This window comes from Petromyzon marinus, chromosome 24 (genome assembly GCF_048934315.1).
Source record: "Petromyzon marinus isolate PM22_M1 ecotype Great Lakes invasive population chromosome 24, UKy_Petmar_22M1.pri1.0, whole genome shotgun sequence".
Taxonomy (NCBI): domain Eukaryota; kingdom Metazoa; phylum Chordata; class Hyperoartia; order Petromyzontiformes; family Petromyzontidae; genus Petromyzon; species Petromyzon marinus.
The window spans coordinates 18034425-18178603 of record NC_133690.1 but is presented as its reverse complement, the minus strand read 5'-3'; the positions used below and the strand labels follow the sequence as shown (position 1 = coordinate 18178603).

Below are 144179 nucleotides of genomic sequence, written 5' to 3'. Positions count from 1 at the left end.
GGGGATTTGCGGAGTAGGCCTCGTTGTTAAGAGGCACTTCAATCCTCCGGTCGTTCGATTCGAACACTTCGCGTGAGATTTGTTTCGGGTTTGCATTGATGAAGAATGAAAACTGAAGGGAATTGTATCCTAAGCTGTGTTTGTCCTGTGAATGACGGTCTCGCGCTGTGATAATCACTGAGTGATTTGTGTTGGATCATGTTACTAACGTTGCTATTAGTTTATTTCGGTGGCATTCGCGAGTTTTGCTTTTGAAAAATCAGGTTTGTGTCAAGGTAGATAGAATGCAAATATATTATTTAAATGTCAAGACGTTCTCTGCAGACGCAATAAACGCCGCCAGTGCGGACACACGCACATCGCCAAGCTGTTATTCCTTAATTATCTCGTAAATACAAAAGGCTTCTTCGTAAGTTGAATTCGTAGGTTTAATTATTCACTTAAATGGGGGCTCCTCTTTACCATAAGTGCAGATATTAAATATAGGTATGACTTTATTTTGTTTTTTATATTGTGACGATAAATCAACTGACAGCCTTAATCCACCCCGGTCATTTCCACAGCATCGAACGTACACACTCCACAGAGACTTTACGAAGAATGTGGGCAATCATTAGTATCGTCATGCTGAGGCCCTTTTTACTTTAGCATTGTGTGTGAACCGATTACGCCTCTAACAATGTGCCCTACTAGCTTGACAAAGGAGAAATACTCAGAATACCGCGGTGGTGACGGAGGTTTTTGGACGAACTGACACTTGATTTTATGGTGCATATTCAGTGTCTGTCAAAACGTTGACTAAACTCCATGCTTAAGCCACATTTTCTAAAACTATACACGTAATTAACGCGTAGGTTTTCGCCCCCAATATTGCGAATGCCACGTTGCATCGTCAAGGTGAATTTGAACTGTGAAGTTGCCCACTTGTGGTCATGTGACCTCAAATCCATGGACCCGTGCCAGATATTTTACCATTGAGTACCGCATGAGTAGGTAAAACTTTTTTTTAACCAGCTTTAAAGCCAGAAATAATATTTATGTTAATTGTTTGCAATATTTTAAAATATATGAGCTTTTATTGGACATGTAATGACATAATTTTTTCATGTCAGGTCATATCAATTCCTGGTCTGGACCATGGAGGTAGAAGCCGGTCTCTAACAGTTGGAACACAGCTGGTGTTGATGGTGACGACGTTTGTGTTTGCGTCACTCATATCCCCGTTCTTCAGACGCGTCCCTTCAGCCGCAGGGGATGCCCCCTACTCAAGGCCCCTCTCCCCGTCAAGCCCCCCAAACCCCGAAGGCCCCCCACAACACAAAGGGGTCTTCGCGGTCCAAGGAGAGTCGAGGGACCAACTCTGGGCCGGGCACCAGTTTCATCAAGCAAGTGCTGCCTGTGTACGGGTTTGGCATTCTCATCTACATCGTTTACATTCTGTTCAAGGTGGGTGTGAGCGGAGATGTCGTGACAACTACGTGGGGCCGACCGGTGTAGGTGGGAGAGGAGGTCACGAGACACGAGCACAGAGAGAACCGTGGGAGAGTTGAGATGCGGGGAAGAGAAACACAGAGGGACACGGAGGCACAGCGGCTGCAGACGTGGAAAGTTACACTGAGGGAGACGACACACGATCAGAGACATGCAGATACTGAGACACATACACAGCTACGTAGACATGCATAGACTGAGGGAGGCGGAACACAAATTGATATGGGCACGGAGAGAGAAAAACACAGACTGACATAAATACACAGACAGAGACACAGATGTGCTTGTATACAAACGGATCATTTGCATGCCCCTAAAAATGTAGAGGCCCTTGCACTTGCACATATTACATGCACTGTGTGTATGTGTCTGCAAGTAATTCAATTGAAAAAAATCGGCCTATGTATAAAATACTTTTTGCATTACACTTTCATATTGCAGTAGCTCGATTAACCATTACACATTCAATTTAAACAAGGCAATGCAATGGAAGCTATGTGTAAACACATACCAAAAAAGCTCCCCTTTATAACAAAGATATGTAGGAGGTAAAACTTTTGCAAATTGCCCTTCCTTAAAAAGTCCTTGCTCTGACATTGTAATTTCCTAATTTAAGCCTACTAAATATATTTCTGTTATAAAGCAGTGTTAAGAATGATGACTTTTGGTAAATCCTATAGCAGTGGTATGTAGCCAATGCGATATGAGATTTCATGTGTAAATTGAATTCACAGGTCGCTTCAAAAAACGAGCCTCGGGGCATTAACAAACCCGTGTTGAACAAGGAGGGAAATTCCCAGCGAAAAATAAGTGAGTCCTCCCTGGTCCTCTCTCTCCACTCAATTCCCATCTTGGACCATCATCTCCACATCCACTCCACAGTCCTTCGTATGCTGTTTCACTACTTCAAACCACCTCTTTCTGGGACTGACCTCTCGGTCTCTGCCCTGGTGCTTCCAATGTTCATCTTTCTTCTCATGTGGGATTCTTCCCTTCTTACAACACCTCCTAGCCATACAGGACTCGGTGTTCAGATTATCTGAGATGCACACCACTCTTGCCCTTTTCTGTGTGCTTTAATATCTGACCCAATCCAGTCTTGTGATCCCTGAGATCCATCTCATCACAATAATTTATGTGACTGCACAACTGTTTTCAAAATTCAAACCATTATGTAAATACTGATCTGAGTAGGTCCTGATTGTGAATGATAGTTGTTCAATTTTGGCATTTGGCTCTGATGATGCTACATTTAATTTTGAATCTGATGGATTACATGTTCTGTCATATATAAGCATTCGATGAACGAAAATCATTTTCGTTATGTAAGTATTTTTGTTGACGCGGTATTCTGAATGTGTGTATGCTTATACGTGCTTGCTTGTGTGCAAATCTAAATATACGTATATGTTTGGAGTCAAAGATATTGGGAGTCGAACATATGATCTGTAACGGTTTATCTGAACCAGCCCTAGGCCTCCTCTAGGTAAACTCAGCCTCAAATGAGTACCTGGTGTGATGCGTAAACATTGCCACTAGGGAGACAACAGTGGCCAGGCATGGTGCTGACCACATCACCCCCTTGTGTCCCTTGCCGGCCTTCGTAAGTGCTCACTAACAGCACTTTCCCGAACAATCTGTGTAATGCGTGTGCATGTATCCCTATATACATATTAATATCTCTGAGTGTTTGTGTTGGAGAGCAGCTGACCGGCAGCTGGAGGAGCTGGAGCGACGTTTGGCAGAGACCGAGGTGGCGTTGAAGACTCTGGCCTCCCATCTAGAGCCGCTTGGCAATGCGTGAGCTCCATTCTCCCGTCTCTCCTTCATATGGTATTTTTAAATCAAGTGACGGTTTAGCAGTGTGTTGAGTTTGGTTATCCACCCCATGTCATCGGGAGCGAAGTGGTTAACGTATCGCGCTACGAACCCAGTGGATTGGGTTCGATTCCCGCCCACAGCCAACACTGCTGACAAACATGAACGGGTCTTGTTTGCCACATCACATTGCACGTAGAAATACACTGTCACAGTACCGTACTCATTCTCTTTGGTCAAAGCTTAATGCGTGCCTGCCTAACTCCTCGGTGTGTTCTTCTCTCCTCTCATTGCCTTACGGGACTTTGCTGCTCCTGCTGCCTGCGTTCAGCGTGCAGAGGACCAGCAGCCTGTTTGAGAACGACTGGTGAGTCTGTGGCACCCGAGGGGACTGATATTGTTGTCGTCTTTCTAGCCCAAGTGGCTTGTGTGTGTCTGTATGTTTCTGAGTTGCGGAACTGGTGATGCAGTTATTAGTGCACTGCGCTACGAGCCCAGCGTCCCGAGTTCAATTTCCGCTCACGGCCACCATTCCTAGGCCTCCTCTAGGACGACTCAGCCTCAAATTAGTACCTTGTGCGGTGCGTAAACATCACCACTAGGAGACAAAGGCGGCCGAGTATAGTGCTGACCACATCACCCCCTCGTGTGCCGTACTGGTCTTCATAGGTATTCGCTAACGGCACTTGCCCCTAGAGTCTGTTAAGGCTATTTGGGGGATCTTTGTCTTTGTATGTTGATCTTCTTTAAAACCGGTGGAACGGTAGTGCAGCAGTTAGTGCACTGCACTATGAATTGCAGCGACTCGAGTTTGATTCCTGCTCCCGGCCAGCATTAGTGACGTACATCTGAGCGGGACCTAGGCCTCCCCTCGGTTGACTCAGCCGTTAGCTAACGGCACTTGCCCCAAGAGTCTGTTTAGGCTATATGGGGGATCTTTGATATTTTACTGGACATAAAGATCATTATAGCTCATTGGAATCATCTCTATATATATAGAAGGGAAATTTGTGATTGTGTGTTTGTTCAAAATGTTTAGCATACTTCCAGACATACAACAAACTTGAAATTTGCCATGTGGGTACTTTCCAGAATGTACACCATGCAAAAAATATAAAAATAGACTTTTGTAAAAAAAAATTTGGGTGGGGGGGGGGCTCAATAATGCATATATTTTTGCATGGCAAGTGAGCTGTGACGTCACATCTGGCATGTGACCCATGTGCGGAAGCGTAACGGAGTGTGCCTGCTGATCGCGGGTAAAGTGAAATACAATTGTGTTGCAGTTCTTTGCGCAGCATTGCTTTATTATTTCAGTCGTTTACTGCCGTATGCACCCTGAAAGTTGTGCGTGTCTGCAGCAAGCGCGTGTTTGTGTACCGATGGTTAGCGCACTGCGCTACGAACCCGGCGACCCGAGTTCGATTCCCACTCACGGCCACCACCGGTGACGATTATTTAGCCGATCCTGGGCCTGCCCTAGGTTGTCTCAGCCTCAAACGAGTAACTGGTGTGGTGTGTCAACATCACCACTGGGGAGACAAAGGCGGTCGGGAGTGGTACTGGCCACCCACCCCCTCGTGTACCGTTCCGGCCTTCATACAGTGAGGGAAATAAGTATTTGATCCCCTGCTGATTTTGTACATTTGCCCACTGACAAAGAAATTATCAGTCTATAATTTTAATGGTAGGTTTATTTGAACAGTGAGAGACAGAATAACAACAAAAAATCCAGAAAAACGCATGTCAAAAATGTTATATATTGATTTGCATTTTAATGAGGGAAATAAGTAATTGACCCCTCTGCAAAACATGACTTAGTACTTGGTGGCAAAACCCTTGTTGGCAATCACAAAGGTCAGACGTTTCTTGTAGTTGGCCACCAGGTTTGCACACGTCTCAGGAGGGATTTTGTCCCACTCTTTGCCGATCTTCTCCAAGTCATTAAGGTTTCGAGGCTGACGTTTGGCAACTCGAACCTTCAGCTCCCTCCACAGATTTTCTATGGGATTAAGGTCTGGAGACTGGCTAGGCCACTCCAGAACCTTAATATGCTTCTTCTTGAGCCACTCCTTTGTTGCCTTGGCCGTGTGTTTTGGGTCATTGTCATGCTGGAATAACCATCCACGACCCATTTTCAATGCCCTGGCTGAGGGAAGGAGGTTCTCACCCAAGATTTGACGGTACATGGCCCCGTCCATCGTCCCTTTGATGCGGTAAAGTTGTCCTGTCCCCTTAGCAGAAAAACACCCCCAAAGCATAATGTTTCCACCTCCATGTTTGACGGTGGGGATGGTGTTCTTGGGGTCATAGGCAGCATTCCTCCTCCAAAACACGGCGAGTTGAGTTGATGCCAAAGAGCTCCATTTTGGTCTCATCTGACCACAACACTTTCACCCAGTTGTCTTCTGAATCATTCAGATGTTCATTGGCAAACTTCAGACGGGCATGTATATGTGCTTTCTTGAGCAGAGGGATCTTGCGGGCGCTGCAGGATTTCAATCCTTCACGGCGTAGTGTGTTACCAATTGTTTTCTTGGTGACTGGTCCCAGCTGCCTTGAGATCATTGACAATATCCTCCCGTGTAGTTCTGGGCTGATTCCTCACCGTTCTCATGATCATTGCAACTCGACGAGGTGAGATCGTGCATGGAGCCCCAGGCCGAGGGAGATTGACAGTTCTTTTGTATTTCTTCCTTTTGCGAATAATCACACCAACTGTTGTCACCTTCTCACCAAGCTGCTTGGCAATGGTCTTGTAGCCCATTCCAGCCTTGTGTAGGTCTACAATCTTGTCCCTGACATCCTTGGAGAGCTATTTGGTCTTGGCCATGGTGGAGAGTTTGGAATTTGATTTATTGATTGCTTCTGTGGACAGGTGTCTTTTATACAGGTAACAAGCTGAGATTAGGAGCACTCCCTTTGAGTGTGCTCCTAATCTCAGCTCGTTACCTGTATTAAAGATACCTGGGAGCCAGAAATCTTTCCGATTGAGAGGGGGTCAAATACTTATTTCCCTCATTAAAATGCAAATAAATTTATAACATTTTTGACATGCGTTTTTCTGGATTTTGTTGTTATTCTGTCTCTCACTGTTCATATAAACCTACCATTAAAATTATAGACTGATCATTTCTTTGTCAGTGGGCAAACGTGCAAAATCAGCAGGGGATCAAATACTTTTTTCCCTCACTGTAGGTGCTCGCTAACAGCACTTGCCCCTACAGTCTGTTAAAGCAATATGGGGGATCTTTGTCTTTGGAGCGGCAGTGTAGTGGTTAGCGCGCCGCGCTACGAACCCGGCGACCCGAGTTAGATTCCCGCTCACCGCCACCAGCAGTGACGATTATTTGAACTGGTCCTGGGCCTCCCCTAGGTCGACTCAGCCTCAAACGAGTAACTGGTGTGGTGTGTCAACATCACCACTAGGGAGACAAAGGCGGCCGGGCGTGGCGAATCCAAGTCCCGGGCGAAGCCGGGTAGTAAAGCTAGTCCAGTAAAAATAAAGATTCTGATTTTTTATCTCTCGTCTCGTGTGTGACTCCCGGGTCAGGATCGGCGCAACGGCCGAGCGGCAGGAGCAGGTGGTGCGGCGCTTGCATGAGATGACGCTCACCTCCCGCGCCGCCAAGGGGTCCGGGCCCACGAGCGCCGAGCAGGAGGCCGAGGACTCCCCCTTCTCGCTCGGCAAGGACCACTCCTCTCCCTCGCTTGAGTCATCAACACTCGTGGAGTTTGATAACCAGCCCGATATAGCAGACACAGAGCAACGGGCAATTGTTGGAGATTGTGTTACCACCCCCCCCCACTCACCACACCGCCCAACCCCTCGCATACGTGGGTTTTCTCCAGGCACTCTGGTTTCCTCCCACACATATAAGCACTCAATAATGGACTTGGCCAAACATCTCAGTGTAGCAGGACCCTCCTGTCCAGGAGTCTCGAGTCTCACTGAGGCTTCATTGACTAAATAAATAAATAAATATTTTTTTAAATTTTCTTGCTGTGGTTTTCACACCTGATGATGATTGCTTGCGTTGCAGTCGAAACGTCGTGAGAATTTTATTGTTTTATATTTTTATTATTTTATTGTGTCCCTTCTACGTGACTTTACCGAAAGAACCAATAATATGAATCCCTGCAGTCACGAAAGCTTTAAATAAAACTTGTAATAAATAACTTCATCATTATTAAATCAGTTAATTGGGAAACTTAGCAATCGTTGCCCCGTCCTGTGAAAACTTATTAGGACTCTCCAGAAAGAGGGGTGAGGCTACCCTGGGTAAAACTAGCGAAAAAAAATCAAACAAGCGTGATAATTTACATTCTTTTTCTTTCGCAGATGGTGATGATGCCAAAGAAATACCTACATTTGTGCTGCCTTCCTCCCGCTTTGCACCAACTCCCGACGGCCATCTCACCGGCCACCCGAGTTCTCGCCGGTCGGCGCAACGCGTGCCCGAGAACTGGGCGCCCGACTGGCCGGACGACGCAGGTGGGCCGGGCGACGCAGGTGGGCCGGGCGAGGCGGATGGGCCGATCCCCGGGTGCCATCGCCGCTTCATAACGACTCAAGGGGAGGATGTTGGCGACCTTGGCGACCGTCGCGGCGGCGGTGAGGACGTCGGTGAACGCGTGCTGACCGGCAAGGCGTCGCGTCTCAGAGGGCCGTGGCCACGCAGCGCTTGGGGCTTCTCTTCTGCGGCCGAGTTTCCGTCGTCTGTCGTCGACGAGCCGGTGGATTGGGACAGCGACCCGCTGGTGGCTGCCGAGAATTTTGGATTTAATCGGAGCGACCTTTGCTGTGACCTCGACGATGGTGGTGATGGTGGTGACGGTGGTGACGGTGGTGGTGGTGACGGTGGTGGTGACGGTGGTGGTGACGGTGGTGGTGACAGTGGTGGCAGTGGTGGCAGTGGTGGCAGTGGTGGCGGCAACTCCCGCGATGGTGACCACAATCGCCATCGCAATTGCGATGACAATAATGATGGTGACCACGGTGTCCTTGATGATAGCTGCGACAATGATGGCGATCGCAAGCACGGCAGTTCGAGTCCTGAATGCGCGAATGCCGGTGACGCACATGCCGTGAGAACTGAGTTGAGACGCCGTGTGAAGCTCGGGTCACACGCCGACCCGGTCACAGGTTCGGAGAAGTGAACTTACGTACGCTACACCGCACGGCCGCCACTGTCGCCCGTCTATGTATCCATCGTGTGCGGTTGTTGAGCAATAGATGTTTAATCGGGAAAGCACCACACTGTAGGGTTGTGTTCCCGAGTTTTGTATTAATCGAATAATCTGACAAACTGGACTTAGAAACGACATTTAGCATACGAACTTTATTGTCTGGTTCGGATCGATTTGAAAATACAACGTAGCAGGAACTGACCCCACATGTCACGTTAGCGTGTAATATATTAACGGTGTCGCATGACGTCGCTTTTATTAGCTCGAAGACGTAAGTTATTGCAGAATGTTCAATAAAATCCTTTGTATCGCCGTGGTCTAGTCGGTGGGAAACCCAGGAAAGTGTTCCTGCTACCGGCACATCACGTCCAGTATACCTCTGGCCATGGCGGCTGTCACTGATAGTCATGCCACCTACTCCTCCTCCTCCGGTCTGTCTCGCAGCGAAACTGGAAAACATTCTTGGTGAAAAGCGGTGATCGCCGGCATCTTGGCCGCGAGCTGGGGAGAAAGCCATCGCGTGACGCTGGCTCGTTAGTTTTGCTCTTTCGATCTGGGGATGAGTGAGCGCTTTGCCTGAATGTTTTCTTATTACGACTGTTAATATCACAGCATGGACGCGGTGGTTGTGTTAAGCACTGTGAAGCTCTGTAATGAAAGTCACTTTATTATATATGAGATGACGGCTATGATGTGGATGATGATGATCGTCGTAACGTTTTTTGCTGCCCACGCTGCCCGCGCTGCCCACGCTGGTAGTACCCCCGTGACAAACAGGCTATAACAATCATGATGATGCTGGCTAGAGGCGGGTCTACTCTGGCTGTGTGAATCACATTCTGCTCCACTCCCTCCCAGTACACTTGAGCTCAGTATTTGCTGTGGCCTGGCTTGTGTAACACCCGAGTGATGATAGCAATAGTGTGTGTGTTGTTTACAGTTTTAAAGTAAAATACACTTTATAAGTAACGATGTAAAAAAAACCTGCGTTGTGTCATTTCCTTTGTTATTATCTCACTTTTCAAATACATTGTCATAGTCTACGAAAGCTGGACACGATGGAAATTAAAAAAAACAATTAGTCTCCAAAACGCAGGACTCGTCGTTCGAAGGGAATGATAGCAGACGGCCCAGTGTTGGAAATTCCATATTTCTATGACGGTGGTATGTTTACCGACATGCAGTGCACAACATTGTCAAATAGGGGGCAGGAGAGTACCGTACAATACCACGTGGGTGCAGAGTTTTAACATTTTGCAATAAGTGGAGACGCAACATGATAATAAAACGTAATGCGATCATTTAATATTAAACGAAATCAATGCCCAATTAGGAATACATCACAAGGCAATGGTGGTGTCCGTGCCACGTAATTGCGTTTTAACACGACGCGTGCAGTGGACGCATTACTCATCTGCAATCGATGACGGCGGCTCCACCACACTTGCCTCTCGTAAGCCGTGGCCACATCGTGAGCCATGATCAATCCACTGCTGTATGAAGCCTTCTCCCCTCTTCCTCCCACCGACTTCGAAAGCCGCCCCACGGTCCCGCGATACAATCATCGACCACCTGGTGTCGTAGTCATCATCAGCAATGATAAACCTTGCCGATTGCTCACCAACTCACCGCTCGCGCTGCTGGTGAAGCGAAAATACGCAAATTGGCCACATTCGTTCACTCGACAACTTTATTCGTTGGCTGTGTCGGGTGGAGGAGGTGCCAACGACACGCATTTGACCTAAGGCTCGATGATGAATCACGCGATATCGGTCGGCGCAAGCCCGCGTGGTGATTTGGTGGTTGCGAGTTTCGTATTCGGTGTTGCAGAGTCGTCCAACAACAAGATCAACATTACACTTTAGTTCTTTCGGTAAAGTCACGTAGAAAGAAAATCACAAATTGAATAATAGCATACGACGTTTCGATTGCAACACAAGCAATCATCATCAGGTACCAATGAAAGAGAAAACAAACCTAGTAAACTTGGAAATATAATGCAATACAACACAGAGAGTCGGCTAACATAACAGTCAACACCCTACCTGGTTGAATACGTTCTTCCAAAGATTGCTAAATTTAAGAGAGATAAAACACAGACACAGACAGACACATAAGCAGAGAGATAACACAGACACACAGAGAGAGACACACACATAGGCACACAGAGAAACAACGCCTCTGTGTCGAAGCCTTAAATCGAGAGAGGGGGGGGGGGTAGAGAAATGAGCGTGTCAATGAGAGACTTGGAGCCTTCGTAACTGCAGGAAACAAGAGCAACAAAACGAGGGGAGACAGAGAGAGGAGAGAAAACACACTAAATCAAACAAACTTAGTAAAATTTGGAAATGTAATGCAATGCAACACAGAGAGTCGGTCAACACAACGCAAGGGCCTGAACAACATTACATAAAAACCCGTTCGCCTCGATTGAGACGTCATGGGGCGAGGTCTGGGGAGAGGGAGAACCGGTTGAGGTCGGAAGGTACCGGGGAACATCTGGCACGCCGTTTTGGCTACAAGAGCAACGATCTCCAGGTACAGCAAACACCAAACACGCGGTCAACCCACAACACACACGCGGGCATGCGTGGTGTGCCTGTGTGTGTTGTGTAAAACGATTACAATTAAGATTAATGATGAAGGCCTCCTCATGCCAGCATTACTCTTCGTTTTAATAATGTATGCATTGTGTTGTCGCTTAACTGTGGTTCTTAATATTAAATTGTTAGTCTGTGCTGCGCTCGAGTTGCCTGGGTGAAAAGTGGGGGCTAAGCGTTGCCCAATCATCGCCAGCCGCCTCAACAACTTAATAATAGTCTTGATTTGAAGATTTCGTGACTGCAGGAATCCATACTCTTTGGTTCTTTCGGCAAAGTCACGTAGGTAGAAATAATAATAACCACCATTATTTTCATGATCTAATTTTGTCATCACATGCTCATCCTCATTATTATTATCGTCATCTTCATAATCATGGACCATGGTATATCCGCTGATTAATTGATTATTTCCAATGCCACAATCATCATCGTATCCTGATCCTTATTTAATCTTTGCGAGCCATGGTAACAGCACTGTTGGATGATTGCCTCCTCACGCCATCATCACCATCATCACCATCATCACCATGATCACAATAATCATTATCTGACATGGACTTTCAACTGCTGGATGAAGGCCTCACACCGCCAACATTACCACCACCATGATGGTGAGGAATGTTCTTTATCCATGTCGTGAACCGGTCTCCTTGCCTCCCACTCACATGCACAAAGAATACAACGATCCCCCTTAAAGCCACAACAGACTTTAGGGGCAGATGCTGTTAGCGAGTAGCATATGAAGGCCGACACGGCACACCAACACCACGCCCGGCCGCCCATGTCTGTTACATAGTACAACGCAGGCACGCGTGAACTGATATCGGCGTATAAAACATCACCGTACGAGTACTGATTTATTGTCATGTATTGTCATCGAGCGTTCAAACTTGAGAACCAAAAGCGTGAGTGTTACGACAACGAGCAGCGATAGAGCCCCCAGATCAAAATGCAAGTGTTGTCATTGAGTGACAGCGTGAGCTGACCTGGACTAGCGAGCTAAACGCATTTAAAATCGAGTGGTCGCTTGATTTGCGGTTGCGCACCAATACGTTCCTGGGTGGTGGTGGCGGCCTGACGCCGCGCGTGACTGCCTCTCGTCCAGCACTGTGGAGGCAACAGCGAGGGATGGTGGATCACCGCATACAAACGTCGCGAAACTCCCTTCCCCGTGGGTGGGAGTCGAGGAGGAGCCGTTCCCTGGCTCGCCAGGTGAAGGCGGTGCAGAAAAGTGTGTGGCCCTAATCTCCATCTGTCCCCTTCTGTATGGGATAGAGCATCTGTTTTTTTTTTCAGGTGCTCCGGTTTTCTCCCACGTGTAAAACACTCATTCGTATTTCGAGAATCGCAGAGCTTGGATATTTTTTTGTAGCGTGGTTGCTGCTGCTTTCTAACTTTGTGGATTCTCAGCGATTGTGAGGGATGCAATTTGCACGAACGACGACACGGTATGTAAAACAAAACATGAATATTATTATTACTCTACTACTTATCGACACATCACACTGACGTTGATTTATTTCCATGGGTGTGTGTTCACACTCTTACATCGTCATCAATTATCATCATCATATTGCTTTTGATTTTAGCTGACCACCACCACACGCCACATGTCGAACGACCAACGTGTGGCAGGACCCTCTTCAAAAGGAGTCTTGAGACTCTGTGGGGCTTTCCTGGGTAAATAACTACAAGAGAGGACCTGGTGGAGTCGATTAGAATTATGATGGTGCCACTCATCATGCGTCTCAATCACAGTGCCATTGTAAATTCAGCGAATGGTGCTGCTATAATTCATCATCATCATAATGTATAATTGTAATTGATAGCGTAATCACAGGTATATGCAGATCGGCAGGCCGCGCGCGTGGTGGGATAAATTGTGAATCCTCCTGCCACTTCTAAGACGTCTGGCCAGTACCCTTCTGCTAGAGGGAGCTCTCTAGAGCGGCCTCTAGTGGAAGCACTTCTGCCAGTGTTTCGTGAGCGAGCAGTTGCAGAGCTTCGCCTGATGTGTAGCCACCGTATTGTCAAAACAGCGTCTGTTGACATGTACACACACGTGGACACAAACACGGCGGGCTTGTGGGGGGGGGGTGCGGTGGGGGGGGGCTAAGAGAGTTAGAGGTCAGTGCCGGATTTAGCTTGTGCGGGGCCTGTAGCATGATGTTATAAAGGGGCCCTAAATATTAAAAAAAAATCACAAATATGAAACCACACATTTGTAACTTGCATAGTAAAGTAATTGTATTTCCTAATTTGCTATACAGCCAGATAATGCGACAAATCGCTAACCTTAAACATCCAGTCGTTCATAAAATTTGAAGGCGGTATAGCACTATAGTAATAGAGCAAGTGCATAATCACGGAACCGAAATTGATAGCTTGAAAGCGTTTAGCGCGGGGCGCTTGAAAGTGCGGGGCCCGTAGCTATATATGTAGCCACTTTTGCTACGAGGATAATCCGGCACTGTCAGAGGGAAAGGTGGAATTGCGGGGGCGGGACTGGCCTTTCTTTCCTTAGCTCGTGGCCCCCCCTTCCCGCAGACGAATTCGCTTGGAGGCCTCGGGGTGTATGGAGTGGAGCTGGCAGGCGCACGACACGATGAGCACGAGGAAGGCCAGCGACCAGCCCACGGCGGCGGCGATCCAGCCGGTCTGGTCCACGCCGAAAATGCAGCACGTCTCGGCCACGCTGCAGAACTGCGCGTTGGTGGTTATCATGTCTACGGGGAGGGAGCAGGGGGAGAGAGAGGGAGGTGGAGCAGGATTTGGGTGGAGAGGTTAGCAGCATCTTCTGATTACTTGCAGAGGTGTAGTGGTTTTGACATATAGGTCGTGGAAAATTACAGTGACCATCACCATCATCGCCATCACCACCACCATCATCGCGACCATCACCACCATCTCTTTTCACCTCACTCCTGCATTATGATATCACAGAGTGCTGGTATTGACAAGGAACGTGTTGAGTTTGTGCACCACTGGTTCAGGAGATCAGCAGCAGCAGGGTAAATAATTTGTTAAACTCGCTACGTTTGTATCATCGTTGGCGAGGGCGTCGTGTCGAGGTTCTGCCCGTGACGGAGCGGATGGACGGACTGACGAACGAGATGGAGGCGACTCAAACATTTCCTTACCCGTGCATTGCTGCAGAAGGGAATCCCCCTGCGGTGTCTGGGTGCCGTTCATCCCAGTCGAGCCGCACACGCCACCTGCACGCGCCGGGGAAGAACTTTCGTTGAATATCTTTCACCCGGATGGTCCATTCAGATGGAGCATCTCTTTTGCATAGAATGCCCAGGGTATCAATTAATACACAACGACATACTTTTGGGGCAAGTGCTGTTAGCGAGCACCTATGATCGGCCGGGTACAAGACGGGGGTGGGCGGCCAGCACCACGCCCGACCGCCTTTGTCTCCCCAGTGGCGGTGTTTACACACCGCACCAGGTACTCATTTGAGGCTGAGTCGACCTAGAGGAGGCTCAGGAACGGTTCAGATGTTCGTCACTGGTGTTGGCCGTGAGCGAGAATCGAACGCGGGTCGCCGGGTTCGCGTTGACCGCTCCCCCCAATGACACGTACACACACACATACAAAAATATACAACTTTAAGTTTGTTGAGTGATCAGATTGACATAGTGAATATTTATTGTCAGCTACCCAAATATTTCAGATAAATGACGCTACGATAACCATCCCGCTCTAACGATGCATAACGGACAATACTGTTGTTGTGGACACGCATCGAGGAACGATGTATCGTCAAATGTGAGTACAGTGCTGCATTGGCAGTCTTACCGGGTCCAGGGACGAAGGAAACGAAGCATAGAAGCGCAGAAGCGACGACAATCAGTGATGTCCTTGGAGCCATCACGCGCAGCAAGTGCAGCAGCTGAAGGGTTGTGCAGCACTTGAAAGAGGTTTAACAGATGAAGGCTGTTCAGCGGTTGAAGGTGGTGTGCAGCAGTTGAAGGACGTGTAGCAGACGAGAGAGGATCAGCAGTTGAAGGAAGTGCAGCGGTTGAAGGAATCGCAGCAGTTGGAGAGAGACAGATCCGTGCGTGTGTGTGCACAGTATATATGTGTGTGTCCCAACAGTCTGTTAATGGCTATATGGGGAATGTTTGTCTTTGTGTATACACACACACAAGGCCAGATACAACTGGCGCAGTGGTGCAGCTGCCAGTCGTCTCAGTGAACCCATAACCCCTGGGTCTGTACCGTCACCTTCTTCCAGACAGCCTTCCACACTTTAAAACGGCCTCAAGGTGCACCTAGCCTGGCACAAGTGCATTGGGGACGTCACCGCCGCTTAGTGGCGAATTTCCACTCATGGCCAACACCAGTGACGGATATCCGAACCGGTCCTGGGCCTCACCAAGCTCGACTTGGCATCTAATTAGTATCTGGTGCTATGTGTAAACATCACCACTGGAGAGACAAAGGCGACCGAGCGTGGTGCTGGCCACCCACCCCCTCGCCTGCAGTTCCGGCCATCATAGCTTCTCGATAAAAGCACTTGCCCCAGCAGTTTGTTAATGCTACACGGGGGATCTTTGTCTTCGTAGACGGGATGTGTGTGTGTGAGATGCTGCAGTGGTGTGAAGGTCTAGAACTTGGAACACCGGAATTGTAACACAGAGGTCACCGCTTAGATTTGATCTCCCAGCGCGGAAGTTGAAAAATTGGGTTCTTAAATCCACCTCCCCGTCTCCAGCGCCAGCAGGGTTTGTGTGTGCATCACTGTGACGTCGATTGGCGGATGGCGAGCGGTGGGGTAAAGTGTGGGTGCTCCCAACGCTTTCAAGACCTCTGTGCCAACGTGGAAGTGTAGGCCAAATGCCGCTCTACATGGGACTGACTATCTGTAGTGTGGAGGCCTCTTCCGTCGGCAGTGGCGTGAGCGAGCACTTGCAGTGCTGCGCCTTTACCTATGTACACGTGTGTGTGTACGCACACGGCCAGAGCCAACTGGCATTACCACCAACAACAACAACACGGCCTCCAACCATCGCCACCTTCACCCACGAGCCATGGTCACTCCATTGACCTATTGACCTCGAAAGGCAAGATATGGTGGTGGTGTTCCGAGTTCGATTCCCGCTCACGGTGACGAATATCTGAACCGGTGCTGGGCCTCGCCTAGGTCGACTTAGACTTAAACGAGTACCCGATGTATACATCAGCACGGGGGAGCAAAATGCTGCCACGCGTGGTTCCGGCCACACCGCCCCCTTTGTGCCCCGCCGACCTTAATAGGTGCTCTCTAACAGCACTTGGCTCCAACAGTCTGCTAAAGGATATATGCGGAGTCTTTGTGTTTGGTGCAGGAAGTGCACGACGTGGAGGAAAGGCGTTGGTGGATCACGCCCGGATTTTCGAAACTTCAGAGCGGAATTGTAAGCTAATCGGCCATGTGGCTCTGGCAGGGTGAGTGGCTGGCGATTGGAAGGTTGCGAGTTCCACTCCTGGTTCTGGGTCTACTCAGCCCATCATCGTCATCCCTCCGGGGTGGATAACATGAGGACCACTTTATAGAGATGTCAACAGTAGTTGTCCTGTGGAAAGATTCGCCCCCGCCATTGAAATGTGGAATTTCCACCACTGGTTCAGGAGATGAGCATCAGTGGCCTCAATGCTGATCTTGAGAAGGATATCACTGACTTATTATCAGCATAAATAAATAACAAATAATCTAATACTCCCTCTCAGGCAGTGATCTGGCATTAAATTCCCCTCCCCCTCACGCCCCTATCCCAAAGCTCTACGATCCTCTATATATGAAGGTATCGTTATCGGCCAATCAATGAGTGTTCATACAAGTGGGAGGAAACTGGAGCACCCGGAGAAAACCCACGCGTGCCAGGGCGCAACGCTCGATCCCGTGCAGACTGAACAGGTGGAGTCCACATCGTAGCCGTACCGCCTTCTCTCGGCAGAGCCAGGGTACGGCTCCTCCTTGATGACCACCGACGGCAAGGGAGTTCCACTGCCCATTTGTGCGTGATCCACAAACCATCCACAGTGCGGGATCACAGGAGCGGTGCATCTCGTATATCAGCCGCACCCTGGATTTCCCCCACTAGGTGGATGTGTTACTCTGCTGCAAATCTCCCACGTGCTTCTGTGATGTGCCGCGCGTTGTTTGGCACGATGTCCGACGTTTCGCTCCACGTACTGGAAGCTCCTTCAGGAGCTACATTTATTTCCTTTCATTGTCTTGAGGAAACGTGCGTTTTGAAGTCTCGGAGCTGGAATTCAACCAAAGTGCAAAATCAAATTTAACGTGATGGGTTTTGTTGAGTGCAGTCACGAACACAAACAAAAAAGACAAAGATCGCCCATATAGCCTTTACACACTTTTGGAGCAAATGCTGTTAGCGAACACCTAGTTAAGGCCCGTACGGCACACAAGGCGGTGGGAGACCAACACCATGCTCGTCCGCCTTTGTCTCCCCAGTGCTGATGTTTCGACACCGCACCAGGTACTCGCTTAAGACCTCCCCATTTAGGGGAGGCCCGGGACCAGTTCAGATCTTCGCTATTTCATATTGGTCCTGAGCGGGAGTGGAACTCGGGTCGTCGGTTTCGCAGCGCATTGCGCTAACCACTGCGCCACCGCTCCCTACGCGTGCACATCGTGACACTTCGTGACGATGCAACAACAACACAACAGTTCGTCAAATGTGCAAGTATTTTCTGCACACCCCATCAGCCGCACACGGATTTCTGGGAGGGTATAAATTCAGCAGCATTGGTTCAGTACAACAAAAACCTCTGCAGATCGGTTTCGACACTCAGTGTCTCATCAGCAGAGGGATCCTTGTTTGAACCATGTTAAGCTGGTGAGCTTGCCGGTGTTTTGAGGCAAGCGCCCTCTATTACAAACAGCACAAACTAATGTTGAGCGTCGTTGTGGAGTAGAGCAACCATCGGGCACGTGAAGCGTGCGCACAACAGAGAAATTTAAACAAGGAAAGGCGGATCGTGGTGGTGCAGGGATCGCGAGGACTTGAGATTTGGGAAATCCGGAATTGGATACAAAGCGTTCGTGATGGGAGGGGAGATGTGTAACGAACCCTCGATGGGAGTGAGACCCATGTAAGTTGTTGTTCACAAAGCTGCAGGGAGTCGGTCGCGTTATCGACTGCGGCTAACAAATGTTTTTTTGCATCACACATGTATAATTAATAACACTAATTACTATTACTGCACGTAATCCCAGAGCGTACTGGCTCTGCGTTAAATAATTGATAGCTCTGCCTGTTATAATACTACTACTAATAATATACATGGCTTGTATAATGTGCATCAAACACGCGCACATTCCGTAAATACACACAAAGAAGAACAAACATCCCGCCAATAGTGATTCGTAAGTACGATGGACGTGCGATGAACACTCGTTGCGGGGCATGTCATGGGTGTGCGCACGCATTGTGTAGCTAAAGAGATACATCGGAGAAACAACATCTACAATTGAGGTCCCTCCCATCCCCCGTTGCTGGGCGGTAAAAGACAAATATTCCCCCCCACCGTATAACCTTTAGACTTCTATTGGTTCTTTCGGTAAAGTCACCACGTAGAATGAGAATAAAATAATAAATTGATAAAATAAAATAACACAATACTATTCTCACGACGTTTCGGCCACAACACAAGCGGCCTTCATCAGGTGAAGGGACGAGACTGTCTGGAGGACAGCGCTGGAGCGAACACAGCCAAGCTCAGACCACGACCTTTAAGCTGTGTGAGAAGAAACAGAGCGCCTTGACAAAGGAATTAGCATAGAATTTAGCATTGAAATAGCTGAGTGATTGGCTTGTGACTGGTCACAGAAATGGCTACGTTAAAGTCAAAGCATACACATCCACAGAATAAATGTACTCAATATATTATTCAATAAGCTGAGCTATTAACAGTAACTGGGTATACACTACACTATATAATGAATACTATCTAAATTTCGATTTAAAGCTTTCGTGACTGCAAGGATTCATCTTCTTTGGTTCTTTCGGTAAAGTCACGTAGAATGAGAATAAAATAATAAATTGATAAAATTAAATTATTTTATCAATTTATTATTTTATTTTATCAATTTGTTATTTTATTCTCATTCTACATTGATAACTTAAAATTATTTTATCAATTTATTATTTTATTCTCATTCTACGTGACTTTACTGAAAGAACCAAAGAAGATGAATACTATATAGTAAACCAATACAAAACTAAAATATAAATTACCTCAATGTTATCAATAAACTCTATATATTCTCCAATCAGCTAAGGTACCAACAGTAAGTCGTCATATATCACACTGCTATATGGCGAAAAAATGGGTGGATTCTTACCCGCAACTTTTAGCACCACGGATAGCTACGAGCCCCGTTCAGACGGACGAGTTCATCCATGGCCGGAACGGAGGAGTGGGAGAGAGACAGCTGCGAGGCGCTGTTATACTCCATGTTGTAAACCATACCATTAACAGTGGTGTGAGAGGTATTAAGAGTCAATGCCAGCGAAAGTGCTGCGGTCTGAAGGTCATCGTAAAATACAATTAATTAAGAACGGAAATTGTCTCTGTGCTTGTATATGTGAATGGCCTCATGAACGAATCTCTCATGGTAGCCGGTTGGTTTGCAAAGAACCTCCGTCTTGGAGAAGTCAATGTCATGTGAGCCCACTGAATTATAACAGTGATCTGCCACGGCAGAGGAGTTCGTTCTACCGTGTTTCAAGTCTGCTTTATGTTCGCGGATGCGGTCCGAGATATGTCGTTTGGTTTTTCCAATGTAGCTACTACCACAGAGGCACTTTAGTTTGTAAACGCCCGGGTACTGTATGTCTGGAACAGCATCTTTTACAGATGGAACCAGATCACGGATTTTATGTACTGTGTTGAATCGGACCTGGATCTTGTGTTTATTCAGGATTTTGGAGATCTTTTAAGTGACCCCTGCAATGTAGAGTAAGGTGATGGTTTTGAGTGGCTCCACAAGAGGATCCTTCTTCATGACTGGAGTGATGGCTTTGCGGATTGCGGAGTCGGAGTAACCATTAGCCCTGAGAGCCTGGTGTACCTGCTTGAGTTCACTGGTAATGTGTTCCTGGTCGGAAATGCATTGGGCTCTATGGTATAGAGTCTTGATGAGGGAGTTCTTCTGGGATGGATGGTGGTGGGAATACGGTTTCAAGTAAGCATCTGTATGGGTAGCTTTCCTGTAGACAGAGTGGCTCATTGAAGCATCATGTCTCCTTTTAATTAAGACATCCAAAAAGGGTAGTTTGCCATATTTTTCGACCCCCATGGTAAATCTGATGGCTGGGTGTATGGAATTGATGTTGTCGCGGAATTGGTCTAGAGCAGGCTGGCCATGTGGCCAGATGACAAAAGTGTCATCCACGTACCTCTTCCATAAGGTCGGGCATAGAGTGACAGTCTGGATGGCGTCAGTTTCAAATGTTTCCATGAATACGTTGGCTACAACCGGAGATAGGGGGGAGCCCATTGGGGTGCCCTCAGTTTGTTTGTAGAAAGTTCCATTCCAGGTGAAGTATGTGTTGATTAAGTAATATCTCACCAGGGGGTGTACATCTAAATGTAGTCCTTGATGAAGGTCTTCAATAATAGCGATGGTGTCAGGTACCGGGACTTTGGTGAACAAGGACACCACATCAAAACTGACAAGCAGGTCGTCTGGGAATACCAGGTGAGTAGAATTTAGTACCGCAGGGGTGGTTTTTTACAGTGAGAGATCGCAGTATATCAGCAAGAAAACGTGCCAGTTTATAGGTGGGGGAGTTGATAGTAGAGACGATTGGACGACGGGGTGTGTCTTCTTTGTGTATTTTTGGAAGGCCTTATAATCTTGGTGGTCTGGCAGCAGAGGGTTTCAACGAGAACTGTTTGGTCTGATCAATTAATGCTGTTGAATCAGAGATGATTTTGTTCGTTTTGGTAACCAGGCAGTTGGTGGGATCTCTTTTTATTTTTGTATAGCTGCCATCGTTGAGTAGTTCTTGAATTTAGTTGTTATATTCTGTTTTGTCCATGATGACAGTGGCATTGCCCTTGTCAGCTGAGAGGACGACAATATCATCTCTCTTTTTTAATTGAGATCATTCAAAGCGTTCGTCTTTGCTGATGTTGCTAGGCGGCAACTTAGCGTTTTTGAGGGTTGCAGCGATTTCAGATCTTGCTACATCTGCAGAGATGTGACTCAAGCCCTTGAGTGCAACGTCGAAAAATATGGCAAACTACCCTTTTTGGATGTCTTAATTAAAAGGAGACATGATGGTTCAATGAGCCACTCTGTCTACAGGAAAGCTACCCATACAGATGCTTACTTGAAACCGGATTCCCACCACCATCCATCCCAGAAGAACTCCCTCATCAAGACTCTATACCATAGAGCCCAATGCATTTCCGACCAGGAACACATTACCAGTGAACTCAAGCACGTACACCAGGCTCTCAGGGCTAATGGTTACTCCGACTCCGCAATCCGCAAAGCCATCACTCCAGTCATGAAGAAGGATCCTCTTGTGGAGCCACTCAAAACCATCACCTTACCCTACATTGCAGGGGTCACTAAAAAGATCTCCAAAATCCTGAATAAACACAAGATCCAGGTCCGATTCAACACAGTACATAAAATCCGTGATCTGGTTCCATCTGTAAAAGATGCTGTTCCAGACATACAGTACCCGGGCGTTTACAAACTAAAGTGCCTCTGTGGTAGTAGCTACATTGGAGAAACCAAACGACATATCTCGGACCGCATCCGCGAACATAAAGCAGACTTGAAACACGGTAGAACGAACTCCTCTGCCGTGGCAGATCACTGTTATAATTCAGTGGGCTCACATGACATTGACTTCTCCAAGACGGAGGTTCTTTGCAAACCAACCGGCTACCATGAGAGATTCGTTCATGAGGCCATTCACATATACACGCACAGAGACAATTTCAACCGAGAAGATGGATTCTGGCTTAGTAACTATTGGAAATATGTTTTAAACCATTTCCGTTCTTAATTAATTGTATTTTACGATGACCTTCAGACCGCAGCTCTTTCGCTGGCATTGACTCTTAATACCTCTCACACCACTGTTAATGGTATGGTTTACAACATGGAGTATAACAGCGCCTCGCAGCTGTCTCTCTCCCACTCCTCCGTTCCGAGCATGGATGAACTCGTCCGTCTGAACGGGGTTCGTAGCTATTCGTGGTGCTAAAAGTTGAGGGTAAGAATCCACCCATTTTTCGCCATATAGCATTGTGATATATAACGACTTACTGTTGGTAGCTTAGCTGATTGGAGAATATATAGAGTTTATTGATAACATTGAGGTAATTTATATTTTAGTTTTTTATTGGTTTACTATATAGTATTCATTATATAGTGTAGTGTATACCCAGTTACTGTTAATAGCTCAGCTTATTGAAGAATATATTGAGTACATTTATTCTGTGGATGTGTATGATTTGACTTTAACATAGCCATTTCTGTGACCAGTCACAAGATAATCACTCAGATATTTCAATGCTAAATTCTATGCTAATTCCTTTGTCAAGGGGTGCCTTTGTGGATGTGTATGCTTTGACTATAACATAGCCATTTCTGTGACCAGTCACAAGCTAATCACTTAGCTATTTCAATGCTAAATTCTATGCTAATTCCTTTGTCAAGGCGCTTTGTTTCTTCTCACACAGCTTAAAGGTCACGATCTGAGCGTGGCTTTCTTCACTCCAGCGCTGTCCTCCAGACAGTCTCGTCCCTTCACCTGATGAAGGCCGCTTGTGTTGTGGCCGAAACGTCTTGAGAATTTTATTGTGTTATTTCATTTTATCAATTTATTTTTTTACTCTCATTCTACGTGACTTTACCGAAAGAACCAAAGAAGATAAATCCTTGCAGTCACGAAAGCTTTAAATCTAAATGTAACCTTTAGACTGTTGGGGCAAGTGCTGTTAGCGAGTAGCCCCTATGAAGGCCGGGACGACACACACGAGAGGCGGTGATTGTGGCCAGCACCACGCCCGACAGCCTTTGTCTTCCAGGGGTACTCGTTTTAAGGATGAATCGACGATGATGATGTTGACGACGAAGGGCTGGATTGGCCACTGAACGGCGCGGAGGAGAGACGCGGGGTCCATGCTGTTGAATTCCGGGGAGTTCAAGGCCAGGTGAATGGGCTTCTTGAAGATTCGGAAGGGGTCGACGGCTGAACTCGTCGGTGCAATGAAGCCCGCTTCCCCCCCCCCCCCCCCAACGCCGTTGTCGTCGGTTGTGGTCGAGGGGGGGGGGGTCGTCTGTGCCATACTTCACCCACGCGCTGGTCACTGATGCGGGTTGGTGAATGTGAGCGGCTTGGGCGACGGGGCGAGCGTGGGTTGATGCCGCAACTGGTTCAATTACGCACCGCTGTTCGTCGTTGTCCGTAATCGAACTCAGGTTCCTTTTATCAGGCGCGGTGATCCGCGGGCGAAGCAGCAGCAGCAGCAGCGCGCGACAACCACTGCGCCACCGCTCTCGCGATGTCGTTTCTCGCCGTCAATTTTCGCCTAATAAACACGCATTTGTTTTTATTCAGGGTTTAGCCTGGAACGAAACTGTGTAAGGTGTGCCCGTCGGAGCTGCTCTCCTCCTCGCTACTGTTGTGCGTGCGCGCGTTTGTGTGTGCGCGTGCGTGCGCGTGCGTGCGCGCGAGTGCGCGCGCGTTTGTGTGTGCGCGTGCGTGTGTAGGGGGAGCGGTAGTCTTGCGGTTATCACGCTTCGCTACGAACCCGGCGTCCCGAGTTCGATTCCCGCTTACGGCCAACACGAGGGACGATTATATGAACCGGTGCTTAGTCCCCCTAGGTCGACTCAGCCTAAAATGAGTAACTGGTTTGGTGTGTAAACATAGCCACTAGAGAGACAAAGGCGCTCGGGCATGGTGCTGGCCACCCAGCCTCTCGTATATCGTTCCGGCCATCATCGGTGCTCGCTAACAGCACTTACCTCCAAACAAGGCCAAGGCTATATGGGGAATCTTTGTATTGTGTGCGTAAATAATTAACACTCTGGTATATTAATAATGAAAACTACCCTGACAGTAAATTTTAGATTCATGAATATTCATGGTAAGAGTAATAACTAGTTATGCTTGATCATCATCATCATCGCCACCATCATCATCACTTCACTCTCCTAATTATAATTATACGTACACAAACAAAGACCCCCCGTATAACCTTCACTGCGTGTTGGGGCAAGTGCTGTTAGCAAGTGGCACCGGTGAAGGCTCGCACGGCACACGGGGGGAGGGGGAATTGGGTGGTCAGCACCACGCCTGGCATCCTTTGTCTTCTCAATTGCTGGTGTATACGCACACTGCCCCAGGTACTCGATTTAAGGCTGAGTCGACCTACGCGAGCCTCAGGTCCGGTGTAGATAAACAACACTGATGTTGGCCGTGAGTGGGAATCGAACCCGGATCGCCGGCTTTGGAGGCGCAGCGCCCTAATTGCTGCTCCCCCCCCCCCCCCCCACGCACACCCAGGCGAAAACATCAGCACGTGCACATACCGACACGCAAGCACAATCGTTGGTTCATTCACTCGTGTATTCCTTCACTCCTTCATTAACTCCTTCAATTTCATTCGTTCGATAACTCACACGTCCATTGAGCGCGAGAGGCATTATCATCACTGGCTCCGTATTTGCTCGCTTCGCTTGTTCCCAACCTTCCTCTCCTCTCCCTTTCTCTCCCTCTTTACAACCTCTCAACCCCCTCCCCCTACCTCCCTCCGCTATCTCCCTCCCTCAACGCGCTCTGCACCCCACCTAGCCCCCCAAAAATGTGCCCGACTGCGTCTCCCTCCCCTCCTCTGTAAGAACAAGTTTGCTCTGGTGGTTTCTGCGTATGCGCGGTTTGTTTAGCGCAGCGGCAGCAGGAGTAACAGCTCCATCAGAAGCAGTAAATGCACGCGTGAATGTTTGAACATCGCGACGAGGGAGGCAAAGGCGGCCGGGCGCGGTGCTGGCCACCCAATCACCTCGTGTGCTGTGTCGACCTTCGTAGGTGCTCGCTAACAACACTTGCCCCAGCAGTCTGCTGAGGCTATACGGGGAATCTTTGTTTTCGGTAGTGCAGCGGTCAGCGCGCTGCGCTACGAACCCGGCGAGCCGAGTTCGATTCCCGCTCACAGCCATCATCCGTGGCACAGCAGACGAAAATCCGAACCGGCACCGGGGCTCCCCTAGGTCTACTCGGCCTTTAACGAGCACCTGTCGCGGTGTGCAAACACCAGCAATGAGGGAGACAAAGGCGGTCGGGAGTAGTTCTGATCAAACCCAATCTGCTCGTGTCACCGCGGCTGGTTTCACAGGTGCTCGCTAAACAGCACTTTCCCCACGCGCCCGCGTAGGCTATACGGGGGATCTTTGTAATTGGTGTGCGCCGTTGCCTATGTACACACACACACACACGTATCACTCCTCTGCCGGAGTCACCCAAATCTTGTCTAATTACCAGCCGCTAATTACTCCTCTCCCAGAGGCTATCTCGCGACGCCACCATAATTACTGACTTTTGACGGCTCGAGGTGGTAATTCACCCAGGGGAGGGAGGCGGGTGGGGTTGAGGGGGGGGGGGGGCTAAGGGGGGTTGAGGTAATAAGGGGATGAGGGGAGGGGCTCGGAGGGGTCGTGAGTATCAGCCGATTTGGTATTCGCGTCCTGTATCACGTGGCGTAAAAACACACACAGACACTCTCTTATCTGCCACTCCGTTATCAATATTGTTAGTATTATTATTATTATTCCTGGTCATCTTTCATTAACGTAATAGAACAAAAATTTCACAACAAAGATGCCATCCTAGAAGGTCGTGTGAGCCTGTTAACGTTCTGCGTGGAGAGAGAGAGACGGAGAGAGAGAGACGGAGAGAGAGAGACAGAGAGAGAGAGACGGAGAGAGAGAGACGGAGAGAGAGAGACGGAGAGAGAGAGAGACGGAGAGAGAGAGACGGAGAGAGAGAGACGGAGAGAGAGAGACGGAGAGAGAGAGACGGAGAGAGAGAGACGGAGAGAGAGAGACGGAGAGAGAGAGACGGAGAGAGAGAGACGGAGAGAGAGAGACGGAGAGAGAGAGACGGAGAGAGAGAGACAGAGAGAGAGACGGAGAGAGAGAGACGGAGAGAGAGAGACGGAGAGAGAGAGACAGAGAGAGAGACGGAGAGCTCTGCATGCAGATCTGAGCTACCCGTCGGAGGCCGTAATATTACAAATATTACATGGAAAACATGGGGGGAACATAGACATGGAGTAGGGAGAGAGGGGGTAAAGAGAGAGAGGAAAGGAGTAAGGAGAGCAGAGCGTGAAATGTATTGTGAAATCTTTCATTTAAAAGGGGGGGGGGGGGGGGTTACATCTAGCAAAGCATTAAAAAAAAACGAAATGATGAACGAAGCAAAGTGCCGACTACACCGAGCATCTTCTTGTTTCCTCTGATCGTAAAAAACGAGTGATATGGCGAGTGATATGGCGAGTGATATGGCGAGTGATATGGCGAGTGATTTGGTGAGTGATTTGGTGAGTGATATGGCGAGTGATATGGCGAGTGATATGGCGAGTGATATGGCGAGTGATATGGCGAGTGATATGGCGAGTGATATGGCGAGTGATTGATATGGCGAGTGATATGGCGAGTGATATGGCGAGTGATTTGGCGAGTGAATTGGCGAGTGAATTGGCGAGTGATATGGCGAGTGCTATGGCGAGTGATATGGCGAGTGATATGGCGAGTGATATGGCGAGTGATATGGCGAGTGATTTGGTGAGTGATATGGCGAGTGATATGGTGAGTGATTGATATGGCGAGTGATATGGCGAGTGATATGGCGAGTGATATGGTGAGTGATATGGCGAGTGATATGGCGAGTGATATGGCGAGTGATTTGGTGAGTGATATGGCGAGTGATATGGTGAGTGATTGATATGGCGAGTGATATGGCGAGTGATATGGCGAGTGATATGGTGAGTGATATGGTGAGTGATATGGCGAGGGTTGAGTGGAGGCAGGACTCGCTTCCCGCCTCGCCACCTCGCCAGAGCGACGCCCCTCCTCGTCCCTGGAGGCTGTCATCTTGGCTGTACAGCCCCCGTGTTTTACCCTTTAGCATTCATTCGAGCGCGGGGTGGTGATGTGATTTCACAAACAGAGCGATGGCAATTTCGCTCACACGGGCACAGAGAGAGATAGACGAACGTGCGCACATATCATCGCATGCACGGAACACTCGCACGCACAAAGATCCCCCGTGCAGCCTGAACAGACTGTTGGGGAAAGTGCTGTTAGCGAGCACCTATGAAGGCCGGCACGGTAAACGAGGGGGTGGGTGGCCAGCATCACGCGCGACCGCCTTTGTCTCCCCAATGGCACCAAGTACTCATTTTAGGCTGAGTCGATCTAGGGGAGGTCCGGGACCGGTTCAGATAATTGTCGCTGGTGTTTACCGTGAGCGGAGTCGCCAGGTTCGAAGCGCAGTGCGCTAGCCGCTCCACCACCGCTCCCCACTACACTAGATCGACACACACACATAGACAAAGACATGCACACACATACAGCTGCACATACACACTAAGAGTTTGATTCTCGGCCAAGGCTAACATCAGTGGCGAAACCTGTCCAATGTTGCACCCCCACCCCCCCTCAGACAATCCCCCCCACTTCAATAATCACGTGACCAACAGGGTGTGGGGAGGGAGGCCTTCATCCATTCAGCAGTGGAATGTTAAAAGACGGCGAGTGAGTATTAATGTGATGCGTTGGTCATGGGAAAAGGTGCACGCTTGGAATTGTATTGAGAGGCAGGAGAGACGCGTGGATTAGAGGCAAACTGTCGAGTTAAATAAAGACGTAGGGGGGCGAGTGGGGGGGGGCGAGTGGGGGGCGAGTGGGGGGCGAGTGGGGGGCGAGTGGGGGGCGAGTGGGGGGCGAGTGGGGGGCGAGTGGGGGGCGAGTGGGGGGCTTGGGCAGGACGCGTCACGGCCAGCAGGTCCTGTGGTGATGGCCTATGGTCGAGACTCTCCGATTAGCACAGTAAGCTACGTACGGTGCGAAAGAAGTTCAAAATACCATACAAGACTAATAACGGAGCAGCAGCAAAGGAATGGAATTCTGTCCGAGAGGAGAACGCCCAACGGCGGGAGACGGAGCCGAGTGGATTGTAAAAATAAATGTTGCGTGTTATGAATATTGTTCTTTGTATCACATCGCGGGATCGTGACAGGTGGCAGGCTTGGGAGGTTTGGGAGGCCCTTCACTCAGCGGTGGATTGACAGAAGGCCTGCAAGTGATTGCGGACTAATGTGTGTGTTTTAATATATAGGTCACGTATAAATAACCTCACAGAAACAAAACCACGCCAACCAGTGGAGGCCCCCGGGGCAGAGTGTCCTTTTAGCGCTGACCTTTACCGGCTTTGATGCCCGCGTGAAGGGTCATCATCAGTGGGAGGCGCTGATCGACGGATCGTTTATGAAGCGGGATGGGTCCGCTTGACACGAAGGGCGCCTTTGTCTTTATATTTGTCTCAAATGCCACGTGGCGGGGGTGGGGGGGATTTGATGATTATATATTTTGTATCGGGGTTGCTGGGCACAGGGCCTCGAAGGCCCTCAAACTCATAGCGGCCAGGTACAAACGGCACTGTTACAGGCGTGATAGATGAGGGTGTAACGCGTTTGTAGAATTTAACAATTAAGGTTGTTATTGTGAAATATTGGGGGGAACGAGATGATGACGATGGTGGGAGGAGGGAATTCCATTGTGGAGCTGCAGTGTGGTGGTGAGTGCGTGAGTGTTGTAAGCTGCAGTGTGGTGGTGAGTGCGTGAGTGTTGTAAGCTGCAGTGTGGTGGTGAGTGCGTGAGTGTTGTAAGCTGCAGTGTGGTGGTGAGTGCGTTAGTGTTGTTGTAAGCTGCAGTGTGGTGGTGAGTGCGTGAGTGTTGTTGTAAACTGCAGTGTGGTGGTGAGTGCGTGAGTGTTGTAAGCTGCAGTGTGGTGGTGAGTGCGTGAGTGTTGTTGTAAGCTGCAGTGTGGTGGTGAGTCGGCGCACCGCCGTGTTTGGTGAAGTGTATGCAGTCCAGGACCGGTTGGGCTGTCACTCGCCACTGGAGTTAGTCAAATACCGGTGGCCGCACGTGGGTATCCGCGTTCAGGGCTCAGTGCGCCAACCACTGTGCCACCGCTCTACCCAATACAAATACCACGCTCCCCCTGCCCCGCACACATTAGGACAACGACCACTACCAGCAGCAGAATCAATCAGGTGATTGAGAATACAAAGTTGTTTTCCGTAAAAAAACAAAATTCTGCAGACCGACCAAAAATAAATCTCAAAATTGGCACTTTCTCTTTCCTCTGCGCGTGGCGGTCCGTAATGAATTCACGCGGGCGCCGCAGGAATGCTGATGAGGAAGTGGGAATTTCTTCCTTAACAGCTCCGCGCTGTCTCTGACATTCGTGGCCCCAGAGGCGATGATCGCTCGCTCCGTGCGGCCACCCGCGGAGCCGAGTTAATGCGCTCCGCGTGACCCTTACGGCCGGCGACACGCGCGGTCTTACTCAGCGGTTGACGGTGAAGTGCGACCCCTTCGTGTCAGAGAACGGCCCGCGGAAGCGGATATGACAGAGCTAGACTAAACTCAACATTTTTTGTATTTTACCAGGTAAGGCCCACTGAGCTATGTAGCTCTTTTTATATATAAGCGACCTGACCACACATAATAGCTCAACGAAGTGGCTTATCATGTGGAAATATATTGCCGCCAAACGAGTAGGGGACCCGGACATTGATCCACGCGACCACGGGGAGAACATGCAAGCTCCAAATATACAGGCGTCAGGGTCGGGATCGAACCCACGACCCTCTTCGTACCAGCCGAGGTATTTAACATCTCGCTACCATAGCGCACTGATGTCCCATCTTCTTCTTCAAGTGATACCTCTGGGCCACACGTCGCAGGACAGTCAACCCGATTAAAACAAATCTCAGACCTGGAATTCAATTAAAATAATGTTGAACTTAAGTTAATGTGATGGGTTTTATCGCGTAATCATTGGTGTCCGAGTGTAGACCACCAACTTGCTCCACTATAAAACTCTGTTAAATCAGAACTCATTCTATGTGGGTCTATGGGTCTCTATGTGGGTCTATGGGTCTTTATGTGAGTCTATTGGTCTCTACGCGTGTCTGGATACGAGCCCAGCATCTCAGCGATGCTGACCCAGCACTCTGACCTCCGAGTCACCTTGATGATCTCGAAATGGCAGCACTTAGACAATGCACCACGTCGGTGTGACCGTCATGGCAGGGACCTCGCTCTCACGTAGAGCGGGTGGGAGAGACGCTGCCTCCTACTGTGTGTGCACCAGTGTCACGTGAAGGGATCTGACATGTGGCTCTCTGGCATCTGCTTCCGTGGGCCGTTCTCCAACACGAAGGAGTTGTTGGTTGCAGTCCTCTGCGAGAGATCCGAATCGAGGTTTCGTCTCGTGGTGCGACGTGGCGCAGGTAGCACAATTGGGTAACATTGGGGGGAATTTTTTGAAAAGAAAAATTCAAGAAGATTGAAATCCGGTTGTGACTACGACAGCTGACACCTGGAGTCTCTCCCCGGCATCTCGGCGGTGCCGGCTCGGTGACCTTCTTGACCTCGGAGCCGCCAGGCCACTTATTCGCAGCGAACGTTTTGCGCTCAATGGCTCTTCGACTTTTTAACCTGCGCGGTAATTTCTCTGCTGGGATAATTGAGACTATAACTTCACGGTGCAGACTGCTGCAACTGCTGCCGCATCTCAGGATGATGGTCAATGATTATAGAGATGTCAAAAAACGCACCTCCCTCCTACTCCCCCCTCTCCCCCCTCTCCCCCCTACGCCTCTTCTCAACGTGTCATTATAGTGCATTGCAATTTGTTTAGCGCGAGGCGGTTAGGAAGTGGATTCACGCTCAGAGTGCGGGAATCATTGTGTGGAGCAGCTTGGGTAAAGCGGAGGTCTGGCTCACGAGTAACAGATAAAAAAAACAATTAGAAGCTTAGCCCTGCAATTACCATTGCTGGTAGAAGAGCCAGAGATGGCGATACATTCAAGAGAAGAACCTCCCCCTGTAATGTATTATGGGCTGCTCTTCCACAATGGCCAGAGACGTCTTGGAAGATTACCCACACTTTATCCCACCACATGCTCCTTGAGACCCTCCCTGTGGTGTGCCCTTGGTATCACTGCTGGGTGGACAGGGCCACGCAGGGGGGGGGGGGGGGTTATGAAGCTTGCACCATATGTGGAACAAAAACTAAATAAGCAGACAAGACGTCACTTTCACATTTCTGTCCATCCACGTGATTATTTTTTTACACATCCCGTCCGCGAGACGCCCTTCTAGGAATGCATCATTTCAACCACGATAGTTCAACACGAGCAAAAACTCTTGGCCGGTTTCGACATGCAGTGTCTCCTCAGCAGTCCAGTTTACTTGAAGCAATGCTGGTCACCTTCGAGACCTGTATTCATATTTGTTAATGTATGATTACGCGTGTTAATCCCGGATAGCCTCACCGAGTCTCGTGGCTTATTTTCAGGAGGATCCTGCTCAGGGTTTCAGTAACAGAAGGCAAAATCATCATGTACAATCCCAGCCGAGTTGCAATTTTATAGACAAAGTCTCTTTCTGGTCGATATTTGTTTAAAAATAAAATAAAGATGGTGATTTCGGCCCGGTGCTCCCCAATGGTTGAGCCACAGACTGCATCTGTCCGCAGGAAAAGTCGGGTGGGCTCGTGGGAGATGGAGACGGAGAGAGGACAGGGAGAGTGACGCGAGAGAGGTGAGAGAGATGGAGGGGAGAGGGAAGTCTCCCAAGACTCGTTACGGTCCCGCATTGTGCTCTCGCCGCCATGAGTCGAGGATGCTGGAGGGGGTAGCTTGAGTTCAAAATCATCATCATCAGCAACAGCGGAAGCTATGATCTATCTACAGCTGGACGCAAGCCTTCACCCTCTCTCGAGTCATCGTCATCTCTCACGGTCGTCGACGCATCGAGAATTACAGCTCCTGCACGCGCGCGGTGTCTCCGTCGCTCCATCTCTGCGCTAGACGTCCTCTCGCGTCCCGGGCGCGTTCCCTACATCGTCAGAGCGAGGAGAGGGAGCTTTAAAACCAACGCTCACGGTAAATGTGGGTGCCAAAAACGTTTCGTTTTGGCAATGAAATAGATAAAAGATAGTTTAGTTTTTATTTGAGTGTTTATAAAGTGATGTGTTTACCTTGACTATACTTTGCACTCCGGTTGTGTTTTAATATTGTTTGCAGTAACATTCTCACCTTGCCCTACTGGACGTCTGTGAAAAATAGCTTTATAGCTCATCGGATTCATCCAGTAATAAATACAGATTCTAAATATGGCCTTCTGATTCTCTGTACCGCTGCTCACCCCCCCCCCCAATTACCCCCCCCAATTACCCCCCCTCCAGCCACCCCCCCAGCCCCCCCAATTACCCCCCCAGCCCCCCCCCCCCGAATTACCCCCCCAGCCCCCCCCCCCAATTACCCCTCCCCAATTACCCCCCCCCCTTCATTCTCCCTCCCCTCGCTCATTCCACTCCTCCCCCCGCCCACCCGGGATGGACGCGGATGTAAGAGGGAGGGGAGGGGCGGGGCGAGGTAGGGGGTGGGGGCTCGGTGGGGGGGGGGTGTCCATGACAACGGCTTTCAAGAGAACGCCGCCGCTGACGACCTCAAACTCGCATTTACATCGAGAGACACAACGGCACCATCATCACCGTCATCAGCAACATCACCGTCATCAGCAACATCACCGTCATCAGCAACATCACCGTCATCAGCAACATCACCGTCATCAGCAACATCACCGTCATCAGCAACATCACCGTCATCAGCAACATCACCGTCATCAGCAACATCACCGTCATCAGCAACATCACCGTCATCAGCAACATCACCGTCATCAGCAACATCATTAACATCATCAACACCATCAACATCATCAATATCAAAGCGGTACCATCATCATCAACATCATCTAAACAGGACCATCATCACCGTCATAAGCAATTATCATCGACATCAAAGCGGGAGCATCATCAACATCATCATCAAAACAGGACCATCATCATCTTCATCAGCAACATCATCAACATCAAAGCGGGACCATCATCAACATCATCATCTAAACGGGATCATCATCACCGTCATCAGCGACATCACCATCATCAAAGCGGGACCATCATCAACATCATCATCAAAGCGGGATCATCATCACCGTCATCAGCAACATCATCAACATCAAAGCGGGACCATCAACATCATCATCATCAAAACAGGACCATCATCACCGTCATCAGCGACATCATCAACATCAAAGCGGGTCCATCATCAACATCATCATCTAAACAGGACCATCATCATCTTCATCAGCAACATCATCAACATCAAAGCGGGACCATCATCAACATCATCATCTAAACAGGACCATCATCACCGTCATCAGCAACATCATCAACATCAAAGCGGGACCATCATCAACATCAAAGCGGGACCATCATCAACATCATCATCTAAACAGGACCATCATCACCGTCATCAGCAACATCATCAACATCAAAGCGGGTCCATCATCATCAACATCATCATCTAAACAGGACCATCATCACCGTAATCAGCAACATCATCAACATCAAAGCAGGACCATCATCAACATCATCATAAAAACAGGACCATCATCATCTTCATCAGCAACATCATCAACATCAAAGCGGGTCCATCATCAAAATCATCATCTAAACAGGACCATCATCACCGTAATCAGCAACATCATCAACATCAAAGCAGGACCATCATCAACATCATCATAAAAACAGGACCATCATCATCTTCATCAGCACTGCATAACCCTCGCCCTCAACTTAGCAGACTTCATAAGGGGTGGTGGAGGTGGGGGCTGTAATACTCAATGAACAGTTCACGTCCCAGCCCATGGTCAATCCACTGCTGGATAAGGGCCTCCCCGAGACATCGCCGTGTCTTGCGGTCCGGCGATGAAAAGCATCAAATCCACCCCTAGCAGCAGCTGTAGCACACGAGACGATTTCATCACTCCATCTCCTCGGTGGATGGCCTCTCGGGCGCGTTATCTCCATCATTAATCTCACATTAAACACGGGTATTCATACATTCAGCCTCTGCTCCTACGGCAATGAGATGCAGTGTAAGTGTCTATATATTGTACTTGTAAGATTATCTGAATTGGCAATCGGTACGAACATGAATCCTTTGATGTCCAACAGAAAGAGCTGCCAGATAATTGTTTGATGAATTTACATCATCCCCTGACAGTCCTACCCACCCCCTACTCCCCCTCTCTCCCCCACAACACCACCGCCACTTCCCCACGTCGTGAGGATTTACACATTGACACGGAATGGACCGGACCTGACAATTAGCTCGGAGCAGCAGATTGTGGCTGTAATAGAGTCGTGAATTATCCATGTGCCTTGATTTCTCGTTGCGGCGCACGCGTACTCATGGACACGTAGTGCATGTGCGCTTCACCCCTCATCAAAATCATCATCACCGCCAGCCATAATAAACATCACCATCATCATCACCGCCAGCCATGATCAACATCATCATCACCGCCAGCCATGATCAACATCACCATCATCATCACCGCCAGCCATGATCAACATCATCATCACCGCCAGCCATGATCAACATCACCATCATCATCACCGCCAGCCATGATCAACATCACCATCATCATCACCGCTAGCCATGGTCAACATCACTATCATCATCACCGCCAGCCATGATCACCATCATCATCACCGCTAGCCTTGATCAACATCACCATCATCATCACCGCCAGCCATGATCAACATCACCATCATTACCACCAGCCATGATCACCATCATCACCGCCAACCATGCTCAATCCACTGCTGCATGAAGCCATCTCCCAGCCGTCTTGCGATGATGCAACAGCTGCGAGCTGCGATCCGACTCGCAGCTGCCACACACGAGTTGAATTCATCGCTCCATCTCTCTCCGTGGTGGCCGTGCTCCAGGACTTGCTCGCTCCCTTTGGCTTCCACGCCCTCCTTCGTCTCGACCGCCGACCATCCCACGCCTTCAAGCCGTGGTGTGTTCTGCCCAAAGGCCAATTATATTTTTGTTTTCAGTTAAAAGTTATTTTTTCGTCTCTAAGTTGCGTCTGTTCTCTGATCCATGCGTTTCATTTCGTATGTCTCGGTACAATTCCAAGCATTCACCTCTTCATACAAAGACAAAGATCCCCCGTATAGCCCTATCAGACGTGTGGCAAGTGCTGTTATCGAGCACCTATGTAGGGCGGCACGCCACGTGAAGAGGTGGGTGGCCGCCAGCACCATGACCGTCCGCCTTTGTCTCCCCAGTGCTGATATTTACACACACCATCTAGACATCGATCACCCTCGACATTTGTGGAGCAGTGCTCGCTTTTCTCTGAAGGATCATTGCCCGAAACGTCGGTCTGCAATATATATGTTTCCGTAATTGTAATGCGATGTTCATGACGAGCCTGGTGAGTGTGGCAAGTCGCTCACCAGAGACAATGCATTCATCTCAACGAGACGCCATCCGAATTAGGTTAAAGGTGTTTAAGTTACCAGCTTCTGTCCGAGCACTGCGACTCGTGCGCATCTGATTTCAGTACGAACCAAAGTTGACTCACGCGTTTGAGGAATTCTACCCGATTCAAAACCGGTCACGTTCATCAAAGGGTCGCCCAAAACCGTGGAGGTACAATCCAGAGGACGGAGGTGCTGAGAATATGCAAACGCGTTTTTGTTGTACAGTGAGGGTGAGTGCACGTGTCGAACTTCTTTCGGGCCGTGCGTCGGCATCCGTGCGAATCGTTCTGACGGGTGGCCCCATCGGCTTCCACAGCGCTCGCTCAACCCCGCGGAGGACGCGCGCAGCAGCTCGAGGGCCTGACAGGGGGTGGGGGCGGGGGGGGGGGGTCCGTGCGTGCGCGCGGTTTTTCTTTCTTGGCTTCGTTAAATTCTGAATGCATTCGCCGCTTTCAATTTGTCGGGCCGGAAATGAAATAAAAAAGCGGACATCGATTCGGCTCAGTGGATTCATCAACTCCCCTCCCCCACTACCCCCCCCCCGGTCAATCCAGACCCCCCCCCTTCCACCCCCACCTCTTCACCCCACCACCTCTTCACCCCCCCACACACCCAATTCCCTTCTCGCCTGCTACCCCTAACCCCCTCCACACACAATCCCCCACGGTGTTAAATCATTCTCTTTGTCGTTCCCGTGGAGCAGAGTGACGCGTCTTGTGAGCCTCATTTTCATGCTAACCCCTGCCGTGCGGTAATGGTCAGTCGGCAACACTGGACTTGCATTGTAGAGGTCACCGGTGACGATTCAGTCTCCAGATGCGGCGCTTTATTATACAACGGGAAATTTCCTTACGCATCTCAGCCCCGCACCCCCTCGCCGGTTCTGTGTGCAAGCAGCAGTCCCGTAACGGGTTCACCGCATTTCGATTTAAAGCTTTCGTGACTGCAGGGATTCATATTCTTGGTTCTTTCGGTAAAGTCACGTAGAAGGGAAACAATAACATAATAAAAATATAAAACAATACAATTCTCACGACTTTTCGATTGCAAGTCAAGCAATCATAATCAGGTGTGAAAACCACAGCAGGAATAAAACGCCACTTTTTTCAAAAAAAATATTGCTGTGGTTTTCACACCTGCTGATGATTGCTTGTGTTGCAATCGAAACGTCGTGAGAATTGTATAGCTTTATTTTTTTTATTTGATTATTTCCCTTCTACGTGAATTTACCGAAAGAACCAAGAATAGTGTTCACCGCAGTTTGCGACACGTGGTGGGGTAAAGTGTGGGTACTCCCACCTCGTCCAAGACGGAGCGGCCAGCGTGGGGAGTGTGGACCAAGCCCTCAGTTCCGCCAGCAGTGGCGTGAGCAGGCATTGCAGGGCTATCCCTTTTACTTATCACACATAATGCGCCCGACCTGGTCATATCGCGCACACTAAGCAGATGTTGAACCTCGTTGGTTTATACATGTGTAGTGACATAGAATGGGTCACTACGGCGCCTAGCGCCAGTTACTGATAGAGAGGGGAACTGCCAGTAGGCCATTGCAATGTCACGGAACGGGCCCCTAGGGGGCGTAGTGCTGGTTGCTGGCAGAGAGGGGGCATCTGAGGACGTAGCAGCCCGGTTGGCTGGCAAGGGCACGTGATAGGCCAGGGTAAGGATGTGGGCCAAAGGTGACAGAAGGGACACGTGGGGTATGGCCCAGAACCTTCTGGTAGGTTCCAGAAGGGGGCGTGGTCGAGGGCGGAGCCAGGCCACGCTGGGGGGCATTAAAAGGAGGTCCCGAGGCTGGGTCGGGGCTGTCTGTTGGAATGAAGTCCTCCGTGCTGCCTCTTCCGCTGGGTCTTCGGTCTTTGTGCTCGGCATCGTGGGTCAGGCGGTGTGTCGATTGTCCTGACCCGGTTTATGTCGTTACCCCGTTGTGGTCCATAGAATATACGTGTTGCCCCCTGAGTTAGTGTGTGTCTCTCAGTAAACCCACTACATGGATGAGAAATTTGACTGTCTGGGAAGAGCTGTTGTTGTAGGATTGGGCTGGAATATGGCTAGAGGATTACAGCTATGGATTGTTAAGTCTACCTGCACTGATTTATATGTTACCTGCTGCATATGTTTGTGTTATAATCAACCTCTGCATTAAAGGCCTCTTCTCCACGCATTGTCAGTCAATGGGCTGTGTTTGGCCATACACCTTGTACATACAGAGATCCACAGACTCTCACAGAGACCCACAGACTCTAAGAGATATCCGCAGACTTACATAGCGAACTAGATACTTACATAGAGACCCATAGACTGACATAAAGAACAATACAGTATACTCGCACACAGACCCATAGACTCATAGAGACTCAGACTCGCGTAGATACATACCAACGACTGAGAGGCCGCGGTAAACAATCCCGTAGCATTGTAACCCTCCCTCCCCCATGCACGTCCACCCGTCTCTGCAGTCGAACTGTGACTTTGACAGACGTCAAACGTGGCCTGCGGGAAACGTCACCTCGAGCCCTCGCCATCCACACTCTGACACGTGGGTCCCCACGTGTCGGAGCGAGTCCATGGGGGGTGAAAATGCCGGGGGCGGAAGGCGGAAGAGGTGGGGTTGTGAATTCAGGCCCTTTCACTGCTGCTCCAGGACGCGACACTCGAGATGATATAAACCTCTGCATAAATAATCACAATAAGAGATTCTATCGGATTAAAAGACGCACTGAAAAGTAAGACTCACCCCAAAGGTATGCCCGGTGTCAATCACGTTGTACGATATGGCCCCTTGCCATGACTGACCGTCCACGTAATTTTAAAAAGTATTTTTTTTTACACATCCCATCAGCCACAAGGTCTTCTGGGAGTGCACAATTTCAACCGCATTGACTGAACACAAAGCAACACTGCATACCGGTTTCGACATTCAAGTTGATGAGACGTGTGAAAAAAATGCTTGCATTTATGTACCTCGTCTTTCACGACCAACGCTATATCATTCAAATTGGATCAGCTCGGCTCACCGCTGAACTTTTAGGGAGCACTCGGAGGTATGGAAAGGTCTCTAAGTGCCGTGAAGAAGGATCATTGCCCGAAATGTCGCCGATTATAGCCATTGTTAAGGTCACGGTGTCATTGAGGAATAAGAGAGAGAGGGGTTTTAAGTAAATATATGATCCGCTGAATGCGGTAATTTTCTGGCCGAGCGCTCGACCCACCTCGCCTCGCCACCTGGCCGTGGTTAATGTTTTGGACGCGCGTGGATACTAAATCGTTAATTAAATAATGATTACACAATCACGCGTTAATCTGTAATTAGGAGCGCCAGGGCAAAGACGCGATGTCAGCGGTGCCCATGGGGACCGTCTCCCCCCAATTAGCTGACTTCTATATCGGCGATTACAACTTTAATTAGCTATTGATATGAACAAACAGCAAACTGGTAAAGGCAGTCTGTTAAGGGAGCCTCCGCGTTGTTAGTCAATTAGACCGCATCGAGAATGGAACGCACGCGCGGAAATATTGACCGACTCAGAATTCTAGATTTGAAGCTTTCGTGACTGCAAGGATCCATACTCTTTGGTTCGATTCGGTAAAGTCACGTAGGTAAAAAATAAAACAACACAAATCACGACGTTTCGGCCACTTGTGTTGTGGCCGAAACGTCGTGATTTTTGTTGTTTTAATCAAATAAAACCACACAAATCACGACGTTTCGGCCACTTGTGTTGTGGCCGAAACGTCGTGATTTTTGTTGTTTTATTTTTTACCTACGTGACTTTACCACTTGTGTTGTGGCCGAAACGTCGTGATTTTTGTTGTTTTATTTTTACCTACGTGACTTTACCGAATAGAACCAAAGAGTACGACTCAGAATTACACGGGGATCCAGAGGCGAACATAGTAGACCAGTAGACTTACAAGGCTACCAATCGGTTTATAGAGAGATACATTGACGTTGGCATAGAGGCCCGTAAACTTGCATCGAGACCAAAATACGAACATACCCTTAGACTTGTATAATGCTACAATATCAGCCGTTTGGCCGGGTAACGATTGATACAGACCTTCTAAGGTCAATGGGCCTTTCCTGAAATAAATTAGTGGTAGTGCCTCACGCCGATATTCCCTACTTCACGCCAGCCTCGGCAGCGTTCCGGAGAACATCGGTGAAATATATTACTGGACATGTGCGAAACCTCCTGAGTATTCGGCTGCTATAATTGTTCACGTGATCAGCCACTATCTTGAGCTCTCATTTGTGGCGATGTCGCTTCTGAAAAAAAGCTACAGAGCTCGGCGTGCCTTAGCTGGTAAAGTTAATAGTTTAGCACTGCATATTCGTGAGAAAGATCTTAATAGCTCATGGCGTCCATCCAGTCTAAATAAAGATTCTGATTCCGCAATACGGAGCGAGAAATGTAATGCCTCTCCTGTCTGTGTGACGAGGGGGTGGGGTGGATGGCGTCATTCGGGGGGAGAAGAGTCAGCGTGAAGGGTCGCAGTGCCGCGTCCCGTCCAGCAGATGGCGAGGGGCTCATCGTGCTCGGCACCGTCACCATCACCGCCGCACCATCGTGGGCGTCGTGGCGGGGACTATCGAGACATCGTTGGGTTCAACACAAGCACAACCTTGGGACCGGTTTCGACAATCGAGTTGATGGGATGTAAAAAGAAACACTTAACGTGTGTTTCTTCATACGTAGGCTTTCGCGACCAATATTATGATTAACGATTCGTTTATTTAACACGTAGGCTTTTGCTAACGATATAATCCATAATAGAGGTTTTTTGGGTTTGATCGCGTAAATGTGTAAATATATTGTTAAAACCCGCCACCACCCGCCACAGCCAACTAGTAAGGGTTGTCACGTAAACAGAACGTGGCCAATTCGTCACTAGTACAGCACTAACCGGTGTGTTGGAGAGCCAAGCCACAACATTTACAATCTGAGTACGACGTTTCGCCAGTAATTACAACTAGCTTCATCAGGCGACAGCCTGATTTGTGGAGAAGTCCACCTGTTTTGTTCCTTGTCTAGAGGCGTAGATGTGGTGACCACGCAGCTTTGAATCTGCATCTTCTGAGGAACGCCAGTGACGACAACAGCTTCATCCGCACACAACCCTTACTAGTTGGCTGTGTCGGGTGGTGGCGGGTTTTAACGACACATTTATATATTTACGCGATATAACCCCAAAACCTCCTTTGGATTAGTTTATTGTTAGTTCGTCTCGGTATAATATCAATTATTTCGCCATAACCCTCCACCACCCGACAGAGCCAATCAAATCAAGTTGTCACGTGCTCAAATACGCAAATATTTACTCGGTGTATCAGCAATACCGGAGGAACGTTGCAAAGCCATCAACGTTGTATTATGTATACGGAGTTTCGTGTATACTTAAACTACCCACGGCCACGCGAGTGATTGTTCTGTGTTGTGTAACATAGAGATGTCGCGTCGAATTAGGACTCGGGACAGGAAGGCTTTGTGACCAACCCGCCATTCTGGCTTTGCACCAGAACCCTTTTTCCCAGCTCTCTCTTTGCACCAGAACCCTCTTTCCCAGCTCTCTCTTTGCACCAGAACCCTCTTTCCCAGCTCTCTATTTGCACCAGAAACCTCTTTCCCAGCTCTCTCTTTGCACCAGAACCTCTTTCCCAGCTCTCTCATCGCACCAGAAACCTCTTTCCCAGCTCTCTCTTTGCACCAGAACCCTCTTTCCCAGCTCTCTCTTTGTGCCAGAACCCTCTTTCTCAGCTCTCTCTTTGCACCAGAACCTCTTTCCCAGCTCTCTCATCGCACCAGAAACCTCTTTCCCAGCTCTCTCTTTGCACCATAACCCTCTTTCTCAGCTCTCTCTTTGCACCAGAACCCTCTTTCCCAGATCTCTCTTTGCACCAGAAACCTCTTTCCCAGCTCTCTCTTTGCACCAGAACCTCTTTCCCAGCTCTCTCCGACAAACCGTTCTGTGAGTGCAACCGATGTTGGGCACAATCGGGCAGAGGATGGGTGATTTTGGCTGCATTACCACATTACGACATCGACACAGGATGGCCGTGTCATAACCCCAACTGCCAGACAAACCCGTTCAACTACGGGTCTTTGCACGTGTCCGTGGGTCTCTATTGAAATCCATTGATCTCGAAGTGAGTATCTGTGTAAGTCCGTGGCGTCCCTATGTAAGTTGATGGGCCCCCCTCTATGTAGCAGCTCTATTGGTCTCTACGATAAAGCATTGCTGAACAGGCAGGGACCGTCAGCGCTCTACACTTGAGAATCGAGTCCAGTCTCAGGCGGGGGTGCTGATAACACGGATTCTGAGCCCAGCATGCCAGCGGTGACGGACGACTCGGAGTCTCTGACATGGCCATTACAAACCCACCGCTTATCCACCCGTGCTCCCCCCCTGCCCCCCCTGCTCCCCCACCTGCCCCCCCACCTGCACACCCACCGTACATCGTTACTCTCTGATCTGGGATGGATGAGACCAGGGGTTTTGCAGCCGCACACACCTCAGCAGGAAGGTGTTACCGTGGCAACCCGAGCGCTTGGAACCCGTTGCTAAGGCTCCACAGAAAACACACACTCACACGTCTCTCGTGATGCATTCTACTTATGTATTTATTTATTTCCTCCCATGGGTTAAAAAAAACTCCTCTTAAAACAGCCACCACCACGTACGGGCGTTCTCTACAGAAGACACGCACGGTCTAAAGAGCACGGGGATCGGGCGGCACTCCCACGGTGCTTAGCCGTTGTGTGTTGTCCGATGTTTCGCTCCACGTGCTGGGAGCTTCCTGAGCCCATGGCCCTCTGCGTGAGTCTATAGGCCTCGGTGTGAGTCTATGGGCCTCGGTGTGAGTCTATGGGCCTCGGTGTGGGTCTATGGGCCTGGGTGTGAGTCTATAGGCCTCGGTGGGAGTCTATGGGCCTCGGTGGGAGTCTATGGGCCTGGGTGTGAGTCTATGGGCCTGGGTGTAGGTCTATGGGCCTCGGTGTGAGTCTATGAGCCTCGGTGGGAGTCTATGGGCCTCGGTGTGAGTCTATGGGCCTGGGTGTGGGTCTATGGGCCTCGGTGGGAGTCTATAGGCCTCAGTGTGAGTCTATGGGCCTCGGTGTGAGTCTATGGGCCTCGGTGTGAGTCTATGGGCCACGGTGTGAGTCTATGGGCCTCGGTGGGAGTCTATGGGCCTCGGTGGGAGTCTATGGGCCTCGGTGTGGGTCTATGGGCCTCGGTGGGAGTCTATGGGCCTCGGTGTGGGTCTATGGATATTTTTGACGAGTCTACGGGCCTCAATTAGGACCTTTAGGAGCACATGGGTCCCGGTGTGAGTTTATGCATCTCTAGGTGACGCGCTAAGCAATGATTAGAGCCGATTGAAATTAAGATTCAGATCTCAGTGTGCGTGTGCGTACACGTGTTCCACGTGTACACCAGTGTGTACACATGGAACACTTGTGTGCACGAGTGTGTACACGTGGAACACGTGACACAGACTGCGTTCATTGATTAGCGCGACACGTGGAACGTGTGTATCAATCATCGGGCGCGTGCAGCGTGGAACGAGTGGTTTTGTATAGTTGAATAGGTATGAGTAAATTGGAAAGACGGAGCGTGTTGGTGGTGGGGCCGTGATAACTGACGTGTGGGAACTCTGCACGAACCTCAACACCGTAATTCTGAACTCTAACCCTAAATCATGAACCCTAACCCCTGACCCCAACCCTTGACCTCTCCCGAACTCCTAAAACTAAACCCAATCCTGAACGAAGACCTCTACATCCTCGCCTCAATCCCATACCCTAACCCATGAACCATAACGCAAAATTATATAATTTCTCTAACCCCTGGACCTAAACTCCGGAACCCTAAAAGCAACCCAAAACTTTAACCTTTTATAATTATTACACATATATGCCTAGATAACCCTCGATTGATTAGCACAGTTGGCTATGTACGGTGCGGAGGAAGTTTAACACACAAGACTCTTTTTCAGAAGCGTGCTGGAAATGTGTTGCAGTTGGGGCAATGTTAATACAGTGTGTATTTCCAGTTCAGTAACTTTCAAGCACAGCATTTTATTTTTAACTTTGGGATGTTTGGCCAATACCAGGTACATTGTGTGTGTGTCAGGTTTGTGAGGTAACCCCAGGAAACCCGGAGGAAGCCAATCCAGAACATGGGGAGACCATACAAACGTGTGCACACACTCAGGAACACACTCATACTCAGGAACACACTCACACTCAGGAACACACTCACACTCAGGAACACACTCAGGAACACACTCACACTCAGGAACACACTCGCACTCAGGAACACACTCGCACTCAGGAACACACTCACACTCAGGAACACACTCGCACTCGGGAACACACTCAGGAACACTCTCACGACTCAGGAACACACTCGCACTCAGGAACACACTCAGGAACACACTCGGACTCAGGAACACACTCACACTCAGGAACACACTCGCACTCAGGAACACACTCGCACTCAGGAACACACTCAGGAACACACTCGCACTCAGGAACACACTCACACTCAGGAACACACTCGCTCTCAGGAACACACTCGCACTCAGGAACACACTCACACTCAGGAACACACTCAGGAACACACTCGCACTCTGGAACACACTCACACTCAGGAACACACTCGCACTCAGGAACACACTCGCACTCAAGAACACACTCAGGAACACACTCGCACTCAGGAACACACTCACACTCAGGAACACACTCGCACTCAGAAACACACTCGCACTCAGGAACACACTCACACTCAGGAACACACTCAGGAACACACTCAGGAACACACTCGCACTCAGGAACACACTCACACTCAGGAACACACTCGCACTCAGGAACACACTCGCACTCAGGAACACACTCAGGAACACACTGGCACTCAGGAACACACTCGCACTCAGGAACACACCCGCACTCAGGAACACACTCGCACTCAGGAACACACTCAGGAACACACTCAGGAACACACTCAGGAACACACTCGCACTCAGGAACACACTCAGGAACACACTGGCACTCAGGAACACACTCGCACTCAGGAACACACCCGCACTCAGGAACACACTCACACTCAGGAACACACTCACACTCAGGAACACACTCGCACTTAGGAACACACTCGCACTCAGGAACACACTCACACTCAGGAACACACTCAGGAACACACTCAGGAACACACTCGCACTCAGGAACACACTCACACTCAGGAACACACTCAGGAACACACTCGCACTCAGGAACACACTCATACTCAGGAACACACTCACACTCAAGGACACACCCGCACTCAGGAACACACTCAGGAACACACTCAGGAACACACTCACACTCAGGAACACACTCGCACTCAGGAACACACTCAGGAACACACTCGCACTCAGGAACACACTCACACTCAGGAACACACTCGCACTCAGGAACACACTCAGGAACACACTCGCACTCAGGAACGCACTCACACTCAGGAACACACTCGGATTCAGGAACACACTCACACTCAGGAACACACTCGCACTCAGGAACACACTCGCACTCAGGAACACACTCACACTCAGGAACACACTCAGGAACACACTCAGGAACACACTCGCACTCAGGAACACACTCGCACTCAGGAACACCCTCGCACTCAGGAACACACTCACACTCAGGAACACACTCACACTCAGGAACACACTCAGGAACACCCTCAGGAACACACTCGCACTCAGGAACACACTCGCACTCAGGAACACACTCGCACTCAGGAACACACTCACACTCAGGAACACACTCACACTCAGGAACACACTCAGGAACACACTCAGGAACACACTCAGGAACACACTTGCACTCAGGAACACACTCACACTGAGAAACACACTCACACTCAGGAACACACTCACACTCAGGAACACACTCAGGAACACACTCATACTCAGGAACACACTCAGGAACACACTCAGGAACACACTCGCACTCAGGAACACACTCGCACTCAGGAACACACTCGCACTCAGGAACACACTCACACTCAGGAACACACTCACACTCAGGAACACACTCAGGAACACACTTGCACTCAGGAACACACTCACACTGAGAAAGACACTCACACTCAGGAACACACTCACACTCACGAACACACTCATACTCAGGAACACACTCACACTCAGGAAGACACTCGCACTCAGGAACACACTCGAACTCAGGAACACACTCAGGAACACACTCACACTCAGGAACACACTCAGGAACACACTCACATTCAGGAACACACTCAGGAACACACTCACACTCAGGAACACACTCAGGAACACACTCGCACTCAGGAACACACTCAGGAACACACTCACACTCTGGAACACACTCAGGTACACACTCAGGAACACACTCAGGAACACACTCGCACTCAGGAACACACTCACACTCAGGAACACACTCACACTCAGGAACACACTCACACTCAGGAACACAATCAGGAACACACTCGCACTCAGGAACACACTCACACTCAGGAACACACTCACACTCAGGAACACACTCACACTCAGGAACACAATCAGGAACACACTCACACTCAGGAACACACTCAGGAACACACTCAGGAACACACTCAGGAACACACTCGCACACTGCGGAAGAGGGTAGAACGTCCTCAGAGAGAGGTTTCAGAGTCGGGAATCCAAGCAGGACCCTTGTTGTTGTTGTTGTCACCGCTGCACCAGCGAAGGGTTTGCACCTTTTCCGGGGAGTCAACCCATCTTCCTCGGGCCCTGCTGGGGGACTCAGTGGCGTAGCCATCAAGTGCGCAGGCGGTGCGACTGCGCCGCCCGCAGGGCCGGGGGGTTGCACGCACCGCGGGCCCATGACGGGGCCACGAGGGCCCTGGCGACCACGCGAGGCCACTGGGGGGCTCCAGAAGAGAGGCAGACGGCCACTCCGTGTGAGGGCGGGGAGGAGGGGAGGGAGGTTGAGGAAGGAGGAGGTTGAGGGGTGGAAGGGAGGGGTTGGGGTTGGGGTGCGGAGGGAGGAGGAGGGAGGTGGAATGAAGGAAATGGAGGGAGGAGGAGGGGGGCGATGGAGGGAGGAGGAGGGAGGAGGAGGTTGGTTGGGGGGTGGGTGCAGGGAGGAGGAGGAGGAATACGGAACGAGGTGGAGGGAGAGGTGAGGGTGGCTCAGACGCAGACTTTAGACGTCAGCGCCGTGATTGGTTGGCAAGGCAGAGGCGCGGGATCGTGGAATAATCCCACGAGAGAGGGGCGAGCAAATCACGCCAGGGGCCACGATGTCCTGGCTTCGCTTCCCGCCTGTCGACAGTGACGGATGGCACACGCTCCACGTGCCAGATGATTGGCAAACCACATGTAATTCGATAACAGCTCCTGTAGTATTGACATCACCACCACCACCACCACGTCGCTTCAGATCTTCCCCGTGGTCACCGACTCCTCTGAGTGCCACTCCGATGTCTATCTCGGTCACCGGCCTTCTTCCGCCATGCCCACCACGTGTGCCGCCCATCACTACGTCCTCCTGAAGACATCTGCCATACTTTCCTGCCACGTTACATTCACAACTCCCAGGTTGTTCACATCACTCTTCAGTTATGATTACGTTCACTTGGATAACATTTTTCGAGTAAAAACAACGAACCCTTGTGTACAACGCGTGTACGCGAGGCGCTACGAACCCGGCCACTCGAGTTCGATTCCCGCTCACGGCCGACAACACCGGTGACGATTCTCTGGACCGGTCCTGGGCCCTCCCCTAGGTCGACGCAGCCTGAAATGAGCACCTGGTGAGGTGTGTAAACATCGCCACCCACTCGTGTCCGTTGCAGGCCTTAATAGGTACTCGCTAACAGTACTTGGCCCCAACAGTCTGTTAAGGCGACACGGAGGGGTCTCTCTTCGTCTTGTATGTCGCATCGATGGGAGTGGTGGCGCAGTAGTTAGCGCACTGCTCTACGAATCCTGCGACTTGAGGTCGATTCACGTCAACGGCGAATATCGAACTGGTCTCCTGGGCCTTTAAGTGAGTACCTGGCGCGGTGTGTAAACGTCTTCACTGGAGGGAAGGGATACAAAGGCGGCCGAGCGTGCTGCTCTTACTCCACCGGCCAACTCTCCCCTTCCCCACGTGCGCTGTTCCGGGCGTAATAGGTGACAGCACTTTCCCCAACAGTATATATAGTCTCCACGGGGGAGCTTTGTCTTTGTATGTCAGTGTGCTCGGGTTTATTTAATGTTCAATTTGAGTGTGTATATAAATGTGTGTATGTACTAGTGAGTGCGTACGTATGTGAGTTCGGACTTGTGTGGGGGAGCGGTGGGGCTGTGGTTAGCGCACTGCGCTACGAACCCAGTTACCCCAGATCGATTCGGGCTCACGGCCAACATCAGTGACGAAAACTGCACCCTTCCGGGCAGCGTTGGCGTTCTTAATTAATGACTGCGCTTGCCCCACACAGTTTGATCGAGGATATAGGGGGATCTTTGTCTTTGGTAGCTCGTTGTGCTTTGAACTCGGCTAACCGAGTTGGATTACCTCTCTCGGCCAACGCCAGTGGCAATTATATTAACGGAACCGGTCCTGGCGCTCCTCTATGTCGACTCAACGGTAAATGAGTACCTGGTTCGATGTGTAAAAATCATCACTGGGGAGACAAAGGCGGCCGGGCGTGATGCCAGCCACCCACCCGCCCCTTCGTGTACCGTGCCGGCCTTCATGGGTGCTTACTCGCTAATAGCACTTGCCCCAAAACGTCTGTTCAGGCTACACGGGGGATCTTTGCCTTTGTGGACGCACGGTTGATGCAGGAGCACGCGCTCAGGCTGCGTGGAGACGGAGCGAGCCAGGGGTTGAGGCGGAGAGGATTTATCTGTTTAATATCGCGACAGCCGGAGGCCGAACTTCGCCCGGTCACACGTCGCATCAATATTCGCTCTCCGGGCGCGCGTTCTCGCAGCGGCGGCGGCGGCGGCGGTGGCTGGAAACAACGAGTGGAACGGAGGGATTCGAATTGCTCCCACGCCTTCCGCTCGGGGGTTTATTTAATTATATAAACACATCCGAGCACACGTGCGGAATTAAGAGGAGGAGGAGGGGGAGGAGGAGGGGGGGAGGGAATGTCGTCGAGTGAATCAGAGGGGGAGGGGGGGGAGGGAATGTCGTCGAGTGAATCAGAGGCGACCGAGCCGGCATCGCTGGAGGGCCATGGGATCGAACCCAGGTTTCAGTCGGTCCCAGCGTGGTCAAACCTGGCGGTGGAGTGTCCTGAGTTCGTGGTCTCAGCTCGGTCACCAATGACTGCACACAAAACAAAAACAAACACATCACGCGTCAAGTTAAAATCGCTTCTGCACTTAATCGGTTTGAATTGTAGTTTGAACAATTAAAATACCGTTAGTATGCCATGTTGCTCAGCGCACGTTGAGGACACGGTCTAGCAGACTGACCGATTTGTCTCAACCACTATGCGTTCAACTTGCACCATACCGCGGGTCACAACAACAACACACTCACCCACTCGCCTACCCACCCCCTCACCTACTCACTCAGCCACTCACCCACTCACCTACCCACCCCTTCTTATCCACTTACCTATCCCTCTCACCTACTCACTCAGCCACTCAGCCACTCACCTTACCAACCCCCTCTCTCTTACCCACTCACCTACCCACCCCCTCTCTTACCTACTCACCCACGCACCTACCCACCCACCCCACTCATCCACTCACTCACTAACTCACCTATCCACCTCCCTCTCATCCACTCACCTTCTCACCCACCCACTCCCTCTCATCCACTCACCTACCCACCCCCTCACCTACCCACTCAGCCACTCACCCACTCACCTACCCACCCCCCTCTCATGCACTCACCCACTCACCTACCCATCCCCTTCTCATCCACTCACCCTCTCACCTACCCACCCCCTTTCATCCACTCACCTACCCAACCCCTCACCTACCCACTCAGCCACTTACCCACTCACCTACCCACCCCCCCTCTTATCCACTCACCACCCCTCTCATCCACTCACCTACCCACTCCCCTTCTCATCCACTCACCTACCCACCCCCTCACCTACCACCCCCTCTCTCTTACCCACTCACTTGCCCACCCCCTCTTTTACACACTCACCCACTCACCTACCCACCCACTCTCTCACCCACTCACCACACTTCAGGTCGCAATGCTTCTCGTTCCGCTTCTTCCCTCACTCTGCTCCAGCCATTACCAATTCCCTCCTCCTCCCATCACCATCATTGTCTCTCATCCCCAACTTCTTACAACCTTGCTTATGGCCAACGAACATTAACTCTTTGTTATTCGCTAAGACTTTAAGGATGTTGTTGGTTGCTGACCGCTTGGGCTTGTGCTCAGCAGCCGTGATATAGTTTGTTGTTGTTAAAGAAGCGTCTCGTGTGTGGCCGTGCGTGCGTGTGTGATCCTTGAAAGATCTGGATACAGTGCCATCAGTGAGTTAATCTGGCAGGCTGGGTCATGTAGCTCGCATGCTCAGCCACCGCATGCCCAAGCAGCTTCTGTTTGGCCGGATCAACGGGGCTAAACGGGCGCGGCACGGGCTAGAGAAGAGATGGAGTGATGTGGTACAGGAGGATGTGGAGCTGAGTGGACTTGCCGATGACTGGTACCAGCGGTATCAAGATCGGCTTCTGTGGAGGAGGCTCGTCAAGGACGCTGCTACTGGGCAGTTGGAGGCAGTCGCCCTCCAGCAACAACGGAGGGCGGAGGAGCGACGCTCACAACAAAGAGCAGAACGGCTAAAACGCAGAAAGTTGGTAGAGTGGGGATCACAGTTGATGTATCTGCCAGTCATCGGAGTTAACCTATGGCACCTGTGTCTGTTCCGTGACCTCCTGCCAGCGGGCCTTCCACACTTCACGCTTCCTCAAAGTGCACATAACCTGGCACAAGCCACTTATTGGGGAAGAGCGGTTGTTGTTGCTACTGTTGTTGCACGTGTGTGTGTGTGTGTGACCCACCACCAACACCAACACCACTACAAACGCGTGAATGTGCGAGCTGCAGACGAAGTCCTTCCTCCATTGTTCCTCGGCTCTTCCTATTGACAGCGCCTCCAGCAGCAGAAGTTCTGCGACCTGATCGGCCGCCACAATCGCCCATCCTTAAATCCGCCACCTCCCCCCCCCCCCCCCCTGGTATGGGGGGGGGGGGGAGGGGATAGCGGGGGGTGTAATAAGCTGCTGCTGTTGCGGGTGGATGATTGTTATCAATATTTAAATGCTGCCCGGTTTGGTTGCGCGCGAGTAATTGAATCGGGGACGGTGGCATTTGACGCCACGACGAAGACTGCTTCGTGGTGGAGAGAAATGTCACACCACCCCCACCCCTTCACCCCCCCACCCCTTCACCCCTTCACCCCCACCCCCTGTAGGTGGGGGTGAAGGGGGGGTGGAGGGTGGGGGCGAGATGTGGGGGGAGGAGGAGAGGAGGGAGGACGCAGTGAGAGAGGCAACAGGAGGAGGAGAAGGTGATGATGAGCTGACGAGGAGGTGGGGGAAATGGGGTGGGAGCGGGGGGTGTGTAACTGTCTGTGTGTTCTGTGTATGTCTGTACATGTACAGAGTGTGCGTGCTGTTGTGTGTACGTGTGAATGTGTACGACTGGACATGTGTGACATTCCTGGACATCTGTGAAGAAGAGCTCGATAGCTCATTAAATTCCTCCAGTATAAGTGCACGTGTGTTCTGATTGACGCGCACGAGTGTTCTGATTGACGCGCACGTGTGTTATGATTGACGTGCATGTGTGTTCTGATTGACGCGCACGTGTGTTCTGATTGACGCGCACGAGTGTTCTGATTGACGCGCACGTGTGTTCTGATTGACGCGCACGTGTGTTCTGATTGACGCGCACGAGTGTTCTGATTGACGCGCACGTGTGTTCTGATTGACGGGCACGAGTGCTCTGATTGACGCGCACGTGTGTTCTGATTGACGCGCACGAGTGCTCTGATTGACGCGCACGTGTGTTCTGATTGACGGGCACGAGTGCTCTGATTGACGCGCACGTGTGTTCTGATTGACGCGCACGAGTGTACGTGTGTATTGGGGGAGCGGTGGCGTAGTGGCTGGCGCACTGCCGAACGAGTTCTATTGCCTTCACTGACCACCGTGGTGAAGTATGGTCAAACAGTGATTGTAGTCGACGACGATAATGGTTGGATGAGAGGGGAGGTCGCTGAGTGGGACTCGGAGCCGCGAGATATGGGGTGGTGGAGAGCGGCAGGCAGGCCGGGCAGGACGGGCAGACCTCAACAACGTCGGCACACTCTGATATTTTTTCACGAGTTCCACCTGAAGTTCAAAGTAATCAGAGATTATTATTATTTTAAGCTCTGTCTGTCCTTCCGTCCGTAACGGGGGAGGCGTGAGAGCCCTCGTACTCACGGACTATCAATTATGAGCGAAACGTTTACATACAGTTGCGTTGCTATGACACCATTGAGAAAGGGTCATTGCCCAAAACGTCGACTATTATATTTTTATTGTGTTCCTTCTCAGGCCACACGCACGGTGTTGCTATTGGCGAGAGCGCTTGAATGGTTCACGGTGCGTGACCCGCCACAGTTTGGCCCCGGGGGCCTCTGCTAGACGGAATATTTCAGACGCCGGTCCGTGCGGAACAGCGAATATAAAATGAGTGGATGCTGAAGATACCCGTCCTGAATTACCAGAACGTCACGCGATTTTGGACGATTTTGACCCCCCCCCCTCGTCACACGGCGTCACAAAAAGTCAGACCCCCCCCCCACCACAAATATGACGTCACAAACATGCTTAAAATCGCTTTAAACTATTGCCATTGTAGTGCGTATTTAATGTGGCGCTGCACTCTGATGTTGTAGGAGAAAACATTGATTTAAAAGTCTATTTAATAAGTATAACGTGTTGTCTATATTTATTTAAAGTTGCGCATTTTGATGTGACGTCACATATCTCAACCCCCCCCCCCCTCGTCACACATCGTCACAAATGTCTGACCCCCCCCCCTCCTAGGTGCGTGACGTCATTTATGGACGGCCCCTCACTTCTAGACATTTCTATACGTAGTAGTAGTAGCAAAAAAACGACGATATTAACTGCTTAAAAATGCGGTTGCCGATAATGCGTAAAAAACAACCTCATTTAACAACCACACTCATTAGCCCACAGCCCCGACACCTCCACAGCCGCTCATTACGAAGATGCGCGGAACGCGTGGCACGCTGCGAATCTCATCTGAAGGAAATGTGGCGCCTCGAATTTTATTTTTTTACCGGAGCTTAGCCCCCTGAAAGTTCCAGCTGTAATTAATCCGCGGATGGATTGTGCGTGGCGAGGATTAGGCCGGGTAAGTCGATGACAAATTGTGACAGCCACCATCGCCTTTCACGCGCGACGGCCGTCTCGGCGATGAGATGGGATACTTGGCGCTCACGACGTCCGCGGACGGAGAGACTAATCACTGAGTAATGGGCACGCCGACGCGGGGTGTGTTAAAAGCTTAATTGATGCGGCTCTGATCGGTCTCTATCCCCCCCCCCCCTCACGGCGAAACAGGAGGGTGGTGGGATAGGGGGGCTCAGGCCGGGCCGAGAGGAGCGGTATTGGCCCGACGGAAAGAGATTGATAAACAAACAATCGGGACTGTTAATGAAAATTTATGATTACTGCAATTGATTTCTACTGTCGATGACAATGGCATTATATAATTACGATGACAAAATAATTTATGACATTGATGATCAGCGAATTATGTCATCAAGGTTGCGTAAGTGAACACATTCGTTGAAGTGAGCAAGGTGATTGTTATTAAGAGCGTAGGGGAAAGAGGCGATGATGGGAGAGGATGGAAGCAGCGTAAGAAGTGTGGTGAGTGAGTGGGTGATGGCGACGAAGTGTGATTAGAGACAGTGATGAAGATGTCTTCATCGTCAGACACCTCCCCCTACCACCTGCCGCGTCAGACCCTCCCCCCACCGCCATTACTCCACCCATCACTCCATCCATCACTCCGTCCATCACTCCATCCCTCAATTACTCCATCCATCACTCCATCCATCCATCCATCACTCCATCACTCCCTCTATCACTCCATCCATCACTCCATCCATCCATCTCCATCACTCCATCCATCGCTCCATCCCTCCATCCCTCCATCCATCCCTCCATCTCTCCACAACTCCATCCATCCCTCCCTCCATCGCTCCATTGCCTCCCCACTCTTCCTACCTTCCATCCCATCTACCTCCCCTCTCTCAATTCCATCACCTCCTCACTCTTCCCTCCACAGCCTCCCAACTTTTCCTCTCGCCCTCCCTCTCCTCCAATCACCTTGCATCCTTTCCTCCATCACCTCCCCACTCCTCATCCTCCCATCACCTCCCCCTCCACTCGCTCCCTCCTCCCCCCTCATCTTCCTTTCCTAACCCCACCTGTCAGAGCCGCGCGAATTTCCAGAAAAAGATATCGGAAAACGCACAAGAGGTTGGACATGAAAGCGGGCGCTGATACCGACTGAATTAAATAAACACAGCTCTCGCTTCCTGGCGCCTTTTGTTCGGTCACGATTCCAGCAGCAGCAGGAGGAGAATGCGTAGCAGCAATAGCAGCAATAGTAGTAGCAGGAAAAGGCGTAGCACCAGCAGTAGCATCAGCAGGAGGAGAAGGCGTAGCACCGGCAGTAGCAGCAGGCGTAGCAGCATCAGTAGCATCAGCAGGAGAAGAACGCGTCGCAATAGTAGCGGCAGCCGCAGCAGTAGTAGCAGGAGGTGTAGCACTAGCAATAGTAGTGGCAGCAGCAGTTGTAACACCAGCAGGCGCAGCAGCTGCAATAGCGGTAGCAGTATCAGCAGCACTAGCAGTAGCAGTACTAGCACCATCAGTACCAGCACCCTTGGCTGCCTCTGAGACAAATGCTTTAAATTATCCGCTCAAGCAACTTAAGCAATCGCGAATGAGTTTGTGCGGCGCCGTTCTTAATTGTGTCTGCGTACTTTTGTTATTAATATTCTGCACAACGACGCGATTGGCGATACCGTGCTACGGAGTTTTGCGTCCAACTAGGACCCACATCCACAATAACCTTGCGTGTTAAACTAGGACCCACATCCACAATAACCTTGCGTGTTAAACTGGGACCCACATCCACAATAACCCTGCGTGTTAAACTGGGACCCACATCCACAATAACCTTGCGTGTTAAACTGGGACCCACAACCACATAACCCTGCGTGTTAAACTGGGACCCACATCCACAATAACCCTGCGTGTTAAACTGGGACCCACATCCATAATAACCCTGCGTGTTAAACTGGGACCCACATCCATAATAACCCTGCGTGTTAAACTAGGACCCACATCCACAATAACCCTGCGTGTTAAACTGGGACCCACATCCATAATAACCCTGCGTGTTAAACTGGGACCCACATCCACAATAACCCTGCGTGTTAAACTGGGACCCACATCCATAATAACCCTGCGTGTTAAACTGGGACCCACATCCATAATAACCCTGCGTGTTAAACTGGAACCCACATCCATAATAACCCTGCCGTGTTAAACTGGGACCCACATCCATAATAACCCTGCGTGTTAAACTGGGACCCACATCCATAATAACCCTGCGTGTTAAACTGGGACCCACATCCATAATAACCCTGCGTGTTAAACTGGAACCCACATCCATAATAACCCTGCCGTGTTAAACTGGGACCCACATCCATAATAACACTGCGTGTTAAACTGGAACCCACATCCATAATAACCCTGCCGTGTTAAACTGGGACCCACATCCATAATAACCCTGCGTGTTAAACTGGGACCCACATCCATAATAACCCTGCGTGTTAAACTGGGACCCACATCCATAATAACCCTGCGTGTTAAACTAGGACCCACATCCATAATAACCCTGCGTGTTAAACTGGGACCCACATCCATAATAACCCTGCGTGTTAAACTTGGACCCACATCCATAATAACCCTGCGTGTTAAACTGGGACCCACATCCATAATAGCCCTGCGTGTTAAACTGGGACCCACATCCATAATAACCCTGCCGTGTTAAACTGGGACCCACATCCATAATAACCCTGCGTGTTAAACTGGGACCCACATCCATAATAACCCTGCGTGTTAAACTGGGACCCACATCCATAATAACCCTGCGTGTTAAACTAGGACCCACATCCATAATAACCCTGCGTGTTAAACTGGGACCCACATCCATAATAACCCTGCGTGTTAAACTTGGACCCACATCCATAATAACACTGCGTGTTAAACTGGGACCCACATCCATAATAGCCCTGCGTGTTAAACTGGGACCCACATCCATAATAACCCTGCGTTTTAAACTGGAACCCACATCCACAATAACCCTGCGTGTTAAACTGGGACCCACATCCATAATAACCCTGCGTGTTAAACTGGGACCCACATCCATAATAACCATGCGTGTTAAACTGGGACCCACATCCATAATAACCCTGCGTGTTAAACTGGGACCCACATCCATAATAGCCCTGCGTGTTAAACTGGGACCCACATCCATAATAACCCTGCGTGTTAAACTTGGACCCACATCCATAATAACCCTGCGTGTTAAACTGGGACCCACATCCATAATAACCCTGCGTGTTAAACTAGGACCCACATCCATAATAACCTTGCGTGTTAAACTGGGACCCACATCCATAATAACCCTGCGTGTTAAACTGGGACCCACATCCACAATAACCCTGCGTGTTAAACTGGGACCCACATCCACAATAACCCTGCGTGTTAAACTGGGACCCACATCCATAATAACCCTGCGTGTTAAACTAGGACCCACATCCATAATAACCCTGCGTGTTAAACTGGGACCCACATCCATAATAACCCTGCGTGTTAAACTAGGACCCACATCCACAATAACCCTGCGTGTTAAACTGGGACCCACATCCATAATAACCCTGCGTGTTAAACTGGGACCCACATACATAATAACCCTGCGTGTTAAACTGGAACCCACATCCATAATAACCCTGCCGTGTTAAACTGGGACCCACATCCATAATAACCCTGCGTGTTAAACTGGGACCCACATCCATAATAACCCTGCGTGTTAAACTGGGACCCACATCCATAATAACCCTGCGTGTTAAACGAGGACCAAATCGAACACGAAGTTGAGGGAGGGCCCTTGTCTGTAAACATCTGGAACTTTCTGCGTGAATGCGCAGGTAGAGAGTTCCACTGATATGTTTTCATTTATTGCATTTCATAATTAAATAATTCCGAGTGACACCTGGACCCCAGTTCACGAGATGTGCCCGTGGCTCAGTCCGTCCTTCTGAGCTGCCGCCCGAGATCGATCGCGCCTTCTCCCCCCCTCCTCTCCCTTCCCCCTCTCCTCTCCCTCCCCCCTCTCTGGGCTGCTTCGTGCTCTCGGCACATTCTCTTCTCTCCTCCTGCGGGGGCGAGCGCGGGGAGCAGAGTCGTGAGCTCGCGCCAGAGCGGAAGGGGTGGGTGGAGTTGGGGGGGGGAGGAGGAGGAAGGGGGGGGATGTGGGTGGTGGTGAATAATTAGGATTGTAGTGTCGGCTCGTTCCCGCAGCCGATGCTTCGCTCCATCTCTGTACTTCCATTTAGACTGCCCAGCCGTCCCTCGCTCCCTCTCTCGCCCACGTCTCGCCGTTTCCCCCCAACCCCCCCCCCCCCACATCGCTGATAAACTCCTGCGATTCCAATCGTGTCAAGAGTCGCGTGAGCAATCGGTGCGTATGATGGGCAACGCACGGATTTTACGGCTGAGTCGACCTAGGGGGGTGAGGGGGGCAGGAAACCGGTACAGATATTCGTCACTGGTGTTGGCCGTGGGCGGTAATCGAAATCCCTTGGTCGGTGCGGGCTCGTAATGCAGTGCGCTAACCACTGCGCCACCGCTCCCCACACACTAACACGTAGTGCAACAATTGCTCGTCGCTCAAAATCCCTCTCGCTACCAAAAATAAAGATCCCCCGTGTAGCCTTAACAGACTGTTGGGACAAGTGCTGTTAGCGAGGGGGTTGGTGGCCATCACCACGCCCGGCCGCCTTTGTCTCCCCAGGGGCGACGTTTACCACACACCGGACCAGATACTCATTTGAGGCTGACATGATCTAGGCGAGATTCCGGGCCGTGGCGTTGATCATGAATCGAACTCAGGTCGCCGGGGTTCCTTGGCACCGTGCGCCAACCACCGTCTCGTTTGTATGGTCTTTCTCATTCCGTCTCTGGAGCGGTTTCGATATCCATTGTCTCATCAGCAGAGTCAGGCTCGCTTTGGGCAATGCCGGTGCATTGCCAGATGTTTATCCGCAATGGCCCTTTCTGTTAGAGATGGGTCCTGGTTCGACGCAACGCTCAACAATTACCCTGAGATTTCAGAGTCCGTTTGGCAACGTCCCTACCCCTCGACCCCCCCCCCCCCACAGGCCGAGACACCCCCTAGCAGCCCCCCTCCATTGAGTGAGCCAAACGAACGCGCTCGGAGATTGGGATTAGAGAGATCAGTTTGATTGATGGAACAGGAGAGAGGGCGAATTCTACAAATCCCCTGGATTATTGTGCCACCAACCACTGATATCCATTCACTCTCAGAGGAGGTTCAATAATAGGTTAGCTATTCACTTTCATAGGGGTTTAATAAAAAAAAAATTCGATTTAAACTTTGTGATAAAAGGGCGGGGCCTTGTGATCAACCTGATCAATGTGCCAGGCTAGCTCAAGAGCGTCGTTCAGTGAAAGTGGGCAGGGCTGGCAGAGTGAGGTCGTGCTGCGAAGTCTGTCTCCGGACAGACAGACATACACACACGTGTACACACAAAGATAAAGACAAAGATCCCCCATATAGCCTTAACAGACTGTAGGGGAAAGTGCTGTTAGCGAGCACCTATGAAGGCCGGAACGGTACACGAGGGGGTGGGTGGCCAGCACCACTCCCGACCGCCTTTGTCTCCCTAGTGGCAATGTTTACACACCGCACCAGGTACTCATTTGAGGCTGAGTCGACCTAGGGGAGGCCCGGGACCGGTTCAGATAATCGTCACTGGTGTTGGCCGTGAGCGGGAATCGAACCCGGGTCGCCAGGTTCATAGCGCAGCGCGCTAACCGCTACACTATCGCTCCCCACACACACACACGTGTACACACACACGTGTACACACACACGTGTACACACACACGTGTACACACACACGTGTACACACACACGTGTACACACACACACACGTGTACACACACACACACGTGTACACACACACACACGTGTACACACACACACACGTGTACACACACACACACGTGTACACACACACACACGTGTACACACACACACACGTGTACACACACACACACGTGTACACACACACACACACGTGTACACACACACACACACGTGTACACACACACACGTGTACACACACACACGTGTACACACACACACGTGTACACACACACACACGTGTACACACACGCTCACACTGAGATCTCGTACTTCAATTGAATCAGCCCGATTACCGCTTAGCGCGTCACGTAGGACTCTGCTTAACAATCATCGGGCGCGCGCAGCGTGCAACGAGTTAATTTGTTTTTTTTATGGAATCTGGAGGAGTAAATTGTTAATCGCGGAAAGACGGAGAGTGGTGGTGGTGATGGTGGTAGGGGCCCGCGAGAACTGGAGTTTGGGAAACCCTGGACTAAATTGAGTGTCACGGGTATACAGCGTATACACAATTAGGGGAATTTTCCGTCACACGGTTGTGCACGGCTCACTGCGGGCGACGTTTCTGAAAATGACGCAGACGGAGAGCACGATCTGCAAGAAAACCAAGAGGCATAACAATATAATAAAACGCCAATAAAATGTTCAGAAAAAATATATAATAATCGCTATTTTGGTTTGAGTATCGCCAGCCCATTGCGCCAACAGGAGGTCTCTTCCCATGGGATCTTATTAAAATGTCATGGACGAGGGGGAGGGGGGCAGGTGGGCGGGGGTGCGTGGAGGGGGATGGGAGGGTACAGACAGCCTTTCAAATAATGATTTAGGAACAATCAGGGTTATCCTCTAAAGACTAAACCAGCCTCCATTCTAAGGACGCGAGTTCGAATCTCGGCTACGGCTAACATCGGCGACAAATTTACTGAACCCGGTGCTGGACCACCCATAGGTCCACTCAGCATTAAATGACTACCTGGTGTGCGGTGTGTTTGTCAACGTCATGACTGGTGATACAAAGGTGGCCGGGCATAGTGCCGTCCACTACACCGCCGTTGTGCGTGGCATGCTGACCTTAATAGGCGCTCGCTAACGCTGCTTACCACAGCAGCTTGTTATAAGCCATACGGGGGATCTTTGGGATTGTACGAACGTGCGAGTCTGCGCTTGCCGACGCGTCTCTGCATCTCTCTGCGTCTCTGGCGCGTCTGTCTTCAGCGCGTTTCCCTCTGCGTTGCGTTTTGCCCTTTCCGTCGAAGCGGACCCCAACCGGTCCACGATCTGTCGCACAGTCGCGTCGGGGAGCCGTGGCAGTGCCGTGCGTGGCCGGAGGAGCTATTTGTCAGAGATAGCTGTTGTCAGCCCCGGCAATTTAACAGCGCTCGTAAACACAGCCATTCACAATCACTAAATTGGCTCCACGCGTGGCGGACATGGGGGGGAGGGGTTGGCTGCAGGAGCGAGCGATTTTAAAAGTCAATTCGCCCGACGAGAGCCCACGAGCGTGGGGGATAAGGATGTGCCGCATTGATCAATCGATTATTGTTGGTGAGATAGGCTCGCGACACACGCATGCTTTGACGTTGGAAATCATGGCAATGAAAGGCAATGCGTGTAAACGTGTCTTACTTTTGTCGGAATCATTCATTAGTGGAGTGACAAAGGGAGCTGTAATTTATTTGTTTATCTTGAATTGCTACCATAAAACCCGTTTTCTTCTTCCGATGGCAATTTACAGATGTAACCTTTTGCATTGTTATCAGTCGACCAAGCAACGCATCGTTTCACGCGTTTTAGTCAACCATTCTCCCTGCCTAATCCATCCTCATCCCACAAACCCTCCATCTCCCCTTCCCCCTCACCACGAGGTCCCCACCTGCTGCTCTTTAATCACCACGACTGCCATCAGCAACGTCCTTTGGTTTAAATTGGTTTAATTCTCTCGCTCAGGACGGTTTGACTGATCGCACAGGTGTCTGTCTTTAATTATGTATACCCCCCCCCTCTACTATACAATAAAACATGTATCTATAGCTGTCGTGGTTGCAGCGGTCAGCACAACAGACAGCACGCAAGCTAGAGGACGCCGGTTCGATCTCCCCGGCGCGGCAGTTGAGACAATGGGCACGATTCGTAGATTCCCCCACCAGCCCCCCCACTCCCCAACTCCCACCTCTCTCCACTGAACGCGAGCTGGGGTAAAATCTGGGTATTCTCCAGCACTTTCTTCCAAGACGTCTGGCCAACATACCTCGACACGGGAGAGGGGCTCTCTCAGAGCGCCGTCTCGTCGATGCTTCTAGCGCCAGCAGTGTCTCTAATGAGAATTGCAGGGCTGCGCCTTTAGCTTAAAACAAAAAAAATCTCAAATTGCCACGATTTTGTGGTCACGGTTGTATAAGTCATTTTTTTGGGAGGGGGGGTCTCTTTCCGACTTTCGTTCCATCGGCTGAAGGTCAAAGCGTACACACACACGCTCATAATTTACATGATGCCTGCTTCATCTACTGCTGGATGAAAGCCCTACCACGCCGTATTTGTTACGGTTCGGTAAGCGGGCAGGGGGTTGGAGGTGGTTAATGCATCGTGATTCAGCGCGGGCTTGCTGGTGGCGATGAGAGGTGGGACTGCTGCTCACGGCCACCACCGGTTCTGACATCACTCGCCACTGACGTCGGCCGTGTTCCGGGCATCGGCCTCGGGTAGCCAGGCTCACGGCGTAACGCGCTAACCACTGAGCCACCGCTCCACCACCAACACCACGCGTCTTCCGTCCCTACGACAATCGTCGAGAGTTGCGCTGCTACCATCGAACGATCACTGCTATCGTGGGAAATCGGAAACAGATGGCGATTAGTCCGCCCTGATATCCCGCTTTCCCCTGGCGAGCCAGGTAAGGGAGTTTCCCAACATCTGTGTGTGATCCACCAACCCCTCGCTGCTCCCTCTATGGCCCTTGCTTACAGGCAGCCACGTGTAGCGTAGCCACCACACCGCCGCCACCACCACCACCCGAGAGAGAGAGAGCGAGCGAGAGCTGAGAGCGCAAACTCATTCAAGATTCTTCGCACTCGGCTCCATTCACGAACTTTCTTCCCAGCGAGGGAGCGAGACGCAGAGAGAGAGAGAGAATGTGAATGTGAGACTGCCTTGCCAGTTCTCGCTACGAGTAGTGCAACTAATCACATCCCTAAATTAAAAACAAAGCTCGTCATCAGAAGAAAACTAAATTATCAGAATACTTTTTTTTCGTAATTATCATCAGCCCGCCCCACTCCCACTTACCCCATGATATTACTCACCGTCTCTCCGGCCTCTGTATGTGTGGTTGTTTGACTATACTTCACCACGCTGGTCGGTGTGAGCGACAAAGGGGGAGGATGGGGAGGGAGGGCAGTACAAAGGAAAGTTAAAACAATATCCCTAGCCACTGATGTGAGCCGTGGCTGGGAATCGATGGTGGATGATTGATATTGGTGGATTGGGGCGAGTTGTGAGACTCTTGGGAGTCAGCTAGACTATAAGTCGACTTGAGGAGTGTGAGCCTCTTTATCCTCTCTCTACCAAGAGGATAGCCACCTTTGACTTCCCCCACAAATTGGTATTTTTGTCATGTATCGACCCCGCAGGGTGGGGTGATGGACTGAGGCACCCCGCCCCCTCGCCTCAACGCCGCCCCCCACGGGAAACCAGGACATGAACCAGGAGCCATCCGTTGGGAGCCACCTGGAACACGAGTCGATGGGCAATGTTACAGGCAATGGTCGTCTATGGGCAATGCTTGTCAATGGGCAATGCTGGTCTATGGGCAATATTAGTCAATGGATAATGATAGTATATGGGCAATGTCAGTCTATGGGCAATGCTTGCCAATGGGCAATGCCAGTCTATGAGCAATGTTAGTCTGTGTGCCATGCCAGTGGATGGGCAATGTTAGTCATGGGCAATGTAAGGCAGCAAACCCAACCATAAAACGAAAGCGAAATAAATAAACAACATATGAAGAAACGAGCGTGCAGCAGCAGCACCAGCGCGTGTGCAGCAGCATCAGCAGCGAGCGTGCAGCAGCAGCGAGCGAGCATTAGCGAGCGTGCAGCAGCAAAGAGCGAGTAGTAGCGAGCGTGCAGCAGCAGCGAGCGTGCAGCAGCAGCGAGCGAGCAGCAGCGAGCGTGTAGCAGCAGCGAGCGTGCAGCAGCGAACGTGCAGCAGCGAGCGTGCAGCAGCAGCGAGCGTGCAGCAGCAGCGAGCGTGCAGCAGCAGCGAGCGTGCAGCAGCAGCGAGCGTGCAGCAGCAGCAGCGAGCGTGCAGCAGCGAGCGTGCAACAGCAGCGAGCGTGTAGCAGCGAGCGTGCAGCAGCGAGTGTGCAGCAGCAGCGAGCGTGCAGCAGCAGCAGAATCAGCAGCGAGCGAGCGTGCAACAGCAGCAGCGAGCGTATAGCAGCAGCGATTGTGCAGCAGCAGCGAGCGTGCAGCAGCAGCAGCGAGCGTGCAGCAGCAGCGAGCGTGCAGCAGCAGCGAGCTCTAACACGTGTCGGTGAGGCGGGATCGATGGAACGGGGTAATGAATGGAAATTATGAAGCGGCGTGTGGAGCGCCCGCCCCCCCCAGCCCCCCACCCCAGCCCCCCACCTGAGTGATGAGTGCGAGCCCAGCGGAGAGGAAGAGGGAATTTTTCACAATTAGCGGAGCCGCCCCGGGAGACGCGGAGGGAGCGCGACTCGAGGCGGAGGAGCACGAGGGAGGCGTTTGCAGCTGGAGGCACGCGCACGTGGACGTTGTTGCGAGCTGCACGCGACCCGGACTCGATTCCATTGTGCTATACCCATTAACACCACGGCTTCAATAAAAACACGCAACGATATACACTATAATTAAAATATTACACATTTATTTTACCAGGTAAGGCCCATTGAGCGATGTAGCTCTTTTTCAGAAGCGACGTTGCTATCACAAATGAGAGCTCAACGAAGCGGCTTATCATCACGTGGAAATGTATTGCAGCCAAATATTCTGAACGCGTGATGTTGATTCTAAATGTGGAGGGGAAAAACCAGAGGTCCTGGAGAAAAATCCACGCGACCACGGGGAAGAGAGACACGGCAGGCGTCAGGGTAGGGTTCGAACCCACGATCTGCTGTGCACCAGGCGAGGTAGTTAATATCTATCCACCGTGGCGCCCACGTCGTCCCGCCCTCGATATTTTCTTCGGAGCGATATTAATGGCTTGCAGTGGTATGGAGTTATCGGCGTACGGCACTATCATTGGGGTACAACATTACTCCGATCCGTTATAATCATGTATCATTGCACCCTGTGTTCCTGTAATCCACCACATCGCCGCTGTATCACGAACACTGTCTCCTATCTCTAACACTGACTCCCATTTTTATTACTCTCCTATCTCTATCACTGACTGCTATCTCTATCACTGTCTCCTATCTCTAACACTGTCTCCAATCTCTATCACTGTCTCCTATCTCTATCACTGTCTTCTATCTCTATCACTGTCTCCTATCTCTATCACTGTCTCCTATCTCTATCACTGTCTCCTATCTCTATCACTGTCTCCTATCTCTATCACTGTCTCCTATCTCTATCACTGTCTTCTATCTCTATCACTGTGTCCTATCTCTATCACTGTCTCCTATCTCTAACACTGTCTCCTCTCTCTATCACTGTCTCCTATCTCTATCACTGTCTCCTATCTCTATCACTGTCTTCTATCTCTATCACTGTGTCCTATCTCTATCACTGTCTCCTATCTCTAACACTGTCTCCTCTCTCTATCACTGTCTCCTATCTCTATCACTGTCTCCTATCTCTAACACTGTCTCCTATCTCTATCACTCTCTCCTATCTCCATCACTGTCTCCTATCACTAACACTGTCTCCTATCTCTATCACTGTCTACTATCTCTATCACTATCTCCTATCTCTATCACTGTCTCCTATCTCTATCACTGTCTCCTATCTCTATCACTGTCTCCTATCTCTATCACTGTCTCCTATCTCTATCACTGTCTTCAATCTCTATCACTGTGTCCTATCTCTATCACTGTCTCCTATCTCTAACACTGTCTCCTCTCTCTATCACTGTCTCCTATCTCTATCACTGTCTCCTATCTCTAACACTGTCTCCTATCTCTAACACTGTCTCCTATCTCTATCACAGTCTCCTATCTCTAACACTGTCTCCTATCTCTAACACTGTCTCCTATCTCTATCACTGTCTCCTATCTCTATCACTATCTCCTATCTCTAACACCGTCTCCTATCTCTAACACCGTCTCCTATCTCTATCACCGTCTCCTATCTCTAACACCGTCTCCTATCTCTAACACCGTCTCCTATCTCTATCACTATCTCCTATCTATATCACTCTCTCCTATCTCTAACACTGTCTCCTATCTCTATCACTGTCTCCTATCTCTAACACTGTCTACTATCTCTAACACTGACTCCTATCTCTAACACTGTCTCCTATCTCTATCACTGTCTCCTATCTCTATCACTGTCTCCTATCTCTAACACTGTCTCCTATCTCTAACACTGTCTCCTATCTCTATCACTGCCTCCTATCTCTAACACTGTCTCCTATCTCTAACACTGTCTCATATCTCTATCACTGTCTCCTATCTCTATCACTGTCTCCTATCTCTATCACTGTCTCCTATCTCTATCATTGTCTCCTATCTCTAACACTGTCTCCTATCTCTAACACTGTCTCCTATCTCTATCACTGTCTCCTATCTCTATCACTGTCTCCTATCTTTATCACCGTCTCCTATCTCTATCACTGTCTCCTATCTCTATCACCGTCTCCTATCTCTATCACTGTCTCCTATCTCTATCACTATCTCCTATCTCTATCACTGTCTCCTATCTCTAACACTGTCTCCTATCTCTATCACTGTCTCCTATCTCTATCACTGTATCCTATCTCTATCACTGTCTCCTATCTCTATCACTGTCTCCTATCTCTATCACTGTCTCCTTTCTCTAACACTGTCTCGTATCTCTAACACTGTCTCCTAGCTCCAACACTGTCTCCTATCTCTATCACTGTCTCCTATCTCTAACACTGTCTCCTATCTCTATCACTGTCTTCTATCTCTATCACTGTCTCCTATCTCTAACACTGTCTCCTATCTCTATCACTGTCTCCTATCTCTATCACTGTCTCCTATCTCTAACACTGCCTCCTATCTATATCACTGTCTCCTATCGCCATCACTGTCTCCTATCACTAACAGTCTCCTATCTCTATCACTGTCTCCTATCTCTAACACTGTCTCTTATCTCTATCACTGTCTCCTATCTCTAACACTGCCTCCTATCTCTATCACTGTCTCCTATCTCCATCACTGTCTCCTATCACTAACACTGTCTCCTATCTCTATCACTGTCTCCTATCTCTAACACTGTCTCCTATCTCTATCACCGTCTCCTATCTCTAACACTGTCTCCTATCTCTATCACTGTCTCCTATCTCCATCACTGTCTCCTATCACTAACACTGTCTCCTATCTCTATCACTGTCTACTATCTCTATCACTATCTCCTATCTCTATCACTGTCTACTATCTCTAACACCGTCTCCTATCTCTATCACTGTCTTCTATCTATATCACTGTCTCCTATCTCGAACACCGTCTCCTATCTCTAACACCGTCTCCTATCTATAACACCGTATCCTATCTATATCACTGTCTCCTATCTCTATCACTGTCTACTATCTCTATTACTGTCTCCTATCTCTAACACCGTCTCCTATCTCTAACACCGTCTCCTATCTCTATCACTGCCTCCTGGTTGGCGTTCACACACCGCACCGTGGCGACCTGAGCACCACGCAGACACAAGGCACACGCCGCGAGATATTTGCACAATTGTCGGTCACTCGAAAGCCGCGCAGAGACAGAGGCAACCACGCGTGAATGTCAGGCGAACGAGACGCGACATCACGGCCCCCCGTTGTCATAACAGTGCCCCCTACCCTCCTCATCCCCCCCCCCGTGCCACCACCAGCACAAGACAAAGATGCCCCGTATAGCCTTACCTGGCTATTTTGGGGGCAAGTGCTCTTAGTCAGCGGCAGCTATGAAAGCTAGCACGGCACACGAGGGTGTGGGTTGTCAGCACCACGACCGGCCGCCTTTGTCTCTCCTGTGGCGATGTTTACAGATCCACCATCACCACAACAAAGACAGCACCCCTATACCTCATCATCCTCTTTCTCCGCTACCGCTACCTCCTCCTCACGTTTCCTCCATCAATCAATCATCAGAACCATCCTCATCTCTCTCATCATCACTTCATTCCTCCACCCCTCCTCCTCAACCACTAACACTGCCACACGTCCCTCCTCCCTCACCACCACATTCCTCCTCCACCACCTCTGGCTATTGCCAATGTGGCGGTGAGCAAATTCTCCTTGCGCATTCTGACATCGCAGTGGCGACGAAGCTGCTTCGCGCTCCATCCCCCCTCCCCCACCATTCCCTCTCTCTCTACCGCAGCAGCATCATCAGGTTATATAAGAGGCAACAAGTCGGATCTCTCTGCACACGTGGGCACGAATAAATAATAATGTGTGCTCCTTCATCCGCCTAATTGAGTTTGTTCAGTGTTGTTCTATGCGTTTAACGGAGTCCCGTAGTCTGTGCGGGGTGACCTTGCCAATCACAACGGGTCAATCCAACAGCGAATGTTTCACGATTTAAAAAAAAAAACTCGTCTTTACAGGAAACTTTTAATGCGCCAATGTGCCACGAAGAAGGGCCAGTTCCTAAAACGTCGTCTATTACATGTTTGTCCTTTCAACGCCACACACGGCGTTGTTGCTGGATGTGTTGGAGGGATTGGGGGCAAGGCACCCCCTGTCCCTACTGCGCCCCTGAGATGTTTTACTCGCTGAAAATAAATGCTGCTGCTGGACATTAATGGTGTGGAAAGCCGCAAGGCTGATGGATTTAAATGCTTTTCACGTGGAGGCACGGGACGGATGGAGTTCCGCTCAGATTCGCTTTTCATTACCTGTTCTCAGTTCTCCGCTGTTCACAGACCCCGTGGTACAATGGTTACCTGCACACCGGACTCGCCATCTTCGAGGTCGCCGGTTCGATACTGTCTACCGGTGCCGCGGTTTAAACTATGGGGGCCAGTTTCTCTTGTTGTTGCTGCGGTGTTCAGTCACCACGGATCTCCCTTATAAAAGAGCCGGGTAACTGGATACGCGGGTCCATCATGCGTGCGACAATTCTGGTCCAACACCAGTGGAGACCGGGCTCTAAGAAAAGCCGTCTCGGGTGTGGACCAATCAAATTCAAGGACAGTGCATATTATTATCAGAGTTGTCTCTTTTGTTTGCATTTTGACTGCTTGTGTTGTGGTTATTGCAAACATGATGCCTTGAATAAAGGTGTCAGTTTTTGTGCCAGTTAAAAGGGTAAAACCTATTCCTATAAACTGAAACTCTGTCAATCCAGCAGCAGCAGCAGCGTAAATGGGCACGCCACGGTGTGGCGATCGGCCGGTCGCGTGCGTTGCGGCGGAGTTGGGGGGGGTACTCGCACTCCTCTTCCAACACGCCTGGTCAATGTGGGAGAGGAGGCCCGTTCCGTCAGCAGTGTGGTGCAGCAAGCAATTGCAGGGCTGCTCCTTTAACTTCATTCACCGATGCCTCCCGTCCATTCCCGTACCGTGCGCGCAGCGAACCTGCTGCGCGCCGCGACTCACTGCAATTGGTGAAGCGTCTCGCAGCCGCCCGATGGCATCTGCCACGTGTGCTGGAGGAGATGGGACATACTATATCGCTTTAAAGTTTTATTTTTTTTTCTGGCTGGCTGGCTGTGCTGGATGAATGGAGTGACTGACGAACACGCCCAGGGAACGTGTGGGCTGCGAGACAAACACGATATTAATAAAATCATCAATGTAGACCCTCCTCCTCTTCATCTGCTCTCGCCCGAGAGGAGAGCGCGACGCTCTGTTGACGCAGGCGGTGCGTGGGTGTCGCGCGTGGCGAGAGGAAGATATTTTGACGAACACTTCCTTCGGAACTCGTTGAGGTGAAGTGAGGACCTCGGAGAGATGATTGGGCTACGAAAGGGCAAGGGGGGGGAAGAGGGGGATGGAGAGGAAGAGGTGGCGGCAGAGTAAGGAGGTAGTGAGAGAGGAGGAGGCAGATGAGCGAAGCGGAGAGATGATTCTGGGTTGGCTGGATGCTGTTGCTGGCATCGCAGGGATGCTTGTGTTAGAAATTTGGGAGCGATGGAGGGGGTGGAAGGGAGGAGGTTATTTTCAGAGTTCGATCACGTGTGAGCTCGCCTCCAGGTCTCCAGATGCATCGCCGGCAGCTCCACATTGCTACAGAGGAAGTTGCAGTCGCTCTCGCCTGCCTCTGAATCGCTATGCAACTGTGTCGTGGTTCAATCGGTTGCGCGTTCATTCATCAGCTGCGTTCATTCATCAGCTGCGCTCATTCATCAGCTGCGTTCATTCATTCATTCATGCGCGAGCGCGGCGCCGAGAGAGAGCGGCCCTCAACTTTGTGTGAATGAGTGAGCTTTAGTGTGTGTGTGTGCATCGCTGTGTGTGTGAATGAGTGAGCTTGAGTGTGTGTGTGTGAATCGCTGTGTGTGTGAATCGCGGTGTGTGTGTGTGTGCATTGTTGTGTGTGTGTAGGGGGGAGCGGTGTGGTAATGGCTAGCGCACTGCGCCGCAAATCCTTCATCCAAGTTCGAATTCCGGCCACGAGGAACATCAGCAGCGAGTGTTACCTTAGCCGGTCTCGGCCTTCCCCTAGGTCGACTGAGCATTAACGGGGATGCAAAGGCGGCCGCGCGTGCCTACTGACCAGCCTCGTTCGGCGTGCGCGCCCGATTCGATGCACGCGAACGTCACTTGCCCCCCACACACACACAGAAACACACACAGACACACACAGCCACACACACACAGAGACACACACAGACACGCACACCGAAACACACACACAGACACACACAGCCACACACACACAGAGACACACACAGACACACACACACAGACACACACAGAAACACACACAGAGAGACACACACACACAGACACACACAGCCACACACACACAGAGACACACACACAGACACACACACACAGACACACACACAGAAACACACACAGAGAGAGACACACACAGACACACACAGCCACACACACACAGAGACACACACACAGAGACACACACACAGACACACACAGAAACACACACACAGCCACACACACAGCCACACACACACACAGACACACACAGACACACACACACAGAGACACACATAGACACACACACAGACAACAACAACAACCGCCATTCGCCACTAAGTGGCGGTGACGTCACCACGACGCTTGTGCCAGGCTATGTGCACCCTGAGGCCACGTGAAGTGTCGAACGCCCGCTGGCAGGAGGTCACGGGGCAGACCCAGGTGCCACGAGTTGACTGACTGAGACGACTGGCTGATGCACCACCTGTGCCCCCTACTGTGCTAACCCGCTGTGCTTCAGCCACCCGGCGCTCCGCTCGTTGTTCTGAGCGTCGCACCTCCGCCCTCCGTTGATGTTGGAGGGCGACTACCTCCAACTGCCCAGTAGCATCCTTCACGAGCCTCCTCCACAGAGGCCGATCTTGACACCGCTGGTACCAGTCATCGGCAAGTCCACCCAGCTCCACGTCCTCCTGTACCACATCACTCCATCTCTTCTCTAGCCCGTGCCGCGCCCGTTTAGCCCCCTCGATCCGGCCGAACAAAAGCCGTTTCGGCATGCGGTGGCTGGGCATGCGGGCTACATGACCCAGCCAACACAGCCTTGCCTGCCGGAGGAGCTCACCGATGGGACGTTGCCCAGATTTTTCAAGGATTTTTGAGCTCCTCACACAATCCAGCCTGGTTAAGCCCAGGATGGATCATAGGCAGGGCAGCCTAAATGTTTCCAACCGGCGAAGATGCTCCATTAAGGGGGTCCACATTTCGCAAGCGTAGAGAAGGGAGGGAATGGTCGTGGCCGAGAAGACCTCAAGCTTAGTGTGGAGCGACAGACCAGGTAGCTTCCACACAGCGTTACGCAACCGATTAAAAGATATTGCCGCTCGACTGATTCGGAGTGAGACCTCTGCTGTTAAACTGGAGCCGGTCATAAGCATACTGCCCAGGTATGGGAAACTCTCCACTCTCTCCACAACTGCCCCATCACCGATTGGGAGTTGTGGGGGTGGAGTGTCCGATGGTACAAAATACCCAGGCAGGTGCTTAGTTTTGGTGGGGCTGATGGTAAGGCCCCATCTCTTAGTGGTACGCTCCAGTCTCAGCAGCAGCGTCTCCAACTCCTCATCTGAATGAGCAGCTATTACCAAATCATCAGCATACATAACGTAGTTGAGCAATAGGGAGCCATCCCTTGACCGCACCCGGGCATCGATCAGCCTCCCATTATATCTGTACCAAATGGAGATTCCCCCGGTACAGCTATTGAAGGCTTCACGAACTACGTGGTCAAAATAGATGTTACATAATGTGGAAGCCAGAGGATACCCCTGTCGCACCCCAAGGTGTACAGGGAATGGCTCTGACTCCCGGCCACGTAGTTTTACCCGGGCCCGCTCACCATCATGAAGGTCCTTAATGATCGTGAGCAGAGGGTCAGGGACTCGAAAAGCACGAAGAACAACCCAGAGCCTAGGCCTACTGATGGTATCATAGGCCTTGACCAGGTCAATAAAGCAGAGATGTAGGTCTTGTTGGAATTCCCTACACCTCTGCTGTAGCAGTCAGACAGAAAATATGGCATCTGTGCAGGACCGCCCTTTCCTGAAACCGCATTCGGGCTCCGCAAGCCTCTCCTCAGCGTGCCTGGCGAGGCGATGTTGAATAATCCTTGCCAGGACCTTTCCCAGCACACTGAGGAGTGAGATGCCCCTGTAGTTGTTATAGTCTGTGCGGTCCCCCTTCTTAAAAAGGGGGACCACCAGGGCATCCTTCCAATCCTGCGGAACCCGTCCAGTAGTCCAGACTGTTGTTATGATGTCATATAGGGCAGTCTGTGCACAAACGTCACCCTCCCTCAGCATTTCGCTTGGGAGATCATCTCTGCCCGCTGACTTTCCTTGTCTCAGACTCCGGATCGCCTTCAGTGCTTCCTCAATAGATGGTACTTCAGCCAGCCACTCACAGGGGGTGAATTCTTCCAATATATGAGGCACCGCAGCCTCAGCAGGGTCATCCTCACTTTGTGCCACGATGTTTTCCTGGCTGAGAGATTTTCCCTCCCCCAGGACCTCACAGAAATGCTCAGCAAATCTGAAAACCTGTTCCTGGAGGTCGGAGATTGGATCACCGTTTTTTCTCCTAATGATGGTAATAGGTGTGGTGCTGCAGGTTACTTTTTTGATGGAGTTAAATAGAGATTTGTGATCGCGGGCCACTGAGGCAGACTTTATCTCCTCAGGAACCTGCGACCACCACCCATCCTTGCAGCGCCTCACGGCTCTCCGAACCTCCGAGTGAAGGCTGCGGTAAGCCTCCTCATTCTCTGACGTGGGATTCTGTAGCCGATGACAGTGGGCCTGTCGCTTTTTCTCAACCATCCTGAACACCTCCTCTGTCAGCCAGGGTCTCTGGGGAGGTCTGGACCGCGTACCCAAAGCAGCCATTGCAGCTGCATGAGTCACAGTCCTAAACCTCGCCCATTTACCCTCGATATCAGGAGGAGTGGGGGACGATGCCAATCCCAACCGCAAGTGATGATGAAATTCTCGCTTGTAACTTTCATCAGATAACTGAGACCAGGCCACTTTAGGTTGGAATGGGGTCCTGGTGTACACCCACCACCGGAGTGGAAGAATGGCAGGCGCATCTTACAGATGACTAGTCGATGGTCAGAGGGCAGATTAGCTCCACGGTAGGTCCTGGTGTCAAGGACATGAGCTCGCATCCGCTGGTCCATTACTATGTAGTCCAGCAGATGTTCTTGCTTGGACCCGGCATGCATCCATGATGTTTTGTGGATGCGCCGATGCCGGAACAGCGTGTTGGTAATTACAAGCCCATGGGCTGCACAAAAATCTCGCAGCCTCCTACCGTTGTTATTGAGCTGATCTGGCCCATGCCCTCCAATCACTCCAGACCAGGTGCCAGCATCATGACCAACTCGGGCATTGAAGTCACCCAACATGATGACTCTATCCCGAGGTGCCACTTTAGCCAGCACCTGTGACAGGTCACAGAAGGCATCTGAGTCATCGGCTTTGCCTGCATCCCTCCACGGATGTTCGTCTTCGGTGGGGGCATAAGTAACCACGACCACCACTCCTCGCCTCCGGTTGATGGGAAGGCGAGCCCAAAGTAGCCTGGGGCTTACAGCTTCCCACACCTCACCGCCACGCTCCCACGCCCCCTTTATTCTTTTGTTAAAAAGAAGAGCCACACCCTGTTGTTTGGCAGTCTGCTGCCCCGAGTAGAGGACTGTCCACCCCTCATGGTGGCAGGAGCCAGAACCGGTCCACCGGACCTCCTGAATGCCACAGAGATCCAGACGGTACCGGTCCAGCTCCCGACAGAGGAGTGGCAGCCTCTCCTCCACAGTGAGCGTTCGAACATTCCACGTGGCCATCCGTAGTGGCTTTTCGTTGTTTCTGGAGGAGCCCCGAGGGTAGAGATTCAATCTCCTGGCTCCGCCAATTGGGGTTTGGCCAGGAGACGTCATAGACGCCTGTCCCCACGGGGCCTCCGGCACAAGCTTATTAGTTACATATTTCAGTTTAGCTCGTGGTTTAGTGGTAATTAATTGAAGGTGCAGGGATTACCAGCCCCTCGCACCCGTCCAGAGCCCCCCTTTAGCCACTGTGGTGGACACAGACGCCATGAGGGGAGGAACCAATCGGAATTGGCCCTCTCCCCACAGCACTGTCCACGACAGAGTTGCCCGTCCGGCACCGCGAGGAGGTAGGGGGTAACACACACAGACACACAGAACACACACACAGAAACACACACACACAGACACACACAGAAACAAAGATAAAAAAAGACAAAGATCCCCCGTATAGCCTTAACAGACTATAGGGGAAAGTGCTGTTAACGAGCACCTATGATGGCCGGAACGGTACACGAGGGGGTGGGTGGCCAGCACCACGCCCGACCGCCTTTGTCTCCCTAGTGGCGATATTTACACACCGCACCAGGTACTCATTTGAGGCTGAGTTGACCTAGGGGAGGCCCGGGACCGGTTCAGATAATCGTCACTGGTGTTGGCCGTGAGCGGGAATCGAACCCGGGTCGCCAGGTTCATAGCCCAGCGCGCTAACCGCTGCACGCACACAGACACACACACAGAAACACACACACACACACAGACACACACACAGACACACACAGACACACACACAGAAACACACACAGACACACACAGACACACACACACAGAAACACACACACAAACACACACACAGACACACACACACAGACACACACACAGACACACACACACAGACACACACAGACACACACACAGAAACACACACACAAACACACACACACACAGGCACACACACAGACACACATACAGAAACACACACACAGACACACACACACAGAAACACACACACAGACACACACACAGACACACACAGAAACACACACACACACAAACACACACACACACGCACAGAAACACACACAAACACACACACAGACACACACACACAGAAACACACAGACACACACACAGAAACACACACACAAACACACACACAGACACACACACAGACACACACAGGCACACACACACAGAAACACACACACAGACACACACACAGACACACACACAGAGAAACACACACACAAACACACACACAGACACACACACTCCATAGAGGCTGCACGGGGAATAATTTTCTTTGCGTGCGTGCGCTGGGCAGCGATCATTGCCCGGTCACGGAGAACATCAGTGGCGAGTGGGGTCCGAACCTGATCTGGGACTCCCCTAGGGTAGACTCGACTGCTTGACTGCTTTGTCATACAAACAACGCCACACGCGCCAGTCCCGTGTGACCCATCGGCCACAATAGGTTGCTCGTTAAGGTAACCTGCACTCAGGCCTATCAGGCTAAATGCCCCGGAGAAATGTGTCTTCATTTGTGCGTGAGTGCGTGCGCATGCGCACTCACTGCAACACGTGTGTAACACAGCAATACGCAACACGTGTGTGTGTAACACAGCAACACGTGTGTGTACCACTGCAACGCGTGTGTGTGTAACACACGCAACACGTGTGTGTGTAACAGCGCAACACGTGTGAGCGTGTGTAACACAGCAACGCGTGTGTGTACCACTGCAACGCGTGTGTGTGTGTAACACACGCAACACGTGTGTGTGTAACAGCGCAACACGTGTGAGCGTGTGTAACACTGCAACACGTGTGTGTGTGTAACACTGCAACACGTGTGTGTGTAACACTGCAACACGTGTGTGTGTGTATCACAGCACCACGTGTGTGTGTGTAGCACTGCAACACGTGTGCGTGTGTGTATCACAACACGTGTGTGTGTGTGTAACACTGCAACACGTGTGTGTAACACTGCAACACGTGTGTGTGTATCACAGCAACACGTGTGTGTAACACTGCAACATGTGAACGTGTGTGTGTGTGTAACACAGCAACACGTGTGTGTGTAACAAGCAACACGTGTGTGTGTAACACAGCAACACGTGTGTGTGTAACACAGCAACACGTGTGTGTGTAACAAGCAAGACGTGTGTGTGTAACACAGCAACACGTGTGTGTGTGTAACACAGCAACACTTGTGAGCGTGTGTAACACATCAACACGTGTGTGCGTGTGTGTAACACTGCAACACGTGTGTGTGTAACACTGCAACACGTGTGTGTGTATAACACAGCAACACGTGTGCGCGTGTGTGTAACGCAGCAAAACGTGTGCGCGTGTGCGTGTGTGTAACGCAGCAACACGTGTACGCGTGTGCGTGTGTGTAACGCAGAAACACGTGTGCGCGTGTGTAACACAGCAAAACGTGTGCGCGTGTGTGTTACGCAGCGGTGGACAACGAGCTCCGGGCTTGGCTCACGCACAAAGACACACACACAGTGACAGTCACACATACTGACACACACAGAGGCACGATAATTCGATGATGAATCGATCTCTGAGCCGTGGTGCGACTGCGAGCTCCTCGGCAGATGCGGCGCGAAGCCTCCTCGCCCTTCCCGTCGACTCGCGTGCTCGCCTCTGGCTCCAGGTGACGCTCTGTCACATTTGGCTCCCTCCCCCGTGGAGCCGCCACTATCCCGCAGCCAGGGACAACACGACGCGTTCCATCTCCCCGTTCGGTCGGGCTCTCATCCATCACATCCGTCCATCCCCACCGCTATCTCTGCCTCGCGCGCGCTCTCCGTCCGTGCCTCTCTGCCTTACCCCCACCTCCCCCTCCATCGTCTCCCTCCCTCCCTCCCCCTCCCTCTCTCCCGTCTCCCTCCCGTCCCTACCCCAACATCCACGCGCCCGCTATTCTCAATCCCTGTCCGCCTCGCACGCCCACGCGTCGACGAGTCTTGCGGAGACGAAGGGGTGGAGAGGGAGGCGAGGCGAGGAGTCTGATCGCTGGGCAGGGGCGATGCCGGGTCTGCCGCACGCGGAAGAGGAGGAGAGGTGCAGCAAGGCCATTAGCATCATCTCCGAGCTGTGCATCAAAGAATTTGTCGTCAAGGACCGCTGCCTCGACTTCCTGTCGCTCCTGCCAGAACGCTCTCGGCAGAGCAACCACACCGGTAACAATAATAATAATAACAACCTCAGCGCCCATTCATTCATTTATTTCTTTCTTTCGTTCGTTCATTCATCCAGCAAGTATCCGTTGAGGACGGACGGCCCGGCAATGATCTGTGTATGTGTCTTGTCAGTCCACCGGTTTGGGGGGGGGGGGGGTCCGAGCAGTCGTGACTGACTCTGCGCTGCCGATGAGAGACTGGGTGTCAAAGCCGGTCCAGAGTTTTGACTCGTGCTGTTGAATGATTAACGCTGCTGAAATGATGTGCCCCCAGAGGAAGAGCGTCTGCTGGCTGGTGGGATGTGTCGAGAAGACTTTTGTTTTTAATATATATGTGTGTGTGTGGAGGGACAGAGATGGTTAGGATTCGTATTGCCCGGTGATGTATGATTGTATGTCTGTTGCATCCCTCCCCTACTCGCTCCCTGCCACATTCAGCTCTTCCACTGCCACTCCACCACACACGCACGCGTGAACACACGTCTGTCTGTGTGTCTGTGTCTATGTGTGTCTGTGTGTGTGTCTGTGTGTGTGCGTGTGTGTGTCTGTGTGTGTCTGTGTGTGTGTCTGTGTGTCTGTGTGTGTCTGTGTGTGTGTCTGTGTGTATGTGTGTGTGTCTGTGTGTGTGTCTGTGTGTGCGTCTGTGTCTATGTGTGTCTGTGTGTGTCTGTGTGTGTCTGTGTGTGTGTCTGTGTGTGTCTGTGTGTGTGTCTGTGTGTCTGTGTGTGTGTCTGTGTGTGTGTCTGTGTGTGTCTGTGTGTGTGTCTGTGTGTCTGTGTGTCTGTGTGTCTGTGTGTGTGTCTGTGTGTGTGTCTGTGTGTCTGTGTGTGTGTCTGTGTGTCTGTGTGTGTGTCTGTGTGTGTGTCTGTGCTCGTGCATGCGTACAGGTGCGCGCGCGCAAACACGCGTGCAACCGGCGCTCGTACACACGATTATGTATGTGCTATGAAGGAGGATCATTTTCCGAAACGTTGCCAGTTTAAATTTCGATTTAAAGCTTTCGTGACTGCAGGGATTCATCTTCTTGGTTCTTTCGGTAAAGTCAAGTAGAATGGAAATAAAATAATAAAAATAAAACATAATAAAATATAATTCTCACGACGTTTCGGCCACAACACAAGTAGCTTTTTTCAGGTGGAGAAACAGGACTGTCCAGAAGACAGCGTTTGAGGTTGCCAGTTTATTTAGAAAAAAAAACACACACACGGTGTTATTCACGAAAGTGTTGATTGTGCTTGTGCACCACTGCTAACGCAACAGCAGAAGCATCACCAGATCCTGCGTTCATATACCCAGGCGATGCCGTATGTTCATATACACGTACACGCACACAGGCACACACGCACATACACACGTGCATACAAAAGACAAAGATCCCCCGTATAGCCTTTCACAGACTCATTGGTGCTAGTGCTGTTCGCTAGCATCTATGAAGGCTTGGCACGGTACACGAGAGGGTGGGTGGCCAGTACCACACCCGGCCGCCTTTGTCTCCCCAGTGGCGATTTTTGCACATCGCACCAGGTACTCATTTGAGGCTGAGTCGACCTAGGGGAGGCCCACACACAAGACAAGGATCCCCCGTATAGCCTCAACAGACACCCCCCCCCCCCACCCTTTGATGATTATTGTAAACTGTACGGGCAAGTGATGTTAGCGAGCATCTGTTAAGGTGGTTAGAGTACGCAGGCGAGTAGGTGGCATGGCTGGCTGCTGATGTTTACACACAACACGCTCGGCACGTGCTCCAGGCAGAGTGTGCGTCAATCTCGCGGAGACCTAGGAGTGTTGCTGGTACTGCGTGTGCCAATGTTGTCCATCATGGGCAGGCATTAAACTGATGTCGCCTCAATTGGTAGGTGGAGTGCGTGAACGGTTGGAGTCACACATGCATACACAGGACACACAGAACACACACATCACACAGAACACACGCACACAACATACACAACAAACACACACAGAACACACACGCACATTACACACACAACACACATACAGTGAGGGAAAAAAGTATTTGATCCCCTGCTGATTTTGTACGTTTGCCCACTGGCAAAGAAATGATCAGTCTATAATTTTAATGGTAGGTTTATTTTAACAGTGAGAGATAGAATAACAACAAAAAATCCGAAAACCGCATGTCAAAAATGTTATAAATTGATTTGCATTTTAATGAGGGAAATAAGTATTTGACCCCTCTGCAAAACATGACTTAGTACTTGGTGGCAAAACCCTTGTTGGCAATCACAGAGGTCAGACGTTTCTTGGAGTTGGCCACCAGGTTTGGACACATCTCAGGAAGGATTTTGTCCCACTCCTCTTTGCAGATCTTCTCTAAGTCATTAAGGTTTCGAGGCTGACGTTTGGCAACGCGAATCTTCAGCTCCCTCCGCATATTTTCTATGGGATTAAGGTCTGGAGACTGGCTAGGCCGCTCCAGGACCTTAATGTGCTTCTTCTTGAGCCACTCCTTTGTTGCCTTGGCCGTGTGTTTTGGGTCATTGTCATGCTGGAATACACATCCACGATCCATTTTCAATGCCCTGGCTCAGGGAAGGAGGTTGTCACACAATATATGACGGTACATGGCCCCGTCCATCGTCCCTTTGATGCGGTGAAGTTGTCCTGTCCCCTTAGCAGAAAAGCACCCCCAAAGCATAATGTTTACAGCTCCATGTTTGACGGTGGGATGGTGTTCTTGGGATCATAGGCAGCATTCCTCCTCCTCCAAACACGGCGAGTTGAGTTGATGCCAAAGAGTTCCATTTTGGTCTCATCTGACCACAACACTTTCACCCAGTTGTCCTCTGAATCATTCAGATGTTCATTGGCAAACTTCAGACGGGCATGTATATGTGCTTTCTTGAGCAGGGGGACCTTGTGGGTGCTACAGGATTTCAGTCCTTCATGGCGTAGTGTGTTACCAATTGTTTTCTTGGTGATTATGGTCCCAGCTGCCTTTAGATCATTGACAAGATCCTCCCGTGTAGTTCTGGGCTGATTCCTCACCGTTCTCATGATCATTGCAACTCCACGAGGTGAGATCTTGCATGGAGCCCCAAGCCGAGGGAGATTGACAGTTCTTTTGTGTTTCTTCCATTTGCGAATAATCGCACCAACTGTTGTCACCTTCTCACCAAGCTGCTTGGCAATGGTCTTGTAGCCCATTCCAGCCTTGTGTAGGTCTGTAATCTTGTCCCTGACATCCTTGGAGAGCTCTTTGGTCTTGGCCATGGTGGAGAGTTTGGAATCTGATTGATTGATTGCTTCTGTGGACAGGTGTCTTTTATACAGGTAACAAGCTGAGATTAGGAGCACTCCCTTTAAGAGTGTGCTTCTACTCTCAGCTCGTTACCTGTATAAAAGACACCTGGGAGCCAGAAATCTTTCTTATTGAGAGGGGGTCAACTACTTATTTCCCTCATTAAAATGCAAATCAATTTATACCATTTTTGACATGCGTTTTTCTGTATTTTGTTGTTGTTATTCTTTCTCTCACTGTTCAAATAAATCTACCATTAAAATTATAGACTGATAATTTATTTGTCAGTGGGCAAACGTACAACATCAGCAGGGGATCAAATACTTTTTTTCCCTCACTGTAACACACAACACACAGAACACACACACCATATAGAACACACATCACACGCACATCACACACAGAACACACACACATACAGAACATACACACATCACACATACCACACACAGTACAGACACCCAATACACAGTACACACACACAATACAAATTACACACACAACAGACAATACACATTACATACACTACACACAATACACAGTAGACACACTACACCCAGTCCACACAATACACGTAGTACACACACACAACACACACACAGTACACACACACAATACACATAGTACACACACACTACACACACACAGTACACACACACAATACAGATAGAAGACGCCGATGAGAACCACGCGGTACGATGGTAGCATTCACATCCCCCCATACATAACACACACACACTCACCAACTAAGGAAACATACACACACTCACACATATTCCCCCGTACACAACAAGCATGGATACTAAAAGCACACACTCCCATTAACCAACACATAACAACAGCAACACTTAATACACTCATGCTCACGAACACACACACAACACTCACATACACATTCTGCCTTACAGAAAACCAAACACACTCGTTCCACACACCACACACACAGAACACACACACCCCACACACACAGAGCACACACACACACCACACTCACACACCACACACACACACCACACACACGCACATCACACACAGAACACACACCACACACACACCACATACGCACATCACACACATAACACACATACACACCACACGCACACCACACACGCACATCACACACAGAACACACACACCACACACACGCACACCACACACAGAACACACACCACACACACACCACACACACACCACACACGCACATCACACACAGAACACACACACACCACACACACACACCACACAGAACACACACACACACACCACACGCACATCACACACAGAACACACACACACACCACACACACACCACACACACACACCACACGCACATCACACACAGAACACACACACACACCACACACGCACATCACACACAGAACACACACACACCCCGCTGTCATTGCCTGTAATCATATAACAGTTCACCAGTATTGGTTCAAGCGAGTCTGACGCTGCTGATGAGACACTGAATGTCAAAACCGGTCCAGAGTGTTACCTGTGTTGAACCGACACTGCTGAATTTATGACTGATAAGATATATAAAACATTGTTATTTTACGTGCCAGGACATATACAGGAACGGGCATATCGTCTGATTATTTGCTGGGCAGTGGTGGCTATGCACGTCGCCTGTCATCAATACCGTGGATAAGAGCAATGTGTGGATTCCATCTGTTACAACAGTATGGGATATAGTAATGCCCCCTCGCACGCGTGCGTCTTCTCTGCGTGATCCAGTTTCCTCCCACGTATAAACACTCATCGATTGACTGATAACAACATCATAGCATACAGAGGGGACTGCAGAGCTTGGGCGATTGTTGGTAGCGCCGGCTCGTCACCACGTGGCTGATGCTGCCTTCCATGCTCGTCCGTGGTTCCTCCTCGGGGTTCCTCTGATTCGTTAGTTGGGGGGGGGGGGGTCACGATAAAATCTCGTAAATATATTGCAATATGAATTAAAAAAAAACTCAAGGAATTCGTCAATCACACCGTGGCATTTAAAGACAGCAAATATGACTGGCGACGTTTCGGGCAATGGCCCTCCATCACGTGCAATGAATTAAGGGCCAATTGACCAACACGAATGACACTTTTGTACAGAGCTGCTATTGCCATTGGGGACTCGGCCGAGTGGAAACTGTCCACACTTTTTGAACGCTTTGCCCAAATACTCGCAGACTCGAGCAGAGTCGCAAGGCTTGTTTGCCAACGTGTCCACGCATTTAGCCCTGGTGGTAGCCTTCGCAACTGCTCATTCATTTCGTCCGAAGGCCGTTGCGTGTTGGAACACGTTACGCAACGCACGCGTAGGTGTGAGAGATATGAATAACTTGGCGTTTAAAAAAAGAATTGGAGCGGGGGATCTTGGGCAGAAATGCACAGGCCAATAATGTGTGTGTGGGGGGAGGGGGGGGAGGGTGGAAGCATTCTGATAGAAGCGAGGATGGAGACACTCGAACGAGAGAGAGCCGCAGGGAGGAAAGAAATGCAACGTCTTGAGACTGAAGTTGAGAAGCAGAGGAAAGAGATATCTTAGCGCACTTAAATCTGAATTGAAAACGCATTCCTTTCGAACTGCTTTGTGTGTGTGTTTAGTTTGCCGTCCTTCCCGCGCCTCCGATTAGCACGGTTGGCTACGTACGGTGCGAAAGAAGTTCAACTCACATACGCACGTACGAATGCAGAAGAAAAAAAGAAGCACCCCCTCCTTTCGAGCGTGGCCTTTCTTCAGAGCACACAGATGACGACTCCATTCACAACACCTCCCTGCTGGCCGCCTCTGTTTATGTGCCGTGAAGAAGGGACATTGCCCGAAACGTCACCCGTATTATATTTGTTTGGTATTATTTTTTTAAAGGCCACACGTTGTTTTTTGACGAATGTCTTGATTTGTTTTTGTGTGTGTGCCAATTACAAGTCAGCGGCGCCATCACATTATGATGTTTACGCGAGGGACAGGCGGAGAGAGTGGCAGAGCAAATCCGTTAGCGCTCTCAACCCGAGAGCTTTCAACGTGTTAGGGTCAGGGTTAGGGGTTTGCGTTCGGTTTATGGTCCGGGTTTGATAAGCGTTACAACAAAACACAATCATCGTATTCATTCAGAGTTTTTTTGGATGGGGATGTCCCCCCCCCCCTCTATTCTCTGGTCCAGCATCTTGAGATGAAGTGGCCAGTCGTACATTGAATGACTCCACAACAGCTACTGCGTGTCGCGTGCCGGTCTCAGCCCCCCTCCCCCCCCCCCCCCCCCCGGTAGGAGTTGAGGAGGTCGGGGTGGAGAAGTACTGTGTGTACTGAGGCAGTGATGTCCGTAATGCCGGGGGGACTGGGGGGGGGGGGGGAGATAGGGTTCCCTGCTTTAGCCCGTAAAGATGTCGATGGGCTGTGGAAACCACTGTGGAACAGAAGGGGGAGGTCAGCGCGAGTGCGACGAGGAGGGGTTTGGAGGCTGAGAGATAGAGCCACTGCTCTCTCACTGTGCGGATCGGAGAGAGCTGGGCCCTAGCACGAACAGCTCGAAGTGAAGTCCCCGTGGCATTTGAGCTTGGCTGTCCGTGGCGAGTCGGGAGAAGCCATGAAGGAGTCCGCAAGAGAACGTGGTGGCAGGGAAGCGTTATGGGTACAAACGGCGAAGCTGGGTGGGGCGGGAGCAGGGGGGGTGGGGGTATACGCAACTTGGAGGGTGTGAAGGGAACGTGGCAGGCGGGTGGTGTAGATGAGGTTGGGTAGGATGGGAGAGGACCGGTTGCCGATGCCGCCACTGGCGTGGTCCCCACGAGTCCCGCGACCAGAGGGAAGAAAACGAGCGCAGGTCAGCCGGTGGTGGTGGTGGTGCCGGTGGTGGTGGTGCCGGTGGTGGTGCCGGTGGTGGTGCCGGTGGTGGTGCTGGTGGTGGTCAGGGCCGAACGTGACTGTGGGATCTGGTGGAGGGGAAAAGGCGGTAGTAGCGAGGAGGAGGTGCAGTGACGAGGTGTGGAGGCATCGGCGACTTTGGCGACGATGTCTCGACCCTGATATACACAATATATATACAATATATGTACACACGCCCATAAATAAATACAGCAATGTGTCAATCCACTGCTGGATGAGAGCCTCCCCACGCGGTGTCGGTCATGATTGTTGTTGCTGTTTGACCATACCTCACCATGCTGCACGTATGTCCGTTTGTGTTTACCACCTGTTGACTTTCGCAACCAATATTTTGATTCGTATATATTATTTTGGGTCAGATTGCACGTGTGTCGTACACCCTCCTCCACTCGACACCGCCAGATCACGTTCCCTATTCTCGCTTGTGTCGGGTGGATGGTTACACACCGCACCAAGCGCTCGAACCGAGTCGACACGGGGGAGGCCCCAGGACCGGTTCTGATAATTGTCATTTGAGTTTGTGGCCGTGAGCGGGAGTGGAACTCGGGTCGCTGGGTTCGTAGCGAAGCGTGCGATCCACGACGCCACCGCTGCACACGCACAGACACACAGACACACAGACACATGCATAATGAGTGTCAGTCAAGCAGACAGAAACATTCAAGCATTAACTAAGATTTCAGATGGGATTTCACAGATGACTTTACAATCGATACATGCCACGATGTTAGAATTTTTTGCCTTTAATCATCAGATGGACCTTGTCGACTTGATCAATTATTCTGGGAATGATGAGTGCACACGCACACACACACACGTGCGCGTGTATGTGATAGGTAAGTGTGGTATATGTGATATGGGGAGCGGTAGTGTAGCGATTAGTGCGCTGAGCTACGAACCTGGTGACCGGTTCTGGGCCTCCCCCTCGGTCGAATCAGCCTCAAAGAGTACCTGGCGCGGTGTGTAAACATCGTCACCGGGGAGACAAAGGCGGCCGGGCGTGGTGCTGGCCACCCACCTCCTCGTGTGCCGTTCTGGCCTTCATAGGTGCTCGCTAACAGCACTTTCCCCAACAGTCTGTTAAGGCTATACGGGGGATCTTTGTCTTTGGTTTTTTGGCAAGTGCAGTGGTCAGCGCACTGCGCTACGTACCCGGCCGACACGAGATCCATTCCCGCTCACGACCAATAACAGTGGCGAACATGTTTCAACCAGTCATGCGGTATTCCTCTAGGTCGACTCGTCCTTAACTGAGTCACCTGGTTATGTAAGATATCAGCAACGGGGAGACAGAGGCGGCCAGCACCCACCTCCCCCTGCACTTTCATAGCTTCTCGCGAACAGCATTTACCCCCAGCAGTCTGAGAGAGCGTGTGTGTGCGCGGTACTAGGAAGACAAAGGCAGCCAAGCGTGGTGCCCCCCCCCTCCCCACACACACATATACTAGGGGGCCACATACCCCCTAGTGTGCTGCGTCTGCTAAAATGAGTTACTCACTAACAGCACTTGCCCCAACAGTCTGTTAAAGGTTCATACGGCGGGGGAGCTTTGCCTTTGCGTTGTACCGGGTTCTCCTCTCGGTGCTCTGAACACGAAGCCAGCCTCTCATTGGCTCTCGCTGCACTTGCCCGGAGCATTGCAGTGGTTACGAAGCGGGCGCTCTGCATGTGATGAATAGGGCGCTCACGTTACGAAACCCGAGTGTCATTTTTGCTGGGCTCCTAACACATGCTCCGGCGCTTAATTGGCTCGTCTTAGAATTCAAATGACGGGCGGTTTGAATGGAAGGCCAGCAACCCTTCATCTCCGCTAGTTCAGCTTTTATGATTCATTAAAATTAGATGTTGGCCGGAACAGACAATATTCTATCGTATTCTTGGTTCTTTCGGTAAAGTCACGTAGAAAGAACCAAGAATATGAATCCCTGCAGTCACGAAAGCTTTAAATCAAAATATTATATTGCTTAATAATGATCATTAAATAATCCCGAATCGCGGTTGTACTTGGGCAGTTTGGTGACGGTTCATTGCTTAATTGTGATCACCTCTTGACATGGCCATTGTGATTATCTGCGTGCCCTATGGCTCCCAAATTCCCTCCTCACCCTCACCTCCTCTAGAATGGAAACATGGAAACATCCCTATGTCCTTCCACTTCACAAAGGCGGCCCTAATGATGATCCAAATAACTACCGACCTATCTCAATTTTGTCCCCGTTGATGAAAATTTTTGAAAAATTATTGACCTACCAAATTAGCAGTTTCCAGTCCACCAACAATCTACTACATCTAAAACAATCTGGGTTCCGAAAAAAATACAGCTCCACATCTGCTGCATTAGACTCTCTGAATCACATTTACAGTAGCCTTGATAATAAGCAGTACTGTGCCTGTCTTTTTCTAGACCTGTCCAAAGCTTTTGATACAGTAGACCACAACACCCTGCTTAGTAAACTAAGTTGCCTCGGTTTTTCTGAAAACGCAGTAAAATGGTTACAAAATTACCTCTTTTCTCGCACCCAAACTGTATTCACAGATGGTTGCAGGTCAAAGAATGTTAATATAACAAAAGGGGTTCCACAGGGTTCCATCCTCGGCCCCCTTTTGTTCTCTCTTTATGTCAATGACTTGGGCACTGACCTGGATCATTCCAGGGTAAATATTTTTGCAGATGACACGATACTGTTTACTGCTGGCCGCTCTCCGGATGACGTGATTGCTAAGCTACAGGGTGATTTCAACAAACTACAACATCAGCTAGTTGCTCTTAAACTAGTCCTGAATACCTCCAAAACCAAGGTGCTATGCTTCTCACCAGGACTAAAGCAGGAAGTTATTTTTCCCCAATTACATTCCTTAAATAATTGTCAAATAGAGCAAGTCAAGCTCTATAAGTATCTTGGGGTCATCCTGGATTCAAAACTGAATTTTAAAGATCACATTGATTATATTGGTAAAAAGACAAAAATAAAAATTGGTTTTCTGTATCGACACAAGCACTGCTTCCCCCCAATATTCTGTTTGGAATTGATAAAAGCTACCATACTGCCTCTACTTGACTACTGTGACATCGTGTATAAATCAGCCCCAAGTACTGTACTGAAGAAGCTTGATTCCATCTATCACTCGGCCTTAAGATTTACATTGAACTGCCCATATAGGACTCACCACTGTGATCTCTACATTGGGTCAAACTTAACATCTCTTAATGTTCGACGGCTTGTGCACCAGATCTTATTTATTCACGATGTACTTACAAAAAAATCCGCAGACTACCTGCTGGATCTCCTCTCTGTTTCAAAGAACAAATTTGACCTCAGGTCTTCGCTCATTTACCAGCTTCACATTCCCTATTGCCGTACAAAAACTGGAGGAAGGGCCTTTGCTATTGATGCCCCCAGAGTCTGGAATGCTATTGCCAATAAACTGCAACTTGAATCGCTACCAATGAAATCTTCTCTCAAAACTGCTCTAGAGGAGTTGTACACCCCTAGCTGCCACTGCTATTCATAAAATAAAAAAAAATGTTTCGCTCCGGATGATGCTGCAAAGTATCATCTGTATTTTGATTTAGCGTGCTGATCTTAAAGGTGCATTGAAAAATTTGATACTCTGACCGATGCTTCTGATATTGTGGAGTAACTCATGCAGCCAGCTATGGCTCTAGGGTTTGGTGTTACATGTTATTTATGTAGTTTATTGTAAAAATTCGGTCACAGTCCTTGTAATCACTGTTACGTTGCAATTCTGGCTTTATTTTTTGGTGATTTGGAAAACGTTTTTTTAGTTTGGACATATTTGTTTTGTTGTAGAACGGAGTTAGACTGATGGCCTTAATCTAAGTTTTTGTGGTTGTTGTTTGACTTGCATCCCATTGGGATTTTTTTGCACAAAGCGTTGGTGTGCGGTGCTTTTTCAGGAATATTTTTGCTGTTATTTTTTCAATGGATTTTCTGTTTGCACAGTCACATAGTCACTTTAAGATGTTTTTCTTGTTCGTGTTTTTGTTTTTTTGTTTGTTGTGGTTGCACTCGATTCAAGAGCCGGATGGCTCACAGGGCTATACCAAAATAAACTGAACTGAACTGAACCTCCAGTCTCCTGGTGATCCACAATGACGCTGGCAGACTCCTCACCAGCGCCAGTACTCCGATCCCTCCAATGGCTCCAAATCCAGTCCCAGATCAATCTTAAGATCCTCCATGGACTCATCCCTTCCTGCTTCGTCCTCTCATCTCACTCTACTCCCCTCCACGCACTCTCCTGCCTCTCCCCTCTCATCTCACTCTACTCCCCTCCACGCACTCTCCCACCTCTCCCCTCTCATCTCACTCTACTCCCCTCCACGCACTCTCCTATCTCTCATCTCACTCTACTCCCCTCCACACACTCTCCTACCTCTCCCCTCTCATCTCACTCTACTCCCCTCCACGCACTCTCCTACCTCTCCCCTCTCATCTCACTCTACTCCCATCCACGCACTCTCCTACCTCTCCCCTCTCATCTCACTCTACTCTCTTCCACGCACTCTCCTACCTCTCCTCTCTCCCGCGTCTCTGCCCCCCGTCTTTAGCTCCGCATTTTTTGGATCCCCGGGATAATTTAGAGCAAAGTTGTGGGTGCGTCTTATAATCCGAACAATATATAGTGTTGTCACTGAAGACGTGTTTGAATCTTTGAGTTCAGAAGCATCTTCTGGATGACGCCTCTACTCATTACCGCACTCTCCTCGGTATAGAACTCCACTTTTTCTTTCTCTTAAACGACCCCACAGTTTTGGGGATACGTTTTGTTTTTCTTTTCCTGAACGTCGCTCTCACCTGCCCCCCCCCCCACCCGTAATGTAAAGTCTCTCAATGGACAGCTAATGGATCTCTACAGCTGTCGATGCCCCCCTCCGCTATGCCACGGCCCAACAGATGCGCGTCTCTGCTATGTCACCCGTCGACTCCACACGCGGCCCACGTGCTCGGGGTGATTCTCTCTTGAGGGGGGCGGGGGGGGCCCTCGAGATCTTGAATGGTGGGGGGCACCACACCGCACCACGGCGATCGAGAACCGGCGTCGTAACACGTAAGGGCGTTTCCACGTCCAGACGACACAATGGCGATGATGTTATTTAAACACAGCCTGCCGAGCACAGCTTCCAAGGGGCACAGCACGTCAAGCGGCCAGCAACAAACAGCAGGAGCGGATTGCGAAGCTCCTTGAGAGCCCAACCCCTTAGTTGAGTCGCTCCCACGCAAGAATCCGGACGAATCAGTGCGGCTGCTGGGAGACGGAAGGATGAGTTTCTAATTCGCTCCTTCGTGGCTAACGTAATTAGCCTTTGATTCTCACGGAGTTCAGCGCCCCCTCCTCCACCCCTCCTCCACCCCTTCTCCACCCCTCCTCCAATCCGCCTCCACTCCGCCTCCACTCCGCGTCTTCCCCCCCCAGCCGACTCGACCGCGCCAGCCACTGGGCACGCGAGCCCACGGCCTCCACGTGCATGGTGCCAACAGCCCATCAGCGGCTCCTCGAACAAATAATGACGACTGTAATAGTGCAGCAGCGTTAGTGGTTGTTCGTGGTGGTGGTAACGATGCGATTCGTCAGGACGCACAGTGCAGTACTTCACAGAACATCCGTGGCACTGAAGCGTGGACCCGAGCGTGGTCCCGCTCGCTCAGAAGCCGGACGAAAGAGGTGATGGGGGCCTTCAAGAAAGAGGTGATGAGGGCCTTCAAGAAAGAGGTGGTGGGGGCCTTCAAGAAAGAGGTGATGGGGTCCTTCAAGAAAGAGGCGGTGGGGCCTTCAAGAAAGAGGCGAGCGGCTTCAAGAAAGAGGTGATGGGGGCCTTCAAGAACGAGGTGATGGGGGCCTTCAAGAAAGAGGTGATGGGGGCCTTCAAGAAAGAGGTGATGGGGGCCTTCAAGAAAGAGATGATGGGGGCCTTCAAGAAAGAGGCGGTGGGGCCTTCAAGAAAGAGGCGAGGGGCTTCAAGAAAGAGGTGATGGGGGCCTTCAAGAACGAGGTGATGGGGGCCTTCAAGAAAGAGGTGATGGAGGCCTTCAATAAAGAGGCGGTGGGGCCTTCAAGAAAGAGGCGAGGGCCTTCAGGAAAGAGGTGATGGGGGCCTTCAAGAAAGAGGTGATGGGGGCCTTCAAGAAAGAGGTGATGGGAGCCTTCAATAAAGAGGTGATGGGAGCCTTCAATAAAGAGGTGGTGGGGGCCTTCAAGAAAGAGGCGAGGGCCTTCAAGAAAGAGGTGATGGGGGCCTTCAAAAACGAGGTGATGGGGGCCTTCATGAAAGAAGCGAGGGCCTTCAAGAAAGTGGTGATGAGGGCCTTCAAGAAAGAGGTGATGGGGCCTTCAAGAAAGAGGCGAGGGCCTTCAAGAAAGAGGCGGTGGGGGCCTTCAAGAAAGAGGCGGTGGGGGCCTTCAAAAAAGAGGCGAGGGCCTTCAAGAAAGAGGTGATGAGGGCCTTCAAAAAAGAGGCGAGGGCCTTCAAGAAAGAGGCGAGGGCCTTCAAGAAAGAGGCGAGGGCCTTCAAGAAAGAGGTGATGGGGGCCTTCAAGAAAGAGGTGATGGGGCCTTCAAGAAAGAGGTGATGGGGGCCTTCAAGAAAGAGGTGATGGGGGCCTTCAAGAAAGAGGTGATGGGAGCCTTCAATAAAGAGGTGATGGGAGCCTTCAATAAAGAGGTGGTGGGGGCCTTCAAGAAAGAGGTGATGGGGGCCTTCAAGAAAGAGGTGATGTGGGCCTTCAAGAAAGAGGCGAGGGCCTTCAAGAAAGAGGTGATGGGGGCCTTCAAAAACGAGGTGATGGGGGCCTTCAAGAAAGAGGCGAGGGCCTTCAAGAAAGTGGTGATGAGAGCCTTCAAGAAAGAGGTGATGGGGCCTTCAAGAAAGAGGCGAGGGCCTTCAAGAAAGAGGCGGTGGGGGCCTTCAAGAAAGAGGCGAGGGCCTTCAAGAAAGAGGTGATGAGGGCCTTCAAGAAAGAGGTGATGAGGGCCTTCAAGAAAGAGGCGAGGGCCTTCAAGAAAGAGGTGATGGGGCCCTTCAAGAAAGAGGTGATGGGGCCTTCAAGAAAGAGGTGATGGGGGCCTTCAAGAAAGAGGTGATGGGGCCTTCAAGAAAGAGGTGATGGGGGCCTTCAAGAAAGAGGTGATGGGGCCTTCAAGAAAGAGGCGAGGGCCTTCAAGAAAGAGGCGGTGGGGGCCTTCAAGAAAGAGGCGAGGGCCTTCAAGAAAGAGGCGGTGGGGGCCTTCAAGAAAGAGGCGAGGGCCTTCAAGAAAGAGGTGATGAGGGCCTTCAAGAAAGAGGTGATGGGGCCCTTCAAGAAAGAGGTGATGGGGCCTTCAAGAAAGAGGTGATGGGGGCCTTCAAGAAAGAGGTGATGGGGCCTTCAAGAAAGAGGTGATGGGGGCCTTCAAGAAAGAGGCGAGGGCCTTCAAGAGGTGATGGGAGCCTTCAAGAAAGAGGTGATGGGGCCTTCAAGAAAGAGGTGATGGGGGCCTTCAAGAAAGAGGTGGTGGGACCTTAAACATGTCTTTTTTTCGAATTGCTTTTTGTGTTTAGTTTGTTGTCCTTCCGACCGCACCTCCGATTAGCACGGTTGGCTACGTACGGTGCGAAATAAGTTCAATATACGTATGCGTCTCTTTAACGTTGATGTAGACTTAACTCTGTTGCTGCTGTGAATAGACACACAGAGGGTGGACCGGCTTTGTCCTTATTGGGACTCGTCAGCACCGATGTTGCGTTGGGCTGTTATTTCTGTGCGTTCATAATGGATGTTGTCGCTGCATCTCACGGATCGCATCACGGTCAAGCAGCGCTCGTTTGAGTGGAGCTTGCGTTGTAGGTTTTAGGTTGACACGAGGTAAGATTGCAGCAGGCCCCTTGATCGTCATGACAACACGTGTCGGAGAGAGAGAGGGGAGAGAGGAGAGAGCCGTCAACAGCGAGAGGTGACACCTGGCACCGCCCAACAGTGGGTGAGTGGATGGGTGTGCGAGGAGGTCCACTCGGCACTAAATTAGTGCTTGCTGGTGTCGTGTGCTGGCTTCACAACTGTCGAGAGCGCTGTAATGGCCGAACAGGAGTTGTTTGCGTGTAGGGAGAGAGAGAGAGAGAGTGGTGTCGTTGTGGTTGGTGCACTGCAGTGTGACTAGCAACCGGAGTTCGATTCCAGGCTGTGGCTACCACCCGTCGCGAGTAATATCTCAATCGGTCTCGAGCCTCCTCCCCACGGTCGACTCAGTCTTTAATAAGTAGCTGGTGGTGTGGTATGTTATCAACGTAGTTACTGGGAAGACAAAGGTGTCTTATGCAATGCTGCTGTCTGCACCACTGCTGTCTGCACCACCCATTTGTATGGCATGCAAGCCTTCATAGGCGCTCGCTAACAGCACTTAACCCACTCATCTGCATAGCCACTTTGGGGCGGTCTATATCCTGTCTTACTAAAACTAAATTATCTTAAACTACTTTTATTTTGCCAGGTAAGGGCCCACAGAGCTTTGTAGCTGTTTTTCAGACGCGACCTGGTCACATGATAGCTCAACGCAGTGGCTTATCATGTGGAAATGTATATCAGTCAAATACTCTTAACACGTGATGTTTATTCTAAATATGGAGGAAATATCGGAGGACCCGGAAAAAAAACATACGCGACTATGGAGAGAGAGAGAGACACGCAAACTCCAAATATACAGCAGGCGTCAGGGGATCGAACCCACGGCCTCCTGCATACCAGGTGAGGGAGATAACATTTTGCCACCCTGATGGGATTAAACAAACGCTTCTGAACCCCATCACACAATGGGTGGTGGCCCATGACTTCACAAGATTGTCACTCTACGTGGCCTTCCGAGTGCACCGAGCCTGGCACGGCCAACACAGCGCCGAAGTGGCCGCCGCGAGTTTGCCAAGGGCGGCTCGAAGAGTACGCTCAGGGGTTGAGGCCCCTGGGAGTTTGGTGAGCGCCTTGCGTGGGTGCAGTCCGCAGGGGTTGGTGTGTCCAGAAGGTTCCTGGGAAGGAGATTGCGGATTGTTGCCACGTCGATGGCGATGCCAGAAGCGCGTCGCTTTGTTTCCTGGGTTTCCTGCGAGGAACTCAACACACCACTCGGGAACAGTGGACAATAACCGATTACATACTTTTTTTTTAACAATTTATATGTTTCTTAAAGTTCAAAACGATTTTATGCTCATGTCAACATTCAGGCCATCCATCGATGCTGATCTCTTGCTTACAGCCCTGGAGAGTCACTGATGGAATTTCCACATTCAAGGAGGGGGGTTGTGTAATCGACCCTGCTGTTGATTTTTCCCAAAAAATAGTACGAATTGTATCGGCTCTGGAGGGATGATGGGCTGGGTCAACCCACGTCCCTTGCGCCCAGCTGGGATTTGCTTCATTTCTGTACTTTGTTGTGTGTTATTGGACATTGCTAATGGTCATGTAATTGACCGAGATCACTCCGGCAAACGAGCCCATTCTGGTCTCTTTGTCTTTCTGTAAGGCCGTTTTGGGAATGAACGCGATAATGTGGATTTAATTGAGCTCCACAATCGATGCCTAAACATCGTCCATTTCTGCAACGTGTCAAGTGGAAAGGGAATGGAGCCTGTTTGCAGATAAAGCTTTCGATTAAACTTTTTCTTTTTAAAGCTGGAAAGTGCTCGGAGGGGCACGAGAAATTCCAGTTTTGAATTGCACGGAAAGACACAGGGCGCGTGGGTCTGGTCACAAACGCAAGTTGATGGCGTCACATTGGACTGTTAAGGAAAACAAGGGGGCCTTGAACAGCACAAGCCACAGCTAAACTAAACAATGTTTTATTTTATTTTACCAGGGAAGTCCCACTGAGCTATTACGTAGCCCTTTTTCAAAAGCGACCTGGCCATAAATAATAGCTCAATGAAGTGGCTTATCACGTGGAAATGTATAGCAGCCAAATACTCTAAATGCATGTTCCTAAATGTGGAGGGGAAAAGCGGAGGACCCGGAAAAAAATCTACACGACCGCGGCGAGAAAGACACGCAAACTCCAAGTTTACAGGCGTCAGGGTGGGGATCGAAACCACGACCTCCTGTTTACCAGGCTAGGGAGTTAACATCTCGCCACCGCAGTACCCTGCAAGGGTCAAAGGCACTACTGTGGCTTGTGTCTTTAATCTTTGTGCAGGCGATGCGCCCATCGTCCTGCTGTCGATGATGTTCTAATGCGGTTGATGATGGTCCGAGCAACACCTTCGATGTGGCGGAAGAGGAATGTCGGGAGGAGGTGCGATGATGATGTTTGGGTGTCGAATGACAGGGTGCTTATTCCGGCCGTTGGCGTTGTTTACAACTGCTTGTGTTTTATTTGGTTGTCCTTACCCCCGCGTCTCCGATTAGCACGGTTGGCTACATACGGTGCTAAAGGAGTTCAATTTAGTACATACGTTCCACTCTGCTACGGTGTTGTTCGCCTGGCGGTAAACTGAGAACATCTGTCCGGTGTGTGGTCGACGGTGGAAGAGGTGGCAACCCCCAGCAATGTGGTGGCAGGGTTTAAAATAGAATTCAAACCGAATTAGACGGCGCTTTAATAGAACCACTGACCCGTGTTATTAATCACGGGGCTTTTCTCCGCCGCTAGGAAATGAGCAACAGGTCTCTTCCAACCCAGGGCTGGCAGCGAGAAGGTCGAGGCACGCTGCACGCGCGCGGCCGCAGGCGTCACGTGAACCCTCACGGGGGCGTGGAATGATGAACACCGACGGGGGCTGAGCGACACGCAGCCCAGGTTATGGAATCTCCAGTGATCTGAATACAATATTGAATCCATCCATCCATCGGGTTATTTATTTAAATCTACTCATTTATCTCGAAACAAAATATATATATAATCACGATCGGCGTTGTGGAGAATATCATTTCTACATTAAATAACCAGTGTGTAATTTAATACATTGCATTGAAGGACGTCACTCATTATTCATAGCACGTAAATTATGTTTTTTTGCCTGTGTGTATGTTTAACTTCTTTCGCACCGTACGCAACCAACCGTGCTAATCGGATAAGTGTGTTTAGTTGTGTTGCTAGTAGTGCTTGTGCACCGCTGCCAACGCGGCATCGCCAAATAATGACTGTGATGTCCTAGCGTCGAGTTCAACTCGGACGCTTATCTAGCACAGATGGAGCATCCATGCCGAAAGAGCAGGGTTCTTCATGGCAAGGCCCACGGAGGCCACTGGAGGCTCCTGACATGGGGCCCACGAAAATACATAACGAGTGAAAACACCATCATCATCATCATCATCAATCGTCGTGCTGCTGTCAATCCCCAGTAGTTTCAAATGTTTGGCGGTCCTCGCACCGATGATGTCTTATCGGTGAAAGTGGCCCGCACTTTCTTGGCCCTCACACTACCACAGACAGTTGGCAGTTGACCGGCATTGGTGGAAGCACAGCCTGACTCTGCTGATGAGAGGATGCATGTCGAAACCCCCGTCCAGAGTGTTTGCTTGTGCTCTTGAACCAATGCTGCAGAGATGAAGGGAAGCCGTGTGGTCTGATGGGAATTTGTAACCAGGATATTTGTATTGTGTGTGTGTGTGGAGTGAGAGATATGAGTATTTTTTATCATCGCGTATTTATTTTGTATTCTTTTTCGTACTTACTTGCCGACTGTATACTTCGACATGTGGTCCTTGACGCCTCCTGGTGCTGTGGCAGGGCCCTGCGCTGGTACGCAGGTGGCTGGCCTGCCTCCATCTCTAACGCCTTCCCGTTCCCTTTGGCTCTCTCAAGGCGCGGTCGCTTTGGCCTCGGAATATTCAATGCATGCGAAGGCTGTTCGCGAAGAACAGGGATGCGTGGTGCGGAGCACAGCCGGGTGCTAACTGCTGCGCCACCGCTCTATACCGCATGAAGGAACTGGCTCGAGTCTTTGAATCATCTCCGGGCGAGGCAGATAAACCCCCCACCCCCCCAAAAAAAACCAAACCCAGTAGACCCAGTGGTCAACTGGACATCTGTAAAAAAATCAGCTTTATAGCTCATCGGATTCCTCCAGTATCATTATTCTGATTCTCATAAATGGGTAGGCCACAGTTAGGCTACGATTGGAAAGCTGCATGTGGTGAGATCAAGTGCGGCTACTCCAACTTTTTCCTAAGACCTCTGACCAGCTTGGAAAAGTAGGCCAAGTTCTCTCTATCGGGGGGTTCTCTGGCGCTCGTTCTAGTGGAGGCCATTCTGTCAACAGGGGCACGAGCAGACTATTGCAGGGCTGAGGCTTCACCTTTTCTTGAAACCAGGAATTGAACCGAGGTGTTAGACCGTGGGACTGGTGAGTGAGAGTCAGTGGGAGCTTGGCAGAAGCACTGTGTGGTTTCCGGCTCAAATGAACATCGAGGCATTGGTGCTCACCTTCCGTTTGCAGGGCAGCAGAGCCAGTGGTGGAAATTCCACATTCCTGTGGCAAGGGCAAGTATATCCAAAGGACAGACACCGATAACTTCAGCACAACGTGCTACTCATTTCATTATTTCATTGCCCTCGCCGACAGAGGGATGATGGGCTGAGTCAACCCCCCCCCCACCCCAACTTTCGCCTCCAGAGGTGGAGTTTGCTTCCTGGGCATCGCGAGGCGCCGCTCTGCCGCTGCGCCAGCTGGCGGAATGATTAATTCATGGTTGCAGGAGAGGCCGGGCTCTGCACTGATGATCGTGACAGCGCTCCTCGACAGATGACTGCACGGCAGGTGCCGTGTCTGGAGTCAGGGGTGAGCGGTCGCCGTTGTGTCGGGGACTACCCAGGGTGCAGATACATCTCTATACTAAGTGGGGCCTGCGGGGATACCGGGGAGCAGCAAGGGGATCCAGAGAGAGACAGAGAGAGAGAGAGAGAGTGATGAGAAGGACACGGGGAAATGGACAGGACGACACAGAGAGACAGAAACACACAGACAGATACCAACATAAAGAGACATTTGAACACAGAGATATAGAGAGAGAGACACACACAGACACAAAGAGGCAGAGAGCCATTGGCACAGAGACAAATACACTGGACTCTTAGACAGACGATCTATGTATAATTTAACAATGTTTTGCTTAATAAACAAGAAAAATTATGAAGCCAGAACTTTAGAATGTAGGCCACCAATGAATATTGGGAGTAAAATCTGAGATTTTTTATTGACTGATTTTTGATCGAAGCCAATGTAACGACGAATGAGGTTAAGAGGTCCAATCCAAATAGGAAGTCAGCTTTGCTATAACTCAATTTTACAACAATGTTTTCCTTTTTCTTTTAAATATTACTACAAGTTTTAAAACAAATTTATTAAACTTTTGATTTTTGAAGCAGGGCCACTTATACGAAACTTCCGTGAATTTTGGGAGGCAGATGAAACCAGAATGTGAAATCGGATTTTCAATAACTCAATTTGTTTTGTTCGGTCCTCTTTTTCGGTGGGGGGGGGGGGGGGATTGGTGAACCGAGTAAGAATATTAATAATAATACTGCTACTACGACTCTGCTTCCAGTGGACTGTGATGCAAAGGTCCATAGATAGCAAGCGAGAAATGTGCACTGCCAGTTACTGATATGATTCATATTAAATTAATTGATCTCAATGTTGAAAAAAAATTACCAGTGTAAATGTTTCAATTTGGATTACAGAGTGCATTAACATACCCCCCCCCCCCCCAATGTGAACACGTGACCATTATTACATTGCTTGCCATTCGCTTCACAACAGTGGACATGAGAGATCCAGAGACGTCATTCTCAAGAGTTATGCCATTGTGTGTCAGCGTCATCATCTAAATTTTGCCAAATACAACTAAATCAATAAACATCGTAAATGTACTTAGTTTGGATTACACATAGCAGCGACAGAGCCCCTGTAAGGTGACCACTTGGTGAGACCTCTTGGTGAGACCTCTTGGTGAGAACTCTTGGTGAGACCTCATGGTGAGCAGTCTTGAGACTCGGTGAGACTTGGTGAGTCCTCTTGGTGAGCAGTCTTGAAACTTGGTGAGACTTGGTGAGTCCTCTTGGTGAGGAGTCTTGAGACTTGGTGAGACCTCTTGGTGAGCAGTCTTGAGACTCGGTGAGACTTGGTGAGACCTCTTGATGAGGAGTCTTGAGACTCGGTGAGACTTGGTGAGTCCTCTTGGTGAGGAGTCTTGAGACTTGGTGAGACATCTTGGTGAGCAGTCTTGAGACTCGGTGAGACTTGGTGAGACCTCATGGTGAGGAGTCTTGAGACTTGGTGAGACCTCTTGATGAGGAGTCTTGAGACTCGGTGAGACTTGGTGAGACCTCTTGGTGAGGAGTCTTGACACTCGGTGAGACATCTTGGTGAGATCTCTTGGTGAGGAGTCTTGAGACTAGGTGAGACTTGGTGAGACCTCTTGATGAGGAGTCTTGAGACTCGGTGAGACTTGGTGAGTCCTCTTGGTGAGGAGTCTTGAGACTTGGTGAGACATCTTGGTGAGCAGTCTTGAGACTCGGTGAGACTTGGTGAGACCTCTTGATGAGGAGTCTTGAGACTCGGTGAGACTTGGTGAGACCTCATGGTGAGGAGTCTTGAGATTTGGTGAGTCCTCTTGGTGAGCAGTCTTGAGACTCGGTAAGACTTGGTGAGACCTCTTGGTGAGGAGTCTTGAGACTCGGTGAGACTTGGTGAGACCTCATGGTGAGGAGTCTTGAGACTCGGTGAAACTTGGTGAGGCCTCTTGGTGAGGAGTCTTGAGACTCGGTGAGTCCTCTTGGTGAGCAGTCTTGAGACTCGGTAAGACTTGGTGAGACCTCTTGGTGAGGAGTCTTGAGACTTGGTGAGACATCTTGGTGAGCAGTCTTGAGACTCGGTGAGACTTGGTGAGACCTCATGGTGAGGAGTCTTGAGACTTGGTGAGACCTCTTGATGAGGAGTCTTGAGACTCGGTGAGACTTGGTGAGACCTCTTGGTGAGGAGTCTTGACACTCGGTGAGACATCTTGGTGAGACCTCTTGGTGAGGAGTCTTGAGACTAGGTGAGACTTGGTGAGACCTCTTGATGAGGAGTCTTGAGACTCGGTGAGACTTGGTGAGTCCTCTTGGTGAGGAGTCTTGAGACTTGGTGAGACATCTTGGTGAGCAGTCTTGAGACTCGGTGAGACTTGGTGAGACCTCATGGTGAGGAGTCTTGAGACTCGGTGAGACTTGGTGAGACCTCTTGATGAGGAGTCTTGAGACTCGGTGAGACTTGGTGAGACCTCATGGTGAGGAGTCTTGAGATTTGGTGAGTCCCCTTGGTGAGCAGTCTTGAGACTCGGTAAGACTTGGTGAGACCTCTTGGTGAGGAGTCTTGAGACTCGGTGAGACTTGGTGAGACCTCATGGTGAGGAGTCTTGAGACTCGGTGAAACTTGGTGAGGCCTCTTGGTGAGGAGTCTTGAGACTCGGTGAGACTTGGTGAGACCTCTTGATGAGGAGTCTTGAGACTTGTTTTTTTTTTCAGATTATTTATTTTGGTAAAGCCCTGTGAGTCATTCGGCTCTTAAATCGGGTGCAACCACAACAAACAAAAAAACAAAAATACGAACAAAAAACACATCTTAAAGTGACTACGTGACTGTGCAAACAGAAAATGACAAAAAAACAGCAAAATATTCCTGAAAAAGCACCGTACACCAACGCTGTGTGCAACAAATCCCAGTGGGGTGTAACACCAAATCGTAGAGCCATAGCTGGCTGCATGAGTTACTCCACAACAACAGAAGCATCAGTGGGAGTATCAAATTTTTTAATGCACCTTTAAGATCAGAACGCTAAATCAAAATACAGATAATACTTTGCAGCGTCATCCGGAGCGAAACATTTTATTTTATTTTACGCCAATGAATAGCAGTGGCAGCTAGGGGTGTACAACTCCTCTAGAGCAGTTTTGAGAGAAGATCTCATTGGTAGCGATTCAAGTTGCAGTTTATTGTCAATAGCAATCCAGACCCTGGGGGCATCAATAGCAAAGGCCCTTCCTCCAGTTTTTGTACGGCAATAGGGAATGTGAAGCTGGTAAACGAGCGAAGACCTGAGGTCAAATTTGTTCTTTGAAACAGAGAGGAGATCCAGCAGGTAGTCTGCGGATTTTTTTGTAAGTACATCGTGAATAAATAAGATCTGGTGCACAAGCCGTCGAACATTAAGAGATGTTAAGTTTAACCCAATGTAGAGATCACAGTGGTGAGTCCTATATGGGCAGTTCAATGTAAATCTTAAGGCCGAGTGATAGATGGAATCAAGCTTCTTCAGTACAGTACTTGGGGCTGATTTATACACGATGTCACAGTAGTCAAATAGAGGCAGTATGGTAGCTTTTATCAATTCCAAACAGAACATTGGGGGGGAAGCAGTGCTTGTGTCGATACAGAAAACCAATTTATTATTTTTGTCTTTTTACCTATATAATCAATGTGATCTTCAAAATTCAGTTTTGAATCCAGGATGACCCCAAGATACTTATAGATATTGACGTGCTTTATTTGATAATTATTTAAGGAATGTAATTGGGGAAAAATAACTTCCTGCTTTAGTCCTGGTGAGAAGCATAGCACCTTGGTTTTGGAGGTATTCAGGACTATTCTTAGCTCTTTCGGTAAAGTCACGTTGAAGGGAAACAATAAAATAATAATATATATATAAAACAATAAAAATTCTCACGACGTTTCGACCATAACACAAACGGTCGTCATCAGGTGTGTCGGTTTGCATGAATTTATTTTTAAACGGTGTATTTATTTAATTATAAAAAAACGTCAGCGCCACGCGCAGCGATTTAGCAGTTTATTTAGAAGGTCTAGTCCATCTATGTTCTGAAAAGAGGAGGGGGTAGACAAAAAAAATAATGTATGCTGTCTGAAAGCCACTGTAAGCGTGAACAATCAATTAAGACCTGAAATGATTAATCAAATCTTTCCAATGATTGCTAAGCCAGAATCCATCTTCTCGGTTCAAATTGTCTCTGTGCTTGTATATGTGGATAGCCTCATGAACGAATCTCTCATGGTAGCCAGATGGCTTACAAATAACCTCTGTCTTGGAAAAGTCAATGTCATGTGAGCCTACTGAATTATAACAATGATCTGCCACGGCCGAGGTGTTGGTCCTACCATGTTTAAGGTCTGCTTTGTGTTCACGAATGCGGTCCGAGACATGGCGTTTGGTTTCTCCAATGTAACTACTACCACAGAGGCAACTTAGTTTGTAGACACCAGGGTACTGTATGTCCAGAATCACATCTTTTACAGACGGAACCAGATCACGGTTTTTATCGAATGTATTGAAACAGACCTGGATCTGTGTTTATTCAAGATTTTGGAGATCTTTTTTGTGATCCCCGCAATGTAGGGTAAAGTGGTGGTTTTGAAAGGCTCCTCAAGAGGGTCCTTCTTCATGGTTTGAGTGATAGCTTTGTGGATTGTATAGTCGGAGTAACCATTAGCCTTAAGAGCTTGGTGTACGTGCTTGAGTTCACTGCCTATGTGTTCCTGGTCGGATATGCATTGGGCTCTATGGTACAGAGTCTTGATGAGAGAATTCTTCTGTGATGGATGGTGGTGGGAATCCGGTTTCAGATAAGCATCCGTATGGGTAGCTTTCCTGTAGACAGAGTGGCTCATTGTACCATCAGGTCTCTTTTTTATTAGGACATCCAAAAAAGGTAGCTTGCCATCTTTTTCGACTTCCATCGTAAATCTGATGGCTTGGTGTATGGAATTGATGTGGTCGAAGAATTGGTCTAGAGCAGGCCGGCCATGTGGCCAGATGACAAAAGTGTCATCCACGTACCTCTTCCATAAGGTTGGGCGCAGAGTGGCAGTCTGGATGGCGTCAGTCTCAAATTTCCCCATGAAAATGTTAGCTATAACCGGAGATAGGGGGGAGCCCATTGGGGTGCCCTCAGTTTGTTTGTAGAAAGTTCCATTCCAAGTGAAGTATGTATTGGTTAAACAGTGTCTCACCAGGGGGGGTACCTCAGTGTTTAGTCCTTGATGAACCAAGTCTTCAATGATTGCGATGGTGTCAGGTACAGGAACCTTTGTGAATAAGGAAACTACATCAAAACTGACAAGCAGGTCGTCTGGGGACAGGGAAATACCCTTGATTGTCGATACCAGGTGAGTAGAATTTTGTACCGCAGAGGTGGTTTTTCCAGTGAAAGGACGCAGGATTTCAGACAAAAAACGAGCCAGTTTGTAAGTGGGCGAGTTGATAGTAGAGACGATGGGACGAAGGGGTGTATTTACTTTATGTATTTTTGGTAAGCCGTATAATCTTGGTGGCCTGGCAGCAGAAGGTTTCAACGAAAACTGTTTAGACTGATAAATTAATGCGGTTGAATCAGAAATTATTTCGTTGGTTTGTGTGACGAGGTTGTTGGTGGGATCTCTTTTTATTTTTGTATAACTACCATCGTCGAGTAATTGTTTAATTTAAAGAGAGACCTGATGGTTCAATGAACCACTCTGTCTACAGGAAAGCTACCCATACGGATGCTTATTTGAAACCGGATTCCCACCACCATCCATCACAGAAGAATTCTCTCATCAAGACTCTGTACCATAGAGCCCAATGCATATCCGACCAGGAACACATAGGCAGTGAACTCAAGCACGTACACCAAGCTCTTAAGGCTAATGGTTACTCCGACTATACAATCCGCAAAGCTATCACTCAAACCATGAAGAAGGACCCTCTTGAGCAGCCTTTCAAAACCATCACTTTACCCTACATTGCAGGGATCACAAAAAAGATCTCCAAAATCTTGAATAAACACAGATCCAGGTCCGTTTCAACACATTACATAAAATCCGTGATCTGGTTCCGTCTGTAAAAGATGCGATTCCGGACATACAGTACCCTGGTGTCTACAAACCAAGTTGCCTCTGTGGTAGTAGTTACATTGGAGAAACCAAACGCCATGTCTCGGACCGCATTCGTGAACACAAAGCAGACCTTAAACACGGTAGGACCAACACCTCGGCCGTGGCAGATCATTGTTATAATTCAGTAGGCTCACATGACATTAACTTTTCCAAGACAGAGGTTCTTTGTAAGCAATCTGGCTACCATGAGAGATTCGTTCATGAAGCTATCCACATATACAAGCACAGAGACAATTTGAACCGAGAAGATGGATTCTGGCTTAGCAATCATTGGAAAGATTTGATTAACCATTTCAGGTCTTAATTGATTGTTCACGCTTACAGTGGCTTTCAGACAGCATGCATTAATTTTTCGTCTCCCCCCTCCTCTTTTCAGAACATAGATGGACTAGTCCTTCTAAATAAACTGCCAAATCGCTGCGCGTGGCGCTGACGTTTTTATAAATAAATAAATGCGGCGCAAAGAAATAAATAAATTAATGCAAACCGACACACCTGATGACGACCGTCTGTCTTATGGTCGAAATGTGGTAATTTTTATTGTTTTATATATATTTTATTACTTTAGTGTTTCCCTTCAACGTGACTTTACCGAAAGAGCTAAGAATATGAATTACTGCAGTCATGAAAGCTTTAAATCAAAATTTATTCAGGACTAGTTTAAGAGCAACTAGCTGATGTTGTAGTTTGTTGAAATCACCCTGTAGCTTAGCAATCACGTCATCCGGAGAGCAGCTAGCAGTAATCAGTATCGTGTCATCTGCAAAAAGATTTACCCTGGAATGATCCAGGTCAGTGCCAAAGTCATTGACATAAAGAGAGAACAAGAGGGGGCCAAGGATGGAACCCTGTGGAACTCCTTTTGTTATCTTATCACTGTTTGACCTCCAACCATCTGTGAATACAGTTTGGGTGCGAGAAAAGAGGTAATTTTGTAACCATTTTACTGCGTTTTCGGAAAAACCGAGGCAACTTAGTTTACTAAGCAGGGTGTTGTGGTCTACTGTATCAAAGCTTTGGACAGGTCTAGAAAAAGACAGGCACAGTACTGCTTATTATCAAGGCTACTGGAAATGTGATTCAGAGAGTCTAATGCAGAAGATGTGGTGCTGTATTTTTTTCGGAACCCAAATTGTTTTAGATGTAGTAAATTGTTGGTGGAGAGGAAACTGCTAATTTGGTAGGTCAATAATTTTTCAAAAATTTGCATCAACGGGGACAAAATTGAGATAGGTCGGTAGTTATTTGGATCATCTTTAGGGCCCCCTTCATGAAGTGGACGGACATAGGAATATTTCCATTCTAGAGGAACTGATGCTTCTTTGATGGACAGGTTGAAAATATGCGCTATAGGTTTGTATATTAGGTGACCAACAGCTAGTAGAGCAAAGACGGGAATACTATCTGCTCCGGTAGAGGAGGACCCTTTGAGGTAGGACAGTTGTTTCATAACATTACTTTCGTGGATTGGCTGGAAACTAAATTCGTTTAATGTTTGGACAGGGGTGTAGAAATTTGCATGAGCAGGGGTGACTCCCAATATATTATCAAAAAGATACCAGCTTCAGAAAAATGAAGGTTAAAATTGTCAACTATTTTTTTGGGATCTGAAAAATATTCCCCATTTCGGTTAAGCTCAACGGGCAGATTGTCTGTTTTGGATGCCTTTTCGATACATTTGATTGTTTTCCAGAAAATCCTGGCATTTCCACGTGATTCCAGGAGAGTGGAGGAAAAGTAGGCATTTTTTGCATGCCGTATTTTTTGACGCATCTATTCCTTAAAATCCTGTATTCTAGCCAGTCATTGACCAAATTACTTTTCTGAGCACATGCCCAAGCCTTGTCCCTAGTTTTCATGAAATTTGTAATCAAAGGATCAAACCATGATGGGCGGTTGCTTTTAATTTTAAATCTAACCAACGGAGCATGTTTGTTAAGAATTTGGAGAAACGTGTACCTGAAGGTCTCCCAAGCCGTAGTCAGGTTGGGGATATCACAGACCTTGTCAATATCCGAGTGAAGCACATCATGAGTAAATGCCTGAGTGCTGAAGTGTCCCATAGAGTGCTTCTCAACCAATTTAGGGGGGGCTTTGGGTCTGGCTGATGATCTCACCCCAAAAATGAAGGAGTGATCACTAAGGTTATTACCCAGAACACCAGTCAGTGTGAAATTGTGAGGGGCATTTGTCAATAGGACGTCAAGCAGAGATGACTGTCCCGGATTTTTTTGGTTGGCTCTGGTGGGGACATTTATTAATTGAAACAGATTAAATTAATCTGCAAAATTTGTGGCCACGGCTGGCGGGTTTAGGCAATTCCAATTTAGATCACCCACAAACTATTTCACCTTTAGGGAGGCCCCCAAAAAGCTCTCTCAGTGCAGATGCAGCTTCAACATCCTTCCCACTAGGTGGTCGATAGCAGCACACTACCAATATCTGTTGATTATTTGGGAGAGTTATTTTGAGAGCCATTCCTTCAAAGCAACATTTTTTAAACAAGGAGTGAGCTAGTGAACATGCAATAGTATTATGAACATAGATGGCAATTCCACCTCCTTTAGATTCTCGGTCAAGCCGAAAAAGGTTGTAGTTGGCAATCGCATTCTGCAAGTCATTGACGGCAGGAGTGAGAAATGTTTCTGTTAGGCAAAAAATGTCCGGGTCAAAATTTACCACTTCTAGTTTTTGCTGACTTAATTTAATCACAAGCCCTCTGATGTTGACATGTAGAACACCAACACCTTTTATGCCAGAAAAATCTACAGAATTATACGAGTTCTTTTCATTTGGGCCAGGATGAAGCTCAATACCACCCAGAAATAAGAAAAGTAGAATTAATAGTTTGCACAAGTATTTTCTGTGAAAGGATGAAGAGCGGCGAACCTTAGACGAATAGCAGTAGCTCGCAGATGGTGTTATTTTTAAGAGCAGAATGAAGTTTGGAAGGAGTGCTGGTGAGGTAATGGGACAAAGATAGGGTTTAAAAGGATACAATGATGGAGTTTAGAAGTGTCTATGAGCTGTTTCATTAGCAGGTGTAGTGGCAAATCGAGCAACAAGTATGGACACAAAGTAACGAGGGTAGCTGTTTGTTGAGTTGAGTGTGGCACTAGATATGGCCGGGAGGGACAGCAGTAGGATACACAGCAGGAGAATTGCCATTCCTAAAATATCCGGGGTAAACAGATTAACACACAAGTGGAAAAGAAAAAAATATATTCTTGTAGGCCGAGCGCGAGAAAACGTCTTGCCGCACTCGTCACACATGCACGGCTTCTCGCCCATGTGCTAGGGTTAAACAGCCCCCCTGCCCCCCCCCCCCCCCCCCCAGACAGGGACAGCAGATTCTTGGCTGTTGTGGGCTCACCTGAACCGCTTGCACCGCCTCCTTTTCCCGCCGCAGGATGGTGCTCGAGCTAGCCCTCCTTGAGCTCAGCCCACGACTGGAATGTCGTTTCTTGGCCTCTCGTACCTCTGCTGCCCGACCAGACGGCCCCACTGAAGCCCACACAGGGGACTCTTCATTCACGACCCTTGGCCGTCTTGACGATCTCCGTGAAGTTTTCCAGAAACACAGCTTGAGGTCTGTGGCAATGTTGCCTTGGCAGGAACACAGGTTGTGGTCCGTGGCAATGTTGCCTTGGCAGGAACACAGATTGGGGTCCGTCGCACTATTAACTAGGCCTCACTCAGGCTGTGCCATGGGCGTGATCAACCAGGACTCACTCAGGCTGTGCCAGGTGCACGATTTACTAGGCCTCACTCAGGCTGTGCCAGGTGCACTGTCAACCAGGCCTCACTCAGGCTGCGCCTTGTGCATGATTAACCAGGCCTCTCTCAGGCTGCGCCAGGTGCACGATCCGCCAGGCCTCACCCAGGCAGTGTCATGTGCACAACCAGGCCTCACTCAGGCCACGCCAAGTGTATGACCAACTAAGCCTCACTCAGGCTGCGCCAGGTGCATGATTTACTCGGTCTCACTCAGGCTGCGCCAGGTGCACGATCCGCCAGGCCTCACTCAGGCTGCGCCTTGTGCATGATTAACTAGTCCTCACTCAGGCTGCGCCACGTGCACAATCAGCTAGGCCTCACTCAGGCTGCGCCAGGTGCATGATCAGACAGGCCTCACTCAGGCTGCGCCAGGTGCACGATTTACTCGGCCTCACTCAGGCAGTGTCATGTGCACGACCAACCAGGCCCCACCCAGACCGCACCAGGTGCACGATCAGCCAGGCCTCACTCAGGCTGCGCCTTGTGCATTATTAGCTAGGCCTCACTCAGGCTGCACCAGGTGCACGATCAGCCAGGCCTCACTCAGGCTGCGCCTTGTGCATTATTAGCTAGGCCTCACTCAGGCTGCGCCACGTGCACTATTAACTAGGCCTCACTCAGGCTGCGCCAGGTGCACGATCAGCTAGGCCTCCCTCAGTCTGCGCCAGGTGCATGATCAGCTCGTCCTCACTCAGACAGTGTCATGTGCACGACCAACCAGGCCCCACCCAGGCCACACCAGGTGCACGATCAACCAGGCCTCACTCAGGCTGCGCCAGGTACACACACGAGCGCACATCACCACACCATCTCACATACACGAGTGTACACCAGGGTCTGGAATGCTATTGCCAATAGACTGCAACTTGAATCACTACCTATGAGATCTTCACTCAAAACTGCTCTAGAGGAGTTGTACACTCCTAGCTGCCACTGCTATTCATTGGCCTAAAATAAAATAAAATGTTTCGCTCCGGATGACCGCTGCAAAGTATTATCTGTATTTTGATTTAGTGTGCTGATCTTAAAGGTGCATTGAAAAATGTGATACTCTGATGCTCATGTTGTTTGTGGAGTGACTCATGCAGCTAGCTGTGGCTCTAGGGTTTGGTGTTACATGTTATTTATGTAGTTTATTGTTAAAAATTCGGTTACAGTTCCTATGATCACTGTTACATTGCATTTATGGCTTTATTTTGGTGATTTCTAAATGTGTTTAGGTTTGGCCATGTTTTTGTTTATTGTAGTACGGAGTTAGACTGATGGCCTTAATCTAAGTTTTCTTGTTGTTTGACTTGCATCCCACTGGGATGTTTGCACACAGCGTTGGTGTACGGTGCTATTTCAGGAATATTTAGATTTTTTTTCCTGGATTTTCTGTTTGCACATGCACAAAGTCACTTTAAGATGTTTTCTTGTTCATGTTTTTGTTTTTTTGTTTGTTGCGGTTGCACCCGATTCAAGAGCCGAATGGCTCACAGGGCTATACCAAATAAATGAAAATAAAAACATCATACACACACGAGTGCACATCACCACACCATCACACACGAGTGTACACCATCACACACACGAGTGCACACCACCACACTATCACACACACGAGCGCACATCACACCATCACACACACACGAGTGTACACCATCACACACACACGAGTGCACACCACACTATCACACACACGAGCGCACATCACCACACCATCACACACACACTGATTGCACATCACCACACCATCACACACACACGAACGCAGAAGTCCCTCTCGTCACGGTCACTCTCACACGGCTCACACACGCGGCTCACTCACAGCTCATTCTCACTCACATTTTCACACACTCACGCACAGTTTACACTCACGCAAGACAACTCACACGCTGCTACACACGCCGCCGCGACTCAGTGGGCATTGTCGGGTGTTGTGATGGGGCGAGACATCTTGGTGAGCAGTCTTGAGACTCGGTGAGACCTCTTGTTGAGGCCTCTTGGTGAGGAGTCTTGAGACTCGGTGAGACCTCTTGGTGAGACCTCTTGGTGAGACCTCTTGGTGAGCAGTCTGGAGACTCGGTGAGACCTCTTGGTGAGACCTCTTGGTGAGGAGTCTTGAGACTTGGTGAGACTTGATGAGACCTCTTGGTGAGGAGTCTTGAGACTTGGTGAGACTTGGTGAGGCCTCTTGGTGAGGAGTCTTGAGACTCGGTGAGACCTCTTGGTGAGACCTCTTGGTGAGGAGTCTTGAGACTCGGTGAGACCTCTTGGTGAGACATCTTGGTGAGCAGTCTTGAGACTCGGTGAGACTCCGTGAGACCTCTTGGTGAGGAGTCTTGAGACTTAGAATAATATCGGCTGTGAAACCTTACTTGCTAAACATAGCTGCTTGCGTGCATATATATTCATTCCCGTATTGCCATTTACATGCAGAGCCGTCTTGGTATGGCGAGTGTGAGAGTGCGAGTGTGTGTGAATGTGTGCGTGCGAGTGTGTGTGAATGTGTGCGAGTGTGTGTGTGTGAGTGTGTAGTGGGGAGCGATAGTGTAGCGGTCAGCGCGCTGCGCTATGAACCCGGCGACAAGGGTTCGATTCCCGCTCACGGCCAACACCAGTGACGATTATCTGAACCGGTCCTGGGCCTCCCCTAGGTCGACTCAGCTTCAAATGAGTACCTGGTGCAGTGTGTAAACATTTCCACTGGGGAGACTAAGGCGTCGGGCGTGGTGCTGGCCACCCACCCCCTCGTGTACCGTTCCGGCCTTCATAGGTGCTCACTAACAGCACTTGCCCCTACAGTCTGTTAAGGCTATATGGGGGACCTGTGTGTGTGTGTGAGTGAGTGTGAGTGTGTGTGAGGAGAGGCTTGCGGTTTCAGGAAAGGGCGGTCCTGCACAGATGCCATATTTTCTGTCCGTCTGCTACAGCAGAGGTGTAGGGAATTCCAACAAAACCTACATCTCTGCTTTATTGACCTGGTCAAGGCCTATGATACCATCAGTAGCCCTGGGCTCTGGGTTGTTCTTCGTGCTTTTGGAGTACCTGACCCTCTGTTCACGATCATTAAGGACCTTCATGATGATAAGCGGGCCCGGGTAAAACTACGTGGCCGGGAGTCAGAGCCATTCCCTGTACACCTTGGGGTGCGACAGGGATGTCCTCTGGCTCCCACATTATTTAACATCTATTTTGACCACGTAGTTCGTGAAGCCTTCAATAGCTGTACCGGGGAAATCTCCATATGGTACAGATATAATGGGAGGCTGATCGATGCCCGGGTGCGGTCAAAGGATGGCTCCCAATTGCTCAACCACGTTATGTATGCTGATGATTTGGTAATAGCTGCTCATTCAGAGGAGGAGTTGGAGCCGCTGCTGCTGAGACTGGAGCGTGCCACTAAGAGGTGGGGCCTTACCATCAGCCCCACCAAAACTAAGCACCTGCCTGGGTATTTTGTACCATCGGACACTCCACCCCCACAACTCCCAATCGGTGATGGGGCAGTTGTGGAGAGAGTGGAGAGTTTCCCATACCTGGGCAGTGTGCTTATGACTGGCTCCAGTTTAACAGCAGAGGTCTCACTCCGAATCAGTCGAGTGGCAATATCTTTTCATCGGTTGCGTAACGCTGTGTGGAAGCTACCTGGTCTGTCGCTCCGCACTAAGCTTCAGGTCTTCTCGGCCACGGTCATTCCCTCCCTTCTCTACGCTTGCGAAACGTGGACCCCCCTAATGGAACATCTTCGCCGGTTAGAAACATTTAGGCTGGCCTGCCTACGATCCATCCTGGGTTTAACCAGACTGGATTGTGTGAGGAGATCACAAATCCTTGAAAGATCTGGGCAAGGTCCCATCGGTGAGCTCCTCCAGCGGGGAAGGCTGCGATGGCTGGGTCATGTAGCCCGCATGCCCAGCCACCGCATGCCGAAACAGCTTTTGTTCGGCCGGATTGAGGGGGCTAAGCGGGCGCTGCACGGGCTAGAGAAGAGATGGAGTGATGTGGTACAGGAGGACGTGGAGCTGAGTGGACTTGCCAATGACTGGTACCAGCGGTGTCAAGATCGGCCTCTGTGGAGGAGGCTCGTGAAGGACGCTACTGGGCAGTTGGAGGCAGTCGCCCTCCAACAACAACGGAGGGCGGAGGAGCGACGCTCACAACAACGAGTGGAGCGCCGGGTGGCTAAAGCACAGTAGGTTGCCACAGTAGGGGGCACAGGTGGTGCATCAGCCAGTCATCTCAGTCAGTCGACCCGTGGCACCTGGGTCTGCCCCGTGACCTGCCAGCGGGCGTTTGACACTTCACGTGGCCTCAGGGTGCACATAGCCTGGCACAAGCATCGTGGTGACGTCACCGCCACTTAGTGGCGAATGGCGGTTGTTGTTGTTGTGTGTGAGTGTGTGTGAATGTGTGTGAGTGTGTGAGTGCGAGTGTGAGTGAGTGTGCGTGTGCAAGGCGTGATGTTTAAAAGGCAATAATTCCCAGAACGCCCTGCACGAACCCTCACCCCTCGCTGTGCTTAAATTGTCTCGACAATTAACAGGGACGGTTAGCGGATCAATGGACTCCCCCACCACGCGAACCACTCCAGTATATCATCACAATCAGCCTTGGGCGATCCACTCGTGGATGAAGTTCCCCCCCCCCCCCGACTACCGCCCCCCCCTCCCAAAGCCGTCGTCATCTCTCTCAGGATCCTGCGATGCGAGAAATCCTCTGAGCGCCTTTGCCTGGACACGCGAACTCATTCCATAGCTCCGTCTCCTCGACCCTCGTTGTGTTTGACTATCGGGGCCCTCGCCCAGAGGCGTGCGGCTGTCCACGCGTCGTCACTCGCCCGTGTGTGCAGTCCCTCCTCCACCACGTCAATACAATCAATCGCGCGTAGATTGTTCTTTGTCGGTATCGCCGATCTGTGAATGCTTTTGTCAGACAAAAAAAACCGCGAATAAGACAGTAGTTATTGGGCAAGAGCCGTATGACATTAAGACGGATATCGTCTTCTTAGACCCATCGATCCAGACGGAGAGAAATTCTGACCCCACCCCAAGAGCCAACAGCATCGCGGCTCTGCCTTCACCACCCTCCCCTCCCAGGATTACCATTCACCCCCCTCCACCATCCCCTCGTCCGGCTCGCCACCCCCTCTCTCTGTAGGACTTGAGAAGTTGGGTTGGGGGGGGGGGGAGACACGTGCCTCTGCTGTGTGTGACGGTAGCGCAGTGGTTAGCGCACCCCGCTACAAACCCGTCGAGGAGAGGCAACAGATGTATTTTTTCTTGTAAGGATGCGTGGAGCAAGACGACCCCATCGCCCACGCGCACGGCCCTCGCCGATGGGGAGTGCGCTACTTCAGCGGCATTGACTCGCGAGAGACGACGTCAGATCGACTGTGTCGTGACCACCGCCCCTCTCCCACGAGTCTGTCCCCACTAGGGGATGCGAAATGCAGCATCGAAATCTTTTGAGCCGAGAGCTTGCGAATAAGAAAGCGGAGCTCAATTTGAGAGATGTTCTGGGGAATGTGTGTAACGTGTGCCAGTTGTTTACACGCTCACACAGATGTTCCGTTGTGTTTGAGTTGTTCCCCCAACGTTTGAAAACGCGAAGTGTCCATTGGGACGCTCCGCGTTGCGCGCACGTGGTTTTGCGGAGCGTCTGTCTGCACGCAACCTGCCTGTGTTGGGGTTTGTATTCTCTCGCCAGGTTCTGCGTGGGGGTTTTCTCCGGGTTCTCTGGTTTCCTCCCATAGCAAACCCCCCCCCCCCACCGCCACCCAAAGATCGCAACGCTGAAGAATTGCTTGCAAATGACTCAATTGGAGTTTTGTGCATCACAGGAACGTCGCCTGACTACTGCGACACAACGTGGCAGGGCCATCCTGACAATGATAATAATAATGATAATAGTGAAAATAACGATAATGATAACAGTGATAATGATGATGGTAACCACACCTGAAGACGCTGGACCAGACACGGGAACCGCCCGAGTGGCTCACAGTCGGAGTGTTGCGAGTCCGACTCCAGGTTGGGGTGGGGGGAGTTCAGCCCATCATCATCATCGTCCCACCGGGGTCGACGAAATGAGAACCGCTTTGTTTGGAAGTTAGCAGTCTTTGTACGATGAAACGTCTCGCGCCCGCCATAGGAATGTGGAATATCCACCATTGCCCGAAACATCGCCAATTACATGTACAGTATATATTTTTTTTAATTAAAGACTGGTGTATTGAGATTTTTTTCTGGTGTTTGCACAACACCACTGCCAACTCAAAATGCAGCAAACATCACCAGAGTGATTCAGAACCCTTCTTTGCGCTGTGTGGGGGAAGGGAGGGGGGGCAGGTGGGGGGTGCGGCCAAGTAATGGGGGGGGGGGGGGAGTTTGCTTTGATGGCCAAATTGTTCTGTGGAGCCCCCCCCCCCCCCCCGCCGGGCATTTAACGTCTCTGTGTGGATTGACCGTGGCCAGAAAACGCGTGACTGATTCGTGTGAAGTGGCTTTCCAAATCCGTCCCGTGACAATTACCGAATATCACCCCCCCCCCCTACCCAGTCCGCCCAGGGCGCTTCCCCAAACAAAAGCGGGCGATCACCCTTCACCCCCCCCCCCCTCCTCGTCATTCCACTGCCTCTTGTCGGTTCAACGACGACGGTGGCTTATCACCGTCAATTGTCTCGCGTCAATCATCAGCCGTCAATCATCGCGTCCCGGCATTCAGTCGTCGAGCGCCTGCCCACCACCATCATCATCATCAACAACAACAACAATCATACGTCGTTACCCATCATGCCGGGACTGTCTCCCGCTGTTCTCATTCGCGTCTGCGTGAGGGATTGGCGCGTCACGCGCACGCGGTTAAAATTGTTTTTTTTTTACTACCACCAGAAGATAAAAATAAAACTGTCATATTTTTTTAAACAACGGAGGGGGGTGAATTGTAAACGTACCCCGATTAGCATGACTGAAAAATGGCCGCTTGTATAAATTTGATTAATCCCATGATTAACTGGAATTTGAAATGAATAACTACGTGCAGAGTCTGCCTGTCACACCCACCTTTAATTATAATAAACTCCATTCGTTCGGTGTCAACAGCACTGCGGGACCAGCTTCAGGCCATGGCCCTTATTCGGAGCGCATCAAATGAAGAAGCACATAAAGTTTGCCATGAAGAAGGGCCATTTGCCCGAAATGTCGCGAATCATCATGTGTTGTTTTAAAAACCACAGGCAGCGTAATTCACGAATGTGTTGAGTGTTGTTTTTGGCGGTGCGTGTTCACGACTGCCAACGCAGCATCGCCACAATAGTCTGTTGAATGATAACACTGTGTAACATTTTTTTCCTGGGTAGTAAGTGTCATTTCCTAATTGCTTATGCGTCAAAAGTACAGAAAATGGCTATTATTCCTCGCAAACTTTGCTTTTGTGACCAGGACAGTTATATTTTGAAATGCAACTATTTTCCAGAACGTTCCTGATAGATTCAGTGCTGAGTAAACTTGAAGTAACTTCTAGAACATTCTAGAACTTTCCAGTAATATAAATAGTATAAATACATGGGCCTTAAGCCCACCAGTTTAGTTCCAGCTGCCTAAATGGATACATATCTGCATTTTACTGAGATAGTATTAAGAAACTGCAAGCATCTGGCAGACACATTTTACTCTGTGTGCGGACAATTCAGCAAGAAAAGAGTGAAAAGTACTCTGTGGAAGCATCTGGTAAGATGTGGGAGGCCTACAAGGCATATTTCGGCATGCCTGTCGGCCAGTAAAGGAGAAAGCGGCTTGGAACAGCTTTGTCGCAGTGGTTCGTGGCTTCCTGGTTGAGACTCTGGTGAAGAACTACGGCACACTGGGCTGTAGGATGTCTCTCGAAGTCCATATCCTTGATGCTCATCTTGATAAATTCAAGGAGAACATGGGAGCGTACTCGGAGGAGCAAGGCGAGCCCTTCCACCAGGATATACTGGACTTTGAACGCCGCTACCAAGGACATTATAACGAGAACATGATGGGAGACAACATTTGGGGGCTGATTCGTTAAAGTGATTTACAGCATAATCGTAAATCTCGAAAAACTGCTAACTTCTACATATTTTGTAGTAATTTTTGTATTACTTTAGTATTAATACATGTACATTTTTATTCATATGTTGTTTTTTTCTGACTGTATGTGAACGAAAAGACACAAATCCGCCAGTTTTCTCATTGAAAATAGGTACATTTCAACATTTCAATGTCCTGGTCACAAAAGCAAAGTTTGTGGGGAATAATAGTCACGTTCTGTACTTTGTAGGCATAAGCAATTAGGAAATAACACTTACTACCCAGGAACAAAAATTGTGTTACATCGTGTAATTGGTGGTAACAGAGGCACATGTGCAGCAATGCAGTTTCTCGCTCACGCCACTGCTGGCCTCCACTCGAGGGAGCTCTAGACAGCCCCTTGTAGAGGGGATCTTGGCCTACTCTTCTACGCTGACCTGATGTCTGTTTAAGAAGTGGGAATAGACCCACACGTTACCCCACCGCGAGGCGAACTGCCCCATCGAATGACGGTGGTGTAGACACGGATAAAGAGGCTGAGTGGGAATTTAACGACACCTGCGACCATTGCATTCAGCTGCCGCGCTGGGAAATTGAGTCGAATCAGCGAGCTCTGCATGGCAAGTCCAGTGCGCGAAACATTACAACCACTGTGGCATTAATAATACAATAATAACAATGATGATGATAATCATGATTGTTGCAATACTCTCCACATCTGAACTAAACCTTTGGCGGCGTTAATTAATGAAAGTTAATTAAAAAAATAAGTATTACGTTCGATTCCAGCGTCCGCCCCGATTAATACCGTGGTGGTGTGTATTTACCATAATGATAATACTACTACTACGGCCGTCTGCTTCCCTTGAAGTGGACTCTAAACCTCCCACGATATCATTTGCAAGTGAGGGCCACCGTGTAGGCCACTGTGTAGGCCACCGTGTAGGCCACTGTGTATGCTACTGTGTAGGCCACCGTGTATGCCACCGTGTAGGCCATCGTGTCTGCCACCGTGTAGGCCACCGTGTATGCCACCGTGTAGGCCATCGTGTAGGCCATCATGTAGGCCACCGTGTAGGCCACCGTCTAGGCCATCGTGTAGGCCACCGTGTAGGCCACCGTGTAGGCCACCGTCTAGGCCACCGTGTAGGCCACCGTGTAGGCCACTGTGTATGCCATCGTGTAGGCCACCGTGTATGCCACCGTGTAGGCCACCGTGTAGGCCACCGTGTATGCCACTGTGTAGGCCACCGTCTAGGCCACCGATTAGGCCACTGCATAGGCCACCGCCTAGGCCACCGTGTAGGCCATCGTGTAGGCCACTGTGTAGGCCACTGTGTATGCTACTGTGTATGCCACCGTGTAGGCCACTGCGTAGGCCACTGTGTAGGCCACCGTCTAGGTCACTGTGTAGGCCACCGTCTAGGCCACCGTGTAGGCCACCGTGTAGGCCACCGTGTAGGCCACCGTGTAGGTCACTGTGTAGGCCACCGTGTAGGTCTCTGTGTAGGCCACCGCTTAGGCCACTGCATAGGCCGCCGTGTAGGCCACCGTGTAGGCCACCGCTTAGGCCACTGTGTAGGTCATCGTGTACGCCACTTGTGTAGGCCACTGTGTAGGCCACTGCGCTGGCGTCACGGTCAACATTTGCCAAATTTTAAAAAAGATTACACCGCACAAATTACGACTTTGGAATCTACATCGTGATCGTCGCCACCCCCACGCCCCCCATCCCACCATCCCTCCTGTGAATACTTGGCAGGATCCTCCTGAAAAGGAGTCGCGAGACTCATTGTTGGAGGCTGTCCTGATCAAACGAGGAAGTTGAATTCTTAACAAAATTCCAGAGTGAAAAAAATGCGTGGGATGATTCATCCTCTCCCCCCTTCCCACCTCCCCTCCTTCCCCTCTCCCATCCCCTCCACCTCCTCCCCTCCTCCCCCACCGAAATTAATTTGTCGCAATACAGCAGGGGAGTGATTTGATTCAAAGTTCCATTCTCCTCGTCTCATTCTTTACCATCTTCTTCATATCATCACGCATACAACACGCATTGTATGCGTGTATGCGTGTTGTATGCATGATTTGCTCTGACCATGTTCTGGTTTGCTCATCCAGCGTGTACCACCGTCATCGTCGACATCGGCGGCCACGCTCTATCCACTGCTACAGAGATAGATTATTTGGTTTGGGCCAACCCGACTCTGCTGATGAGAAACTGAATGTCGAAACCGACCCAGAGTGTTGAACCAATGCCGCTGAAACGACGGGACGTGCCATTATTTTTTAATCATGTGTAGGAATAGGTGTGGAGGAGGCGTGTTGTTTATTTAATCCACTGATGGATGAAGGCTGCCCTATGACGTCGCCAAGTCTCACAGCCCGGGGTGTCTCACAGCCCGGGGTGACTCACAGCCCGGGGTGTCTCACAGCCCGGGGTGTCTCACAGCCCGGGGTGTCTCACAGCCCGGGGTGTCTCACAGCCCGGGGTGTCTCACAGCCCGGGGTGTCTCACAGCCCGGGGTGCCTCAAAGCCCGGGCTGTGAGACACCCCGGGGCGTCTCACAGCCCGGGGTGTCTCACAGCCCGGGCTGTGAGACACCCCGGGGTGTCTAACGGCCCGGGGTGTCTCACAGCCCGGGGTGTCTCACAGCCCGGGGTGTCTCACAGCCCGGGGTGTCTCACAGCCCGGGGTGTCTCTCTCCTCTGCAGTCACTTCCCATTCTCTTTGGTAAATACGAATTCTCGACGTCTCTATAAATATAAATGAGATTATTTTGGAGGGGGGGGGGGGGTCAATTGCCCCCATCCACTCCTCATGATCCGCCACTGGTTCATGTAAAATCTCGCTCGCCTCTCAGAAATCTATTTGCTATGAAAAAGTGCTATTGCCCGAAATGTCACTTATTCTACTAATAGTATTTTTCTGTCTCCTTTCAGAACTTGGTGTTATTGACACGGAACGTATATACAATTTTTTTTTATCAATTGTGATTGTGCGCCACTGCCAACACAGCAGCATCACCAAATAATTTGCTGTGAGGAAGGAGCATTGCCGAAAGGAAGGTTGCCTGGCGCTTTGTAAGTTATCGCGTTATTCACACAGCTCCCCTCTCTTGTCTCTCTCCCGTTCAACTCCCGCCCCCCCCCCCCCCATCGTGCCCCGCCCCCCATCCCCACCGAGCAGTGGATGTAGATGTGTCGGTGAGCCTACTGGTTGTGATCGTCAGCTTCTGCGCCATCGCTCTGCTGCTCGTGTCGCTCTTCGTCTCGTGGAAGCTCTGCTGGCTGCCATGGCGACACAAGCTCAAGGCGGCGTCGTTGCCGGCGCACGCCAAGCAGCGCGAGAACGCGGCGAGCCGAGCGAACGGCCGGGCCAGAGACGCGCCCTCCTGCAAGGACAACAACCCCGGCAGAGGTGCGTTCGAAATGTCTCTCTCGCGTCCGCGTCGGTTCAGTTAGCGTCACGTGCCGGGGGGGGGTTCTTCCTCGGCGCGTGCGGCGAAACGTCGGTGCACCGCCACGACCCGAGGACATCGTGGCGAGCCGCAGCACAACCCTCGAGAGCCCACGTGGTGGGAATGAATCGAGTGATCTGGTGACGGTGATGCTGCTGAGTCAATAACAATACTGTAGACTTTTAATGAATACATACACTGTAATAATGGATGTTTCGGGCAATGGCCCTTTTCCATAGCAGTTCAGAATATTTATCCGAGAAGAATTTGATGAGCTATGAAGCTCTTTTTCACAGATGTCCAGGAGTTCAGGAGAAACTCCAGATAAATCGAGTGGATCATAACAATTGCACTCTCTCCATTTGCTATGTTAGAAGGGCCATTTCCCGAAACGTCGTCTATTCAACAGTTTAACTTGTGAGGCCACCCGTGAGAGTGTAGATGCGAGCGTGTTGACTGTGGGGGTTGACTATGGGGGTTAACTGTGGGGGTTGACTGCGCGGGTTGTCACGATGGTGGCCGTGGTGGTGGTGGTGGTGGGGGTAGATGGGGCTGGCAAGGATGCGGTGGGAGCGGTGGCATCGACTCCTCGGCTCCAGCACGCGGCCTCGTCCGTGCCCTCGCCAGCCACCTCCACTTCCATCGGTACTCACCCTTCCTCACCCTCTCGGCATTACAAAGACAAAGGTCCCCCACCCCTCCCCCCCTGTAGCCTTAACCTACTCTTGGGGCAAGAGCTGTTAGCGAGTAGAAGCGCGCATAAAGGCTGGCACGGCACACGATGAAGTGGGTGGGCACCACCACGCCCAGCCGCCTTTGTCTCCCATGTGGTGCTGTTTGCCACATCGCACCAGGTCATCAATTGAGGCTGAGTCGACCAAGGGGAGGCCCAGAACCGGTTCAGATAATCGTCACTTGTGTTGATGGTGAGCAGGAATGGAACTCGGTTAACCAGGTTGGTAGTGCAGAGCGCTAACCGCGACACTACCGCTCACCACAAGGCTCACCCTCACCACACTCGAGCCAGAACCACCCAACAACCCTCTGGCTCTCCCTCGTATGGAGAGAGAGGCCTCCTCTTCCGCCAACGGTGACGTGAGAGAGAAATTGCGGGGTTGTGCCTTTACATGTTTTGTTTTTAATAAACGGAGTGCAGCACTGAACAGTGATTGAAGCCACTGGGACGATCGGTGTGGATTGAGCGAGAGAAAGATCGCCGGAAAGCGGAGGCAGGTGGCTGGAACAGGACGCGCCTGCGTGGGGCAGGGCGTTCCTGCACACGACGACACGTCCAGTTGAGTTCGTGCGTAGCTGCAGCGTAGCGAGCGTAGGGCCAGGCAGGGGGTGCATTGCCCCCCCCCCCTCCCAGTGGCCAAAGCTACGAGTTGGGGCCCCCTTGACAGCTACCACGAGATATGTTTTCAACAAAAAAAACTAAAACTTATTTTGCGAAGACGGAGCGCCCCCATGGTGTTAAACGTTCGAGACCGTGAGCGTTACGACGACGTGATTAGGCAAGAGGAGCCGCGATGAATAATGGCCGAGGTGCGACCGCGCAAGACAAATCAAACACAGGGGCCCCATCTGACCGATTGTCGCATCTCCTGAGCCGACAATGTAGTTAATACACCACTGGTGTGAAGTCTGTAGTCGCATCTGTCCTGTCCCACACGATGCCAATGAATCCACCGGCCCCAGCTCCATTCATGATCCACGCGTTTGGCTGCAACTGCATTGCCCATGCATTGTGCACTGATGATTATGATGTCAGTGAAAGATCATGGCCATGATGATAGTCATAATGCTAGTGATAACTCATCATCATCATCATTATCCATGATCTGTCAACTTCTGGATGAAGCCCTTCTCAAACTCTCACCATTGATCATGATGTGACATGATGATATGACATGATGATGTGACATGATGATGACCATACCAATAATTGTAACAATCACCATCAACGCCATCAACCTCATCATCACCACAATCACCACCATCACTACCGTAATCATAACCACCAAACATTACCACCACCACTTTACACCCCTACCGACACAAACACTACCACCATCACCACCAACTCACCCCTGTCACCACAACGATCACTACCACTCACCATCTACCACCACCATCACGACCATCACCACCACCACCATATATACCCCTACCGACACCATCACTACGAATCACCACCTACCACCACTACCACTCACCACCATCACCAAGGTGCAGGCGAGCAGCCCTCGGCGCGGAACAAGCGGGTGGAGATCCTCAGCGGTAGTGGCGGCAGTGGCGGAACCGTGACGCGCATTGGTGAGCAGCAGGCAATCAAGATCAGCCACACGTCGCCCGACATCCCCGCGGACGTGCAGCGTGCCGGACACGGCGCCGACAGTCGCTCTGACAGCGCCCGCATCCAGCGCCAGGTCACCGAGCCCACGTCCTCCTCCCGGTGAGCCACCACACCAGGCCACAGAGCCCACGTCCTCCTCCCGGTGAGCCACCACACCAGGCCACTGAGCCCACGTGCTCCTCCCGGTGAGCCACCACACCAGGCCACAGAGCCCACGTGCTCCTCCCAGTGAGCCACCACACCAGGCCACAGAGCCCACGTGCTCCTCCCAGTGAGCCACCACACCAGGCCACCGAGCCCACGTGCTCCTCCCAGTGAGCCACCACACCAGGCCATAGAGCCCACGTGCTCCTCCCAGTGAGCCACCGTGCCCGGTCACAGAGAGAACAATGTCGCGGAGGCCAAGCATGTCAAGGTGAGGTTCACTCTCCTTCTCACTCTCTCTCTCCCTCTCTCTCCCGCTGTCTCCCCACAGCCACACGTCGTTCCGGCGGCAGCTGCCACGGCAGCTCAACCTGTCCCATCTGGAAGTGATGGGCACCCCGCCGAGCCCGGCGACGCGGCGGCCGTCCCCCCTCGACATCGGGCGCATCAAGCCCGAGCTGTACAAGCAGCGCTCCGTCGAGGGCGACGACGCCGACGGAGGCTGCGGGACGACGGCCGCCAACGACGGGCGAACGCTGGCGGGCAAGCTGAACTTCGCGCTGCACTACGACTACGAGATGGAGCAGCTGCTCGTGAGGGTGTGCCGTGCCGCCGAGCTGCCCGCCAAGGACTTCTCGGGCACGTCGGACCCCTACGTGAAGATCTACCTGCTGCCCGATCGCAAGCGCAAGTACCAGACCAAGGTGCACCGCAAGACGCTCAACCCCGTGTTCGAAGAGACCTTCCAGTTCTTCGTGCCGTACGCGGAGCTGCCCGCGCGGCGCCTGCACTTCAGTGTCTACGACTTCGACCGCTTCTCGCGCCATGACACCATCGGCCAGGTGGTGGTGGACAACTTGTTCGAGGAGTCGGACCTGTCGCGAGAGACCTCGCTCTGGAGAGACATTGAGTGCGTCGCATCGGTAGGAGGCCCGCGGCTGCGCACGCGGCCGAGGAGGTGGTGATGGAGGACGCTCGCTCACTCGCTCGCTGAATTTGTAGTGGAGTTGAACGGAGGACGAGTGGTGGTGGTTTTGGTGATGGTGGAGAGGGGGTTGAGTGGGATTTCTTTCTGCGGCGAGGGGGTGACGTGTCGCTAATGTGTGTGTCTGTTCGTGTGTCTAATCTAAACTAATTCTTTTTTTACTTTTTAAACTAAACTTTGTATTTTACGATGTAAGGCCCACTGAGCTATATAGCTCTTTTTTCAGCGACTTGGCCACAAATGAGAGCTCAACGAGGTGGTTTACCATATAGAAATGTATAACAGCCCCAAATACTCTAAACACATTTTGATTTAAAGCTTTCGTGACTGCAGTAATTAATATTCTTAGCTCTTTCGGTAAAGTCACGTTGAAGGGAAACAATAAAATAATAAAATACATATAAAACAATAAAAATTCTCACGACGTTTCGACCATAACACAAACGGTCGTCATCAGGTGTGTCGGTTTGCATTTATTTATTTTTAAACGGTGTATTTATTTTATGAGACCTCCTTTGCCAGAAACAAGATATAGGAATAGGTTTTACCCTTTTAACTGGCACAAAAACTGACACCTTTATTCAAGGCATCACGTTTGCAATAACCACAACACAAGCAGTCAAAATGCAAACAAAAAAGATTGCATTTTGACTGCTTGTGTTGTGGTTATTGCAAACATGATGCCTTGAATAAAGGTGTCAGTTTTTGTGCCAGTTAAAAGGGTAAAACCTATTCCTATATGGTGTATTTATTTATTTATAAAAAAAACGTCAGCGCCACGCGCAGTGATTTGGCAGTTTATTTAGAAGGACTAGTCCATCTTTGTTCTGAAAAGAGGAGGGGGAGGACGAAAAATTAATGTATGCTGTCTGAAAGCCACTGTAAGCGTGAACAATCAATTAAGACCTGAAATGGTTAATCAAATCTTTCCAATGATTGCTAAGCCAGAATCCATCTTCTCGGTTGAAATTGTCTCTGTGCCTGTATATGTGGATAGCCTCATGAACGAATCTCTCATGGTAGCCAGATGGCTTACAAAGAACCTCTGTCTTGGAAAAGTCAATGTCATGTGAGCCTACTGAATTATAACAATGATCTGCCACGGCCGAGGTGTTGGTCCTACCGTGTTTAAGGTCTGCTTTGTGTTCACGAATGCGGTCCGAGACATGGCGTTTGGTTTAAGTTGCCTCTGTGGTAGTAGTTACATTGGAGAAACCAAACGCCATGTCTCGGACTGCATTCGTGAACACAAAGCAGACCTTAAACACGGTAGGACCAACACCTCGGCCGTGGCAGATCATTGTTATAATTCAGTAGGCTCACATGACATTGACTTTTCCATGACAAAGGTTCTTTGTAAGCCATCTGGCTACCATGAGAGATTCGTTCATGAGGCTATCCACATATACAAGCACAGAGACAATTTCAACCGAGAAGATGGATTCTGGCTTAGCAATCATTGGAAAGATTTGATTAACCATTTCAGGTCTTAATTGATTGTTCACGCTTACAGTGGCTTTCAGACACCATACATGAATTTTTCGTCTCCCCCCTCCTCTTTTCAGAACATTGATGGACTAGTCCTTCTAAATAAACTGTCAAATCGCTGCGCATGGCGCTGACGTTTTTTTATAAATAAATACACCGTTTAAAAATAAATAAGTTAATGCAAACCGACACACCTGATGACGACCGTTTGTGTTATGGTCGAAACGTCGTGAGAATTTGTATTGTTTTATATATATTTTATTATTTTATTGTTTCCCTTCAACGTGACTTTACCAAAAGAGCTAAGAATATATACTCTAAACACATGTTTATAAATGTGGAGCGGAAAACTGGAGGACCCGGAGAAAAATCCACGGAACCACAGGGAGAGCATGCAAACTCCAAATATACAGGCGTCAGAGTCGGGATCGAACCCACAACCTCCTGTGTATCAGGCGAGGTAGTTACTATCTCGCCACCGTGGTGCCCTGTGCGTAGAGGGAGCCGGCGGCCTCAGTTCGATTCCTGCTCACAGGCGACCTCAATAACGGATAATCTGAACCGGTCCTGGACATCTCATAGGTCAAATCGGCCTTAAAATGAGTACCTGGTACGGTGTGTATACATGAGCACTGTGGAGACAAAGGCGGCCGGCCGTGCGGGCGAGAATTTGCCACCAACCGCCTCGTGCGCTGTGCCGGCCTTCACAGCTGCTGCTGCTGCTCGCTGTCCACGCTTGCCCCAACAGTCCATTGAAGGCTACGCGGCGGGGGATCTTTGTGTCTGTGTGCCCGTGTGTGGTACTAGGAGAAGGATGACCTGGGGGAGTTGATGTTCTCGCTCTGCTACCTCCCCACCGCCGGGCGCCTCACGCTCACCGTCATCAAGGCTCGCAACCTCAAAGCCATGGACATCACGGGGGCCTCTGGTGAGTTCCCACGCAGCGTCTGCCCGTGGGAATGCTCTTTTTGCCACAAGGTGGTGGTCCGCTGCTCGCTGTTGGAGTTCCCAATGGAATCTAAATATATATACGTATGTATTTGTAAAAAATATATCTCTATAAGACCTTGATCTGTATGTTTCAAAAACCTTCAAGGTACTTCCGCACAAGGTAGAAAGCGGAAATTTGGTACATAGGTAGCTTTTAGGACACAAACAACAGGAGAAATCTGAAAATCTGAGATTTTTCATTTGAAGGCCCCCAAATCTCGATTTTCAGTGCCCTATAAACATGTTTGTGCCTGGTGTCATTCAGAAACCGTTCAAAATATAACATTGCCTTTTTTTTATAGAGATTTAAACAGAAAATGCAATTAAAGCGAGAACAATTGGTGCTATCTTTTATTGTCTTTGATATATTTCGGATTCAAGCGGTTTTCAACGATAAAAATACACACTTGATGATCTGAATCATTTGAAAACGGTAAAAGCTAAGAACTCCCCTTATAGAGTACTACATACATTCATGTTTGTTCTTTCTCATAAAACCCGAATCTTTAAATGAAGCAGTTTCCGATGGGTTCGTCTTTAAATATAAGAAGTTGAATAAAGTCGATGACAATTAGTTTTTGGCGGAAAAATACAAATGTTTGGATTAGTGGTTAGTGTCTGATCGTAGACACAAATTGTAAAAACTCATATCAGGTTAATTATTGTATTTATTGAAAACTTTTGCCCAGCAAAGAAAGGCGTTATGAACTCGCATGCAATAAATGTCCTCAAATTCCATTAAAAGTGTGCTCCAGGCAGAACTTAAACCCTCACTGACAGTCTTCCGGGTGGCTGAGGGGAGGAGAGGAGGGGTGACCCGGAGTAGCCGGCACGTGCCTAGCGGTAGCTGGCACGCGGCTAGTGCCGGCTAGCGGTAGCTGCAGCCATAGCGAGAGGTACACTGCACGTGGTGTGCCGGGTGCAGAAATCTCTTCTGAGTTGCCGACCCGGAGAGACCCGTCTGATAATAATCCCCGGCTATGGATGCACTGTCACAAGACAGAGATAGCTGCTCATTAGGGGGGCCTCGTAGAGTGGTCCATTGGGAATGGCCTCTGGAAGTAGATATCATAGATCTCCTATGGGTTGTGTATTCGGGCTAGAGGTGGTCTGTAAAGGGCTACATGTGGTTTATTCGGGTTATGCGTGTTGCATTAGTACTACGCGTGAAGCGTTCGCACTACGGGCGGTGTGTTCATGAATTACCCAACTTGTCGATGCAGCGCGCGCTACGCGAGGCGTTGTGCCCGTGCAGTCCGTCACATGCGTGGCTCATTACGATTGACACGTCGCGTTCCCGCCGCGCGTCGCTGCACACGCCACATCGCTGGGCGCAGGCCCACGAACGCACACACACGCCGGACTATTAGCGTGCGGGGTTTATTTTTAATTTCTCTCCTCCTACCAATAGGGGCGTTCTATCTCTCTGGCTCCTTCACCCACGTGTATCAACAATTATTCTCGGGGGGGGGGGGGGCGGTGTGTGGGGGACGCACGCTCGCTTGCTCTCCCACTCGCTCGCTCCCCCACTCCCTCCACGCGCTGCGGCTCGCTGCTCACAATGAAAACCATTTGCGGCTCGGTCAAATGTCCTTCCTTGCAGGAAGAAAAGTAATTCACGTCGCCAATTTAATATTTATCGGTCAGCGTCCTTGTCCAAAGAGCGCGGGGAGGAGGGTCGCGGAGGTCGGCCGCTAGCGGAATGATTGGCATCGCGCACAATTCCGCGACGCACCACCTTGTCACCGTCACCGCCGCCGATACCGCCCTGGCTATCGTCATCGACGTCACGTTGACTGCAGTCACGCGATGGCCACAGCTACGATAGAGCGACGTCAACGCCATCAGCACCATGGTCACCGGCACCACCGCAATCGCTGGCATCGCCACCAGCGCTGACATCACGGCCACCACCAACATCGGCACCAGCAGCACCGCTCACTACCAGCATCATCACCATCACCACCACCAGAACCACTACCATCATGATAACCGTCACCAATGCAGTGACAACCACCATTACCACTGGAACCACTATCCCAAGATCTGCCATGACTACCACCACTGTCACCACACCACCACCACTAAAATGACTGCCATTACCACCTCCATCACCACAGTCACTCCTATCTCTATCACTACTGTTACCAAAAGCATTCACCAGCAACCACCACCACTGACATCACCAATACCAAGAAAACATATCCCACGTATTGCCTTAACAGACTGTTGGGGCAAGAGCTGTTCGTGAACACCTATGAAGGTCGGTATGTAACATGAAGGGGTGGGTGGCCAGCACTACGCCCGGCCACCTTAGTCTACCCGGTGCTGATATTTACACACTGCACCAGGTAAACAATTAAGGCTGAGTCAACCTAGTGGAGACCCAGAACCGGTGTTGATATTCGCCACGGGTGTTGGTGGCCGTCCGTGAGTGGGAAATCGAACTCGGGTCGCGGTTTTCGTGCAGCGCAGCGCGGTAACCGCTACACCAGTGACCACTACCACCACCACTACCACAGTGACCACTACCACCACCACAGTGACCACTACCACCACCACAACCACCACCACCACCACAGTGACCACTACCACCACCACCACAGTGACCACTACCACCACCACCATCACAGTGACCACTACCACCACCACCACCACAGTGACCACTACCACCACCACCACAGTGACCACTACCACCACCACCACAGTGACCACTACCACCACCACAGTGACCACTACCACCACCACAGTGACCACTACCACCACCACCACCACCACAGTGACCACTACCACCACCACCACAGTGGCCACTACCACCACCACCACCACAGTGACCACTACCACCACCACCACAGTGACCACTACCACCACCACAGTGACCACTACCACCACCACCACAGTGACCGCTACCACCACCACAACCACCACCACCACCACAGTGACCACTACCACCACCACCACAGTGACCACCACCACCACAGTGACCACTACCACCACCACCACCACCACAGTGACCACTACCACCACCACAGTGACCAATACCACCACCACAGTGACCACTACCACCACCACCACAGTGACCACTACCTCCACCACCACAGTGACCAGTACCACCACCACCACAGTGAACAGTACCACCACCACCACAGTGACCACTACCACCACCACCACCACAGTGACCAGTACCACCACAGTGACCAGTACCACCACCACCACCACAGTGACCACTACCACCACCACCACCACAGTGACCACTACCACCACCACCACAGTGACCAGTACCACCACCACCACCACCACAGTGACCACTACCACCACCACCACAGTGACCACTACCACCACCACAGTGACCACTACCACCACCACCACCACCACAGTGACCACTACCACCACCACCACCACCACAGTGACCACTACCACCACCACCACAGTGACCACTACCACCACCACAGTGACCACTACCACCACCACCACAGTGATCACTACCACCACCACCACCACCACAGTGACCACCACCACCACCACAGTGACCACCACCACAGTGACCACTACCACCACCACAGTGACCACTACCACCACCACCACCACCACAGTGACCACTACCACCACCACCACCACAGTGACCACCACCACCACAGTGACCACTACCACCACCACCACCACCACAGTGACCACTACCACCACCACAGTGACCAATACCACCACCACAGTGACCACTACCACCACCACCACAGTGAGCACTACCTCCACCACCACAGTGACCAGTACCACCACCACCACAGTGAACAGTACCACCACCACCACAGTGACCACTACCACCACCACCACCACCACAGTGACCAGTACCACCACAGTGACCAGTACCACCACCACCACAGTGACCACTACCACCACCACCACCACCACCACAGTGACCACTACCACCACCACCACAGTGACCAGTACCACCACCACCACCACAGTGACCACTACCACCACCACCACAGTGACCACTACCACCACCACAGTGACCACTACCACCACCACCACCACCACAGTGACCACTACCACCACCACCACCACCACAGTGACCACTACCACCACCACCACAGTGACCACTACCACCACCACAGTGACCACTACCACCACCACCACAGTGACCACTACCACCACCACCACAGTGACCACCACCACCACCACCACAGTGACCACCACCACCACAGTGACCACTACCACCACCACAGTGACCACTACCACCACCACCACCACAGTGACCACTACCACCACCACCACCACCACAGTGACCACCACCACCACCACCACAGTGACCACTACCACCACCACCACAGTGACCACTACCTCCACCACAGTGACCACTACCACCACCACAGTGACCACTACCACCACCACAGTGACCACCACCACCACAGTGACCACCACCACCACCACAGTGCAATCCTACCAAAAGCACTGTGCCAGCACCACCATCACAACGGCCACCACAAACACCGCCACCGCCACCACCACCACCACCGCCACCACCGCCGCCACCACCACCACCACCCCCACCACCGCCACCACCACCTTGGTTGCTCTCTCACGATCTCCGCTGCCGCCGCTCAGACCCGTACGTGAAGGTGTCGCTGATGTGCGACGGGCGGAGGCTGAAGAAGCGCAAGACGTCCACCAAGAAGAGCACGCTGAACCCGGTGTACAACGAGGCCATCGTGTTCGACGTTCCGCCCGAGAGCGTCGACCAAGTGTGCCTCCTCATCGCCGTGGTCGACTACGACCGGTGAGCTCTGGGTTCGTGTCACCGCCGAGGTGATGGGACGCAGAGGCGGCTTGGTTCAGCTCGGGGGGGTGGGGGTGGGGGGGTCGGCAACCTGCGGCTCTGGAGCCGCGAGCGACTCCTTGAGGACTGGCTTCGTGACGCCATTTATTGAGGACCACCGTCTCGTAATTCACCACCGCAGTGCATTGTGGCTTTTTAAATGTTCGGTGTTTTTTGTTGTTGTTTTGTTTGACCGAATTTGAAACGAAATTTCCGCTCCTGTTGTTGTGGTTGTCGACCCCTGGATTAGCTGCTGGGCTTCTGCTGAAGAGCCGAGATGTTGGGACGCGAGGTCCAGGGTGGGACACGTGGGCCTGGGTGGGACACGTGGTCCAGGGTGGGACACGTGGTCCAGGGTGGGACACGTGGTCCAGGGTGGGACACGAGTCCCTGGGTGGGACACGTGGTCCAGGGTGGGACACGTGGTCCAGGGTGGGACACGTGGTCCAGGGTGGGACACGAGTCCCTGGGTGGGACACGAGGTCCAGGGTGGGACACGTGGTCCAGGGTGGGACACGAGGTCCAGGTTGGGACACGTGGTCCAGGGTGGGACACGTGGTCCAGGGTGGGACACGAGGTCCAGGGTGTGACACGAGGTCCTGGGTGAGACACGAGTTGCTGGTGTACACGAGTCGGGTGTGAGAGACCGTTCAAGTTGATTTTGTGTCACCAGCTGAGACCGCGAGTGACCAGGATGAGTCTCGTTCGCGAGCGTCACTCGGGTCACCGAATTGACCAAAGTCCAATCAAACGAATGTTAAGTAATGCACAGCAATGAATTGAATGGAAATCGGTGCCAAAAAAAAAACACTAACCCTAACTGTGTCGCTTGGGAAATGGGCCATATTGTACACATTGTAAATCGACGTTAGATAATGAATTTCCTGCAGCGCCAGACGGCTCCTGGCAGGTTGTGCTTTTCACTTTAGACCGATCACAACCACAACCACAGCTCACCACCCGCACTGGCACGAGTGCTGTCCAGGTGCCGGTGTTGTAGGAGCGGTTCGTAGTGGTAACTGGATCGTCGAAGTCCCGTGTTTAAAGTTCACTTGCGGTGGGGATTGTTTTGTGGACCCGTCGTGTGGACTGATCGTGCCCCCCACCCCCACCCCCCACACTTCACCCCCTTCCCACGCGTGCCATTAGCGTGGGACACAACGAGGTGATCGGCGTGTGTCGCGTCGGTAACGACTCCCAGGGACTCGGCAGGGACCATTGGAACGAGATGCTGGCCTACCCGCGCAAACCCATCGCCCACTGGCACCTGCTGCAGGAGGTCAGGACACACGCACACGCACGCAGGCACACTCGCGCACGTGTTCACACGGGCGCACGTGTACCAATGCACGCGTACACACACACACACACTCGCGCACGTGTTCACACTCGCGCACGTGTTCCAATGCAGGTGTACACACATACAATCACACGTGTACGCGCACACACTCGGGGTCATGATCAGGCAGTTCGCCAGCATTGATTCGAGCGAGCCTGATTGCTGCTGCTGCTGCTGATGATGATGAGACGGTGTGCTTCAAAACCGGTTCGGGGGTGTTGCTTTTATTGAACCAATACTCTTGAAATTACGCGCACCCAAAAGGCCGCGCGGCTGAGGCAATGCGGGAGGAATTACTCGTGGAGAGACGGAGACGTGACAGAGACATTGTCCCCGCTTGTTAGTTTTGTTACCAACAGCCATTGGTCGATCGGCGTGCATGGCAACACAAACACGCCGTGCCCGCGAATGGCGCGGCGGGTCGCACCGCCGTGGCCCGTTCCTCGCGGTGCCTCTAAATGGGACGATTCTAAATGGGACGAATCGGAAAGTGGTGGTGGGGGTTTTTATTTTTTTAATCAGCTTTGTCAATACTGTGAACAACAATAATAATAATAATAATCTCAAGCGCATCAGCTGACGTGTCACACAGAGTGCGGCCCAGTGCTGAGGTGGGTCGGACGCAGGGTCAGCCGCGAGGCCATCGCACGCAGAGCCGGCACCGTTTAGATTCTCGCCGCTGTGACGTCTGGCTTCGCAGTCGGCGCTCACGTGACACAGAAACAAAGTGACGCACTCATTCATTCGATGACTTGTGCACGCGCACGCACGTGTACTTGTACATGCTGACACGTGTACTCGAGTACGCACGTGTATGAACACACATATACGTCTGTACGCGCTCACACGTGTATGCACATGCACACGCACGTGTACGCACGTGCGTGTACACGTGTACCAATAGACATGCACGCTGGATGCGAAATATATGCCCAATTAATCGATTTCACGTTGAATTATCGAGCTCACGATTCACGAATCAATTCGGCGAGAGAGGGCGTTCGTTGCTGTATGCAGACTTATCGTTTAACACCATTCCCTTGCAGCCAGTGGAGTGTGGTTGGGAGGGGGGACTGGTGGGACCTGATGGTTTAATGGCACCTCCTACAAAGACAGATACCCCCCATGTAGCCTTGACAGACTGTGGTGGTTGTTAGCTGTCAGCGAACACCTATGAAGGCCGGCACTCACTAGAGAGAGGTGGGTGGCCAGCACCACGCCCGACCGCCTTTGTCTCCACAATAGCGATGTTTACTACACACCGCACCAGGTACTCATTTGAGACTGAGTCGACCTAGAGGAGGACCAGGCCCTGTTCCGATAATCGGCACTGGTGCTGGCCGTGAGCGGAAATCGAACTGGGGTCTCCAGGTTCGTAGCGCAGCGCGCGAACCTGTGCACTACCGTCGACGTCTGTACTAACCAGTGCAGACACAGATAAATACAAAGATCCCCCGTGTAGCCTTAACAGACTGTTGGGGCAAGTCCTGTTAGCGAGCACCTATGAATGTTGTTAATGGCCAGCAACACGCCCGACCGCCTTTGTCTGTCCAGTGGCGATTTTTACACACCGCACCAGGTACTCATTGACATCGACACACAGACACAAAGACAAAGACACACACACACGTGCGCGCACATCAACCACACGAATGACCCCAAACACACAAACAAGTTCGAAAAACATGAAACAACAGCGAGCAGCAGTGAGTGACTATTCTTTGAGGTTTGTTCGCATGTCAACGTAGATTCGCGTGCAGGTGCCAATCATATCTCTCGCTGTGCTTCTAATGTTTCAGTGTGCAAGTCGGTTCTGCCACTGGGATATTTTGAAAGACTTTGGCTCAAATATTGGTGTGTATTCCGATAATACGCTACTGTCAATATAAACCTTTCCCCTGCAGCAGACAGTTTTGGTTTCGGTGTGACTTTCCTCTCTCCCTCTGTTTTAATAATAACAACGCAACAGTTTTTAATACAAAGTGTATTTCGCGTATATATTTATTTTTTTATAAAGAGAGACAAAAAGCAATTGTTGTTCATCGTCTTAAGCCAGGGACAAGTGATGCTCGTCCTGTGTGGAGTATTAACACCTGTCTCTGTGTCCCCTCCCTCCCCTCCCTCCTCTATGATTTATTATCTTTCATCTCACTCATTCTCTCTCTCGATTTGCCCAACCGACTGACGACGCGCCGGGTCCCGTTCCATCGCTCATCCGCATCGCATCGCTCTCATCCCCATTGTACCTCGCCCTTTTAATTTCATTGCGTGCGTGTGTGTGTGTGTACGTGTGCATGTGTGTGTATGCGTGTACGTGTGTACGTGTGTGTGTACGTGTGCATGTGTGTGTGTACGTGTGCATGTGTGTGTGTACGTGTGCATGTGTGTGTGTACGTGTGCATGTGTGCATGTGTGTGTGCATGTCTTTGTGGGTGTGTGCGTGTTTGTGTATTTGCATTTGTGTGTCACGTGTGTGTGTCCCTGTTCATGTTGTCTGCGTTTATTTTTAAGCACGTTTGCATGTGTGTGTTTGTGTACTTCCAACTGTGTGTTATTGTATATGTGCGTGCGCATATGTTGCATGTGTGCGTACACATACATCCATGTTTGTGCCTGTGTGCGTGCGTGTGTGAATATCTGCGTGTCTTTGTATCTTTTGTATGTGCGTGTGTGTGCGCGCTGTCATACATGCGTGTCAGTATCTGTGTACATGTATCTGCGTGTAAATGCGCGTGTGTATGACGGCTCTGTGACGTGCCTGTCTGCGTGTGTATGTGTGTGTCTCTCTCCCTACGTGCATATTCACGTGCACGTGTGTGTCGATCTCATGCATTTTTCGGGATGCTTAATGGGCGGGTCACTATCCATTACTTGTGGTACCCCATGGCGTTTACTTTCATTGTATTATCGGACTGTGTGTGTGTGTGTGCGCGTATATGTGCGTGTTTATGCATCTATGTGTGTGTGCGTGTATGTATGTGTGTCACTGCGTGCGCGTCTGTGTTCGTCCACGTGTGTGTGCGTGTGTACGTGTTGGTGCGTGTGTCACTGCTGGGTGACACTGCTTGTGCGTTCCTCTGCCACTCGCTGTGCCCCCTTCCCTCGTGGCACAGTGGGCAGGGCGTGCAGCCAGCTTTGAGAGCCAGGGCTCCTGCTCTTCTCCTTAAGCAACAACAGCAACACAACAACAACAACAGAACAACTACACGCATCCGCACGCACACTCACTTTTTACGCACGGACACACGTGGAGCCTCACGTGCGGTGCGCACGGTGCCACGCGCATGCTTCTGCCTGTACTCACACCCGCAAAGACAAAAATCTCCCGTATAGCCTTCACAGACTATGTTGGGGCAAGTGCTCTTAGCGAGCACCTATGAAGGCCGGCACGTGCTGGAGGGTGGTGGGTGGTAAGCTCCGGGCCCGACCGCCTTTGTCTCCCTAATGGAGATGTTTACACACAGCACCAGGTACTCATTCGAGGCTACGAGAGGCCAGGGACCGGTTCAGATAACCGTCAACTGGTGTTGGCCGTGAGCTGGGAATCGAACTCGGGACTCTGGGCTCGCAACGCTACACTACCGCTAGCCACACACCTCTAGCCACACACTGCTAGCCACACACCGCCCTGCCACATACCGCCCAGCCACACACAGACAAACACTGACGGTCACTGATATCCTGCCAAAAATCCTCTTGCTGGGGAAGGCATTACCACCCGCTTGTCGTCGGGCTCGGGTGTTGAGAATCACGGTGTTTAGGATGTCACTTACATACGAGATCAGAGCTCTCGCTCTCGCTGTATATATAATAGATATGTTCCAGGACTAAGTGAGATCTCAATCAAAGCCTTCGATTGACCCTAACTGGGTACACTGACCCCAATCCCATGAGAATGCCCTCTGCCTGTACTCCCTGCCAGCTCTGGCAATTAGCAGCGCTCTTGTGCCAGTCAGGAGATATTGACACGTTTTCAACATCAAAGCCGGCCGCGCACGTGCATCACGAAGCCACGCCGAGTAACTCGCGCGAACAGATGTCATACGCGTGAACACACGCGCGATCTACGCATACACGGACCGGTGCGGTGTGAACACATGAACGTAGACATGAACGCACTCGCAAACAAAGACACATGCACACATCACACATGAGGGCGCAAACACGAAGATATGCACAGATTGATCGACGCGTACACACACACACATGCGCAAACACAGGAATGCAGGTGAACACAGACACACATACATGAGTACGCATGTATGGACACACGCAGTAAAACAAATCAAGTACTCGAACAAATAGGGACATAAGCAGGAACAACAACAACCGCCATTCGCCACTAAGTGGCGGTGACGTCACCACGACGCTTGTGCCAGGCCATGTGCACCTTGAGGCCACGTGGAGTGTCGAACGCCCGCGGGCAGGAGGTCACGGGGCAGACCCAAGTGCCACGGGTCGACTGACTAAGATGACTGAAATGACTGGCTGATGCACCACCTGTGCCCCCTACTGTGCCAACCTGCTGTGCTTTAGCCACCCGGCGCTCCGCTCGTGAGCGTCGCTCCTCCGCCCTCCGTTGTTGTTGGAGGGCGACTGCCTCCAAATGCCCAGTAGCGTCCTTCACGAGTCTGCTCCACAGAGGCCGATCTTGACACCGCTAATACCAGTCTTCGGCAAGTCCACTCAGCTTCACGTCCTCCTGTACCACATCACTCCATCTCTTCTCTAGCCCGTGCCGCGCCTGTTTAGCCCCCTCGATCCGGCCGAACAAAAGCTGTTTCGGCATGCGGTGGCTGGGCATGCGGGCTACATGACCCAGCCAACGCAGCCTTGCCTGCCGGAGGAGCTCACCGATGGGACCTTGCCCAGATCTTTCAAAGATTTGTGAGCTCCTCACACAATCCAGCCTGGTCAAACCCAGGATGGATCGTAGGCAGGCTAGCCTAAATGTATCTAACCGGCGAAGATGTTCCATTAAGGGGGTCCACGTTTCGCAAGCGTAGAGAAGGGAGGGAATGACCGTGGCCAAGAAGACCTGAAGCTTAGTGCGGAAAAGCAGGAACACACATGAACACACAGACATGGTCACGCGTCGATACAAGACGATATGCATAAATTAACACGCAAACATTATCCTAAGTACACACACACACATATGCATAGACACACGTGAATACAACCGTGAACACGCATACATGCCCGAATAGATGAACATGCCAGCATGCTGGAACACCACACACACACACAGTTGAAAACACCCCCCCCAAACACACGTGGACGCACACGAACACAGAAATATGCACACACGCGTGAATATAGGCACACGTGAACGTACACATTGACACACACGTATCAAAACCCCTGCTATTTCTTATACATTGTGTAAATTATACTTTCATTTTGTGGATTTACCCGACCCTCTTATTTTTGTGGATTTACCCGACCCTCTTACAACTCTCTCCCAATATCGACTCGATCTGCCAGCGACGCTTGTACCGTAGCTGTAGCTACCGCGACGATCATCACGATGGTCACGATGACGACGATCACTACGGCGACGATCACGACGGCGACGATCACGATGGTCACGATCATGATGACGACGATCACGATGACGATGATCACGATGACGACGATCACGATGATGACGATCACGATGACGACGATCACGATGATGACGATCACGATGGTGACGATCACGATGGCGACGATCACGATGGCGACGATGACGACGATCACGATGACGAGCTCTTGTTTAATTCGCCCCCTTTGCTTCGTGGGAACACCCCGAGCTGTGTAAATAAGCGCTCCGCCAAAATGTGCCACGCGCGTTAGAACCGACATCGGGTGACAACGCTGTGCCAACGCTGAGCCAAAGCCACGGACTCTATATACCCGTGACGATAGGAATAACTTGCGGGGGAGCGGGGGGGTGCCACTAGTTAGACAATGGAAAAACACAAGGCGACAAATCCCAGCCGCCCATCACTTCTAGTACTTGATGACGGCCGGCATGGCGAATGGAGGCGGTTGTGTTGTTGTGCGGTCGTGGCCGGGATCACCACGCTCGGGCCCGACGCCTTTGTCTCCCTCAGGAACGATGTTTACACGGTGCACCCACGCAGTCATTGAAGGGCTGAGTCGACCTAGGGGAGACCCAGGACCGGTTCAGATAATCGCTTACTGATGGCATTTACACACGGATACACATAACCGTCATTCGCCACGAAGTGACGGTGACGTCACCACGGCGCCTGTGCCAGGCCAGGTGCACTTTGAGGCCACGTGAAGTGTGAGGGCTTGCTGACAGAACCAGGTGCCATGGGTTGGCTGACTGAGATGACCGGTAAATGCACCAGCTGTACCCTCTACTGTGCCAACTTGCTGCATTTTATCCACCCGGCGCTCCGCTCGTTGTTGTGAGCGTCGCTCCTCTGCTCTCTGTTGTTGCTGAAGGGCGATTGCCTCCAACTGCCCAGCAGCGTCCTTCATGAGCCTCATCTATAGAGGTCGATCTTGACACCGCTGGTACCAGTCGTTGGCAAGTCCACTCAGCTCCACTTCCTCAAGTAGCGCATCAGTCCATCTCTTCTCCAGCCCGTGTCGTGCCCGTTTGTTTAGCCTCCTCTATGCGGCCAAACAAAAGCTGCTTGGGCATGCGGTGGCTGTGCATGCGGGATACATCACCGAGCCAACGCAGCCTTGCCTGCCGGAAGAGCTCATTGACGGAAATGTATCCAGATCTTTCAAGGATTTGTGAGCTCCTCACACAATCCAGCCTGGTTAAACCCAGGATGGATCGTAGGCATGCTAGCCTGAATGTTTATAACCGGCGCAGATGTTCCATCAAAGGGGGTCCACGTTTCACAAGCATACACACGCACTCGCACGTTTATGAAGACGGCAAAGATATCGTCACGGTACAGTATTTCCCTGGGACAGTGTTTTATTCGGGGAGCATGCTGGGGGTGGAGGATTTGTTCGACCTGCCCAAGCTGTCGTTGAAGACACACACCGCAAACAAAGACAAAGATCCCCCGTATAGCCTTAACAGACTGTAGGGGCAAGTGCTGTTAGCGAGCACCTATGAAGGCCGGAACGGTACACGAGGGGGTGGGTGGCCAGCACCACGCCCAACCGCCTTTGTTTCCCTAGTGCCAATGTTTTTATCCACCGCTCCAGGTACTCATTTGAGGCTGAGTCGACCTAGGGGAGGCCCAGGACCGGTTCAGATAATCGTCACTGGTGTTGGCCGTGAGGGGGAATCGAACCCGGGTCGCCAAACACACACACACACACGGTATTTTCAGGAGCTCAGCTCCGGGCAGCTCCAAGCTGAAATTAAGTCCCTGGTTGTCGCTCGCACTTTTCCGTCGAGCGCGCGTGATGCAGATGTCGCATCTGTAGGTCACGCCTACAGCTTCTCTCTCCCCAGCTGTTACTGTCAGCTCGCACATTCCCTCCGCCTCGCCCTTCACATTGGTTTTCAACGACACGAGTGTTATGTTCAACAAATTGCCTGCTGCTGCTGCGTTGGCACAAGAACAAACAACGACAAACTCAACACGTTCGTCAATACCGATGTGTGTGGCCTGGAAATAAAGAAAAAAACATACAATAGGCGAAGTTTCGGGCAATGAACCTTCATCATAGCATTGACCGTACTCTGGTCAGCGTTGTTTGGTGAAGTGACACCTTGGGGATGTTTGGCCATGACTTCTCACCTATGATCGTTGCAGCACCTGCGGAGGAAACAGGAGAAGCCAGAGACACGTCAACACATTCGAGAAGATCACCACGCCAACTCCCCCAAGCCGTGACAGACGGCGAGGGAGTATTTCTCACTCGATGTTTCGAGGAACGCCGCTAGGCTGGCTCGGGGTCGGTTGTATCGCCTTAAGGCACTGCCGTTAGAGCTACAAGATACCAATCACTCGACAATGATCCTCTACATCATTGCACATTGCTGTGATCGTATGAACCGATCAAAGTGCGCAGTGATTCCCGACTCAAGTTACCATCGAGGCCCCGGTGCTCGTCTCTTGTTTACAGCCCTGCCGAGCCATCGGTGGAAATTCCACATTCTTTGCGAGCGGTTTGAAGACCAGAATAAGGCGAGATGGATTTTGGCGTGGCCAAAGTGATCGTCGCAACAGCATCACAGACTGGACTGTTCCAGATGGAATTCAGCAGTGCGCGTTTTACGTCCATGGACGTTCTTGAGGAGGTAAGGGGGGAGCAGGGGCGACCAAATTTACATATTGCCCCCCCCCTCCCCTGGGTGTGCCTCTGGTTGTGGTGGTGGCGGTGGCAGCGCATCGCAGCGACGCTAATTGGTATCGTTCCGTGCGTGCAAATTTGACTCTGGGAACATTTATATCGGCGTCTCAGCCTCGCGAGCCCGCACTCAAATTCCGGCTGCAGCTGCTGGCTCCGTCTGCTCCTCGCGATGTGCCCCCCTCCAAATCCCCCCACCCCACAGCCCCCCACCACCCATAGGTTCAACCCAGTGGGGTAACGTGATTGACATGGACTCTGGTGCAAGGCATTAAATGGGCCCTCCCTCTGGCCAATCGTCAAGCTCACGGTAGAAAACGATGGTGCGAGTGTCTTTAAATCGCACTCCGCCGGCATCTCCGTTCACCCAGCAGCAGCAATGGGTACAGCCGCCACGCTGGGTCCATCTGATCGGCAGGTCGCCTGTGGTGGGAGTAAGGTCTGGCATTTTCTCGTTCCCCATCATTTTTTTTTTTGCACAGAACCAAGGGATGGTAGAGGCATACAATCAACGTACAGATGCAAAGCGCGCGTTTCTTCCCAAGCTGGTTCCTTCTCATCGTCGTCGTCCCTACGATTATTGTGGGGACCGTTTTTAGGAGTCTCGGGACAAGGCTCGAGCCATCCGACTGCCGTCGGTACGAACGCAGTGCGAGGAAACCGGAGCACCCGGAGAACATCCACACGTTCATCCCCGTACAGATGGAAACAGATGGCGATTAGTCCACACTTTGCCGTGCCGCCTTCTTCTGGCGAGCCAGGGGGTATGGCACCCCCTCGACGCCCCACGGGGAGGGAGTTTCGCAACCATCTGCGGGGTGACCCACCAACCCTGGCTGCTGCCTCCACACACACAGCACTTTATTACAGGTAGCCAGAGTGTAATTCGTGACGGACGCGTTGAGTGGTTGTATTATTATTGCCAATAACGAAATAAGAGCCACGATATTCGTTGTTTGGGGCGGGGGTGGGATTGTGTCTTCGAGTGCTCGGTGTCGCTGAGCAGGAAATTACCAAGCCATGAGCTGTGACCGATCGCAACGGGGTGGTGGGGGGGGGCGTTGAACGTCGGGCGCGCCTTGCGATCGGTGCGTCGACTCAGCGCTATGCGGACGTCCGCGAAACCTCGACAATATTTTAGTTTGATGTGGGGTGGGGGGGGGGTCTGGTTGGCGTGACCAAATGTTTACTTTGATATGCGCTCGCAAACACGTATCCTCGTGTCTTTATACGAAAACATATATACACGATATATATTAGGGGAACAAATACAAGAAACCCACGCAAAACCTGTTTACACACACACGCGCGCGGGCGTGTGTGACGGACGCGTAGATGTATCGACTCATCTGGATTTTTCCACGCCCGTTCGTTTGTACATAAATGATTTCGTGTTCAACCTGCTCCCCATTAAGTTCACAACAATTTTACGTAAGAGAAAATATTACATACAAAGTATATATTATAAGATGGAAACGTTGGCCATGAGTTGTGACAGGATGTAGCACATGAGTTTGCCTCCTGCACGTATCCGTCTCTCTACACATCCCGTCAGCCACACGGCTTCCTTGGAGTGAATTTACGCAGCATGCATTGGTGATGATGAAGTAGTCTGGACACGTTTTTTGACGCTCAGTGTTTCATCAGCAAGGTCAGGCTTGCTGAAAACTATTCCGGTGCGAGTTGCCAGATGTTTGCCGGCAAGGACCCCCCTCTCTTTGTTCGATATGGGTCCTAAAAAGTTCAACGCTAAATCATGTTTATTACGGAACACAATATCGTGATTATCACCATTATGGAGAAGGAAAGTAGCAAAAGTAATTATCAGACGATGTCTCCTTCCCATTGTTCAGTTCGTGTGCCACTCCTAACACAAAGGCAAAGATAAGATCCCCTGAATAGCCTTGAACAGACGTGTGATGAAAGTTGTTCGCGAGCACCTATGAAGGCCGGCATGGCACACGAGAGGGTGGATGGCCAGCTCCACGCCCGACCGCCTTTGTCTCCCCAGTGGTGATGATAACACATCACACCAGGTGCTCATTTGAGTCGACATAGGGGAGTCCCAGAACCGGTTCAGATAATCGTCACTAGATGTAGGCCGTGAGCGGGAATCAAACTCGTGTCGCAGCGCTCTAATCACAACACGACAGCTCTCCTAACACACACTGGCACACGCACGTGATATCGTGGTGTATACACATGAATAGTAGAGTTTTCCCTTGAATATTCTAGATTTGTGCGTGCGCGTGTATGAGCATGTGTGCGTCTCTATGAGCGTGCGTGTACACGTGTGTGTGTACACGCACACGTGTACACGTGTGTGTGTACACATGCGTGCGCGCGGTTGCAGGCGTGTGTGAGTGTGCACACTATGTGAACTTACCTGTACACACGTGTGGATGTGTGTGTGTGAGTGTGCACACTGTGTGAGCTTATCTGTACACACGCGTGTGTGTGTACACTCTGTGAGCTTATCTGTACACACGTGTGTGAGTGTGTAAATCCTGAGTCCTGCAATGTGAGACAATCTGGCCAATGTTGTACGCCAAGAAGTGTGTGGGGGTGCTTTTTGTAACACTTGGTGCGGGTTAAGGGGGAGGGGCGACTGGGGGCAAGGGGGGGGGGCGACGAGGGGTGTGGGGGTAATAGCTTGACACGCACACGACGGGATTGATGTGTACACATTGTGTGTTTCTCTCCAAATCAAAGCGTCGCAGAACGCGTGATTTGTGTCCTTACCGTGGGTCAGTGGGGCGCTGCTGGACATCGCTGGACCCCGTCACTGTTGACAGGGTCAAGGGTCTCGGTGGCGCTTGTGGCTTCGCGCGCGTGCCCTGCGCACATCGAACCCTCTCCGATGTCCGTGTGTGTACGCGTGCATGTTGAACTTCTTTCGCATCGTACGTAGCCAACCGTGCTCATCGGATGTGTGTTAGTTGAACACGCAGGCTTTCTCTGGGTTATATGGCACCTGCCGTGTACTGTGTGGTGCGAGTAGAACCCAAACACAAAGATCCCCCGTATAGCCTTGATAGATTGGAGGGGCAACTGCTGTTAGCGAGCACCTATGTAGGCCGGTACGGCACACGAGAGGTTGGGTGGCCAGTACCGCGACCGACCGCCTTTGTCTCCCCAGTGTCGATGTTTACACACCGCACCGGGCACTCATTGGAGGCTGAGTCGTCCTAGGGCAGGCCCAGGACCGGTTCTAATAATCGGCACCGGTGTTGCCCGTGAGCGGGAATCGAACCTGGGTCGCCGGCTTCGCAGCACAGCGTGCTAACCGCTGCATGGCGGTTTCGTGGGTTTCGGACACGGTGACTCGAGCAAGCCGGTCGGGCTGTACCCCCCCCCCCCCACCCCCGGGGGCGAGGGGGGGGGGTTGTCCACGCGGGAGAAGCGGCGAGCACGGAGAGTCGCCCAGAGATAGGTGCCAGATGCGGCGGTGGGAAGATCGAGAAAGGGCGGCAGCGGCTGAGCGAAGCGGTGACACCGACTGGCTCGTGGGAGGGAGGAATGAATGTCGTGGTCCCGTCGTCGCGAACGGGCCGATGGAAGGTCCACAGACGACGATGCCGAATACGGTGATGATGATGATGAATTATGGGAAATAAAGCGCAGAAGAGGATATTGCTCGCCGGGCGTGTGAGGTGCAGATGTGTTTTAATTAACTCTGTCTCTCACACACGTGAATTATTAAAAAGCAAAAAAAAACCCGGAGCACTTTTAATTCGATGTTAGGAGTCAAATGAGCGAATTCCTGCAGCGTGATTCCACGGTAGCCGCGTAGAGTGCGTCTCGGCGTGCCCACCACACCACAAGTGTGCCCACCACACCACAAGTGTGCCCACCACACCACAAGTGTGCCCAACCACACCACAAGTGGGCCCACCACACCACAAGTGGTCACGCTGCATGAGAGGCGGGCTACCGTGATGGGCACCGTGTAAGCGGCACTCTCGCTACGCGCGTCGCTTCTTCACTTTCGTGCCGTGGTCAGCTCTCTCGGTAAGGTCGCGGCCGCTTTGGCACTTCCTGAAATGTGCGCGCAAGCAAGGCCACTCGGCGCCAAACCGGAGGGGAGGCGAGGGGGTTGGCGAGGGGAAGGGAGGGGGAGGAAGGGGGAGGTCGTCGGTCTTCCGCGTGAGCTCAGCGGCGCCTCGGTTACCCTGGAGCAACTTGGCGAGCGAGATCCCCGGCTTCACGTGGAAGCGCTCTTTGAGAGCCGTCAAACGCGGGTCGTGCTCAAGACCCCGAGGCCTCCTTAAAATTCCGGGTTTTTAATTTTTTTTGTATATGCCACGCCGAGGCACTTGGCTGAATTGTGTCGCTCAGCGTCCGTGACCCCGCGGTTTGACCTCTTGCGAGCTGCCGAATCTGCGTCGCTCACACCCCCCACCGCCACCTCCACCGCGCGCGACATGCAGACTTCCAGCCTCGCTCACCAGTGAGAGCGATCGCATAGATTAAAACGCGTGAATGTGTTCGAACTCATTTGGTGGTGGCGCTGCTGCTGCTGCTAATGCTGCTACTGCTTTGGCAGTAGCAGCATTAGCACTACAGAACACACTCAACACGGCTTGGCCCTTAAAAGGACAAAAATCACACAAGAGGTGACATTTTGGGCAATGGGTCCTTCTTCTTTTATGTGCTCTGAAGAAGGCCCATTGCCCGAAACGTCGTTGATTATATATTATCTTTTAAGGCTACACTGTGTTTATTAATAGAATGTGCGGAGTATTTTTTTGGTTTCGGGGGTGTTAGAGAGCCGCCAGATGTTGTCGCTGGCGAGCGGAGGCGACCAAATAGATTGTGAAACTACAGGCTGCTCGTGTATACAGGCTGTCCGTGTACACAGGCTGTCCGTGTATACAGGCTGTCCGTGTATACAGGCTGTCCGTGTACGCAGGCTGTCTGTGTGTACAGGCTGTCCGTGTACACAGGCTGTCCGTGTGTACAGGCTGTCCGTGTATACAGGCTGTCCGTGTACACAGGCTGTCCGTGTACACAGGCTGTCCGTGTATACAGGCTGTCCGTGTATACAGGCTGTCCGTGTGTACAGGCTGTCCGTGTATACAGGCTATCCGTGTACACAGGCTGTCCGTGTGTACAGGCTGTCCGTGTATACAGGCTGTCCGTGTGTACAGGCTGTCCGTGTATATAGGCTGTCCGTGTACGCAGGCTGTCCGTGTACGCAGGCTGTCCGTGTATACAGGCTGTCCGTGTATACAGGCTGTCCGTGTATACAGGCTGTCCGTGTATGCAGGCTATCCGTGTACGCAGGCTGTCCGTGTATACAGGCTGCCCGTGTGTACAGGCTGCCCGTGTATATAGGCTGTCCGTGTACGCAGGCTGTCCGTGTACACAGGCTGTCCGTGTACACAGGCTGTCCGTGTACACAGGCTGTCCGTGTATACAGGCTGTCCGTGTGTACAGGCTGTCCGTGTACGCAGGCTGTCCGTGTGTACAGGCTGTCCGTGTATACAGGCTGTCTGTGTATACAGGCTGTCCGTGTGTACAGGCTGTCCGTGTACGCAGGC

The 144179-nt window shown here is 50.7% G+C and overlaps 3 protein-coding genes and 1 long non-coding RNA gene across 7 annotated transcripts in view; 2 read left to right on the top strand and 2 right to left on the bottom strand.

Annotated features, from left to right (window-relative positions):
• LOC116945648 (uncharacterized) overlaps positions 1-9480 on the top strand; it is a 9815-nt gene extending 335 nt beyond the window's left edge. The window contains exons 2-7 of the mRNA XM_032960172.2: positions 1232-1446; positions 2226-2301; positions 3198-3291; positions 3641-3676; positions 6863-6996; positions 7652-9480. Coding sequence (XP_032816063.2) covers positions 1232-1446; positions 2226-2301; positions 3198-3291; positions 3641-3676; positions 6863-6996; positions 7652-8469 — 1373 coding nt within the window. The 3' untranslated portion in view covers positions 8470-9480. The remainder of the gene's footprint in view (positions 1-1231; positions 1447-2225; positions 2302-3197; positions 3292-3640; positions 3677-6862; positions 6997-7651) is intronic.
• Positions 9481-9782: 302 nt separating this feature from the next.
• Positions 9783-16046, bottom strand: TMEM213 (transmembrane protein 213). Its single transcript, XM_032959767.2, has 3 exons — positions 14907-16046; positions 14243-14317; positions 9783-13828 (listed from the first exon to the last, which is right to left on the bottom strand). Exons 1-3 carry the CDS (start codon positions 14977-14979, stop codon positions 13623-13625), a joined length of 354 nt encoding a protein of 117 aa, XP_032815658.1. The 5' UTR covers positions 14980-16046; the 3' UTR covers positions 9783-13622.
• Positions 16047-48674: 32628 nt separating this feature from the next.
• On the bottom strand, positions 48675-50986 carry LOC142928858 (uncharacterized). The gene is made up of 2 exons (XR_012945168.1): positions 50826-50986; positions 48675-49122 (listed from the first exon to the last, which is right to left on the bottom strand). It is a non-coding gene; the product is annotated as an uncharacterized LOC142928858 (long non-coding RNA).
• A 23201-nt stretch (positions 50987-74187) lies between these two features.
• Positions 74188-141229, top strand: LOC116945646 (synaptotagmin-10-like). 4 transcript variants are annotated; one of them, XM_032960170.2, is made up of 10 exons: positions 74190-76913; positions 117971-118201; positions 118788-118886; positions 120471-120696; positions 121073-121664; positions 124022-124142; positions 128807-128978; positions 130167-130296; positions 132156-132210; positions 133470-141229. In XM_032960170.2, the coding sequence occupies exons 1-10, from the start codon at positions 76277-76279 to the stop codon at positions 133493-133495; spliced, it is 2289 nt and encodes a 762-aa protein (XP_032816061.2). In that variant the 5' UTR covers positions 74190-76276; the 3' UTR covers positions 133496-141229. The 4 variants fall into 4 exon arrangements, with proteins under 4 accessions (XP_032816060.2, XP_032816061.2, XP_032816059.2 ...); XM_032960169.2 differs by lacking the exon at positions 133470-141229 and having other exon boundaries at positions 74188-76913; positions 120477-120696; positions 132156-132388; XM_032960168.2 differs by lacking the exon at positions 133470-141229 and having other exon boundaries at positions 132156-132388.
• Positions 141230-144179: the final 2950 nt, after the last annotated feature.

Coding starts and splice junctions, on each gene's coding strand:
- TMEM213 (XM_032959767.2), bottom strand. CDS start 14,979: ATGGCTCCAAGGACATCACTGATTGTCGTCGCTTCTGCGCTTCTATGC. Junction 14,318..14,906: donor TTCCTTCGTCCCTGGACCCG/GTAAGACTGCCA, acceptor CGGCGCGTGCAG/GTGGCGTGTGCGGCTCGACT. Junction 13,829..14,242: donor CCTTCTGCAGCAATGCACGG/GTAAGGAAATGT, acceptor CCCTCCCCGTAG/ACATGATAACCACCAACGCG.
- LOC116945646 (XM_032960168.2), top strand. CDS start 76,277: ATGATGAATCGATCTCTGAGCCGTGGTGCGACTGCGAGCTCCTCGGCA. Junction 118,202..118,787: donor GGACAACAACCCCGGCAGAG/GTGCGTTCGAAA, acceptor TGGTGGGGGTAG/ATGGGGCTGGCAAGGATGCG. Junction 120,697..121,072: donor GAGCCCACGTCCTCCTCCCG/GTGAGCCACCAC, acceptor GTCTCCCCACAG/CCACACGTCGTTCCGGCGGC.